The 144,179-nt window shown below is 41.0% G+C and overlaps 2 protein-coding genes across 2 annotated transcripts; one reads left to right on the forward strand and one right to left on the reverse strand.

Moving 5' to 3' along the window:
• The first annotated feature begins 8,548 nt into the window (after positions 1-8,548).
• On the forward strand, positions 8,549-12,119 carry rergla (RERG/RAS-like a). Its single transcript, XM_041964249.1, has 5 exons — positions 8,549-8,600; positions 8,708-8,764; positions 9,637-9,710; positions 11,118-11,266; positions 11,365-12,119. The coding sequence occupies exons 1-5, from the start codon at positions 8,549-8,551 to the stop codon at positions 11,648-11,650; spliced, it is 618 nt and encodes a 205-aa protein (XP_041820183.1). The 3' UTR covers positions 11,651-12,119.
• Positions 12,120-22,218: 10,099 nt separating this feature from the next.
• Positions 22,219-82,994, reverse strand: arhgef39 (Rho guanine nucleotide exchange factor (GEF) 39). Its single transcript, XM_041964047.1, has 12 exons — positions 82,940-82,994; positions 78,166-78,337; positions 76,923-77,017; positions 70,458-70,578; positions 65,670-65,788; positions 55,060-55,130; positions 49,220-49,348; positions 37,671-37,900; positions 30,476-30,564; positions 27,413-27,536; positions 24,791-24,888; positions 22,219-24,333 (listed from the first exon to the last, which is right to left on the reverse strand). Exons 2-12 carry the CDS (start codon positions 78,313-78,315, stop codon positions 24,297-24,299), a joined length of 1,263 nt encoding a protein of 420 aa, XP_041819981.1. The 5' UTR covers positions 78,316-78,337; positions 82,940-82,994; the 3' UTR covers positions 22,219-24,296.
• Positions 82,995-144,179: the final 61,185 nt, after the last annotated feature.

Consider the following 144,179-nt stretch of genomic DNA (forward strand, 5'->3'; position numbering starts at 1 on the left):
GCTGCCCAGCTGCTCGGTGCTTATTAGATATGCAAATAGCATCACGCCACCTTGTGCACGCTGCCTTCACGTGAGTGCGCCAGTTACAAAAAAAAAGCAAAGCACCGTCAAAGCAGAGTAATGTGGCGCCACCCTGTGGAATATTTACAATGAATCCAGATCAGAAATCTAATCCACACATGTCAAATAACGTTATAATCAATATTTCAGAATAATTTAAACTCATATTGGTGGGATATCTAAATTTTTTCCTCCCAGTGGTCATTTCCAAGATAAAACGAGTTAAGGCCAGACTGCCTTCTTAAAACTTAATAAATATAAAAATGAGCCAAATGAGCCAGTTTTTTGAACGGCTCTTTGAAAGGAACGGCTCACCAAGATCCGGCTCCCCTCAAAGAGCCATAAATCCCATCTCTAAAGCAGACTATGTGAATAGGAAGTCCATTCACATCCAAGTGGCCTGGGTCGGTTCATGAATCAAGAGACTCAAGGGTGCTTGGTTTCTGATCAAGATTGACTGTCACATCAGTGACGATGACTCTGATTGGCCACTTCTGTTCCATCATTCTCTAAAGAACAGAGCCATAAATTAAGTGCAGTTAACATAATATATAATGTTTCAAAGAAACAAACAATGTGCCTCTGACTCGGTACGCTGACAAAGGAAAAACATCATTGAACTCAGTCAGCTGTGCTGCTTTGTGTCAATTCAAAAGCACGAAGATGCTCATGATACCATGCAATCATTTGTTTGCACAAGAAAATAATGTCTGCATTAAGCACGAGCACTTGTTTAATCTGTCTGAACTCTGGAAGCCCCCCACATGAACCTACAGAAACAACCACATCTGATGCATAGTTCATTCCATCAATATTGGCAGAAACAGCTGACAGGACAGTGTTTTGAAGACTAAATCTTTGGTGCAAAATGTCTTGGATGTGCTCGGGAGGGAAAAAGTGCAGAAAGCTTGGTGTAAGAAAGTAAACCTGAAAAACTAGTATTTAAATGTGCTATTCCATCTTTAGTCAGTGTCACGCCCTCCACCTCTGCCCTCTCCTGGTGGCAATCCCTCTCCCCTTTCCCCTCCTATCTCTCCCTCTTCCTCTCTCATTCCTTCCTCAGGTGGGCGTGTGCAGGCTGGTGTGTGAGGCACAGACAGGTGCGGTGAATCTGCCTATTGGTACCTCAACTCACCTGTGGCGGGGCGTGGTCTACCTCTGCTCCATTGTTCTCCCTCTGCCATAAATACCGGCCTCAATCCATGGCTCGACGCCAGACCGTAAGCTACACTCAGTCAGTTTATTACCACCTCCGCTGCCTTCTGCCTGATGCTCCTCTGATTCCTGACAACTCGGCTTCTCCAACTCTCCAGCCCATTCTCCAGTTAGTTGTTGGTAGCCTTAGTTGTTCCCAGTTAATTGATAGTGTGCCCTAGTTCCTTTGTTGGGTTACTGTGTTCAGCATTTTATGTTCCTTTGCTAGTCTTGTTTCTCCTGAGTTATGTTCCTGTCCAGGATTATCACCATTTGGGCTTGTCATTGAAATTGTGAAAATATTCTGCTAGGAATAGTTTGGTAGTTGGTCTCACCTCACTGTTTTTTGTATATAGCACTCTGGGGTTTTTGTGTTCACTTATTGTAAATAAATTCTTGTATAAACTTATTTGTGTACTGAGTTCTTCATCTACGGCTGAGCCTCTGCCCTCTGAGCCTTGACAGTCAGGGGAAAGCTGACATTTACAGTGTGCAATATAAGAACAAGTGTACGACATTATGGTGGTAATGAAGAAGAAGTGCTGCTATCTGTCATCAAATACTGTTTTGACTGAAACAACACTGAAGTCCTGTTTGGACACCATTAACTTTACTTAATTTTGCTGATTTTACTTAATCTTGCTGATCTATGTGCTTAGCATGTGACATAGATTGTGTGTCCTGTCCGTCGCACTTTGTTTTGTTCTGCGTTAAAGCTGGTAAGCTGTACTAGCATGCTGGGTTCCTGTGTGATAAAGAGACAGTTATTGTGTCTCTGCTGCAGTTAGGATCCCCTCAGCTTCGCTTTGAGTGCCCCTCCCTCTCTCTCTTTTACTAACCCACACATGCACACATCTATGCTCACTCATTCACACACACACCATAAATGTGCAGATAGCTGTGGAATAACTCGCCACCATCTTGTTAGAGACATGTAAATGCATCTTCCATTGTGCTTCTCATAAGTCTTTGTCAAGCCTTGAACCTTGCTACTATGGGCCCACTCTCTGAAGCAAACTGCCTGATGATGGATCGAAACTGTGCCATCTTAAAACCTTCCTGTTCTCTCAGGCCTGCGGCCGGCAAGTGCCTCCGTCTCTCTGTTTGTCTTGCTGTCTCTCTCACTCTCACTTTCACGCTTTTGGGTATGCGTGGGTGGCTATTTTATGTTGTTGCGTGGACAGGGGATGAATCATCTTTAAGAATTTTTCAATTTTTCATTATAATGTGTATTCATGTTCTATTCTATTTTGTTCATTTTTGCTGTGTGTGAAGCACATTGATCCACTTTGTATGAAATGTCATATCATGTGATATAAATAAATGCATCATTAAATTAATGTCAGTTATGAATAAAAGTGTATTTTTCTCTAGTGTAACAGGTGTCATATTTTCACCCTGCAGTGACTGGTTTCGTTGTAGCAGTAAAGAAAGCGTTATCTGCTCTACAAACACAACTGGACTTATAACAACATTATGTTCCTCGATTGTCCTTTTTTTTCTTTCTACCAAACAGTACCTATCCTGTTTCTTCAGGTCGGCTTTAAACTGACAGATCAGGATTTCTACAACCTTCAGGTAGCCCACTGAAACAAAAATGGACATGACATCAAACACTTTGTTGTTGATGATTAATTACATGTCTAGGAGACAAACTATATCTCAAACTCGGACACAGATCCTACAGTATGCTGAGGGTGTAACTCTCAACCAGAATTTGTGTCTCTTTGGGATACTACATATGCATGGCCCTGTTTATTTAACAATGTAAATTAGGACATTGTAATCTCCCATAGGTCCTGTTACTCTCCACTTCCAGCTAGTCAGTGAAAAAGCAGAGTCAATTAGAGGAGGATGCTGTTATGGTTAAAACAGACATTGCTGTTTTCAGTGTGACAGCCTGACATGCTGAGATTAGAATTTAGTTTATAGAGAATATTATTTGTCTCTCTGTGGTGAACAGCTCATTGCTGCAAGTAGCTTTACCTTCCCAACTGCCATTTTTTCAGAAAATACAACAGAATTGGTTGTAATTGGTTTAAAGTCATGACGTTTTGCATAGTTATACATTACTTTGGACAAACACGTAACTTCATTGTTGTTAAATCTCCAAAGATATAAATAAATAAATAAATAAATGGATAAATCAACAGGCGCGCGCACGCACACATACACACACACACACACAGCACTTAACATAACTCTAACTCACCTTCCCATCAGCAGCCTTTTCATTAGACCCATGAAGGATGCTTTTAATTCACACTGCTTTCAGCAAATTAAGTCACATAGGCCACACACACACACACACACACAGATTCATATTGTGTTGTATGTGCACATCTGACATCACACTATATTTTATCCTTAACTTTAGTTTGGCTTTTTGTTATTTTTTTGGTTCTTTTAGAAATCACAGAGAGCTGCATAGGTTGAAATGAAGTGTTCATAACTTTTGGAGAAAATACAGATGAGGATTCAACAGAAGTTCCTCTGAACTGATATTAGACCTCATCCACATATACTCCCTGAAGACTTACCCAGCTTGTTGTTGGGCAGTCTTTTCAGGAACAATGTCTCTTGAGTGATGAACACATGCATGCACGAACACAAGCACATGACATGAAATGGATTGACGATGAATCATTTTCAAGGTAGACAATTTGTGGAATTTAAAAATGTCAGACAAAGCTGTGAGTGCTGAATAAGTAGTATTACTATTTTTGTACCATACAACCTTCAGGTTTCTTGCAAACAACACACTTGCATTGCAGATGGTTACTTCAGAGTCCTGCTGTATTCTTGTGCTGGAGAAGTGTTTCTGTCCTACAGTCCAGTTAGACTGAGGCTGCTGGCACTCTGTTTCTAATGGAAATTGTATTGTTCACATAGAATGCACCATGAATGGTAATATCTCCTCCCTGGAGCAGTTGGTGCGGAATAAAATCCTTCAGGAAATCCTCTCCTTAGTCTTGCACTTTTGCAGAATGATGTTGATCCAGTGAAAAGTGGATCCTGGCAGCTCAAGTGTTCTGGTCACTGTGTGTGTTTACAGCTGATGGAAATATGTAGCTTATCAGCACGTTATGTAAGATCAGGATTTACAGCTTTTCAATGCCACAGGCACCGTAGGCCTTAGAAATATGCAGTCATTTCACTGATTTACTTGCACATATCGTCCAGAGACCCATGGACACGTGAAATCATCAAACTGAAATTTGTTACTTCAGAAGATTTGACATACTTGGAGAGGAAAGATGGGTTAAATGTGTTCTTGCAGGGGAAGTACAAGATGAGGAAGCATTACTGTACTGCCGGTTGCGTTGTATGAAAATGACTTGACTTGATTGACAAACACACAGCTATTTCCCTGGCTTTCTGCACATTCCTGTCGTATCCTGTGGAATCCTATTATATTAATATCAGTCACATGTGCAGCTTGACTTTGCTTAAAGAGAGATGTACCATAAAGACAGAAGCACACAAGACTTGACATAATTAACGGCTCTTAAATGCTTGCTTTAAATTATATTTTTACTTGGGCAGGATGGGTACCCTGTAAGCCCAGAGTTCCTTGGGTGCATCCTAAGAAATATGCATCCACAAGATGCAATTCAGCACAAGAACTGTGGGGCTTCATATCAGGATGTGAGGTAAGATTTCCAACAAGGTATTGAGGGTTTTTGCTGTGACCTTGTTATGTTTCTGCAGTATTTAGCGCCCAAAATACCATGCTCAGGCAGACCAGAGATTGAAGAAAAGTTCAACAGTTTAATGAATGTTTGGATTATGTGCAAAGATGAGTCCAGAGTGACAGGGTCTCGACTGATCCAGGTTCCTCAGGTGAGACCAGACAAACAGGGCGAAGTTGAGAACAGGTGAGGATTTGGGCACCTGAGCTCAGAACAACAGGAGAGTAGGAAGGCAGGTTGCAGACAAGCAAAAACTGACAAACTGGTACTTGGCGTCTTCTCTTCGGTCGTTTCTTCATTCTATCATGGCAGAAATGGTCTTGATTTACCTCAACTACAAGGGTAACAAGGTCATCTCACATGAACAGAAAATCAAACCCAGTTAAGCGATGCTGTGAATAAACTAATTAAAAATCCGGACCAGCTGGGTGTTAAAACCATAGGATGGCAATTTAAAACAACCAGCGTCAGGGCTGAGAAAGAAGCACTTCACTTTTTCATGAGCCAATCAGAATCAAGCAGCGAGTAAACATGTCAGCGCCGCGAGCTGACCAGGCACCATGATTCATACAGACGGGATGATCCAGGTCCTCCAGAGTTGGCGAGTAAGCCACACTTCACACAGAGAGAGAGGGAGTGGGATAGAGAGAGCTGCTCTGAGAGTGACATCAGGTTAACGGGGCACTGAAGATGACATCCCGGGGGCAGGTGTAACACAGCTGCATCAGGGCTGGCCTTCATTTCAGACCCAGCTTTTATTTTGCCATTGGCTTTATTTGTGAAATGTCATCAGGACAGGCCAACAGGTATCCTTTAGTCCACCTATAGAGCGGTTCTCTCAGCTATCTGTGACATCACAAAGTCCTCTCCTCTGCTGGAAACTGGACAAAACTACTCATAAATCAGTCAAGGTCATTGCAGACCTCATTAGGATAGTCGTGGTCATCTGATCTCATTCAGCACTTCTGGGTCATTGCGGACCTCTTCGCACCACAGATCACAAACAGTTGCAGCAGTTATTTTCAGTGATGGGTTCTTATACACAAGTTCTTACAAATGACATGTGTGGGTTCACGGGGGAAGTGCAGCATTTCCCCTTTGTCACTGCAGTCTATGTCTCAAGCATGTGAATGTGAAGGTGCTCGCTCTGTATATGTGGCCTACACAGATTCTCTGGCAAATAATGCATATAACCAGGTTATCAGCTGCTCACTGTCCCCTACTGATTGTGTTCCTCTTATATCCAGCCTTAGCAGACCCTGTCATATTACCTACATCTGGTCATTGCAGGAGTCATTGCTGACAGTTGGCGTATTAGATCACTGGTAATTACTACATATTCATGTCTTTGTGCTATTGCTTCGTATTCATTCCATTCTGCTAATTGCCCAATTCATTGTATTCTGCTAATTACTAATTACTGCACGTCATGCTTTCGGCTAATTGCTTATAGTCATCGTATTCTGGTCACTGAAGAGTCACTGTAATCTGCAATTGCATGTTCATTGCTTTATTACTCATTTTCATTGTGTGGTAAGAGGTGTCATATTCATGACTGTAGTATGTTTCGCTTTCTCTGTCTTGCTGCTGTATTTCCAGTCATTGTGTCAGGCTCATTGTAGGCTAGTCATGAGAAAAAAGATATCAATGAATGAACACACTGCCTTCCTCATGCTTCAGAAGTTGTGATAGCTGGCAGGATGGTGTGGCGAACAGGATTGTTTTAGCCCCACGATGGAACAACCACAAAAATGACAGAGAACAAGCCAACGAGTTCTATTTCATTCAGGCTTTCTTTGAACGCTCCCCGCTGGCCTCCCCATCCCTACAGCAGTGTGTGATGCTGTCACCTTCACACACTGCACACTACAGATGTCAGGAGGGAAGCTTTGCTCTGTGAAGCGTTAGGTCATTCAGCACAGTCTAAAAGTAGTACACCAAGTCTATTTTTAATAAGAGGGTCAGATGGGAAAGTGTGCTGTCTTTGTTATGTTTGGTGTGGCTTTGGTTACTGTTTCATACTCCCTCTCTCTCACTGTGGTGTTTGATATGTGCATATCTGATCTGCAGCTGCTTGTGTGTCAAGTTTTCCTTCCTCCACTGGTTTTTAGACCCAGTGTGATTTCATTTGGCTACTTTTCGTCCAACAGAACAATAAACAAAGGTTTCAGCAATCGCCCCTGACGATTATGAGTGAAACAGCATTTTCATCTTCATGCTGGGAAAAATTCTTTACAGAAAATAGTTAACAAATAGAAGATGAAAACCAGAAAATAAATCAGAAATAAATGGAGGCCTTCACTTTGGTTTCTGGTCAGACTTTTCTGGTGTGCGTTGAGAGGCTTCAAACCTCTATGATCCCGGTTACATTACACCTGAGCACAGGTCGGGTGGGCTGGGGTTCGATGGGACAACCATGCTGTTTCTTTGATTTAACATTTTAGAATCTGTAATTTACTGAGCTGTTAGTAAAACTTACCCCAACCTAACCAAAACTTCCAGTCTGTATTTCCCTTTCACAATCTGTCCCACTTTTATTGGAATTATCAGCGACATGCAGGATTGATCATTGCTCTCTTGTGCCATACTTTTGATTTTACTAAACCAGGACACAGTTTTTCAGTCGTGAAATATCTGCTGAATATTTAAGTACAATTCTGTGGTTCTTATAAAGTCTTCATTTTAATGCTCCTTTAAATTGACCTCGACATCACTACATTTGAGGAAGTATTGAACTTGACTACGACTACACTGTTTCATTTCTGTGACAGCTATAGTGAGTGCTACTTTTAAGACTATCCAGCAAAAACACAGTGGAAGCTCACAAAGGTAAAACTATCCAGTCATTATATAATCATCTCACGACCCCTCCGATTTATCTCATGACCCAGAGGAGGGGCCCGACCCGCAGGTTGAGAATAGCTGGACTATACTGTATGAACAGTAGTTAAACCCAGCTCCGACACAGCCAGCTACCACAGTAAAATGCTGCTGACACATGGTCACACCTAATAATGTGATATACAACAAGAAATCAGTAGATGGGGACATTTTAATGAAGCGCTGCTTTTACTGTTGATACATTTAGCTGAAAGCTCCTACTTAAAGAAAAGCACACATGCAGGCTTTCTATGTGCTTTTATGTAAGCAGGAGTTTACATGCAGGAGTTTTACATTGTTGTGTTGGTAATTTTACTAAAGTAACTAATAAGTCAGTAATTTTATATCTGAACCAAATGGTTAAAAAGACAAATGAACAGCCTACTTCTGAGACAGTATGTTGAATTATTATTAGAATTCCTGATAACTTGTTTTTGGTCTTTATTGGCACCAGGAGAAAAATAAAAGAATCAGAGGGACAATTGCAACAGGAAATGACGAAATGACGTCTCTAATTGAGGAATTATCCTTACATGGCTGGGTGGATGGTGGATGGTGCTGCGCCACCCTGAGGGACCTCCCACCGGCCGGAGGAGGTGAAGCAGCAGCAGCAGCAGCAGCTGCAGGCAGACAGTCCTCAGTGCTGCTGCTGTCCGCTGGGCTCACCTCAGCATGAAATGTGAGCACTGTTCCTGCAGCCGACACTAGTTTGTGCAGCGGACATGAACGAGCTGAAGATCGCCGTGCTGGGCGGGGAGGGCGTCGGAAAGTCCGGTAGGAGAGCCGCGGAACGGGTTCCTGAACGTCGCACATAAAGGAGTGGCTGCCTGTGCTGGACCTCACCTGTCTGTCTGTCTGTCCGTCTGTCTGTCTCTCTGCAGCTCTCATCGTGCGTTTCCTCACCCGGCGCTTTATCGGCGAATACGCTTCTTCTTCAGGTAACGATGAGACCTCCACCTGCCGCTCCACCTGCCGCTGCACCCCACTGATCTCTTCATCATTCCTTCATAGCATGCATCTGTCTCATGAAATCCTGGCTGATTGTGTTTAACCCTTTATAATTTCTCAACAATCCCATATTGGCATTTGCACGTGCACTGCGTTTGACTTGTTGACACTATTAAGTTGGGCTGGCTGTTTGCTTTCACAACTTTTGTCCAACCGAAGTATGTCTGTAGCATCAAGTATCCAAATCTGTGCCTAACACTGAATGTCTGCTCAGATCCGTGCTGTTTCCTCCTTCTTCGTCCCAGCAGATAACACCAGGGCTGAATGTCTGTCTGCCACACACTGTAATATTCTGCATCCCTCCCGTAACTCCTTTTCTGCATGCACGTGTTCAGCATCATGCCTGTGCACCTCTGCTCTTATCACAGTTTCTTGTATTCAGCCAGCTCTGGTTTACTCTGTATGCTGAAGCCTCTAGCTACAGGTGAGGTGGCACAAAGATGGATAAAATGTTGCTTCTGTCAAATGGCCTTTAACTCAGTAGTCAGAGAATGGGCTAAATCTCTGATCAATGTAGTGTTATTCTTGGCAATTGTTAGCCAATATCGTGCTGCAATGATTCCATTGTGCAGGCTCCCTGAAGGGCTGCCTGACCTGCGGGGGGAATGACTCATGTTAGGCTCTGATAGTGGCTCAATAGGCCATTGTTTCCCTGGGAATAACGTAGTTTCATCTGAGCTTGTTCAATGAAGTCACAGCCTGCTGACCTTCATACCTGCCTGCCCTGCACGCATTACTCATGACCTCAGTTTGCCCCTCAGTCTCGCCTTCTCAGGTGTGTTTTCTCCCTCTCTTGCTGCAGAGTGCATATACAGAAAGCGTCTCTCGGTGGATGGGAGGCAGATTTATCTGGAGCTCTATGACCCCTGCTCTCAGGTGAGTTTACGGACAGACGTCACAGTGATTACTGTGGTTTCACTAAAAGGAAGTGGCACAGTGGTGCAGTCTGAGACAGCACATCCACCTGTCCCACTTATCATCATCTGATTTAACCGATCTTTTTATTAAACACAGATAACAACACAAATGATTCCTGGTCAGCCATTCAGCCCTCATCCATTTTGTAGAGTGACTGCCCAGATATGATCATGTTTTACAGTCATGTGTCATAAAGAGGATTTGTATTATATGTTATGAGGTCAGGTGACATAGTGAAGGCAATTCATACATATTTGTGTCATATCACACCTTGTCATGATGTCCAACGATGATGTTGGTGCCAACAGATGCTGAGAAAAATGATTGAGGATGTAACAAACTGGGATCTAAATCCTGATTACCCAGCGGACAAGTGGTGAATGTAACCCATATTCTGTTCAGCTGCTGCTTTATCCATTGAGCACTTATTCCAAATAAACCAGGAAGCAGACTTCAGAGACCTGCACAGGGTCTGCTTGATGACCCCGTTCCCACCAGTGTAGCTATAAAAAATTGGAAAACAGGGTCATAAAGACGAGCATTTACTGCTATTCTCAGCTATCTTGTCTTCAGTCAGAACCATTTTCTAACAAGCATACCTCAAGAAGCTGAGAAACTCGGCAAGGTCGTCTAATCTTTGATTGGACAATCTGAATTTTCTCTCATGTCACATGTTATTCAACAGATGATCTAACAGGGATTTAAATATAGCGTACATTCAGTCTTTTTCTACCACAGAGACGCCTCACAGTGTTCTGCTACGTCAATACAAAATGATTTCCAGCAGGAGCGTCTTTTCATTTCTTCAGCTGATGTTATCATACTTCCTTCTGATTGATACCAGCGATGTGACTGGCTGAGGTGTGTTGTTGTTTGCACCCCCACTTCACTCAGCCCATTTGCACTCTGCGCTGCTGCACATGCATGAACCCAAAACAGCAGGTGGATGTGTGGGCCCGAGACCTCCCGCTGTGCACCTGCCACGCTGGCATGACTGAAACGGGGCGCAAGGAGTGTAAAGCAAAAGCTGGTTAGCATCATCCATCTTATTTGAGAGAGCCAGTCGAGCATGGGACTGTCCTCGGCTGAACCGCCGCCTCCAGCCCGAGTCCAGTCTTGCTGCTATTAATCTGAGTTAGAGCACAAGGACAGGAAGTCAATTCCAGCATCACCTCGCCACCGCAGACTCCAAACCTCTGTCAGTGTTCACACCTCGCCTCACACCTGTATTCCAGCCCTTCATTCATGAGCTCGCAGATGCTTTTTATCTTTTATTTTCAAACTCTTGCATAATGAGAGAGCTGCTTGAATTTGCAGAAATTGTTTTGACCACGACTTGTAACTTTTATGTTTTGTGTTTTTCAGGCTCGTGAGGGTAAGTCTGCTTTAAGCAGCCAGATCCACTGGGCTGACGGTTTCATCGTGGTCTACGATATCAGTGACCGCTCCTCTTTCCTCACTGCCAAAGCCATCGTGCACCAGATCAGAGAGCTCCACCTGGGAACTGCCAAAAGGTGACATCACTGTAATTTAGTGAAAACGGCTGTATTAAAGCAAGAAAAAGTGAGAGTGAGTCACTGACTGTGATCCTGCTCTGCTTTTTGACCCACAGGGACGCAGACTCGCTCATATTTTTGGTGGGAAACAAACAGGACCTGTGCCACATGAGAGAGGTGCGGCGTGAAGACGGCCAGCGTCTGGCCGCTGAGTGTCACTGTCAGTTCTACGAGCTGTCGGCGGCCGAACACTACCAGGAGGTGGCGCTCATATTCTCCAAGATGGTGCAAGACACTAGCCTGGGCAGCAAGGCCAAGGAGCGCAGGAGGCGCCCCAGCGGCTCCAAATCCATGGCCAAGCTCATCAACAACGTCTTCGGCAAGAGGAGGAAGTCCGTGTGAGGAGCATCGGTCGAGCCCGGAACAACGGCACTGAACTGAAATGAACCCTCTGGCTCGGCTTCGCATCTTTGCTTGTGTTTGCTGTCGCTGTATCTATGTGCGTAAAGACGTGTGTGTGTGTGATGTAGCACCTAGCGTCTGAGCCTGCTTGCTGCTTGCTTCCACTGGTTCACGCCTTTCATGAGCAACGCGTCCTGAGGCATTTCAGCCAAAACACACAACTTCAGGGAAATGCTAGAAAAGCGACATTTAATCCAAGATAAATGAAATCTAAGCTGTACTGTATGACTGCTAGTATTTAATCTGTTTTATACGACTCGAGAGGGATCAGCCTGTTAAATGTGTAGTGTATTGGTGTGTGATGTATGTCACATGCCATCGACCCTCTTTTAAACTGTCGGGTGAATGTGAGGACTGTGGGAGGAAAAACTGTATGAAATGATGTGTCATATACTGTAGAATGAAATTCCTTGTACCAAACACGCTGCTTTTCGTTGTTTCTTTAACGCACATGGGACAAACGAGCAAAAATGTCCAGATATTTTCCAGCAGATTGAACCAGTTCAGGAGTCAGCGGTGTGTTAGTCAGGTCAGAGCAGCATGTTGTGATCAACATGAACCAGAAACATGCAGCAGCATGTGAAACATTCAGTTATCGCTACTCACAGGAATAACACACCAACACACAGCTCATCAGTTTGATCCTAAATGTTAAAATGTTTTGCTTGGAGGTGATAAACAGTGATAAATGAAATCTGTTGAAATATTCCTAATGTGTTGAAAAGTGTGGGACTTGGAGTCGACTTGGGACCTGCAAAACACTGTCTTTGTCCCACCTCTGCAATCTATTTAATTATGCATCAGTCTGTGGATGATATTACTTTTCCTGATTGTGATGAGTGGTGCACATACATTTGCCCTGCAGACTACATTTGCAAACTAGATATTATATATAGATATTCATATGCTTGTGTTGTAAAGCACTTTGAGAGAAGCGCGATATAAATACAGTCCTTAACCATTTACAGAAGGGGGTTGCCACCATCATGCCTCAGGAAAAATACAGCAGCATGTGAAACATTCCCAAGAAAAACTATGAAAGAAGTGTAGTTGAAAGGATTTATTAAAATACTTTTTGAAGTATAACGATCACTTAGATTATACTTGATAGCTTTGGTACTGAAATCTGTGGAAGTGGTGAGAATACGAGATACAGCTCACTAAATATTTTTAAAAGAAAGCTAAAAACTACGTTTGACTTTCCTGATACAAGCCTGAAACTTTTGCCCTTTGCTTCACACTTACGCACTGCTGCACTTCTTTTAAAAAGTTGTATTTGACTTGGTTTTATGCATTCTATGAAATCTATTTACCTTATTTTATTACTATTATTCAGTGGGTTTTATTTTCCGTCTTATTTTATGCATTCTCTTCATTCTATTTTTATCCTTATACTAGATACAAGACATGTTACAGCTGTGGCAGGCTGAGCATTATTATTACCTGGTAACTAAAACTTTACATTTCAGTGAAGAATCAGCAGAGTTTCGGAAAGTTGTTTCATTCCCTGATCTGAGCAACAAAGCTGCAGAATAGAATATGATCAGAACTGATGACCAGAACTATGAAAATAATCTGCAACTGCCAATCAGAAGTCTTGAACTTCAGCCCATGGAGCTGCCTCAGTGGTCACAGAGATGCTTTAGCAGTTGTAATTTTTTTTATGTTGCTCATTCCTGAACCTTTGAATATGGAGTTAAAGGTGTAAATGTAAAGCATTGTTGGTCACTCTTCTTTCTGCATAGCTGGTGGTTAATCCAGGTTTCCAAAGAGCAGATTTACTAAATTGCCAAATTGCCTGGACGCCTTGTCTCAGGAAAACATTCAGGTCAGATGAGTTTGTGTTTCAGATTTGAGGTTGCTCTGTGTTTTACTCACCAAATTAATTCGATTACTCAGTCAAACCCACTTGTTAAGGCCCCAGGCCCCCTCCATGATGTTCATCACACCTCTCCTTTATACACACCTTCTGGCTCTGAGGCACTGAAACACACGAGTCAAAGGGAGAGGGAGGGACAGTTCCAGCCAGATCCAGTGGTGTATCCATCCATGTCGATGGGTTTTAACCATCCAGGTCTGAGCTGTCTGTCTCTGAGCTTTCTGCTTTCGCTCCTCTACACTGGAGATGAATGGATTTAGTTTGTGTTGCACTGAAACACGACATTTAAAATTCAACAGCAACATCTCCTTCCAGAAACTGTTCCTAACCTTAACCAAGTGCCACGAGTGACTAAACAGAAGCATAAAAAACATTAATCATGCTTTCGTTAATACCAACTTTTTCCAGCATTAATCAGAGATGGGCACAAATATATCAAAAATATATCTTCTTGCAAATTACCAATACTTGCTCATCGGAAAAAGAGAGTTTGAAATTGTCTTTGTATTTTGGGTATACTTGGGCATAAAAATGTGTCTTATTTAAGAATAAAATGACATTGAATTATGTATTTTTTGTATATCAAATACACAAATACAATCTCATAAAGCATTTTGTTAACAAATGTCTTTTTTCTGCACAGAAGCCAAACAAAATATTCAAAAATAATGAAATATGTATTGTAAATACATTTAATTGAAATACTGTCCACTGACATTCAGTATTCATGTGTAGATGGATGTGAATGGGAGAGGTCTGGGAGGTCTGTACATGCAGCAGAGGTCAGAGAGCTCTCTGCTTCAGAGGCCTGGAATCTGTTTGATGATGGCTAACATGTGGCTCTGGTTTGGGCCTGTGGAGGGTAGAAACCAGGGGGACAGGAGGGTCCACCAGCCGACGGCCTCTGGCCTGATCCCTCTGTGATATGACAGTGGAGTTATAGTCAGCACAGTGCACAGCGGGTCCTAATCCGATCCAGCCTTTAGAAATCCTTCTAACTTTGGCTCCCAAACACTCAGCCTGATTGACAGCTCAATGAAAAACACCTTCAGCTTACTGCACATTGATGCATTGTTCCCCTCTGTGGCTGGGTGCACACTGCACATGAAACCCTCAGAGTGAGTTAGCAAGCATGAAAACATAAGGGTCGCTACTTAATGTGAGGTGTTTGACAAGTTAAAATGTCTTCAGTGCATTTTAAAACGTCACATCAGATCACCAAGTCATTCTGTTCAACACGTTAATTTGCCACCACATAAAAATCAATAAGTGCCAATAACTTTGTTACATCAGCTGTTACTCCCCTGTTCCCAACTGTCAAGTTTCCTTCAGCTGTACCTATTTAAGTTCTTTAAGTATTTTAGATGTACTGACTCATGAAATAAGATGACATTATTATACATTTTTACCCAGTGGTTCACTAAATCATCAGTATTATGTGGTCATAAACCAGTATCACCTGAGTTAGATCCTATAGTTTTGTCAGCAGGTTAAAACAACTTATCCAGATTATCTAAACAACTTTATTTGGACTGTGAAGCTCCTCAGTCATCCAGGTCACAGGATATATCTGTTTGGGCAAAGGCAACTGGACTTCTGACTGATTGATGAGGAGCCCCCGGCATTTAACTTCTGCATGGTTGTTTTCATCTTGAGGGCGGCTGAGGTCACATGTGGCCCACCCTTAGTTCCCCTGGCTGTCGTGTGAGTCACATGAGTCAAGGTGTGGATGGATGTTAAACGGCCTGGGAAAGGTTGTCAGGACGGCACAGTGAAGCTGGATTTCTACCTCTGCACTGAGCTCCACTCATGTGCTCAACTATAAATCAAAACCTGTGACGCACCAATCTGCAGCGGGACTCCTGTCAGCTCACTGCATGGACTGGAAATCCAGGTTTAGTGGATGATAAGTGGTGTTGAAGCAAGTCTTTTGTGCTTTACACTGAACACATGCTGCAAACAAGCCAGCCTGCTACTGTATGTTGAGTCTGTATGTGAGCGGCCTGTTAGGGTGTACGAGCTTCCACTGATGGGTGTACAAAGCAAAGGGAGTTTGCGTTTCTAATCCCAGGTTAAAAACGACCCATGGATCATCATGACACGTTGCTGTACCGTGACATTTTCAGCATGGACTTTCTATTTTCCGAACAATGTCATGTGCAGGGACTCTGCCAAAGGATTTCCTGAACAGAGAAGGATGGAGCGGCAATATGCTCCACAGGTAATGAAACTGAGCTGCTGTGCTACTTTTCAGCAAGGCCTAAGAACAACAAGACTGGTCACTCATCATCTGACCAAAATCATCAAAAAAAACAGCGCTCTTGGAGGTATTACCATGAAATTGATCATATCCATGCTCTCAAATGGATGGACCATTTTCATTTTGGACACCCAAAGAGCAAAATTCCATCTTAAACCCTTAAAAGTTTATTGACCCGATGAATTTACTAACAGGACAGTCAGATAATGTAAAGTAGTATTTAAACTATTTTAATTGAACAAGAAATGACCTTCCTGGACCAATGTTTCCATCTTATTCAGCTCACTGACAGCAGAGATTCAGAGCAGTGCAGACAGATACAGCGCTCCCTCTCAGGGATAGAGAGCTGAGTCCTGGGTGTTGTCCATCACTCGCTGTCTCACTGCTCTGTGTTACAGCACGGAGACACCTGTGCAGCGCAGGCATGTCAGGAATGTACAGCAGGAGAATGTGATGGAGAGCAGGAGGGATGGAAGTGTGTGTGTGTGTGTGTGTGCTCTTTGCACACACACACACACACACAAAACAATGATCTGGACAGGACTGCTGCGTTTCCATTAATTCAGAATAATTATGTAAATTCACTTGTAAAAGATCATCATCTGCCTTTGGAAGCAGTAGTGTGTTTCATTCTGACAGTGTATTAGGCCATGGTGTGGAAAAGAGCTGGTACATTAAATGATCTTCAATACTGCATTACTGTATATTAACCCTTTAAAAGTCTGCTCAATTCAGTTCAGTTCAGTTTCATTTATATAGCGCCAATTCACAACCGAAGTTGTCTCAGGACTCTTTCCATATAGAGCAGGAACAGACCAAACTCTTCACATACAGAGACCCAACAAATCATGCATGATGCATGATATGATTTTAATTTTTTTATTATTGTTATTAGTGGCCCAATAACATAAAAATGCAAAATAAAATAAAATTACAATGCTTTTTTCTTAGAGCGGACATTAAAGGGTTAAAAGTAGTTAGGGGTTCTTCCTCTGGCGAGGAGGAATATCCACAGCAAATATAAAACTGACAACATTGCTGCTGCACAGACTGCTACAAGTACATCGATTTTCTGTGTCATGGTGAACCTGAACAGTGTAAAAGTTAAAGTGGAGGATTCAGACATTGATGTCCTGCAGTCAGCTGACCTCAGACCATCAGGTTTGAACCCAGAACTCCGTTTCTGTCAGGTGAGCATGTCAGGTTCTTCATCAGTGTATCATCCATTTCTTAATACATTTCAGTCAGAAAGAAAATTAGCAAACAGGTTTGTTTTCCTGTTTTGGATTATGGGATGTTATATATGGAAAATCTGCTGCATCTACTTTGAAATCTTTGAATGCTGCCTAACACTTAGCCCTGTCGTCTTTACCAAGAGCTCAGCTGGTCGTCTCTGGCTGTGAGGCAGGACCAGCATTGGCTTTCATTTGTGAATCTTTAATATAGATGCTTCCTTTTCCTTTTGACTCTGAGCTCACATTATCTTGGTGCTCTGTCAGGTTGTTGCTCCACACTCCATTAATCAGTGCGATCTTACAGAGCACCTTATGAATGGAAAAAGGCCTTGAACTTACAGCCTCTGCAGCTGTTCAGAGGATCTATTTCAGAAATAAATGTTTTTGAATTACTCCATTTCATTATCTACTCAATAGCATGATGTTATCCTGTGTTTTAACTTTCAGCTATCATTCATTCTTCTTATTGTTTATCTGTTTTGTTTGCAAGCGCTGTTTACATCTCGACACCATTGGAAGTGAGGAGCCCTCCTCTTTGGTATTTTGAGATAAACTAAAGATGGATGACAGTTCAGCTCTCTCAGACAGCTGCACATTTGGCTTTAACAGCTACTGCAGCGCAACAAACATCCCCTATGTGGAGCATTTCACCGCCTTCTCCAGCGGAACAGATCTCTTCAAACATGATCAGCTCCACCCAAATCATGCAGGATGTCGTCTTTTATCTGAGACCGCTGAACTCACACGTTCCTGCAGAGCATTCACTGTATGAAGGTATGACAGGAAGAATGCGTCCTGTCCTCCGCTCACAGTCTCTGCTTCTGTGTTTGACCTTCAAAAGCACCACCAGCTTATTTATTGTACAAGTTAAACCGTGAAGATGCATCATTAATCAGAAAACCCAAACCAACTCTGGGTTGCCATTTGTGGGTAATCCTCCTCTGAATCTGGCCAAATCTTATTGAACCACATGCTTTCAAATCCAGAAATGCCATGGGGTTGGTGCATTTAAATATCATAAGCCTGTGTAATCAATTTAAATGAGATCACCTGAAAATCCTTGGATCACAGACTGACCGTGATGTGGTTCTAACAGAAACCTTGCTGTATATATCCCATGCTCTCCACCCTCAGCATACAGGGCTCCTGGGTGTCCTCATAGTAATCTTTTCATCTTAATTTTCAGTTAGCTGCTTATTTTGACTGCCTTGTAGCTGTTACCATTATCCAGTCTCAGCATCAATGAATCAATGAAGTCTGCTACTGTAAGCAACATTTGTCCTGCTGACAGAAACAGTGTAAACTCTTTCTTTTCTTGTTCGACTGTGTCCCATAAGCACAGCTGTGTGCCTGTCTCTCTCTCTCCAACGTGTTTGTCCTCCTTGTCCTGGATTTTCACTCAGGACAGTGGGCCGTCCCTCTGTACCTGTGTGTCTGTCTCCCAAGTCTGCATGGTGAAGAGGAGGTCATGTGGTTCAGGAACTATTTGTTTTGTGAAACCTGCAGTTTCTCAGTGTCTTCTCGTATCCATTCTTCATAAAACCCTGATTCCAAGAAAGTTGGGATGCTGTGTAAAATGTATGTGAAAACAAATGTACTTTTAGTAAGTAACAGCACTTTAGCTTTAGCGTCTTTCCATCCCTGGTGATGTCACTGTGTTCCCAGATCTCAGCTATGAACTTGGCGACTACGGTGTTATTGTGAGTGATGTTTATGTACGAAAGCACCCAGTCCCTGCAGACCATGAAAAAGTTTGAAGCTTAGCGTGACATTAATCCTGCGGCACAGATCATGTGCTCCAAACTGGGGAAGAATCATCAGTGCATTAGAATGCTTTTAACTAATACACACACGGAGCAGCTTTAAGATTTCTACGTCTGAAGCCTTTGAAGTCAGGAAGTACAGCTTCATCACTTCCACTCAATTAATTAGGCATAATGAGATTGTGAAACTGCTCCTGTGCTAACCTCCTTTGATTCTCAAAGCCGATGTCTGATGTGTGCAGATGAAAAGAGCACGATGAGCCACCACTCCAAGTAATCTCTGCATTATTAAACTGCAAATGGATTGAATTATGCATAATTGCAGGAAGCTGGATCAACTTCTCCCTTATTTTCCAACCTCACAGCATTTAGAGTTTTCCTCTCCAGGAGCCAAGTTGTCCAACACCCCAAACACTGAGGGCCACAGACTGTAGAGGGCGTCCTGCTCTGGGTGTTAGCCTGTCAGAGCTCATTGAGGACTTCAATGTTCTAAGTCTAAGCTACAAAGAACCTAGAAGAATGGATATTATTATGTTATTAGCAGAGATGCATTAACATGTAACAGAATTTACAGTTGTTGTTGGTTGAGGTGAAGCGAATTCTAATGTTCGTATATACTTGTGCAAGGACTGCTGTAAAGAATACCAAAACATGCACCAATATGTTTTATAATGACACATATAAGCATTTTTGTTTGTGATTTTGCCTGCCAGAGACAGCAAATGATTGCTCCTTTAGAAACAGACAACAGGAGTAAATAATAGGCTGCATTCACCTTATGAGCAGAAATAAATATTCCTGGCATGTCTAGTCTCTCTGCAGGGGTCACAGGCTGAACATGATGCAGTGACAGCGAATAGATGTGACTGTGTTAACACAGGGAGGAACAGCGACACATCAGCGACAGAGCTGCCTGTCTGAGGAGGGAGGACGAAGTGTGAATGTGACAATAACAGAAGGCTGTTCATCTTTGTCAAGACTGTAAAAATAGAACATCAGAACACATGATGCAATCATGAAAATGTCATTAAATCTAGAACAGATCAGCAGTTCCTCGTGTGCACAAAACTACACGGCCAAAAGTATCTGGACACCTGAACACTCCATATCTGACAGTGTATGATGTGATTCTGACGCCATAGCAGCCTAAACCCTCCTGGTTTCGGAACATTGCTGCAGGGATAAACCCACAAGAGCATTAGTGAGGTCCAACACTGGAGGCCTGGCTCTCCGTCGGTGAGCTGGTTCATCCCAGAGATGCTCGATGGGGCTGAGGCCAAGTTCTGTCACACAAACAAAATGGGAAAGTCATTTCTTTGTGGATCTGGCTTCACAGGCGGACTGTCATGTTGAAACAGGAAAGACAAACACAAACCGTTGACACAAAGTTGGAAGAACTCTGCTGTCTAAATTATCACTGTAGTGAGCTCCTTCACTGGAAGTAAGAGACTGAGACCAAACCGTGAAAAACAGTCTCACACCGAGGATTGACTTAAGAACGTGGACAGAGTTGTCTCTATGTTTACGTGTTATCTCAGTTTATATGTCCTGCATACTGTCCAATCATGTTATCATTTGCACTTCTGATCCATATGTGCATACACCAGCACTGAGCTCTGCAGCCTCACTGCTGCACTGCCGCCCGCCTCCAGAAATGCGACCTCGTCCACATTCGCCATTTAGTTGAAAGACAATGTCTCTCTGAATAATATAGTGCGGCTCTAGGATGTTTAGGACGGCTATTTAACATTACATCTATACCAATACATTCAAAATGTAGTTTATTATATGCACTTACTGGGTGTCTTACTTATAGAAAGTGAACATTTATATAAGCTTCTTCAGACTCAAACCTTTTAAATTCAAATACAAGTGTGATGTTAGCTGACACGTGGATATGCACAGTGTGTGATCAGGGCCAGGCTAGTGCACCAGTAGCAACTGTCCCTGCTGTCCAGTAGCAGCATTGTATTGTATTTGCATCTTTTTGGTTTGCAGGTTGCTCAACATGCCCGTCTCTTACATATCTGTGAGCCTCACTGTTCACCTGCTCATAGTTTTGGAACTGTGTGCACTTTGGCTCTACACCTTATTGATATTTTATATATAATAAAGCTCCACCATGTCTCATCTGAAGTGGTCGCTGTCTCTACGGCTTCCTGAGACGTCACAGGGATGGTACAGTAGTCTTTGCCTCCATCCTGTGTTGATAAAGCAGTACTGCAGAGTGAAAACAAGCAGTGACTGAGCTCCGCTGTGGCTGTCTGATCGTGGACTGTTGAGGAGAAATCCATCAGTGTGATGAGTCTCACGAATGTGGATGAAGTGACCACCCATCATTTGCCTTCTAAAATAGAAACCTAATCACTCTCTCTGTCCTGCAGGCCACATATAGAAGTGTTGAAATTTTAAAATGTCTTCATCAGCATTACAAACTGACCTACTGCTGGAGGAGGGCTGATAATCCAAATCAGAGCTATGATTCTTTCAAAGATACAACTGAGCATGAAATGGCCTCACGAGTGTGAACCTGCTTAAAACACGTGGACCTGATCTTTCTTCCCTCACTCAGGATTGGTAGTCTGACCAGTGACACTAGTAGTGTCACATGTGCTTGATCTAAAATGACCTGCACTGCAATGTCATACTGTATACTAACGATTATTATTATTATTTTTTTGCTGGGGATTAATAAAATTGATCTTATGTATTCTTGAATTACTGCCAAAAATAGGTTTTGTGTGGTCACAGAGACCTTTGACTACCAAAATCTTATCCGTTCATCCTTGAGTCAAAGTGAAGTCCTTGCCAAATTTGAAGAAATCCAACAAGGCCTGCCTGAAATATCATGTTCACAAGGATGAGGACAGATGGACAACCCATAAACATAATGTCTCCAGTCAGAGGAAAGCAAGAGAAGGATTTCTGTCAATGATGATGTACCACTGTTCTGGGTCTCCATGAAGTGCAACCCCAGCTTAAAAAAAAAAAAAAAGATGAATCCTTTATGCCATATACTCAACTGAAAACAGCACAAAGACAATATATGTAATGTCTGACCTCATCATCTTCATTGATTTTTGTAAATATCTGCTGATTCTGAATGTGATGCAGTAACATGTTTAAAACCAGTTGGGACAGGCGCAACTAAAGACTGGGAAAGATGTGGAGCGCTCCAAAAACACCTGTTTGGATCATTCCACAGGTAAACAGGTTGATTGGTAACAGGTGAGAGTATCATGATTGGATATGAAAGGAGCATCCTGGAAAGGCTCAGTGGTTCACAGTGAGGATGGAGCGAGGTTCAGCACGGTTGTAAATCCAAGTGGTGGAAAATACAAAACTACACAGTGACGTCTTTTAGAGTTTTATTGTTGAATTTCCATTATTTGCAGCTTCATCTCATTATTTGTAAGCAGCCTTAGATATTCCAAAAAAGATGTAAAATAGGACAATATAAATGATCTGTAAAATGCACACTAAGCTTAAACAATCAAAAATAGTGTTAATAAAATATCTGCAGTATTAGAAGAGAATCTTTTGGTAATAAAGGATATGATCAAAGGATATAATGTAGGATAAAGACATGATGTAATAAAAACCGCATCAGACAGTTGGCTGGATGCAGATACCTCACAGGAATCTACATAAACACAGACTGTCATTCTAGAACAGAGTGCAGCTGATTAAATGCACTTATTCAATCAATAATAATAACGATAATAATTCACCACAGTGTCTGACATTTAAAAGCTGTGAGCAACTGATGTTGCCAATCAATAAAATCAGACATTCTGGAAAGTGTAAGTGTGAACATGTGTGAGCAGTCCAGAGAAGAGAGATAGTCATGTGACCTGCTGAGTGTCTGGTCGAGTCAGCAGCACTGTGATGTGTTCAGGTCATGGAGACAGACAGTGACTGGCAGTGTTGTAATAAGGAGTGTTCGCTGAGCACTTATCTCACAGTGTGTGTTCCTGTATGATGGCAGAGCTGCTTCTGTTGCTATAATCATTCCTAAATAGACTGAAGTCACCTGAAATGATGGCCCATATTATATTTGAACTAATACATTTCCTGTCATAATTATGGGATGTTATAATGAGAACTTACATTGAATAAATGAACCAATAATGCTTGAAACAATTAATCAGCTTATGAACACTGAGCTCAATGTCATTTGATCATTCTGATTTTCATATTATTATTGCACTATAGCATGGTTTTATGTGAATTTCAGTTTATTATAGCTATTGTTCCATCAAAATGAACTTTTTTTTAATGTCTATTTTTAACTTAACAGCATTTTTCTGTTAGGGGAAAAAAATACAATAATTAAATGAAAATAGACTTTTGGAAAAGGGCATTTGGAAATAAATATATTTCTATAATAAACTGAATTCCAATAAAACTAAAATGAAAAATGAAAATAAGAGATGAAAAAATGACATTTCATAGTTGAGATGTAATAATTGCTTATTTTAGATGCGTATGTTTCATATTTGACTTTTGTTTTATTCACATGATGATATTATATACTTGTAGTTATAGTCATAATGTTTAGTAATTTGATGTTGGCCATCGTGGAGATTCATACATAAATTCTATGTAGATGTTGCAAGAATTGCCTTTTCCAAAACTGAACTTGGTAATTAAAGTAAAATCTATTTAGCATCAATCGAACATGACTGCTTGATTTCTTGTTGAGGAAGTGAAGAAAACAACACTGCACAGAGGTTTCTGTTTCCTGCAGTCAGTGGAAAGTGAAGGCAGGTAAACTCCAGGATCGCTCCATTTTCAACGAGCTGATTGGACAGAATCCGAGGTGTGAGTGCTCCTGTCATGTGACTGGATACTTAAATAAAAAACTATGAGGCCTAAAGGTCAGACTGCCCCCTTTGACATGCACTTTTTAAAAATGGGACCTGTGGTCCACCTGTAATAAGCTCAATATATATGAAACAGATTCTTTTTTCTTCCCTTCTGAAGTCTCCTTGTACATGCAGTCAAACACTGAGGCTGGGGGAGAGGAGCACTCAGGAACAGACTTCCAGAATAAGCTCATCAGTACACTCCTGTACTGCAGTGCTGGTGCTAGAACATTAGAAACAGCAGCAACATATCGGTCACAGTGTAACATTCAGCAGATATTTGGTCTTTGAAGCGGTGGATCAAGATAAAGTTTGTATTGCACAGGACGAGCAGAGGCTGAAGCTGCTGTGAGTAATCATCCGAACGTCTCCTGACTCCACGTGTTAAAAAGCACAATAAAAAAGGAGCTGTTAGAAGCACAGACGTATGGTTGCATGCGTGTCATGTTTGGCAAAACTGGAACACAGAAGTCGGTCTGGTCTGTCTGAGAGTTTAAGAGGTGAAGCTTTCAGACGGACCACGCAGGATCCACTATCATCTCAGAGTCAATTCCATTCAGGGGGTCTGAAGAAGAAGTCCATCAGAGGATCACACAACTGGAAGTGGACGCTTCCGCACTGCAGGACACACATAAAATACTTCAAATCTTACTGAATCAGAAACAAAGCACATTACGATCAGCCCGTAACAGCCATCACTCTGAATTATCAAGACACGTTTTAAGACACAGAAAAATACTCTGCTTTGGAGAATAATTTAGCTCTGATGTGATTTTCCCATATAAAAAAATTCAATTGCCTAATTAAGTGTCCTTAAAATAGCATCTACTCCTTCTCCCTCACTGAAAAAGAAGAAGAGATGAATATGGAAATACTGTCCATCTGAAAGGATGAACATGTCTCCTGCTCTCAGTCTATGTGTGCTGGAAGCTTCTCGTTTCCACGTCACTGGTGTAAGTCACACACTGGAGCACAACTGGCCCCAAACCAGTTGTGATGTGGCACCGATCAATGTGAGTCAAACTCTGCACAGTGACATTCAACTGAAACAACAGCGAGCACAAAATGATCCCACCTCTGCTCTGGAGCATCACGCTGCTTCATCCTCTTGGGGGGGCTGCTCTCCCACTCAGCGGCAGGCTTCTGAGCACGCTCACTGGCCTCAGTGCTCGCCTGCAGAGAGGGCCAGAGACACGATTCATTCAACGGAGCAATTAGATGGAAGGTCGGAAAACTTAAATTTAAACATATTCTCTGCACCAGAAAATATTTAGGGATTAATTATAGTGGACAAATAAATATTAATCACCTATCAAAAACTAATGTGCTTCATCAGGACTGCGTGGCTGCAGTTTCATCAGAGTTGATTCACACAAAAAACAACCCTTAACTGTCATCATGCTTTGATTCCCTCACAGGTGTATGAAAATACACAACACCTTCTTCACCAGCGGTCACTTTCAGGCTGTTAGCACATCCAGCAGACACAGAGCAGCTTTCTCGTTCACTCGGCTTCCTGTCTTTGTCTGCCTGCTGAATTTCATTTTCACGGTCACCAGCCTCTCAGCTCTGGTTTGCTATCCTCAGCAAAATGTCTTTGGCTGGTAAATACAGGAAAACCAAAACAAAGAGCTAAAAGTGGCTAAAAACTGTGTGGGATCGTCACTACAGGCGATGCCTTTCACATTCCACACAGCCACTGGATTGAGTTCTAATATAAACACACTGATTTGTGCAGCTTTTTGTTAGAAGACACTTCAAGTTCAGTACTTCATGTTCAGCTTTTTAGCATATTATATGAAGGAGTTTTATGGGTACCATTATCACTGTATCTACCTGTGTGTGTGTGTGTGTGTGTGTGTGTGTGTAAAATGCATTTCCATAGTACCTTTAAAAGAAGATGAGCTGACCAAAGCTCTTTACAAACATTGGCAAAGGTAAAAAAGATCAGGAAAAAAGAAACATGCATATACTCCAACAGAGAGCAAGATTAAATCAATGAGTGAAGTAAAAACTAATAGAACAACCACTACAGAAGCAAATTCAGTTGTAGCAATTAAAGCACCTTCAAAAGCCAAAGACAAGAGGTGGAACTTGAGCTGTGCTGTGAATGAGCCGGGGCAGTTTGTTCCACAGGCTGAGAAACATGGTCACTGTTGAGGTAAGCTTTCATGATCTGAGGAAAATCTGGGATGTGTGATGACATTGTGATATGACTTGCGATAAATAAACAAATATTGAAGTGAACATATTAGCTCTACAGTTCTAATGTCTCTCTGCTTTAACAGATATACTGCTAACATAAACCCCAAAGCTCGTACCTGCTGGCTGAAAAAAGAAACAAATCATCTCCAACATGCATATTTTTCACTAGCCAGTGTATGCATGTTGAGCATGACTTTAGTATTTCATTATTAAGAAATGTTGCAGTTGAACAACTTGAAAACAATCCAGAGTTTGGGTATTTGAGGACCTGCCGTACAAATATAGGGCTGAGTTTGCTGATAACAATTTAATAAGATTCTTTCAACAGAGTTTTTAAAATCTGCCCATGTAGAAATGAAACAGATGTAGTCCTGATTTTAGCATCTAATTATTAAAAACACTATGATGAAAGAACAAGAGAACAATGTCAGATAAAGGCCTGAGTATTTCAGCAAAGAAAAACAAGAAAAAAAGCGTCCAGATGTTTGGCGTGCATGTTCAAATTGCGATCAGGATGAAAATGTGATTTATCAGTCACTGCTAGTAAAATGGGAGCAAATCCAGGAAGTGCTTGAAAAACAAGTAATAAGACCTTAAAATGGACTGTTAAACTGACAGGGAGCCAGTGGAGGGAGGCAAGCATGGGGGAAATATGCTCTCGCTTGCTCCAGTTAAAAACCGAGCAGCAGCGCTCTGCACATCCTGCAGCCCTGACAGTGAAGACTGACTGACTCCCATGGACAAGAAGTACAGGAGTCAAGGAGAGAGGTAATAAGAGCATGGAGTACTTTTCCAGGATCTTGGAATAGTAAGAAGGATTTTACTTTGCTAAGGCTCACAGTTAAAAAAAGCTGTTTGACAAATTTCAACGCAGAACTTTTGCATGGGGTTTCCCACAGGATGACAGAGGGCCAAGCTGCCCACACAGAACGCTGGGGGGCTCAAGAGTTCCAAAGAGAACCACCACAGTTTTCTGTTCGTTCAGCATCGAGAAGTTTTGGGACATCCAGTCTTTAATGTCCTGTAATAGTTTGTATAAAAAGTCAGTGGCAAATCTGTTTGGGGAATCATGAACACGGTGTTAGAATCTCCAGTCATTGTATTTCTTATCCTCATTAATTATAGGTCTGCACAATGTGAAGAACACAGAATCAGAAAATTTAGTCCAGAAACCTGCATTCGAGTAAGGAGGCCTAACGGTGAGAATGGCTTGGAACGGCAAATTTTGAACAGGTCTCAAATGAAGATAAGTATTTAAAAGCAATTGGACAACATCTAAAGAGGTTTCTGAAAACGACAGAAGGTCCTCCACCACGGCCAGCAGCTGTAGCGGAGCTAAAAAAGTCATGGCTTGGGGGACATAATTCCAGCAGCTGGGCCTTATCACCAGGTTTCAGCCAGTTCTCAGTTAAACGCAAGAAGGCCAACTGGCAATGGAGATAAAATCATTTAAAATAAACGTCTTAAATGTGTGTGTGTGTGTGTAGCTAACCATGTTTCTCTTTCTGCTGGGGTTGCTGCTGCTGCTTGGTGTGCTGTGGTTGCTGGCGGCTGAGCGCAGGGGTCTCCGGCACAACTCATCTCTCTGATGTACGACTGTCTGAGACTGCAGCTTCCTGTAAAGACAACACACGCTAAGTCAGCAGATGATCAGGGTCAGCCGACCAGTTTAAAGACTTCAACGGTCGTGCGATCAGTCCTCAATATGCAAAGCTTATGATGTTTCTGCTGAGACTTCGTGTTAAGTGTCACACTGGATTGCATTCTCTTCTATTGTTTTGTCCACCCCCATTCACACGTCCACCTCAGAGGTGAACTTCAGTGAAAACACATTCCTCTTCTAGGTTAAGATGAGATCATAGCCACAGAGGGGCATTCCTCCACATTCTGAACAAATTGTAGATTGTCATGTAAAGGTCAACATCCAGATTATTGTCACCTGAAACGTAAAATTGTCTTGGATTAAAGAAACTGATGCATGAAATACAGACATGTCACAATAAAGACATACTTACTAAAAAACTAAATTGTGCTAAACAGTTACACTATTCACACAGACAAACCCACTGCTACAAAGTCTTTTAAAACATACATCTCGAGGGAAAACATGCACAACAAGCAACCTGCAGCAGCACAAGCCCCCTCCATGTTGTCACTACATCATCTGTTTCCACCTAAGGACCACGTCACACACAGCTTTTCACAGCTTGTAGCTGAGGAGCACGCTCATCTCTGAGATTCAGCTGGGATCATCTCCCTTAACCCTGCTTATAGCTATGGGGTGGATGGATTTTTCACTATATATCACAATGTGTATGCAAAATGACTTTTAAAATAAACTGATATTAATGGTCATGAACTGTGTTCCAGTGTACCTGAACTCCGAATACAGAAAAAACATTTCCTCATGATAATATGCTTGGAATCATTAAAGCTGCTAAACTGTAAGGATTAAAAAACGTCTGATTAACACCAATACTGAGGACACACTCTTCACTTTCTACCTCCAACCACCAGAAAACATCATGAATTATACTGGCTTTAATATGGACCACAGCATTTTGTGAAACACTAACATGATTTCATATCAAAAATACGTTTCCACTGAGAGTTAAAGATGATAATATGGAGATAATGTCAGGCCTGCACACTCCAGAAAAATTAGAAATGGATGTTATGAGGTCAGCTTGAGAAGGTGGAGTAGGTCAGAGCTCTGCAGATGAAAAGGTAAGTAAGAGTTAAACTGTCTTTAGCCTTCACTGTGTCCCGGGTGGTGGCATTGATCTATACACTAATTAAGACCCTTGGCTAGGAGTGTGAGTGTGTGTGTGTGTGTGTGTGTGTGCATATTTGTGTATATGAATAATTTCTTTAGCAAAAGGAAATTCTACAGAAAAAAATACAATCAAGTGTAAAAGCATCCTTTAAAGGTCCAGTGTGTAAGGTTCAGGTGGATCTGCTGGCAGAAATGGACTCTGATATGTGATGATACGGAGGGAGTGGGTCCTCTGCCACGGAGTCCGCCATGTTGCTACAGTAGCCAAGAACAGAGAAACCAAACACTGGTTCTAGATATTAATACTACATTGTTCACCATAGGGCAGACTAATGTGACGGATATTCATTTGTTTGCAATCTGCAACCTCACCGCTAGATATCACTAAATCCTCCACACTGGGCCTTAAAGCTTCCTCTGTAGTCACAGATAAAAGATGGGAGTAATGTGACGCACAGACGAGTGTACAGTCTGTGCGTGAAAAGTTGGTATTTTGCAATCGAAAACAATGAAAGAACTGAAACAACAGTTAGAAATGTGATATGACTTTAGCAAAGAAAACATTTTTGATAATAACTGAGAGCAACATCTGATAGACTCAGAGATGTCAGTCCAGGCAGTGTGAAGTCTTTGTTAAATCAATAATTCAACTATGTGTAGACACACACACACCCCCACCCCACAGCCCTGCACTCCTCCCCAGTGGTGTGAGGGCTGCTGACCCCTGGTCCTCTCGGCCTGTCCTCTCCTCGGTCCTCCACCAGAGCTAATTACACTCCCTGGAGTTTAGAGCCGTCAGCCTGCAGCCTCGGCCCACATCTGCTGGGTGGTCTGAGCTCTTTGACAGCCTCCTCTCTCTCCTCTCTGACAAAGTGATAAACTAATTAGCCTGGCCGGGCACGCCGGGGTTGGGGCCCTCAGCATAGCTGGCCCCTCCACATAGCGGGACTGACCCGGACCCTCCTCTGGGAGGCCGAGCCACGCAGTCTGAGAGTGGAGTTACTGAGGTCTGGCTGATCAATGCTAAGAGGCTGTCTGAGAGACAGACATGCCTGAGGTACAGTATCAGCCAGTATCAAAGTTTTACTGAGAGTAATTCTATACCTTCACAGACTGATCCAGAGTTCATTATTTTTATCAAATCATTTGATTGAATACAGGAAGTTCTGAAATACATGCTTTTCATCAGAAACAGGAAGACAACCCCCAATAACCAAAAATACAAAATATAAAAGTACACACATTCCAATGACACAAATCTCACATTATTTCAAAATCACTCAAAAATCAGCACTAATCCTGTGCAGCTCAAACCCACAGTAATGCCTTTTAATGTAATGGAAGTCTACCGATGAGGATTGTGTGTATTCAAAGCCTGATACAGTCTTATTCCTCGATGCCATAGAGCTCAAACAAAGACATCATATTTAATGTTTGACTTCATCGGCTTCATTGATTTTTGTAAATATCTGCTTATTTTAATTTTGATGCAGCATGGACTAGTCTACCATTGAAAGTGTATTACAACACATGCCATGTTCATCCATTCACACACACATTCACACACTGATGGGTCAGCCATCAGGGACAGTTTGGGGTTGCCCTGGGACACTTCGACATGCAGACTGGAGGAGGAACCTGCTCTACCTCTGAAGGACATCACTACAGGGGCTCAGGAACGCTTCATAAAGCTGCTCTGTGAACACAGTTTGTTTGCAAATGATCGCATTCTGTTCTTATTTATGTTTTACAGTGTCTGTATGAGTGGCAGGCACATACCTGACAGCTGAGCTCAGGCTCTGGTACCAGTCATTGAGATCCTCCTGGTTGCTGGACATCAGCAGAAGTTTGGCTTTGGGGAAGGTTAGCTGGAGGGAGAGGACAGTAGTCAGGATGTGTCTCAGCAGTGTGAGTGTGTATGACTCGTTATGATGGGTGTGAGGTATTGTATTGGCTGGGTGTTTGGATGTTATTAGCAGCACAGCTAACAGGCAGGCTTCCTCATTCATTTCAGTGAGACTTAAGAGGTGGTGCAACAAGCAGTGCTATCGATAGCTACAACAAAAACATTCAGGGTACAGTTCAAGCTCTTCACTTCTCAGCTGTGCAGTACAAATGAATCCAGGCACACACTGTGTTTGCCAATCAAATACACATTTACACACTGAACAGATAGAATACTTTTTTTTATTACTGCTGCTGTGATTAATTTCTTAGAGTACAATGTGACTTAAAACAGATTTGTGTTTCTTGACTTGTTGCTTCATATTTCCACTGCTACCTCTAAAGTGTGGTAAAATGTGGCTTCACTGAAGCTTTGTTTTAAAAGTCCTGATGACTGTCCATCTAACACGCACTATTTATGACTTCCACACCACAGTTCACCTCAAGACAAAAGCAGTTCTTTAAGTCTACGTTAACACATTACATCACAGGACCAAAGTCTTTGCTAGGTTTGATCTGAACTTTGCACATTTGTGGCAGCCTTTAACAGTATTATCAGCTGAAAAGAGCAACCAGTTTTTCCTGCAGGTTGAGAATTCATTTATCAACCTAATCCAGATCTGATCCAAATCTGATCATGGATTTTCGATTCTGGCAGACTATTAAGCACCTACAAGTTCATTTAGAAAATATGCAGCTACTAGGACGAAGTGATAAATGTTTTAAAAATGGGTAGGGAGAGTCTATTCTTCATAAGTATTTAGTAAATTCACTAACATCAAGCCTTTTCAACTGTAAAGTGTAGCAAGTAAACTGGAGAAAAAAGAAATCTGTAGTGCTTGTGCCCCTTTTGACAGTTGTAGGGACCTGATCATGTTTGCGCAACAACTCCATGATTAGAAAGGAAGCATTAAGGCCTTGCAGGTTTTCCAAGAGGCACAGGAATCATAACAACTGTGGATTTAACAGCTTTTGGTTGTATTCTAGTGGCCTGACCATCTGTTAGTCACCACATGCCTCTCTACAGCAGGGCTGAAACTGCAGTAACACTCTACAAACAGTAGAGGGCAGGCCAAATCCAGCTAAAACCTCTTTTCTGTCAGCTCGTCATACAACAAAACCTACTGCTGCTGTTCACAGGCGTTCATCACCGCTAGCACTCTGACTGAAATCTGACGGGAAAGAAAACAGAAAAGTCGAGTAAAGTAACAGGATCTGTTGCAATCAGCTCACATTTACACCAAAATACAGTCGGTCCTGTAAGCAGCTGGATAGAAACCTGGTCTCAGATCTTTCGTAGACTCCTTTCAGGTCTACAGAGTGGCAGGGTCTTCTTCCTTTGAGTAAACAGTAATTATCAACTCTCTCATTCACATTGCTAAAACCGGCCTCAGATTGTACTTGTCAAACAAACCAAATGGTGATGTCCGAGCCCAAACAAAAGGGGCTTTTACAGCCGCATAATTACACAGGGAAAGCTATTACAGAGGATCAAAATTAGACCTTCGCCATATTAAATGACCTTTCACATTTACCTGCAGCTGCAGCCTTTATACAGGAAACTAGCTTGTTGAGAAGTGACATATCGATCATTTCCATGTGTATTTGGACAGAACTTTATGCTGGTGCAAAGGAACGTATAGCTCATCAAATATAATGGTGTTTTTGCACAGGGGAAGGGGTGTGTCTCTCATTATACGTTAAATAGATTAAGATTTCAAATGTACCATCATCAAAAGTATTATCTAATTACAGAGTTCAGTGAGTGGGGCCGAATAGAGTGCCGCATGATATTAGGCACTCGCCACTTGGGGGAAGGCGGTTGATTTATGCACAAATAGATTCCACTTCTATTGCAATGCGGTAATTAGGGATTTGTCAGGAAATCTGACCCTCTTAGGTAGAAATTACTTTGTATAATAAGAACGTCAGAGCACGGAGCTTCATCGCTGCACATAATTTAGCTTGATTATTTATACATCAAAGAGAATCTGTCAGGGATGTGGGAAAATATTCAAGTAGCGAGGGGATATTAGCAGGAGGGAGACTGCAGACAGAGAGAGGGGAGAGAATAAGGACGCTCGAGAAAGATGGAGGAAGAGCAGAAGCAAGAAGATGAGGAGGAAAGCATGGGGCGCGACACAAATAAAAGGCAGCTCTCGTGACCAACATGTGTGACCAAGGAAAAAAAAGAAAAGAAAGAAAAAACCACCGGAAATTTTAATAAAAGCTATTTTTTTTTCAAACTTTGCATATAGATTGCCATGGCATTTTCAGCTGTCAAATTTAATTTGGCTTTAATTCTTCATTGCCCTGGATGAGGAGGGCCCTGGAGTGCTGACAGCCCTTTTCCTTGAGCTCAGGTAGGGGCCCGGGATCAATAATGTGTCCTTATGAGAAATTACGTGTAATGCTATTGAGTATGCATTTGGGCCTCGGTGGGATAAGAGGCTAATGAAATGCCATTTCTGCCATTAGATAACGTGCAGCGGGCTGGCAGAGAGCGGCGACAGGCTTGAGGAAGATGTATTTACTGGAGGGCCGGAAGAGATGGATCTGCAGCCTAATCTGATCCAGCAACTGAGAGATTCTGTTACAGCAGGCAGCCATCGCAACACTCCCCAGCTCTCTCTCTCTCTGTCGCTCACACACACACACAAACACACACACACATAATATAGCTCTGACTAATCTCACCATCAGCAGCCTTTTCATTAGTCCCTTGAAGGATGCTTTTAATTCACACTGCTTTCAGCAAACGAAGTCACATAGGCCTGGTCATGACAACACGTCTCTGGGCATGCCAGGAGGATCACACTGCAACACGCATGCTGGACACACAATACTAGGATTACTGAAATTCACCCTCTCATCTGTGTTTGGTGCTGCATATTCTCACAAAGCATATACATTCTGTCTGTTCCACCCATACACTACAGATAAAATCCTTTTTTGTCTCTAGAAACTACTGAAAGACAGCAGATCAGAATGGCTAATTTGGGAGGGAAACTAGCTGAATTTGCACAAACAAGCTGTCAAAGCTCTTACTAATCATTTTTAGTGTTAACTAAAATGTGGGTGTAGCACTGAGTGCTGTCAAGGATCAGGAACTGACATTGAATGTCTGGTTAAATGTTAAACTGTATTTTAGTTGATTAATTGATTAGTCAATCAATATAAATAATTATTGACAGTATTGACAGTTACTTGTAAATTAATCAGACATGATTTATCAGTCAAAAATGCATTAAACTGTAACTGAGTGTCACATAAACTGACTATATTCGGGTAATTAGCTGCTGCTCAAACATGTAAAAGGCGTCACCTTGAGCTCTGGAAAAATGTTTAATCGACTAAACAATTCAACATTTATTGTAAAAATAACACTCAGATAAATCGATCAATAATGGTTAGTTGCAGCCCGGTTTTTCTTCGGGTGAAGTTCTCGTAAGGCTGCTTGTGTTTTGACAGCATTTAACATTTGAGAACTTCAGCTTCTTTTGTTAAATGAATCTAAAGTTTTGGAATAAAATATGTTTACTTTTTTTATTTCTCGAGTCTTGAGATGACTGAAATGTCGATTCACTTGAGACTCGTATTATCAGAAGATGTCTGTGTTAATCCAGAATTCAATTTAGAAAACGAAACACAGAATTTATGGCTGCAGCAGTGGATTGTCTTCATATGCTCTGTCCATTTCTTTTTATTTTTAATCCAGTCAATCACTTAGTCTTAGCTCATCTCACTGTACTATATCCAAAGTGTGGTAAAATTACAGTTGACAGACTAATTTGAAAACGGCAACAATTTAGAGAATTTCTTAACTACAGTTGTTTACAGCTGTCAAATATTTTCTTGTTTCATGATTTCAAATGTGAGAATTTGATGCTTTTCTCTGTCTTATATCACAGTAAACTGAATACCTTCAGGTTTTTGGACTGCTGGTCAGACAAAAAAAGACATCTGATGATGTGAACTTTTCACATTTTTTTTGCTTTCGATAGATGAAGTGTTTTTTGGCTAATTGAAAAATCTACAAGCATTTATTGGATAATGAAAATAATCATAATCAAGTTCAGACTTATTTGAAATTAACAGCTAAAAAATATCACAGGTGAAAATACAAAACATTTACAGTTCCACCTTTTTAATGTCACTGATGTGTCTTTACTTAATAAATGACAATGAAAAATATGTTATTAAATTATAATTGGCTAATTTTCTGTCTAGTTTTATTACGCCACTAATTATCTCAGCCCAACTGTATACTATTAGTCCTCCGCGAATCGAGCTTCAATGTCAAAAAGCATCCGATGCTGCCAACAGTTTGGACAGACTGCAGTGTGAGCAGACCGTATCAAACCTCTACATAGCTGCTGTGCATCACAGGGAAGCACATTAGCAGCACAACATAAAGAGCTCTTTGAGCGAGAGCGTATCTGCTGAAATGAATATTGATACCATGCAGCAATGGCACTAAACACTCGCTGCATAAACGCTTTGGTTACTCACTCAATGACGCGCGACTCATTCCTTTGAATGTTTCATGACAGCATCTACATCATTTAGACACAATTTGTCAGCCAGCAGCTGTACTAAGACCTGGGAGACGGATCAGACTGAGAGGAGAGACACATTAAAAGTTCAACTTTTGGGCTACTTCAACAAGGGTTTGAAGTGATGAGGGTGAGGAAGAGGCGAGGGAACAAAGGTCTTCTCTAACAAGCAGAACTGAATGACATTTTCATTCAGTGAGGCTGGAAAACATTCAGGAAACCTATGTTTGGCAGATTAGACAACAGCAACTGTCAAGGCCATAAGTAAGACAAATCAAAGCAACATACATCAAAATGGAAATTAAATAATGCCTCTGCTTAGGGCTCACTCATGTGTATACTCAAATCAATGAACAGATGTCTCCCCCACCTGCTGCCCAGCAAACACTCTGAGCGTTTTCTCACAACTCTGAACATTCAACTTTTTCCAGTCTGTCTTCAGTTAAACAGGAAATTACAAATCCTGTGTCAACTACTGTAGATGGCCCTTTGTCACAAACACATGAAGAAAAAACTGAAAGCTTAGTGGTAGTCAGTGACTTTGCTTTATGAGATGAGACAGGTGTGATAATGTAGTGTGTGTGCGTGTGTGTGTGTGTGTGTGTATATATATATATATATATATATTGAGCGAGAACAAATAGTGTTGTTGGTTCCTTATATTTGGGGATTTTACTACTGATGATTTGTGATGCAGGTTGTGTGTTTTTGAATGTATTGTTTATTATATTTCCTGTCCTGGTGGGACAAAGCCGTTCTATTATATTATGAAGTTTTACTGTATATTTTTCAGATTTTTCAATACTATACTGCTACGGCTAAAATCACTCTTCCTGAAGCAATCACTTCACTGACTGACTGAAGTGTAGGACAGGGGTGGGGAACCTTTTTTTATCAAGGGCCATTTCATTAAGGGGGGGGGGCGGCACCCGAGAAGCAATGGAAAGGTGGCCTTGGTCCCCCCTTGGCTACACAGTGTTCTCTCTTTCCAGCTGCATTTTCACAGCTTTAATTTGACTTCAAATGATTTCACATTTAAAAGCAGAGAACTCAGAAGCTGCTGGAGCTTGAGGTCCAGCTCTGAGAGCTACTTGGTAATGTCCACCATGGAGGTCAAACCGCACGGACACTTAATGTCACTGAGTTTCCACGTCAGGTTTTCCTTCATCTCCATGAATTATTCCAGACAAACTGACACTTTACAACAATTTTACTTTGTCCAGTGCTCGCAGCTCTGCAGCAGCAACAAGGCACATCTTCACAAATTCTACTTCTGAATGAGGTTTTAGCTACTTAGCTATTAGCTGACTCATCACAAAACTTGAGTGTGGTGTTGTGAAAGCTGATTGTTTGGCACCCATACTCTGCCGAAGAGCGTAAACTTTATTGGAGAGCATTTTGTCCTTGTAGCTCATCCAGTTTAGGATGTTTGCAGCTGTAATGACTCTTGAGATTGTCATTTTTCATCACTGCAAGCTCAGTTCCCCATAAAATAACTTAGGCACAATAAATCACCTTTTACTTTTTTGTCCTCTTGGAAAGTGCAACACTCATCTACTTTTGTTTTCTTGACAGGTGCCATGATGCACTGACTAACAACCGTTACATGTGCTGTGTTCAAGGACGACCAGGGAGAAGGCATTAGTCTACTATTTTATGTTATTCTCTTTATTGCTGAAAAACAGTAATTGCTCTTTTGTATTCATGAATTATCTCATTGGACGGGTCAAGGCCTGCCCAGAGGCCAGAGGATCCCCACCCCTGCCGCAAGAGATGTGGGACAGAATAAACAGTGCTGTTGTTTTTTCATCTGAGTTTTTTTATCAAGTTCATCTGATGCTAAAATGAAGTTTCAAAAGTCTGAATAAGACATAACAATTAGGTATCTTCATTGTGTCAATCATGTGTATATTTATTGCCAGTTTTTTGTACTGGCAATTTACATGCAACTTCCAGAACGTAAGCTTTGAGCGTTCAACTTTGGAATACATCTTTCCACAGAAGGAGACTTCTATTTCTTTGTGGCTAGTATAGAGAGGGAGAATGATTACAGAGTGCAGTAGGGACGATATGTTTTTGTCAGCCAACCCGCATATTACTATTGCCATGGTTCCCTTGACAAAAAGCCAATGGGATTGTTGGAGAAAATAAACTCTGTACTGACCAAAAGTTTAGATTACTTACATGTTTTTCATGACATTTGCATGACTTCTGATTCCAAAGTCACCAGCACTAAGCTTCCAGCTACACTACACTACATACATTTTGCTTGATACATCTACAAGTTGGACTGATAATAGTTTGCAACAGTGTGAGTATAAACACAACAAGACTGTATTTCCACTCTGACGTAGCTGAACACCATCTAAAACAATAGTCCACAATATCCCAGAAACTCTGATCTTGTAGAAAGAAACTTGTCATATAAACAATACTCAGGTAGGCAGTTGTGGATCTAGTCGGCTGACACTCACGCTAAGCAGGCCTCCCTTGCTCCTCGTGTGGCCAAACACCTTCTCCACAGTGCAGTCCTGCAGGGGGTAGGCATGCTGGCCGGCAAACTTTTCTCCATTGGTCGGATGCAGGGGGCTGCAGCGCTTGGCCTGCAGCAGCACGTCAGAGAACAGGAAGAACATCTTGGGCTTAGCATCTGCACCTTTAGGAGGAACCATCTTCAGCCAGCCCTCACGGATGTACCACCTCCCTGTAAGAGGAGGGCGAAACATAAACAATCATTATCTTTGGCTGCTTGTCTGGATCGCATGGAAGCTGAAGTCTTTCCCAGCATGCAATGAGACACCTGGGAGACATCGCACACCTAACACAGAGACTGATACTGCTGTTTGTGTCCATTGGCAATCTAAAGTTTCCTCACCACCTGACAAGAGATGGGGTTTCACAGCATTTCATCAAATCTGCATCCAGTTTGGATTCTGTTTATCGAATCTGGATTCATTCAAATTCGTAATCAAATTTGTTTTGGGAGTTTGTTTAGTGGGGGATGATTGCAGTCAACCATTGAGATTCTACTGTTGAATGTATGTAAAGCTTACACCACATATTTTGTCACTGCGCTGTGACACTGATTAACCCTTTCCTGAGTCATTTTTACTCTTGCTGCGAGGGAAAACAGTGTTTGCCCCTCACTTGGGGGCTGTGCAGCAGATAAAGCTAAAAAAGAACAGAGTGGGAATAATCTATACCTTACTTTATCATTCAGCAAATATCAACACTGTTGCAAGACTTTTGTTTTTGGCAACATACTGGTAGGTTAGCATGGCACTGCATGCTGTTTGTTCCATTGATAATATTGGATCTTCTTAAACTAAACAAGATGATAATTTAAACGACAAAACCCAACATGTCAACCTGTCTTTCATAGCAATACATTTACATATTACTAAGAGCATTACAAGGAGAGACATTCATTGGTACAACTTGATTTAGTGAGTTAGTGGTGTGAAACTAACTAATAGTCATCCCATCCCGCTGTCACTGAGAGCTAGTTTATCGCATCATGTATGTGCGTCAGTGTGTTCGAACAGCAAATACTCAAAACCTGATTTGTAAAACAAAAAAGAAAAAGTTCTAAGTCAGAAGGCCAGTCATTTTTACACTTAAGGTACATACAAATGTTAAAAGCTGAATCAGATTCAAAATTGATGGAGGATTCAAAAGAATTCAGATTCAATACTGACTTTGGATTTGACAAAATGCCACTGAACAGCAAACTCACACTGACACATTTACATTGACCATCAAATGCAGGTTTAACCAACATCACTATGTCAGTGTGAAAGTGGTAACAATCATTCTCCTCAGCATCAAATTGCAGAACTGCAGAGAACAAAAATAATGAGACTAACTAAGCCAAGCTGAATTGAAAAGATAAATGAGGGCTGTTTGAAGGGAGCAAAGAAGACGAGAGAAAATCTAAGACAGACTCAGTGGGAGGTCGGCATGTTGGGGTGTGGCGGCTGAGGAAAGCTCTCATCTCTTTCACCGTGATTGGCAGCAGCATGATGATAGCTAATAAGCATGAGGCTGACATTTGGATAGATAAGATGAAAATTCATCCTGGGTCCTGGGTGTTTTTGTAATTGCCCCAGCCAGTAGCCTGTGATTGCAGCTAGCCTGAGTGGCCGGAGCTGTGCCTCTGGGGCTCAGAGAGGACATTTTCAGCTACAGACGAGCCCACAGAGATTAAGTGGTGGGGCCAGGCAGGGGTCAAATTGCTTTTAAAATGCCATGGGTCTCAAACGGAAAAACAGTCAAGAGACACCCCATGACTCTCTCAGGTGTTGTGTGGAGATTGGAGCAGTGGTTGTGATCGTCCTATTAAATATGATATAAATAAAACCCTGTTTGAGCCTTATACAACCCTTTAAAGACGGAGCAAGTAGTGCGTTTAATGCGTTGTGACAATAAACACTCAGTCCAGCCTGTCATCTCAACCCTCAGTTCAGGACATTTTAAATAGAAGACGAGTGTAGTCGGAAATGTCCTCACGCAACAGATGCCTCACACCCTCAGCTTTTTCACAATTAACTGACTGACCTGGGGCTTTTATCCTTGTGGCAACAGTGGTTACTGGGCAGGCCTATTTTCTGTTTGCAAATGAGCTTTCTGGTCTCATGACTGCAGAGGAAGGACATTTCATTAAGTTGAATGTAATGCTTTATGATCATTTTAAGAGGTCTGAGTGCCAGGAAGAGGACTCCAGTGGGATGGAGTATCCCTGTTCCAGTGAATCCCCATAAAAAGTACAGGGTTCATTTATTTATCATTCTGCAACACAGGGTTATGCAACAAAATGCAAGTTGTAGTCCCTTTATACTACTCAGAAAACAAAAATAATATAAATGAGTCAATAAATAAAAAGTCCTAAAAATAAACTATTATTTAGCTGCAGAGTGTGGGGGGAGAATTGAGGAGTTTTACTGAGGGGACACATTTAAAGGTAAAACAATTAGTTAATCAACAAAAAATTATTAAATATTATCATTATTATTATTCTTATAATGGTAAAAGCGGTTTCGGGAGTAGTTCTGGAAATGGAAGCTTCTTCAATTTTTCACAAGCTGCATTTCTGTAAAAAAAAAATACAAACACTAAGCTTAAAATTCTGCTACGTTCACCACTAATGCCAGGATCAGGCTACATGAATCTAGCCCCGATTTTGTGACCATTTTGTTGTGGTCAACCAATTACCAGCGTCGTGGCCGATCGTGAGCGACGATCGGGCGTCTGTACCCGTGTAATGTGACTTGCTAAATGACCTGTCCTGCAGCTTCTGGGGCGCCTCATCACACCCGCCAAAAAGTCTAGCATGTCAGATTTTTTTTGTTTTGTTTTGTTCTAGTTTGACATCTCCCACGACGTGTTCCTGAACATTAACCAATCAGGTGTTCCCACCAGAGTGCAGTCAGGTGACTGGCGAAGAGGAGGAGGAGGAGGAGAGAGATGCTGAGGTTGCTGGTGTCAGGTGGGACAACGACAGAGAGGAAAAGTTTGTTGAGCTGTGGCAACAGTATCGCTTCCTGTTTGACAAATGTTGGCGAGAAATTGCGGAAGCACTTCATCAGCCTGGTGAGGAGCTGGCTGTGCTGTCATAACATTATCCCTGATCTTAACTGCCGGATTATGCTTATCATTTCTCCACTAGCACATGGTTAGCTAGCTACTAATTCCAGATCTAACGTTAAACGTTAAGCGCCCTGCTTGATGGGACCAACACCATCCAAGGCTGCTACTTGTAGAATAAATAACTGTGGAAATGAAATTGCTATGTGTGAAACACGTTGTACCATCCTGAATGTTATCCAGATGCTACCCAGTGGATGTATAAATAATGACCAAATGGGCTGAAGTTTACCCCGCCTCTTGCATTTGCTTTCAATGTTATAGCACACCTTTCTTTTTTTTTCTTCAGTACAAAAGACAGCCAGCATCACACACAACGCTTATGTCGCCATGATTGACAGTTGCCTCACCGCCTCCCCGATGACATTTAAACTTGTGCGTGATGGTAAAATATGACGTGCATTTGTGTATGCTTGCTGGTCACCCAACCAAGACATGGCAAGGGTTTATGGCACTGTGATCGATAGATCTAACATGGTGGCCATCGTTAAAGATGAAAACAAAAGTGTCTGCTAACAGCACGTGGAAGCTGGAAGGATTAGTGTTGAGAAAAATGGTTTTATAATCTGCACTTTGCGCTGCGATCTGAGTAATTAAGTTTTGGATTCTGGTTCGATTTCAGATTCATTAAGAAACTATGGTACTGTGCTTTCCCCAAAAATTCAACAATGAAGCATTTGGGATTCACTACTGCTCTGATTTGCACCATTAGCTGGCTTCTTTTCCATAGCAATGACTGCTGAGGCTCATGGGTACGGATAACTGTACCCATGAGCTCAAGGGTAACTGAGCTCCAAACTGACTGGCTGCATCAAAATAAGGCCTCAGCATAGATACCAGAACAGTAGTCTACTGACTTAATGCAAAACTACTAGAATATAGTATTATTCTGCAATATATCACTTGTAATTCATGCATGGACAGTAATGTGTTGCCTGGGACACAGGTTAGAGCAGCCACATGGCCCACACGAGTCTATTTTTGCCACATGATGCACGCAGTTCTCAGCAAAAATGATCTATTGAGTCATATCGACATGATACCAGTGTTTCAACGTCTGTATCTGTGAAATACGTCACAGGCATGAAAAAATATGAGGTGAAAGGCAGTATGTTTTTCTGGAGCGCTCCCTCTCTAGCTCACTCACTCTCTGAAGGAGGGTAAACAAAAAATCACATCATCATCATCATTACTAATGGCCATAATCAAAGGCAAACTCAAAATAGAAAGATGGGGCTGGCAGTAACGACGTGGCAGCAGCTCAGCGAGGTAGCCGCCACGCACAGGTAGAGTGAGGCATCACATCTACTCAAGCATCAGAAGGCTGCCAGCATGCAGTGTGTTGAAACTGATGCTATTCAGCAGACACAAAGTGTAGTGATTATCCAGACATGGTGGGGTCTCCCTCTCTTCTACATGTGACCAGGAAGTGTGTGCTGCAGGTGTATATCATAGCCAGTCCTGTGGTGTCTGTTTAGGTGGTGTAGGAGCTCATGTTTGTACTCTGGGTAAAATGACATTTACAATAACCACTGCTTGACAGCTACTTTCTGTTGCAACAATAAATGAAAATTAACTGGTGCACTGACTTTCAATCTAAAAATGGTTTCTTGCTAACTAAAACTAAATTCAGTGCTATTTTTGAAATTAACTGGGGTTTTCTTAAGTTTTATCTGACATACCTAATCAGAGCCCCTGATTGTCAAAGTTGACAGATAGACTGAATATGGTCTGTGTGAGGAGTTTCTTTGTGGACCAGGTTCACTTCAGACCCCCTGCCTAGATCTGACCATCCACAGTGCTTTGAGGCAGCAGCAGGTTCAAAGAGCAGGAAGTGCCAAGCACTCCTTTCCATGTCCAGGCCTTTCAGATTCCCTTGTCAAAGAGCACCTCTGCTCTACTACAAAGTCTTTTGGGCTGGACCAGGTGGGGGGGCTGAGGAAGGTGGGGTAGGATATAAAGTCTGATCTACAAAGGGTCCTGTTCCTCCTGATGTGTCCGAGGCCAGAGAAAAAACAGACGCAGAGGGCAACTGCTGTGGCAGGATGAGTGCAACTCAGGTTTGGCATTGTTGAGTTTGGAGAGTCAACAGTCTTTCTCAAATATTTAAGCTATTGATGAAAGAAGCTAACAGATGAACTCAGGAGTGTAAAGGAATAAACTCGAATATAGCTGCAACAAGTGGCTATTTTCATTGTCGATCAATCTGTGGAATATAGAAGTATAAAGAAGAACTGATGCGCATTGGAAAACCAGCTCAACAGTCAAAGATATGCCTCAATCAATACACAAGCACAGGTTCTGATTAACATTTGAACATGCTCACAATTTGATAAAAAAAAAAACAAACCCAAAACTGAAAAAAAAAACTGTGTGTGTGCGTGAGCAGATGTGTGCATGTGTGAGACCTACCCCTCTCCAACTAGCAAGCTACATTCCCAAATTGCATAGGGTCCAGTCAGACATCTTCCATTAAGTCAGTTCACCTCAGGGCACTATCCTTACATAAAGGAAAATTAATAGCCAATCGATTAGGCTCATCAAATATACTACAGTATCAATTTGGAAGCCTGATGAATAATTTACTTAATAGCTACAAACCAACCATTATCAATAGCTAGTAAAGGTTGAAAGGTTTTGGAAATAAACATAAGGAACAAAACATATGGAGAATGTGTGTGTGTGTGGGAGCTTGCTCGGATGTGCACACGTTGGGTGCATGGCAGAGTGTGTGTATTTCTTTGTTATGCCGCTGCATGTTCCACATGCATGGGCATGAACACAGGCGTTAGTCAGAAACAAAGAAGCTATGTGAAGCGGCAGCTTTGAATGTGTGTGGCTAAGTTTAAGGCCAATTCAAGGTACAGTATGTCTGTGATCCTTACACGTTTCAAAAGAAGATTTTTGGCAGCTGCCATGGAGCTGCCAGCATTATGTCAATGCTAAGAGCTACGTATTCTGTTGTTGGCTGCACAGACCAGCACAAATCGCCACATCTGGCCAGAGCCTCAGAGGACAGAGCAGCTATGGACTAATTCATTTTTAATGGAAATGTCCCCCAACAACAGGAAAACTCACACACGCATGCAACCATTTTACTTCAGACTGTTGTCTCAACAGGGCATCAGTAAAAAGGAATAATGAAGTTGAAGAATGGATGGAATTCCACATTCGGAAGCTGGAAGTTTTGCTATTTCTGTGTTGCGATTTGCATGTTAGCCTGTTGAATTTAGCACTAGCATATCAATCTGGCTAATCTGGCTGGTGTCTATTGTAGGTTCACACGCTGTAGCAATGTTGGATATATTGAGGGACAGAGAAACTGTTCTAATAACGTTAAGCCTCCTTTGAACCAAAGAAATAACAAGAGTAGTAGGTTGGCTGTGGGTAACTTTTTGCTCATTGCTTTTTGTGGAATTGTACAATGAAATACTGCAAGGTTAGCTCAGCTGGCTTTGTTGTTAACTCACAGGAAAGCCCCTCCTGCTCCTTGCTGGTATGTGTCTGTTGCTAGTGTATATAAATGTACTTGATAGGCATGCACCATGGTACATGCGTGACAATAAAATGCTCAAACTGCAAGGAATTACTTTGGTTGACAACATTGTGTAACTGATTAGCACCAACTTGCTGACTTGTGTCATTCTGATTCACAGATACACTTAATGTTACTGCAACATGAGTATTAGTGACTATGTCTAAGCTGTAGTTCCAGAGTAAAATACATACAGAAATACTGTCAACAGCCCAAAGTCTTTCCCTTTGTATCACAACCTCAAATGAAAAAAGCTGGGACACTGTGTAAAACATACAATGTTTTGGACATTCACTCAATTGAAAACAGTAGCAGAACATTCCACAGGTAAACAGGGTGATTAGGTGATAGTATCATGATTGATGAAAGGGACATCCTCCAAAAGCTCAGTCATTCACAGGCAAGGACGGAAAAAGTGATGTGTTGAGCTTTTAAGTCAGAACACAAGTTCCAGTTTAAGTCAAATGTTCTGTTAAATCAATCTCTTACTCCATACTTGACAAAAATTATGTTATCATCATTTGTAGCCGTTGCCATAACTACATTTGAGATGATGTTGGAGTAAACTGTAACAGCTTCCTGCATACAGGCTACACATCACGACCAAACCAACCCACCAGAGAGCCAAACCATAAAGAGAGCAGAGGACTCCTCATCAGAAGTACAGGTTTGCAGGCTGATATATTAGGACTGTCATTATGAATGTCATATTGCTTGGTGTTCATAAAGAAATACAATTCTGCTAGAGCTGTCCAGGCTGCTGTGTCCTGCAAAGACAGTGTTGGCACATCAGCTGTTCCCTATGCAGCACCTCAGGCCTTTCCAACATCCATACTAACAAACAGACCTCGTCTGGATGCTACCTTTGACCTGGTGCGCTCTGTCACAGCTTTGACAGAGATGACAGACATGTTATGAGTTATTCAAATATCCCCGTGTGTATATATGTGTCTGTTGAAACTACTGCAGTCTAATTCAGCGCTTGAACCTTTTCTGTAATGTTATTCCAGGCTCAGTGGCAGTGCTTGTCTCTTTGACAGTCTTCAGTGTTATGGAGAAGCTGAGCCATCACCACTGAGGCTCCCACAGTGTAATTATATGGCTCCACATAAAGAATATGGTAGGTGTAAAATGGAAATGGAAGGAAAAGTATTTTCAGTGCTCATAATAATTCACATGTAAATAGATCATGCCTTCTGGAATGACTGTAAATACCAAAATTAAAAATGCTAAAAAAGACTTTCCAAAAACGTATCACACTACAACGATCCTGAAAGTGATCCTTAGGAAGCCAATAAAAGAGGAAAAATATGTAAATGTCAGTAACTACGTTTGAGCAATGAATTACACAGTAAGGTTTGCCAAGCTAGATTCAAGAACGACACACTTTCAATGAAAGGGGGTCTTCACACATTTTGTTCTGTCAGTCTGGTTTCCTGTGGCTATACTGTGATGACCACACACCTACATGCTTATCCTTCATTTGCTGTAGGCCTACAAGGCCGGCCCTGATAAAGCATGACAGTATAATGTAAGAAACTCTGAATCTAACATGTTGTACCGATTATCCGAGTGACCTGATGTTACTGGAGGAGAGCTGCGACTCTTTACATAATGACTTTCACTTAAGTCACAGAATGAAAAATTTCATGCACTTCCGATGGTTCCTACGTTACTATTATTTCAGAAAGCCACATGCCTGCTGATGAAGACCAGTCTAGCTGAAGAATGGGATGGAAATTCAAAGAAATTGTTTTATTTAGAGAACATAAACCCATACAGTGTCTTGAAAATAACAATTTTAGATGGATGGCACTCACCCAGGACCTAAGGTGAACAATACTTAGTCAGCAGCATTTTAGTAAAAAATCATCCTCCTGTATGACTGGCCAAAAAGTTACACACTGTATCACTGCTCATGCTTCCTACCGTTTGTGTTTGTGTGGCAGTAGAGCTACTGAATTATTGTATTTCTGATTCAGTATGTGAACTGACAAAAATCAGGAACCATTAATGTTTCCTTTAGACTCGAAAACCTAAAACACAAATCATTCTGAAGTGATTAAATAATTATACCAGTTGAAACCAGTAAATTGCATGGATACAAAGTGTTTTCGTATTGGACTGTGGACTAAGTATCTAGATTAGCATCAAATAGTCTGACAAGGAGCGATACAGACCTGTAGATCTGGTTACCTGGTTAAATGCTTCATCTACGAAAAGTCAGAACGTAGCAAAAAATGTCTATTCCAATTTCCCAGAGCCCAAACTCACAACTCCACAAAGCATGTTTTCTCAGATCGGCAGTCTAAAACTCAAAGATGTTCAGTCTACAACATTAAAACTGAAGAATCGATATAATTTCTGCTTGATGAATTACTTAAATTTATATTAATTGCTATCAACTAATTTTGAGCATTAAAAAGGAGAGAAAATGTTTGATGGATCTGTGTCAGATAGGAATGTCAAAATTAGCCTAAACTGATGTTCGATTATTCTTTTTTTAAAACAAAAACAACAACAACAACCATTCAAATATGTTTTTTTTGTATTTACGTCCATATGAGGGCAAAACAACACAGTGAGAGACATTCACTGTCCTGTATATTATTCCAACATGAACGTCTTTTAAAAGATTTACACACCTAAACATTACAAAATTAATAAATAAAATATTGTCCTCTAATGTGTTGCTGAAGTATTATCTCATATCAGCTTGACCTACAATCCATTTCCAATCAATCAAAGTGTGCAGAGTTTACAGTTGGTACTGGTCCATGTGTCCTGGAAGACTTCAATGTTCCGGACAAATGGAATACATTTCGGACACATATTATCTGATTATTGAGCCTATTTTCCCGTGTTTTTGTGTCCATGTAACTAAAGGAGACAATAGTTTTTGAAGTTTTTCCAATATTAAGCGAGAGCGCTGCGGCCAGCAGCCACAGAACGCGGTGCATGTAATCCCTCTGTGCATTAGTGCATCATTAATGTGCCTCCACCTAAAGTGTTGGTTCTGCCACTGACAGGCTCAGATTGTTATAACAAGTGTCTGACAATATTATGGAGAGGGAGTAAGATCCTTTTTGTTTGTCGTTCTAAAGCCACCAGACTCCATTTACAGAAATGCTAATTTTAACACACAATTAGACACAATTCATTTATGCCATTAAACTTTTTTGGTTCATCTTTTCACTGTTCCAACAATCAACACTGGTTTGGTGAAATAAACTCTTAATTCATCAAACAGGAGAGGGAGGGGGGGGGGGGGGGGGGGGGGGCATCAGGGAAGCAGTGAAAACGGTATGGTAGAATATTTCACATCTAACTCAGGATTTAAATACGTCAGACTGTGACTCCTGTCCGTCATGCAGTGCATTCAGGCAGCCACGGCAACTGTGTTTTTGTTTTCCTCCACAATCGAATATTAATTTTCACAATCGAATACATTGATTTTTTTTTTTTTTACAGTAAATCTAAATTCATATTCAGAATGTCTATTGACAGCCCTACTGTAGGACGAGCATTTTCAAACAGAGGAAACATTTCATCATTTCTGTTTCTTTTCATGCTTTTCTTAAAAGCAGAACAATGTTTAATTTAATGAGGCAGTCTGATTGACCACATGACGAAAAAAACAAACACATAAAAATAGCAGAAAATAGACAGCACAATTATGTGCAACAGTCAGGAACACAAAGGGACATAAATGAGGAAAAAGTCAATGTGAAACAAGATAGCAAATGTGAGACATCTTTGTTTTAAATTGAAGGAACAGGCAGGCAGACACAAAACTGCGGCCTCCCAGGGAAACAGGCTGACTGTCTGCTGTATCGATGTCCTATTGATTCAGGCTTTGTGTCTCACAATCGCCCCCCTCATCTCCTACAGAGCTACTTAATATGTTTGAGGGGCTCCGACGCTTCTCATCTGTAAAAGGCAGAGCTTTTCTTTTACCCACATTAGAGGTGGTGTTGGTGGGGAGAAGGAGAATGGGTCGGCGTGGGGTTGCGGGGTGGGGTGGTGCTGCGGCTGCTCTGAAGTCTGCCTGGTGGGACCGGAGCTTTATTGGCTGGAAAGGAAGCCGGCGGAGTTGCGAGGGTCTGAGAACTTGGATGAGAGGAAGCTTTTGAAACTTCCCACATTGGCATTAGAGAGATGAGCTGCTATTCAGCGCTCGCTCCCAGTCTACACCAACACATCCGCAAATACACACATAAAACAAGCCTGCATATCCAAGCAAACGGACACACACTCGTGGCTTCGCACACACACGCGTTCACTCATATCCACACGCACATACAAACACACACACAAAAACACACTTTGGCTTCCTTTTTATCTGCTGGTTGGCGAGATGAGGCTGGGCTCTAATTGGTCCTGGGGGAGATTGGCAGGGTGAGCGGAGCAACGAGGAGGCCAGACAAACAACAGGAGGGGGAGTGGCAGCAAGAAAAGGGCCACTGCTCCACAAGTAGAGAGGGAACCACAATAGAAGAGGGGAAATAATTGAGTGAGAGGGAAACAAGGATGAAGTGGAAAAACACATTCACTTGCTAACAGTTAGCAGTAATGCTCTATTAATATAGTGGGCTCAGTGTGAAGTGCAAAATACTTCAGTTTCCTGCAGAAAGTCCAATGAATTCCATTGATTAAAAGCACTCCAGGCGAGCGCTTTCAGAATGTCTCCAAACTAAACTAATTTCCCTTCAGTTTATCTATACTTGTCTTGCTTCCCCCTCCACCCCAATGTGTCCCAAAGGACATAGATGCAGAAAGAGGTAGAGGGGAGATGGAGGTGGTTCTTAGAGGAGATGAAAGGAATATGTGATCAGAGGCTCTAACCTGCAGCCAACACCTTCGTCTTTCGCCCTTTCAGCAGTTTCTGCACCCGGCAGAGCTGCAGGTGATTCTCATGGCACTGGACATTCTTTTGGATTCGCTGGGACACCGCACACACTTCAGTCACCGCTCCTACAGCAAACACACAAACATTTGTATTAGCAAACATGTGAGGACACTCTGATGAAATCCTTTCCATGAAATGATATCTCTGGGTACTATATTAGGACAATGTGCAAAACCATCAGGGATTGCAACAATAACTGAATATAACTATACACACCCTTTTCTAAGCCCACACATGATGCTCTTTGGCAAAACAATACATTTTCATTTACCATGAGTGGGATAGAAGGTCCAAAACACACAGGACATAAATATATAAAAGAGGATGGCTGGAGCAGCACAAAGAGGATTTCACAGCTTTGATTTTGGCCTGACTTTTTTTTTTTTTTTTTCCAGGATTTACATGCCTGATCCCCGAAGTTGAGGTCCATTTGTTAACAGTATATAGGCCTTTCTCATAGGTAGGTCTCACAGGACGTAGTTATCTTTTTGAGCTTTTGATCTCCTACAAGCCTCTGAGCAGCTGAAGATCCTCAGGCATAGCTCTTTTGCTTCTTTGTGTCCAGGTTAAAGACTGGTTACTGTTGGGCTCCAGTCATCAGGGTCTTTAAACCAGGATAGTCATCTTTCAAATGACATCTTCATTTTTCTTTTTTTTTATCTATTCAACTCTTCTTATGCCAGTTGTTTTTCTTATTCAATTAAATGGTCACATTCATTTGAATTCATTCTATTTTATTGTCAAGTATTAAACTCCATCAACTGTCACTATTTTTCATAACTGTCCTATATGAAAATACATATAGAAGTGGGACAATAGTGAGAATTTTGTCTGTGTTTCTATGCTTGTGAGGACACTAGACTAGGTCCTCATAAATATAACAACAGAACAACAAACATGCATGCACACACACATACATGTGCATATAGACGCAGTGCAGCCTGAATGCATTAGTGAAGGCAGGGTTGCTGTGTGGCATCGTGTTATTTGAAGTGTACGGCAGAAGGGAAATGAACAGGGATCACCAGGGAATTCACTGCCTCTCTATTCCCCCTCCACCTGTGGCCGCAGCCTCACTCTGTGGCTGTGTGCATGTTTTTACCCGTCATTCCACCGAGACGCACAAACAAAAGGTATATGGTTTTAGGTCTGAGAAAGCATCAATCTGAGGATATCTAGGTTTATTCTAGGTTTATGTTTTCATCTATAGTCAAACAGGATCTGGTAGCATTAGTGTCCACCCCTGATAGTTTGCAATTTGACTGATTACGTACTGTATCAACTGTACTTACTGTAGCTGAACAATAAATAGAATAAAAGTCTGTGGGAGGACATTAAAATCATTCAGTTGTGAATGTTCTACATTAGATTTCAGAATTAGAATCAAAACTGACAACACTTCACCGGCCTCTTAGCATTATACTGCTGATGAAATCTAAAGGGACCTTAAAGGAATACTTTGGGTATGGTGGTTTGGCAGTGGTTTTGTTTTATCCTTTTTACAGAAATGACCACTGCAAACACAGAGTTGTCTCAAACTTTGTGTTGATGACTACATTCAGTGCAACTAGCCACAGCAGCCAAGGGGTGCTACGAATAATCAACAGAGTAGACTGAATTCATTGAAAGTGACACTGATTTTTTAGGTGGCTCTGTTAGGTGGTTATTGCTGCTGACCCCGTCCACAGCAGCACATTGCTTTGCCTCCATGCTGGAACTCCTGCTGCCTCTTCAAACAAGGGGCGTTCTGACATCATCTCCTACCTTATACAGCCACACCTCAACACGTGGAACTAATGTCTGAGAGGTCACTATTTCACAGGCTTTTTCACATGGTCAAAATAAAAATATACACTATTTTTTTGGGATTTTCTAGATGTAAAATTATATGTTCTCCTGTTCTAAATATTGCAACACAAATGTTTGAGTACATTTAACTGTTCCAGCTGAGTGAAATGAACCCTGAATGCTGTGAACTGCTTCATATTTAGACGGGGCTTGAGAGAAAACACTCACAACTCTTGTGTTCTAATACTTTTTACTCAATTCACAAAGTCTAAAATGAATGATTTTTCATGTCTCAAAGTCTTATACATAGAATTGGTTTCTCCTCTCTAAATAATCTGTTGACTGCAGCTGACTCATACTGGATTTTGCGGCATTTTAATAAAATCTAATTACAACACATGAGCCAATATTCACCACGTGAGAAAAGATGCTAAATGTGACCAAGATGCACTGAGCAGGACATTTCACAGTCACATATCACCTCTTATGGAACGGTGTAACTGAAATACTGATTTCACTCCGGTTCATTGGTCTGCTGAAATGGAAAGACCAATGATATTATACAGGAGAAAAAATAATCCAGTCACTATTTTGGTGTTAAGACACATTAACTGCTACATCCCCGGTCGGATACAGCAGAGACATTTGTTGCATGTCATTCATCTGCCTCTTCGCTCATTTCCTGTCATCTCTCTACAACTGGATTGTCTTTAGCTGTCAACTGTCTTAATAGAAAATTTAAGATTTGAATATCAGAACAAATACAGAGTGTTCCTCTTGAGGAAACACAATAAAGCTTATTGCATCCTACCAAAGGCTACACAGCTGCACACACAGACATGTGAAGCAGCTGGAATCTTTGTTTTGGGGGCCCACTCAGCATAGTGGCCTGATTTTGCTGTATTTCATCAGCGAGCATTTACAGAGAACTTAACTGAGCTGTGCAAATTAAATTCTCCCAACAGTCCTGATTGGGCCTGATGGCCTGCTGAGTAGGTCAGGCTGGCCTGTATGTTGTGTCTGAATGTGTGTGTAGGGACGCCTAAACAGGTCATATTAATTAGAGGGATGCCGGTCTCCACCATGGCGGCCATCGTAGCCCATAATACATTGACCTCCTGCAAATCAGCTGAGCTGTTAGACTGTAATTTAATGCAAACAACAGCAGCCCCCAATAAGCACAGCTCATTTGGTTAAATAAACCTATTTCCTCTACAACATCAAACCATTCCCACCTCACCTCCTGCACAATACCCTGCTGGTTCAGGAGCTGTGGCTTGACAATGCAAAACATTGATACAAGCAAATGTTTTGTATTTTTGTGAATACAATACAAAAATTTAACCCTACAAATTTTAGTTCTAGTTGATTTTGTGACACAGGTCGTAACTCATGGTAAAAGCAAGGGCCTTTGAATAATACAGGTCCTAGAATTCTGTTTGCAATGACGTGTGTATCGACCACCAGGGGGCGCAAACATGCCCGGAGCAGCCACTCTGTCAGGGCAGAAGAACAACTGGTGCATAGGTTTACATACCAGCCAAGCTGCGGGCTGAGATGATTTATCAGGCACCTAAATGTTTGTAAACTGATCTTTGCGAATAATACTTAGCACTGTAGCTTAGCATATCTGTGCTAAGCTTAGTGTCTGAACTCAGAGTCACTGGTGCGCCCACACGATTTTACACACAATCAGATTTTCACTTGCACAAGCAGTGAAAAATCCTCATACTGCAAAGCCCGGCTGTGTTAAAAGAGAGGAGTGCTGCAACAATCACAGGCTGAGCTGGACAAAACAAATTAGAGTAAACAAAGGATCAGATTTTTATCAACTTTATTTTAGCCGATACCAATATCGATACAAAAATAATGAGGAACAGTACCCAGCCCCACTCAATCGATGGACAGAATATCAAATCTGATTTTAAATTTTCAGTTTGAATTACATGTCAATAGATTAACTGTAATATTCCACATCTATCTGCATGTAAAAAACCTTCTCACAAACTACCTTCCTTACTTTTTTGTACAAAGCTTTAAAATCTTTGCCCCAGAACAAATAGGCAAATCATCAAAACAGACACAAGCATCCAATTACTGTGTGGCAGCCATAATAATTGCTGTAAACATTTAGAACTACATCATTAACGCATCCAAAATAACAACAAAGAGATGGATTCTAATTTCAAGCTCAACTTTCCTGCTTTTGTTCTGAGCACTGAAACTTGGCGGATGAACTTGATCCTCAGGGCAACTTGACTACACCAAAATAATCACAGCCTAATTGGCTCGCTTAACTTCACAACAATTACAATGTAAACCAAACAAGGCATCCATGTAGACTTTTTCCCTTTGTTGCACATGTTTGGAATATTTTCCATTGCCTGCTTTAGAAAAACAACAACTCCTAATTACAGTATTCTTGGGCTGAGTTCTGGCCGAGGCATTAATAATACATCCAGCCCATTGCACATTCTGAAGACATCTCCCACTTCTTACAGCTCTTTATTCCATTTATTCACTATTTAGACAGTGTTTGACCACGGGAAGACAACTGTTAACTCTTACTATTAAATCTCTGACAGAGTTGGAGAGTTGCGTCTAGTCAGGTCAGACTTGGTTACGGTTACTACAGTGAAGCTGGGCGTTAGAGTGTCATATTAAAGCAGGCTGATGAAAACTCCTGAAGCCGTGCAATTACAACAATTAAATCCAGCCTGAATGCACTGCGAGGGAAAAGGGAGGGGGCCGAAGAAGAAGAAAAGCAGCACAACAAGAGAAAACAACAACAACAAAGCCTCTTGTGATTCTTTCTGCTAGTTTGCTTAATCAGATACAATGTGATTTGTCTGGAATTTCTTTTTTTAAATAATTCCCTTTACAATACAACCAGGCTGACTATAGGAAGTATTTGCACACATGCACACGTACACACACGCACACACACACGCGCACACACACACACACACACGCGCACACACACACACACACACACACACACACACACACACACACACACACACACACACACACACACACACACACACACACACAACCCCCAATAAAAAGCAGCAGAGTTTTAAAAAAAGGATCTCTAATGAGAAGAGGAAGAGGAGATGGTGGAGCACATTTAGATATGTACCTTCATCTTAGAGTAAGGGGCTGTTTTAATTTGTAAGCAAAGGCAGCACACCAGCAATGAGATTTTAATTGATACACATAAATAATTCCTTGTGTACATTCGCTCTTGAGTCAGATTTGCTGTTTATTTGACGATTGAAATTAGTCATTATCGGGATCCGTGTTGATGTTGAAGATTTTATTTATTAATATAGCTCCCGCTTAATATCCTCTGATCCGCTCCCAATTAATTATGTCAAAATCCACATCAAACTAGAACTTACACGCATATTGAGCTTTGCCTCGCTTTCATTTCTCTACTAGCCAAGCGCTGCTGTGACAATAATAACAAATGAGGAATGAAAGGGATAGAGAGCACTTTCCTTTGTTCCTCAAATGAAGATAATGAGGGCTGTCTTTCACGATGACAGAGTCTGACGGCTGCGATGAAAGTCTTCACAGGTTGGTTTTTTTTTTTGTTTGTTTATCTTCCTGCGGTTGGAGGACTGGTCTTACATTCTATAATTGTACAGCTTTGCTTAACTCTTGTGCTCCAAACTGCTTGTCACATGGAGGATGAGCTCCACTGCGAGCGAGCCAAAAATCCGTGCGACTAGTGATGCCGAGCACATCATCACACACTCATCACTTGTCGTTAGGTTGTTGTCGCTGACAAACCCCGACAATCCTGACAGACCGGGAGAGGTGACAACATCAGCCTCAGCTTCACAAGTGTGCAAATGTGAGTGTGCAGCTCCAGACACGCCGCTCCATAATAAAACACACTCAGGGTTAATCTGCAGATGTTTTTCACGAAACACAGCAACATGATTACTGAGGCAGCAGCACGATCCGAAAAGACACTTACTTGATATCTGCTGAAACTCTGGGTTGTCTGGACTTGTGTTGGCGGCGAGGTCCTGTAGGAAATGTTTATACCTGTAAGAAAAGACAGTGCTCACTGTCTAAAAAGAAGAAGTGTAAACTGGAACAATAAACACTTGGTGACATTACACACACACAAACACACGCAGATGGAGAGCAGCAGTAGTGTTGATGGTGACAACCTTCAGACCTCTGTAATACAGCGAGATGAAGATGTGCCTACCCTGAAATGTTGTGGCTGTGGGACATCTACTCTATTAGCTATTAGCCATGCATTTTTTCATTTTAAGAAATGTGGATCAGTCACATTATGGGATCATCCAAATGATCCAACTATCTGATCTACTTAATGAAGTCTGTATCAGTTGACGCATTTTTGTATATGTTCTTCTTAATTAGCTGAATTGACTGCATTTAAATCAGTGATGTACTTTATTATGATGTAACGCTTCATTTATACCTCTGTAGTCAGAGATTGTGGCACACGTGGTGGCTATATGTGTAGGGTGCTTGGCTGACATGCACCTCACTCTTTACTGTACGACTGAAAAGAAAAAAATCCACCTGGAATTTTGCCAGTGGCAGTGTGACAGGTGGTCTATTAGCTCAAACTCTTTTGGTTAGCCCCTTGCGCTGTGGAGCTCATATAATGTGTGGCTAACACAGACCTCAATCACTTCACCCCGATGCCATTTCCATCTCTTGTTTGTGAGCGTTGTGGTTTCCGAGTAAGTTACAGGAACGCTAGACAAAGAATGGAGGATCTGACAAAAACTGTGGTTGAAGAAAAACATTGTTCAACCAGAGCTGAGTGCGTCTCTGGAGACGCTGCACACACTGTGTCTGCATCGCCCACTTGCATGTATTACAGGGCTTGACTCCGCCATAACATCTATAACACTTGTGCCTTCTCCTTATAAACAAGCATGAGCTGCAGTCGCACAGGAATTACTCAGTGCCCTAACAGTCACTCTCACGACTGGCGAATATACCTCCAGGACTACACCTACATCACTCAATAAAAAGTGAAGTGAAAAATGAAATTCTACTCAAAATTACACTCATTATATTAAAAAAGAAGAACCTTACTTAAAAGTACAATAAAAAAAATGAAATTATTTTGTTGTGGAATTAACTTGCAACCTCGATTTCAGTTTCCATCTAAAGTAACAGCTGTGAAGAGCTTCAGCTTCCTCAGAAATCTTTCTCCTTTTTACTAGGATGATGTGACCTTGACATGCATTGACAATTGACATTGATTTCCACTGTGTCTGTCTGCCTTTGCAGCACCCTCTTTGTGCAGTCTGAGCTTGTTTTAGAGACATAGTGGTGCCACTGAGAGGGGTCATTAGTGGTGCTAGCAGACTGTATACCACTGCTGGTCCGTGTGGTGGCATGAGTGGGATGAGACTTGTTGGCAAGTGACAACAGTGTAATGTGATAGTGTTTATATGTACTGTGTGTAACGAACAAAACAACACAAAGAAGATTCATCAAGCTGCAGTTGGAAACATGCTAACTTTACTGAATTGTGACAAATTCATTACCCAGTAATTCTCCAAAATGACATCAGTTTTCTAACTGGGGAGCTGTCAGAATTGATTTGAATTGTTAAATTTTGAGCATTACATTCGGTCGTCCAATTGGGAGGAGAGTGTGCACGTTATTCTGTCTCAGGAAGTGGGAGCTCTTATTGTGAAGAAACAGTAAGTTCTGTTGTTGCGGTGCAGCCATGTTGTCTTCCTGTTAAGGTAAACATGGACAAGAAGTCAGGTGCTCAGAATCAGGCTTTGAACATCTATGTTTCCATGCAGCAAACTCATTTTACTAGTGAGACCATATGATGGAACATGGGAGGGATTTTTGAGATTGTTTCTCCAACTGTTGTTTCCAAGGTCAAGAACAAACTGTCAGGTTCTAGCATAAAGCGATAGGTCATGTGCATGAGGCGGTGTTTCCCTTACATTCATTCTGCAGTGGCCCACACCAGTCAGAATTTTGTTTTAATGAAAACTCAGCTCCTAATATTTGCTCCTCGTGTTCTTCACCACTTTTTTAGGAGGAAATAACAGAAGCGACAGATGAACCAGCTTCAAAAGTGATGTATTTTCTCTTTAAATATAGGTGGTGGATCTAATTTATACCAATGTGAAGAGTGAAGTAAGCTTCACGTAGATTTTGAAAACTAACTGATAAATATTTTTCAGCCAAGAAACTTTAAACTGTTAAATTTGAAGAACAGAATTAGCTACAAAATGTAGCATACTAGTCGGTGACGTGATGATTAATCAATCCATTTCAGATCCATTTAGCACATTAATCTCAGTCTCTCAATTTTATCTCTAGCCACCACTTAAAAGATCAAAGATCAGTGGTGAAGGTCCTTCTACAAGGAGTGGAGGATAAGAATCCATCCCGACTCAAAACCAGGACAGACACTGCTAACTTTAGCAATGACTACAAACCAGTCAACACCCTAAGATCTCTGCTGGTACAGGACCAACTGACACTTACCTGGCCAAGTGTGGGTGTGTGCTGCACTATAATGAATTTACACAAGCTCAACTACAGAACAGTAGGTTAGTACAATGGTGGGTCTGTGGGTGGAGGGGGAGGGAGAGGAGGGGGGCATTGTTCTTGTAGTCGATTACTCATTGGAAATAAAACGCAAGTCAAACAAGCTCCAATTAAGCCTCCTTCAATTAAGAGACACTTAAAAAGAGAAATAATTTCACTTCTTTCTCTTCTTGTCTCATCTTGTAATAACAAATACATTACAGGCATTATTAGCAATGGATGCCCTCGTTCTTATTAAGGAGCGGAGACGAAAATCTAATTAAAGCAACTGTGTAACAAAAAGGGAACACTCTAATGAGCATTATTACGGCACATTTCAAATAATGTAAACGGAACTCTCTCGTTTAGCTGCCCTGTCCCGCTCATTAGCAGCAAAGCAAAGAAAAGATAATGAGACAATAACGTAATCTGAACCATATTTATAACAGTTCAGATATTCTAATGAAGAATGCAGCTTTAGAAAGTACGCACGGGTGAAGGGATGTGCCTGCCGCCACTGCAGCAGGAGCTACTAATTCCTTTCTAATATGCAGATGATATGCAGGCTTTTTTCTCACTCTCTCCTGGCAGACATGTCAGGTCATTTGGGCATTTGCACACACGTCAGTAAAGAAAAAAGAGATGGAAGGAAATATCTGTCTAATTATTTTGCCTCCCATACATGCATTAAGGATTCAAATTTGTAATTAAGAGACAAGAGGCGCTGGCAGGCTCCTGCATGGGTTAGTGAACATGGCATGGGCTTGTGGGTAATTACTCAAATTTAATAGCTTAAAAGGAAAGGAATGCACACCCGTTGTAAATACAGAAGAGCAGAGATACTCCACTGTCCAAACTTGAGCAATTAAAATGTAATATGAAGTGATTGTGAAGACAGTCTTATCTTTTTCTGAAACGGTGACTAACAGGGATTTACTTAAAAAGAAAGGAATTCTGTGCAAATGTGTAAAGTCTGACTGGACCTTTTATTACTGTGTGCTGCTGCATGAGTCAACTCAAATCAATTAGTTTGAAATTGGACAGTTTTAAGCGAACATACTGCAGAGAAAAAATTGGGCCACCCCTTGAACCTTAATGACTGGAATCAAAGACGAGAAGCCCCTGATTCAACCTGCTGTTGTCAGTCGAAGCGTCATTAACTTTTACAAATCCAGCCTTGACTGAAAATCAGGTAACTGTTAAGTGTAACTGAATTAAAATAATGATGGATAAGTGTGGCAGAGCAGCGTGATGTGCTCCTGTGCTCCAATGGAAAATCTGCTTCTCGTTCATACCCGCTGTTGTCTTGCTCAGGCACACTTTGACATGTGGAGGAAGCAGCTGGGGATTGAACCTGGGTTTTTGGGTCTGCCCCTCAGACATTTTGATGCATTTAGATACACAGTGTATGATGCAGAAACCAAACAGATATATTATTATAAGATACGACAGCCTGGGAGTCAAAGCTGATTTCAAATCAATTGCACTGTATGGACCGATGTCCCGGTAAATAAAACAATGAATGGGGTGCCATCCTTGAATGTGGTATCCAGTTCTCCTGAATACATCAGTGGTGTACACACTTTTTATGTTTTTTGTGTGTAAATCTGATTTTTCACCTTTCAGATGATAAGCAAAGACACCAAAACATCTTACAGCTAAAATGGAAGTGGAAGATGGAATGGAAGAAATGGATGACATGTTGACATGTATGGTGTAAATATAGTATACAATGTAAAATATATAGTATACTCTCTCTATCTCTCTGTATATACAGAGAGAGTACAGCAGCAGCTAATGACTATTATGATAATTGATGTGTCAATTGTTACAATAATTAATCGGATAAAATGAAAAAAGTCACATTTGATAATTTCCAGCATTTCATTCAAAACACAAAACACATTCCTCATCATGCAGCCATGCACTGAGAAAAAGGGAAAAAAAAGGGGAATGTAACTAATATATATTTGATCAGATATTGCTCAAGTTTTGGTTGTGAAAAAATGAAGGATTGACTTTAGACTGTCTCTGACTAATAGCATGAATTCATGTTGTAAAAACATCACAATGTTACAGCCAGCATCTCTCTGACCTTATTTCAGCTCATTAGCGTTAGCAAAATCTGCCATCTCCAGCAGCTTTGTGTCATAATCGACAACTCGACAATAAAATTTGTTGTCAACTATTTTTATAATCAATTTTAATCATTTTAATCAATTAGTTGTTGCAGCCCTAATCGATACATAAGAAAAACTCAATTTCATGTCAAGCCACCATTAAGCGGCTGCACCAGCTGCAGAATACCCTGTAATATGTAATCTGTTAATACTGGTGACTTGAACAATACTGACTCAGGCACAGCCCTGGAAATAATCACGTTTCAGTTTGTCTGGGTCTGTTGATTATGAAGAGGTCATATTCAATAATCAGAATCTTGAACTTTTCTTCTAAGATTTGAAGTGTGGTCTCTATGTTCAGGGTCAACAGAATCAACTAATGATGCACAACAAAACACTGTTTAACACCATAACAGAAACACTTTGTTTCATTGCAAGCCTCACTTCAAATTTGGCAATGAACTACCGGGTCAATTGACAGACAGCGGAACAAAATTATTAACCGAAATACAACCCAGCACCTGCAGACCACGGAGGGAAGCCACTTATGAAAGACTACACATTTCAGAATTCTTTCAAAAGAAATTAATCAAAACTCTGACCTTGTGTCAGAGAACCTTGCTACATTCAGATGCTGGAGATGACATACAGATGTACCTGAGCACATAAAGCAGTCAATTTGAAATCCCTTCTTGGCAACAGAAACACAAAATCAAGCGTGGACAGTACAACACACGACACACTTCTCAATGCTTGGCAAGTGTGACACTGACCCCGAGGCCTCTGGAGTTGTACGGCCTTTACATAAAGCATGCTCTACAGTGAGCCAACCATTGGGCCGTTTCATTGTTATACTAAATGGTGCTCATCTTAGAGCAGATATATCCAAAGGTCTCCAATTGCTGCCTCTCTATTATCGACACAAACACGGGCAATACAGGCGCAGAGGGCTGCTATTCACTGCCACAATCAACTCGAGACCCCATCACTGTCATAATGGTGATCTCAGTGGGGAGGACACTGATGACTGCTCCAGCCAGCTCAAGTGAATGCCACTTAATAAAGGCAATGATTTTATTCCTCCCCGAGCAGCAACATAAGTATCCACACTCCAGGCCCTACTCGCCATCCATCATCCTTGAACGGTGATAAGTGACAACAATTTCCTGCTATTCCCAGCCACGGAGCCGGAGCAAGGTAAGGCGCCAGCCATAGATGATTATCTGGCCGTGCCACTTAAAATCATCATACAATTAGACACATCCCTCGAGTCTCCTGAGTTTCACTGAGGACGACAGACGAATCAATGATGATGGGAAGTGCAGAGAAAAAGGCGGCGTGAGAGATGGCTGAGCTGGAGAGAATGAGGCAGACTGATTACGTGTCAGTCAAATTCAGTGGTCAGCCCGCTCACATGACAGATGGAAGGTACTCTCATTTCTTTTAATGGTTACATTAAAAGTAAACAGGCATCCCACGCTTCAAAAGGAAATACTTACATTTTCAATAACCTGGAGACTAATACTATGTTTTTGTGGAAGTCATGCTGCATTCACGCAATGCGATGAATGGGAAGAACAGGAAAACCTTTCATTATACTGACTTGGGTCATCAAGATGGATATCCCCTCTGGTCGCCTCATAGTCACACCATATATATTAGTATATCAGGATGTGCCAGTCCAACTCTCCCGATACTGATTCTGATACCTGCTGACAGCGAGTACCTGGTGCTTAGTACTAAGACCACAGCTCTTTTTTTCTGAAAATGACTGTATTCTGTATTGTCCACTGCATGAAAACCAATTAAAGTATATAGGTTAATGTGAGATGACATGAAGAAAAGGATTGCTGAGTCGGGAGAATTGTTTTTGTATCAGATCAGCGCATCCTAATTTCTATAATGTTGCTTATTTTTAGAGGTTTATTAACAATTCAAACCACACACAAACTAATCTATAGGTTCTTTTTAATAATCCAAATTGCTTCGTCAGTGGTGGATTTTATTATGATGTCATAATATTATGATGCCTAAAGATATCTACCCAGATTTATGATGAATGGACAAATGAGCTAGGGCCAATTTGCTGCTAAGCTAAGTTGTTGGGTTGATGGTGGCCATGTTTTTGGCCTTCCTCGTTTTTAATAGAAACGTGCATCTCAGTCCTGCAGTACCAAATTACTGTTTTTCAGTTTACGCAAATTAGCAGAAAATCCATCACGGTATATATTATGGAAACATTTAAGGTGTTTATTTTGGGGTTAATAACTTCATAAGGCTGTTCCAGGCTCATATTTCTTGGGAAGCATTTGCACACGATTTCCAGTTACTTGAACGAGTTTTGTGTTTCCAGCTCATTTAAGCTAATGGCAAGTTGAGCTAGGCAACAAATTATAATAAATCAACACAAAAACAACTGGGTTATACCCCTTCAGGTTATGAATCCTAATGATGTCTAAAATGACGTGAGCCTGGCACAAATGGCAGCACACATTGGTGGCAAATCATTTGTATACCATCAGCATTTTGACACGTCAGGATATATCACTCTGCTGTTGTCTAGCATGGATGTGCATCAGTGCTACAGAAAAACAGCATTTTCATCACATTTACTTCCCGGGTTGGCACATCCTAGTTAACAGTGTGTGGTGATGATCCAAGCCAACGCACAGGATGGGGATCGGGTCTGATCCAGGCATGCTACAACTGTATCAGCGTTACAGAGCTCAATCCATCCGTTTGCCAGCTGCCAAAGACGCCCCCCTACTATCCGTTACGTCTTCAAATCCCCACAGCGTTGTGAGTAACTGACCTAAAAATTAACCGTGGAGTTTCAAAAATAAATAAATACCATGCAGCAGTTTTAATTGACATACTGATATGACAACATGCAGGCCTACCTTATATAAAAATGATTTCTATAAGTTCCAAGGAGCTACACAGACTTGTGAAGAATCTGTAAAAAAGGGGGCACAGGAATTGGACTGGTACTTCCTACTGGGGATATTCTGTGTCAGTGTATCATATCATGAGAGAAAAGGTTGGACTGGTGCATCTGTGTCATTTTCCAAGGCTTGTAAAACTGCATTCCAGAATTTCCCATGAACGGTGAGAAAATAGACGGAAGGCGATCCTTTGTGGTAGAGGAGAAAGTGAACAGAAATGAGAAAGACAGTAAAGTGTCTCAGATGTTAAGGTGGGGGGTCAGCTCATCTCAGAGACAACTTTTCTCTTCTGTGATGGATCGATGTAACATTTTGAGTGCTCAACTGTACAGCTGGAGAGATGAGAAGATGAAAAGGGCCTAATTAATACACAGCCAAGCAGCTTGATAAACCACTGTCATGATATCTGCTGCACTGGAAAGCACGTTTCAGCGCATTTCTCCTCATGTTCCACTAATTAACAAGCGAGATCAAGACCGCATGAAATTACAAAACAACCAAACAAAAACTGGTGTTAAACAAAAGAGAATTTGACAGTTTCTGGACAGTCTGACTACTTACATGGGCGCTACATAAAATAATAATAATTACATCTGTCACGGACAGTATAGATTGCACAGTGCAGCGGGTGACTGGTGGAAGGAAAATAAACAGCAAAAACAGAACTCAAGCGTGAAATCTGTCACCCATCTATAGTAGTGTTCTCAATGGTGGAACAGCACTACCATCACACCTTCACAAACTCAAAGAAAAACAGAAATATTTTATACAACTTGAGCACCACTTACATAGACAATTGAAGCAGTGGATGAATAGTTTTATGGTAGTTGAACTAAATGAAAGCTCTCAAACTCCCACTCTTACACTGTAAGAGGTGATGTGATGTTCTGCTCCTTCCCTGTGTTTTGGGAAATGCCTTTGAGGTTCTCTGCGCTGCATGTAAATAGTTGGAGAAACGAGTGATAATGCAGAGAGTACGTGGAAAGGGACGCCTGGGTGCTCACATTCTAAAAATACAAGTGAAGGTGGGCTTATACTGATACCAATAAATTCTCAAACAGTGGCTAAGGCCTTAATTTAACTCAAGTATTTCCCTGTTTTCTGATCTGTTCCTGTCTGCTGTTAATGTCAAGTGAAGTCATTTTATTTTTATTGCCCATAATCACAAATTACAAATTTCCCCTAAGGAGCTTGACAGTCTATACAGCCTGACACCCTCTAGCCTTAAATCCTTGACTCAAATAAGGAACCCCCCCAAAAGAAACTTTAACAGGGCGAAAATGGAAGAAGCTCAGGAAGAGCAACAGAGGGAGGGGAGAACCTTCCCCCAGGACGGACATGCAATAGGTGTCATGTGTGCATTGTAAACAGCATTGTAAAATACAGTATGGACGCTGGCAAACGGATGGATTGGGCTCTGTAACGCTGATACAGTCGTAGAATGCCTGGATCGGACCTGATCCCCATCCTGTGCATTGACTTGGATCATCACCACACACTGTTAACTAGGATGTGCCAACCCGGGAAGCAAATGTGATGAAATAGGCGTCATGTGTGCACAATAGAACAGCATTGTAAAATAAAGTATGGACGAACATGATGACAAAATGGAAGCAAAACAAATTCAAAGCCCATTAAAAGCCGAAAGGGAAGGACTCTGAGCACCTGTAAGGCTTTTAGTATGAAAGCGTGAAACATCTGAGCCACAAGCACTGACTTTCACTGACAGCAGACTAACAGCCAGCAACAGGAGTAAAAGAGTGGTGAGTATGACATGACTCTATAGAATTATCATGTGGAAGTGTACATCAGGGCTGTATGTTCACGTTTTTGTGCACATAGCACTGGTGCGACTGTCTAAAATCACCACTAGCAGTGCAGTTCATCACTTCAACAGGCTTGTGACTGGCAGAGGACATTAATGTTGCAGACAGAGCACCATTCAAACCTTTACATTTTCTTGATGTAATAATAAACTGCATGGACACATTACGCTTCAAATGAGCAGTATAAATCTCAGTGAGTTCACATCATCATACATACAGTACTATTTATACTACAATCAGATTGATCATACTGTATAAAGTTGTTGTTCTCTTATTAGTGATATATGTGAACAAACATGGAAGCAGTGTAACTCCTAAAGACTAGAATTCCCAAAATGTTCTTCATTCTTCAACAGAATGCAACAGATTCAAGTCATTGGCCTGAACTCGAATCTGTGAGTGGACATCCTTAATAAAAGGGCTCATTATTTAAGGATTGTTTTTTCTGGAGCCTCACTGCACCACCAACAAGACAAGAGCTGATGTTCTTTGTTGAAAGTTAGCCAAAGAAAAGAAAATGCTTTTTCCAGTTGCCATTATATCAATACATTTCCCCTTTGTTTCACCCTTATTCTCATTTAGCAGTGTTTCATTCATTAAGTTATTAAGTTATCCTTCTTTTAGGCTAACATAAAGTCATTAAGTGACTGTTCTGACACTAACTTAAGCAAACTTATATCAAGCAAAAAAAATCATCATCAGTCCTATCCCTCATCTCACATAACAAACAGCTCTGGCTATATCTTCCAAACTATCTCAATCCAGACAACTATGAGTGCAAGATTCTACTGGACTGTAGATTCACCTTTAATCAAACTAAAGAAAACCATCAAAGACCTTCAATATCTACAGCAAAGTTTACCATCACTGCCCAAGAGGACATTCATGATATAATAATGGAGAAATCAGAGCATTAGATTTTGTCCCCGTAAGGAAGGCGAGTCCCCACCATGTGACTGTGTAAAAAGACAAAATGAGTAATACATGGCCACTCACTCACACACACACACACACACACACACACACACACACTCTCACACACACACACAGACACAGACACAGACAGACAGACAGACAGACAGACAGACAGACAGACAGACAGAGATGCTACAGCCTTTTAGTTTAAACGGAGGGCAGATATCTTACTGATCAATCCGCTGAATGGGAAGTTGAAGCAAGTCCTCGAGCTTCTGGTTGTTGAATTCTGGTCGGGCTTCCTGTAGTTTCTTAAAACGTCTGAAGGCCTTGTTTTTCTTCAGCTGAATCTAAGACAACGTACAAATCACTGTGTTATTCTCAGAGCCAGGCACATTTAGAAGAAGCAACGTTGTGCCCTGCAAAGTGACATTTTCTGAAGTGCTGTAAGGTTTTTCCTGGGCCGTTCAGTATTTTGGGATTATATTGGGAACAAAATCTGTGATTAGCACAGGTAGTACTAAATTCACCCTCCCTACCAAAGAGAAATCACATATAAACAGGGCTCAACATAACAGACTTCCCCCATTCTTTACCCAGAATGCACCTCGTGCCTTTAGCCATAAAAATACAAAAAGAAACTGTCCGGTACACGCTGGACTCAGAATCTAGACTGAGGGTGCTCTGACTAGCAATTAATCAACAGGAACATAACATGCTAATGGACTGAGTGTCTCATGCTCAGCATCTGGATTCATTGTGAGCTATTCTACATCTCTACATTTGTTCCGCTAATACTGTCTAGCTTCTAGTGGAGATGATGGACATGTCACAACCAGTGACAACCTCTGAATCTCATGTCACTTACTAGATGTGTACTCTGCCTGACAAACCCAAAAACCATCGTGTTGTGACTCATTATGCTGGACTGCCAGCTGAGGTATGAGGAGATGGAGCGGGAGGGAGGCTGTAGATGTCATTAAATATGCATTTGAACATCATGTCAGCATGAGTATGTATCAACATTTGGATGACAAAAAGCCTTATCTTGTCATTTCCTTCAATCATCAAAATAAATATTACTGCTCTATTTAAATAGACCTGGGGAGAGCTCTGCCCTAATTCACAGCAACAGTCGTCTGTGAGATAACACAGAACTGGATTTATTATATATATATTATATATATATACGATGTTTCTGACCTCAAAATCAGTCATTGTATCAAATCTGAAGTAGTTACTGTATAACTATACTTCTTGTACTACTTCGTATTCCTATAGATCACGGCTTCTCAGTCAGACTTGTGTCCACCATCATCATTGTCATGGTGACATTAACTGTTGGAGAGAGTGTTGTGTGTTGTTGCTGTTCACACATTAACGTTACACCAGAGAATTTGCCATCAGCTCCTAAATCATAGATACAAAATGAGTCTCCTCTCTCAAGACTTAGTGTAAATGTAGTTGTAAGAATATGACTGAGTCAGAAACAAATATACACGAACTGTCTGAGCCTCGTCTGCCTCGGTTTCCTGTTGACCCAATGGCTAGAGATTTTATGTTAATTAATTGACTAAATATTACTTTGTTATCGCATTCTGGACCTATGATATAATCTTTACTATACATATCAACTATTCATTTTTTTATTTCAATTGTTTTAATATACACTGTATGTTTATTAGACTGATCATTTGTCACCTGAGTAAAGTAGAACACCTATCACCAGCCCACACTTCCTATTCAGTCAACGATAAGGGATATCGATCTGCAGGACAGTCAGTTAAAACTCACAGGGCTTCATCCATAATCAATGCATCAGTCAATGTCCTGCAAACACATCCTTACACCCAATTATGACAATATTATCTCCAAAGCTTTGATGTAAAGCTAGCTCCCAACAGGCCAGTCCACAAACAAAGGACGTCACACTTTAACAAATCACATCTGATCTCATGAGCACAGATTCTGTACCTTTGCACTGGGATCACTATTACTAAGTAGGTCTGTGTCAGGATGTCATTTCAGGAAAGTGTTGAAATTTGTGAAGGTGTACTTTAAAAAAAAAAAAAAGAAAATCATTTCAGGAATAGCTCAACATTTTGGGAGACATGCTCATGGACTGAGATGAAACAGACTGATATCAATCTCATGTTTGTATGTCAACTACGAAGTTAGAGTGTGGATGTGGTTTCCCTCGTGAGAAGAAAGACTGGACGCAGGGAGGAACAGCTGGCCTGGCTCTGTGCAAAGTTTAAAAAGCCACACCTCGACACCTCTAAAGCCCACTAATCAGCAAACAGTTTAGGTGGTTTTACATGTGGGACATTTCTTGACAAACAACAGTGTATCCTTTGTGTGCCTGCATGTGAGCTGCTGTGAATTTTATTCTTTTTATCTGTGTCTTATGCTGATAATCCAGTCAAGGAAAGTGACCTTTCACATCCACTGCAGAGGTGCATACCTGACTCTCTTTTGGCTTCTTACAACAACTCAATAATTTAACTGCTGCCGGGCTGCTGAAACCAAGTCACTACAGCTTGTACTGGAATAGACCAAATCCTATGATAAAATAACTTTCTCTGCTGAATGAAAAACTCACCTCAAGAGGTACATATCGGACTCTTACAACAATACAAAATTGAGTTGAGGTTACTACTGTAGGGTTGTAGAAGACCTGTGTGAGCCTCATTCAATCACCTAGCCTGCCTGCTGGTTAGCTGTTCGTTCATCAGTGCTCACAAACTGTTGGGTGTGACTGGAGCAGCTTCTCAGCTTCTCGGGGTACTGTGGACCCACAAGCGTGGCTGGTACAGCAGATCCTGCATCACGACTCTTTCTCACCAACACACACTCCCGAAGCTAACCGCTTACTACAACCAAGCCATCTGAGCACTTGGGTATGGTGTATGACAAGCTCTCTTTTAAAGTGCATACTAAGAACCAAGTGAAGAAACTTTTCATTTTGCACTTAGGAAACACTTGTACAGGCTCCATTCTTAAGTGTTCTAGACTATGGGGATATTATTTACATGAATTCTGCCTCCTCTAAATTTTGCTGCCTCAACTCTTTCCATTTTATATCCAACTCATTGTTGCGTACACATCACTGTGTACTTTATGATCTGATTTACTGGTCTTCATTAGGCCAAAGGAGACAGCAGCAATGTGTGTTTTTATTTACAAAGCCATACTGGGTAAACTCCCTTCATATCTGTGTAATCTCTTATCACTCACCACCAGCTGTTATGATTGTCACTCCACTACATGGCTGCTCTACCAGGTACCCATGATTGGCTCAGGACTTGGTGGAGCGGCTTTCTCCTATTCTGCACCCTGGTTGTGAAATAACCTTCACAACACACTACAACTACATGAGTTTGTCTCCCTGGGAGAGTTCAAAGCTCTGATAAACTAGAATTACTGCCTCACTCGTTGTATGCCTCCGCCAACCAGTCAAGCTGCAGCTTGCATCCATGTCTGTCCAGACGGCAGTAATGACTATACTGACATGTATGAATCCAGTGAATACTTTCCAGTGAGAAACATGCTGTCTTCACTTAGAGACTATGTTTACTGAGTAGTGCAGACGACTGACAGACAGCTTCATCACATGGTGCACCAACGATCACCTGAAGATCAATATCAGCTAAACCAATCAGCTTGTGGTGGACTACGATGCTTCAAATGCGGATTTTGCTGCAAAGAAGCTACAAACTGTAAAACGTAGCTTCTTCATACACATCTTCAAACAGGCAGCACAGAAAACCTATTCAATCACCACGGTTTCAAGGTGGACACTCAAGATTATAGTCACCAATTCAGTATCTGACCAAACATGAAATATGGTCTCAATCTCCCCTTCTGTTCCTGAGTTATGGTGTTGAATGATGGTCGTAAGAGTGTTTTTGCTGATGTCACAGTGAAGATGACCTTTATTCTGTTGGATATAAAATGTCATCACTTTATTTTATTTTATCTTGTATAAACTTTTCTCATAATTAGCGGATGAATCCTTGAGTTATGGTCAAAAATGTGTCCACAGTGACTTTGACCTCTGACCACCAAATCGGCTGTCACTTGCACGGAGGCAAACAAACAACTGATGGATATATGTGTGTAGTCAAACTGTAACTGAAGAGTGCACTCGCTATTCCTACTGGACTTTGTAATATGTATCTGTTGTCCTTTGTGTGCTTTTACCATGCTCCATTTTCTTAACTGTCCCTTGTCTGTTCTTGACGTGCTCTATTTTATTTTATTTATTTTTTTTAAGTTTGTAATGGTGTGCTATCTTGGCCAGGTGGGAAATAGGGTCAAAAAACTGAGGTAATACTTGACCAGAATCTCTCCCTTTTGTTGGAGACAATGGAAACGCTGCACACATCAGTTTCATTGAAGAGTATAACACAGTTAACAACATTTTATTTGTGTATTTTGTAACGTGTTTGTATGTAGACCATTTAAAATCTCTTTGTATTGCTTTGCCCTCTTATGGACATAATGCTAAAAAGCAGATTTTTATGTTCTTTAAGAAGGCATAATCAAATGTCATTTCTGGCCAAATTTGACAGCCCAAACCCCAAAACCTGTCACTGTGACAACTACAATCACTGCACCGAGCTGTTGTTGCCAGGCAGTAGTTCTAACTCATGACGCTGAGTAAAAGCAAAAAAACTGTTCAACATTGATAAAATCAGTCAAATCAGTATTCATCTGGAGTTCATGATAAAATCACATAACCAATCCTGTCATGCTACACAGTGTATACATGAAAGTGTTGCCATGACAGTGCTGGTATTACTGATAGTGGAATTGATAATGTCAGCAACAGAGAATACAACAATCACTAATGCTACTGTGTGTTCAGTATCATAACTGGGGAATACTCTGGCTAATTTCCCAACAGGGATCACATCACACATCACATCTAATGTAATACACAACTTATGAAATACTTTGAAGTGCAACAGGAGAGTGACACACAGGTGTGACAATGTGGAAATACTGTGTTCCTACCCCAAGCACTTTGCTGGCATTATAGATGTTGTCCGCATACGTGCTGTAGTGGTGCAGATGTGGACAGAACTGGTCGAAGCCAGGGCCAAAGTAGCCGTTCTCCAAATGGACCAGAAGAGATCTATAAAAAAACAGGTTAGATATAATTAAACACAAAAACACCATACTGAGGCTGGATGGATCATCATTTCAATCATTTGACAGAGTGCGATTTTCAAATGTCAAGAACTGAAAATTGAATCCTAAACGTATAGAAGTAACCGTGTCTTAACAAGCTGCAGGAGATGAAAGTCTGCAAAAGGCAACTCAGCTCTAGTTAAGTAATGGTAACAACAAAAAATAAGCTCTCAGCTGTTATCTGGTTAATATGCTTTCACTGTTTAGGGACGGTCAACGATTGCTTTCATCAAAGAAACCAGAGCAGGGATCTCACCCTCTGTCTGACTTTGCTGCCCTTGTGAAAATCTTATGCCCACCCAGAGGCGTGGAGACAACCAGGGAATGACACATTCACGATAGTCAGTTTTGAGTTCTGAGTTGGATACTCAACAAGCATTCACTCTGGATCCAGCCGCATCTTCGTACCCATTTTCAACCAGTGTTGGCAGTAAGAGGCTGGTTAGCTCACCTCCGAGCCCTTGCAGTCTAATCTGCATGTAACAGTTACACGCAGAATACAAACAAATGAGTTTTTTTCCCCTGGCTTGTAAAAATGAACTCAATGTAGGAACAACCGTGAATGAAGCTCCTCTGGATGCGTGGCATCCAGGGGTACGACTCTAGAGTGAGTAAAAGGTCCCAAAGTAGAGAGTGCAGTCTTAGCGTGTGCCATACCACATGCCACTCATCAATATGATGAGCAGAAAAGTCTTTATTTTTGCTATCAGGGAGAGGAAAAAATACTCCAGTACAAAAATAAAGCATAAAACAGGAAACATCTCCAGATATTACAGTGAATGCAGAGAAGATGAACTGTACGAGTTGGGTGAGACACTCCGGCACAGGGGGCCATGTGACCCATTAGTCACATTGAAAAGCTCTTTACCTTCATTGTTTTTTGTGAAATTGTGATTTTTTTCATTTTCAGTGCACAGCACTCTCTAGAGTGTACAGCTTTGTGCGAGCGCAAACTGTATGCTGCATATGCCACTCACACTCTCCAGCCTTTGCCACCGTCTCAAAGAAGTACAGGGAAAAGCCTGCTTTCCTCGCCATGCCTGTTTGGGCCGTCCTCTTAAGTCCACACCCGAATGTTAGTGCATGTACTTTGAGTAGAGTGAGCCATCCAGATTCCTTCTCGTCTCTGTTGAGAGCTGGGCATGTGCATTATCGCAAACCTTTTCTACTAACATGAATTCCAAATAAATTATTCTTGAAACACAAAATGTGTTGTTATTTCTCCAAAAGTGTCACACCATTTACTGAAGAGGCATTAACGCTTGTAAGAATAGATTTGTCTATTTAAGTGAAATTAAAATCGCCTTGTTAAATTATGGCCTTGAGGTGCTGGCATGTGGCCCTGCTACAGGCAAAGTGGCCTTGTCCCAAAAATGACGACATCCCAGTTCTGAAAGAAACATCGTTGTGAAGTTTGAGAAGTAGTAAATGTGCTCATTGTATTTAATTGTCATCATTTTTACCTTTGTTTTGTCTTTTTAATCTATTCTATGTATTTTTGTCTATCTAGTCTTTATTTCACTGTAAAGATCTACACTCGTTCCATCATATTATCAGCAGTTTGACTGAGTGATATTAATGTAGAAACAAGATACATTTCTAGTTTTCCACTTACCACAATATTGGTAATTAAAATTGCAATTAGATGTTTTCCCTAAGCCCTAAGTCAAATACACCATACATCTGTATGTGTGTGTTTAAAATGCTGGCCCAGCCAATGTAATTCATCGGGTCACTGTCACTCATTTTTAGGGCATGTAAACAAGCAGTGCGACATCATTACTGAGTCGCACCAACATACTCAACTTCAACGCAGGACATGGCAGAAGTAACTATTTCAATATGTGTGGCATATTTTTTTTGTGCATCACAGACCTTTGACACATTCATTTCAAAGTGTCCCCCAGTGAGCATTTAGCCTCCAGTCAAACCGCATTGGACTTTGAGTTAATGCACATTACTGCCTGAGAATGCACTGCTGCTCTGCATCAGTGAAGAGAAGGAGCTCAAATAAGGCGAGATCACATCTGAAGCATCATTTTCAGGAAAGGCACACATGTTTAGAGAAGGTGCGGAGGTTGAGCAAAGTTCAGAGGATTGCTTCCCCGTTAATGGGGGGTTTAGCAGGCGAAGCTCTGTAGTGTCATTTGAAGGCCTCTCCCTGTGGGTGACGTATTTACTGGGACCCAGACGGTGGGTCTACCTTCAGGGCACCCAGGGCCACTTTGTAGTGAGAACACGCCCGCTGAACTCAGAAACAAAACAACTGGATCAAGGCAGAGGCAAAGCAGTCGTTCAGCCTGTCAGGCACATTACAGTAACACGGACGCAATTGGTTGGGGGTGTTGACACTTGTGAAGGAGCTTGTTATCCAAACTTAGAGGAAGTACCACACACGCACACGTACACACATACACAATCCTACTCTCTAATGATGTTCCCAGAGACTTCTGTTCGTACATGCTGTAAGAAGGAGCACTTTGCTGTTGAAGTTGATTTAAATAGATTTTAATGAAGTTGTGCGCCAAGGTAGCCTCTGTTCATAATCAGGAGATGCAGGAGCAGCCGAGAGAGTTCTAACAAGGGCAAAGGGCGGGAAAAACTGTGTTTCCGTTTTTTTCCCTTCTTACTGCCAGAGGCTATTATGATAAATATGAAATTATGGATTACATTTTTTATACTTTTTTCACAGCAATTAAATTGTCTGGCCATCAGCAGCAGGATGGAGATAACATTAGCATTCCGTGTGTGTCACGTTAATCCACATTAATTCCAAGCAGTTGCGACATCTGGGGCGGATACAACCTCGACCAAACAATTCAGGCCGAGGCGCCTTCATTTGGGGAAGGCTTGAACAGAGGAATACTAATTGTTACGACACAGTGAGAGCATCCGCTTAACATAAATGACTACTTATTAATTACATTAACATAACCACGAATCACTGACAAGAACACAAAGCAATAAAGCAGCCCTTTGTTGCTCTCAGTGAACTGTACAATGTGATTCATGCTGTGTTGAAACATGGTGACTCGTGTCACTCCATGTCTGATCTACCTCTCAGACTACACCTATTCTCATTATGATCCCCCTACTCCATATTTCAAATCCATTGCTGATTGTATGCTCCTGGATCCACTGACTGTTCTTTCAAGTTGTTGATTCTTGTTTGTCATGTTAGCAGCTGGGGATAATTGGGCTGCTGCTTCTGCTGCCTGCTCTCTGAATGAATGGCCTGGCATATCAATATATTCACATCTCCTTTTCTTATGTAACTCAACAAAGCTTAATGAAGGCAGAATTCATTACTACTATTCCCACTGCACTCTGGAGTTAAGTAAATAAAGACAGAAACATCAGATGAATATACCTCCACGCTGCACACACTGACACACTTGTACTACTATCAGAGAACCATTAGGCTGTGCAGAGCTGACAAGCACGGCTCTCACAGAAGGTTTGTGGCACTGAAGTGGCTTCTTGCTGCTTTGTGAAGATCAACAAATCACCTTAGAAATCAGTGCCCAATTGCAGAAATCATCTTCTAAAAATATTTCTGTGATGAACCTATGTATATTCTATAGGAAGTCCGGGATTCTTCAGCTCCAAACAACATTCACTTAATTCCAGTTGGAATTAAATGGGAGTATACGGTGACCTGCATGTTCAGCTTTCCACAGTTGTTACATTTTCTAAAATGTTCTGTTTCATTAATCTTCTAAAAACCTGCACACAATTTCTCAAGTATTGGGAATCCTGACCAGGAATCTGGTCCTCTTTCAGGCCGAAGTGACAAAGCAGTGAAGCAACTGTGAAGAACAAGAAGCAGAGAAATCTACATCAAAATCAAAACAAAAGCATGGCTGGTGCACGGTCTCCAAAAGTAGTCGGCGAATCAGTGCATCAGTTCTGGGAAAGCCCCTTGAAAACTGTCAGTTACTCACTACATACAACTCATTGAAAAAGTCATTGCATTGCTTTACTAATCACTAAATGTAGGTTTGCCAGGGTTTTGCCACAAGATGTAAACAAGACAGCTCTGGAGTTAGCCGGAGGTGCATTTCTCTGCTTTTGGTAGTATCTAACTGCCTCCCCACACCTCCAGCCACTGCACCAAGCTAACTGTTTTGAACCATTCTGGCCACTGAACAAAGAGACCGAACTATCAACACCTCATCAAAAGACCTGGTAAGACAGCAAAAATTCCAAAATTCCATAATGATGGTATGACCGGGATTAGTAACTGGAAAGTTAGTAAATTTGACTGACCAGTAGAAATTCCCCAAACATTGTATCCTTGGTTTACAATAAATGTTTAACATCTGACCAGGGCTGGGTACCAGTACCAGTATGACGCCTAAGTTTCTGTATTGATACTGAACGTGTCTGTGTGTGTGCTTTTCCATTTAACAAAAGATGCAAAAGTTCTTTAATGTTGTCTAAACACAAGTAGCTGTACAAGAACATGGCCTGAAAAAAGGTACCTGCTGATCAAATAATATGAAAAAATTATGAATCTGATCATTCAGTCCCACCTTGGTGTGAGGATACAGACTTGCTGAGAGAAGCAGCAGCATGCATTTTACAAAATGTCCCTTGATTATAATGAGCCTGTTAAGACTTACAGTGGATAAAACTTGATGTTTCATGTGGAACAGATGGATGAGAAAGGCACCTACATATCCATCTATGAGAGACAATTATCACCACTGTTATTATCCATTATTGTTGGCACTGTCACACAGATGTTCAATGTATACCAAATGTACGAGTGAAAGAAAGTGAAAAGAATATGGGAAAATCTATAATCAATCATTTGGCAGTGGTAAATCAGTCTAGCAGTAACACACTGTCTCTCCATGGACCATTTTTAAATGGAGTGCTTGCCATTATGTTTCAACCATTGATTCAATAAGGGGCTCATAATGAAGATGTATGGGAACTGCGGAACCATTTATCCAATACATCAGACTGTGTAATTCATACTTCAATCTTCATTGGAGCACTCTCAACAAGAAAGCCTGTCAGTCCGAAGAGGATTAAAGCCTGAGGGAACCCGCACCGCTCATTATTTAGTCTGGAAATAGAATTCCCAATCAAAGGTATCCGAACCACTCACTCCACAGTTAGTGAGCTACGCAGTCTGATACTGAACTGTTTATGCTTTGTCCTGTGTTCAGAGGGTAGACTGCAAATCGGATGGGCTCGTCAAATTTAGAGACTAATTGTCCACATTGTTATCTGCAAATGGCGTTGGAACTAAATAATAAATAAATAAATACATTGGTTATCTGATTGCCGGTGAGTATTGGCAGGAGACAGGAGACAGAGTGATTGGGTCGGGGTTACCACTGCCTAACAGCCAATCATTCACAATCAGCACACGTCGGCAGGCCAGATTTAAAGAGGCATGAACCAGGATTTCATGTTGACCACACAATTATGTATGTGGAGGTTTATTGGTGAGTGCATATGTCTGTCAAGCCCAGGGCTAGAAGCACAATTACGGAAGATCACTACAGACTGGAACCAGAATCAATCCATGCTACAATTAAGGTACTGTACATATAATTTCATGTTCATCCACATTTTAGCTCCAAGATTGGTAAAATGTTGCCGTCACAGCGAGGATACTGAATGTTGTTATCTTTAAACAAAGAAATGATCAAAGTCTAACTCCTATCACTTTGAAACAAAAACAGCAGTTTTGGTATCAGCCATCAATCTTGTTTTTCTACTTTATTGATTTATGGATACCATGGCTGAATCCAGTGCTTTAGCATGTACCCATGCACTAACTTCAAACATCAACTTTCTATTTATACAAGCAAACTTCTTGAAGTCTTTCAAGTGCAGATTTTAGTTTTACAGCACATTGCCAGCAAGATCAATCTGACATCCAGACATGTGGTGAGATCAGCTTCTCTCAGCTCTGACTTCCAGTTGACCACCCTGCCCCCTGAGATCATCAAAAGCAGGTCCAGCAGGCAGCTAGAGTTCATTCATTTTCTGTGGTAACAATAATGCTCTTCACTTGTGATATCACCTGGAGTAATTATGGCTGATATGCATTAATGTATGCATCAAAGAAGAGCACACCGCTACACTACAACACAATATCATTGACTTCTGCTAATGGAGAAGATAAGGACTTGCTTTGGTAAACCGAGTGTTTATCTAGACTGCATTCTTAGGCAGGAGACAAACTACTAATCTTCATCCCTTCATGGTCTCTCACTACCATCTCCAAAGCATAGCTATTGTTTAAATTATTCAGAGGATACTTACTGGTTTACTGAATGAATGGCTTTAATTGAACTGAAGATGCTTTCTCTAATGTCATGCCTCAGGGTTCCTTTGGCCTTCAAGATCTCCACGAAGTACTGTGGGAAACAAAAGAGGAAAGGGAGATAAAATGACGTTATTTCTCACCATTTGCATTAATAAGCTAGAAATGGGAGGTCGCTGATAGGGTAGACCTTTGATGAATGGATGTTTTTTTTATATATAAGTAGTTGCTTTCATTGACATCTCAGTTACTCTCCCAACACAGAGATCTAAAGTAATATCAATAACAGATTGCACAAAACATTTATGATCTCTAACACGGACTTAGAGATTGGTATTTTTTGGCCCAACAGTCCAGGCTGACTGTTATAATTATATGGTACTGTATGTCTGCATGGCTCATACGAAGCACAAGTAGAGAGAGATGCTGTTGTCCCACAACACTCACAATAAAGCGACAGCTGTGCCGGTCTCAAGTCATTTGAAGTGAAAATGGGATTAGTAAATTGAATGTGCATTAGGCCTAAAAATGACTCCTAATTGGAGTGAACGGGTGGAGGGTGAGTAATTGTGTAGAAATAAGGCTGCAGCAGTGGGTGGAAAAGTCTGTTCTCTCCACAGGGAAGAGTACCATAAATGCTACCTTTTATTCTGTTAATGCATATGTACTGTACAGTTCCACTGCTACAATAAAACATGTGGAGTGCACTTCTACTGTAGTATCGCCTGTATGTTCAACCTTTTGCCTCTGAAAATGTCTACTTTGAGATTTTGTCTTTATTTGCTTTATATCTTTAATATTGAAACAATCTTAGTCAAATGCACTTTTTTAGGAGGTGAAGATGGCGATGAATGAAATGATCACAGCATCACCCACGCAATGTGTGTGAGGGAGCAGTCTGAAACGTTAAAAACTCTGTTTTAAATGAAAATGTAGACGTAGTGTAAGGTGAGGGTTTGTGTGTTTGTGTGTGAGGTGAATCGATGGTGCCTTGCTGTTCTACTTTGTAGTTGTAGTCTACTGCCAGACGAGCATAACATCAGTTAAAAGTTTTCTTTAAGCCAAGCCCACTTCAGTGTGGAAAAACAACTGCACAGTGAAGCAGACTTAGCGTGCTTGTACTTTGGGAGTTTCAAAAATAAAGTAAATAAAATAGCTCAAAAAAATTAAAAAAGGAACTTGAAAGTCACTCTATGTTGGACATGGAAACTCTCGGAGCCTTCTGACTGCTGCAGTACGTACAGTGGTGACCAGCTCCAGCTGTCGGCAGTAGCGTTGTTCTGTCTGCACCAACTCTCTGGCTGTCCGACTGCGCTTTCTGTCCCAGCGTTCCCTCTGCTCCTGGATACTGGTACCTCCAAGGGGATCAGACGGACCAGGGGAGAAACTCATTGTAACAGTGGCGAGGAGGATACTGCAGAGAGACAAGCAATTGGAAAAGGCCAGGGTTACAGACAGACATTATACTGATGATGAATTGAACATGATTCCACGTATGAATGGGTATATACTTGCCCAGCATAGGCATCAAAACAAACAAAAATACCATCAGTCAGCAAGTTTTATGAAAAGGCAACCAAAGGATAATAAGGATGACATTACACTTCAAATGCAGAAGTAGCGGGAGGACTAGCTCCAACTCTCATTACAATTGCAGTGAAGTAAGACAACAAAGCACAAGTGAATCAGGTTCCTTCCAGTCATCAGAGAGGCATTACCCATCTCTCAGGTAAATGTTCATCTTTCGGAAAATTGTGAACAACCACATTTATAATTTCTCTTTTTTTAGAGCATAAGGGGATGCTATGCAGTGGTGGTTGTTTGCCATTAGTTGTGTTATTGTATACTTACGCTTTCCAAAACTGGAAACCAGCTAAGCCTGGTCTAGCATACTGCAAAATAAATCAACTGAATGGTTTCAAACTGCATATTATTATGAAAAACAGTACGCAGTATGCAGTGCATACTGCGTTCCTGGGTGTATGTCAGGCTGTTCAGCAATCAACCTTAGTACATGCATTAGGAGGTGCGGCTTCCAATATGGCAGCTGTTGCCTAGGAAATGTGGGAATTGGTGTCAGATACAACTACCAAGTAGCATAGCGATGCGCCATTAATTCACCTCACACACAAACAGGTACACAAATCCTCACCTCACACAAACAAGCAGCTCTGGATACATGGCTAATAAGAATCACCTCTTAACTAGGCAGTAACTCTGACATATGACCATTTGAACTTATCTATTAGAAACACTGTCTTTGCTACATTTTCTAATTTTGTTCCAGCTGGACACTAGCTGACTGAGCCAATCAGAGCCACACAATTACTGGCTGTTACCCATGTCTACAAAAACATGAACAAATGCCTGTGACTTAAATCTTAGGTTTCTTTATAATTCTATCCTGGTGGAAGATAAACATTGATTCTTTATTTTAATGTGAAATATCTAACACATAAAAGGAAAACTGATGAAAGGAAAACGGTTAATTAGAAGTGAAAGTTCGGTTCATTAATCAATAGACAACTGACTAAATTATTACTGATAATTTAAATTATTAATTAAATATAAGTACAAACTGTTGGCAGGTTATAGCTTTTCAATGTTTTACTATAGGATTGAATACTTGAGAATGTTTGGACTGTTGAATAGCAATTTGATGAACTGGTAAAGTTTGATGAATGTCCTCTTTTGTTTTTTTTTAACAATAATCACAAGATGCAGTCACACACATTGCTAGTTACTGCTCAGGATCTACTATTTGCAAAATTAATGGTAATCTCTCTCAACACTGGTCTGTCGCTTAACCAGCTGTGGTAATCATCAAACCCTCCCCCTAGACCTACAGCCATGGAGAAGCAGTGTCCTCCCAGCATCCCCTCATTAGTGTCATCTCCTTTGTATTAGGAGAGTGAGGAGTGGGCAGAGAGCAGAGTTTTAGCACCAATTAACCCCTGTACTGTCCCTGAGGGTCCATGCACTGTAAACAAGAGGGCCTGATCAATGCTAACCAGGGCACACCTCTCCCGCAGGAGGGGTACTGACATGGTGAGCCTCACTGTGACTGGATGATGAGCTGAACTACAGTGCCATCCAACAATACACCTCTGTAGTTTAGTGTGGGAACATTTAACAAGAAGTCATCCCAGTCAGGTGTCACTGACGTGAAGTGGACTTCTGCCAACATTTAGATGAAAACTTGACTGCTTATTTCCATATTCCGTAATCATGGAAGTGTTAGCTGAGGACACGAGTGTATCTTGCTAGTGATGCCACAAGAAATTATTGAAATTATTCATGGCCTTTCTCTAGCTAGCTAGATTAATACTAATAGTGCTACTACATCAAAAGTAATAGCTGGACTTAACATGGTTCGACATGATGTCAACAAATATCCTAAATTTGTATATAAAATTGAATTTTGTCCATACATTTGCTTGTGTCAATTAACATTTTTTTTATTTTTACATCGGCCATATTTAAATATTTTTTTTGCCCATTTTGTGGCTGCCAGCTGTAGCACACTCCCTCAATACTGACTCAGTTTTAAAAATTGTTGCCCCTATTAGTCACCTGGACACAAAAACCTAGGTCCATAATCAGATTATTTTTTACTGGAATTTTTTTCTATTGACTGAAGTGTCACAATTAAGGATGTGTTAAGTTGTTTTAAATTGCCCTTTCTAAACTGGTATTTATTCAAATTTTAATGTGGGGCACCAAAAATGTACTTTAAAAATGTACTCTGGGCGCTAAATTTAAGAGCTTGGTCTATCATCTATCCCTGCTTAATTACACTCTGTCCATTATGGAAACCGCAATGACAAATTAACTACAAATGATACACAACACACAAACCCACACACACACACACACACAAATGTATTTCTGAAGATTCTCATGACGGGGCTGAGGATGACACAGTTGGAGGAAGAAAGCATAAGAATGAAAGTAATTGGAAGGAGTGTGTGCAGAAAAAGAGACGAATGATGGGAAAGCCCCTCCCTGGGAGGAGCAATAAAGAAGAGGCTGTGGGAGACATGTGGGAGCAGAGAAGAGTGCAGGCAGACCACAGTAGCTTGGAGTGCAGTTGTCATCTAGTCATAGTCAATATTGTCTTCAACAGCGTGTTCGGAGCGCTTGATCTTTTATAACAACAGCGTTTGGCCGAATGTATTCAATGAGAGGAAACACTGAGCGCATACACAGCTACAATAATAGGCTCAGGAGGTAGAGCGGTCATCCAGTAATCAGGAGGTCGGCGGTTTGATCCCAGGCCCATGTAGTCTACATGTCGAAGTATTCTTGTATTGCGCTGTATTGTGTATGAATGTGAGTGTGAACTTGTGTTGTAAAGCATTTTGAGTGCTCAGTAAAACTAGAGAAGCATTATAGAAATTTACCATTTCCCAATAAACCTTGTAACCTGTCAGTTAATGATAATGTAACAGGATACATTTACTGCCTCAGATAAGGCTGTTCTAATCAATGACAGACAAAACACATACCTCTACTGGTCTAAGACCTTGTAACTCCATTTGAGCTTGACTTTGGTAAAATATCAACAATATGACACAGGCATGTATGTGACCATATACGAGGACACTACACCAACTTTGATGATGCAGTGTTGAATTATTTTAATAACCCAAGGTGCTTTTCATTTCCTGAAAAGTAATGTTTTGCACAGAAGGTTCCTGTCAGCGACGAAACATTGAAGACAAGATTTGGGCAACTAAGGATCAGATTCATTTGTTTATATATTACATTGTTTTAAAAGTTAATTTTACAGACAGAAACTAATTTTCATTGTAATCAACAAGCCACACGTGTTCTATCAATACCAGGTGCTATTTTGTCCAGATGTGGGATGACTTTGGTATAATTTGACTTTGAACAGAAGTTGTGCATTTTTACTTTTGACCTGGTCAGTCAGGATTAAAGTAACACAAGCTGTTTTTAATAAAAATGTCTGACAATACCCTGTCAATATATAATTACAAACACATTGTTCTTTAGCTTAAAAAATGAATAAATGAATAAATTACTTTCAATTTAAATTTTCACTTTCATCAAAATGTTTTAGTTTTTCAGGGTCAACCAGACCTCTCTCTGTTGTTCTCATCCTGACTCTTGGCATATTCTTTTTAAATAAGCAGGGCTAAAGAAATGCTCACTGCAGAGAGACGAAAGAAACCTGTTTTTATCAACCCAACCATGATTCCTGACAGTTCAAACCAACTCGCTTCTCTACTGAAAAGCTGACAGAGCAAACAACAGGATGTGTTAAACTACAAAATAATCTGTCAAACCATCATGACTATGACACATGAAACAATAAACACAACTCGTCGTTCAAAAAATTAGTGAATTTACTTGTTGTGATGCAAATCAGCTTTTCTGATAAACCTCCGCCAAATCGTGACGTATCCACGTTTTTTTTTTTTTTTTTTTCGTGCTTTTTACGTGCTGACGCAGAGGGGCCGTCTTGTATGAACTCGGGGAAAACTTTCTGCTACTTTCGTCCTGTGTTATTTTTGTACCGGTTCTCCTCTACATTGTGTTGTGCAAAACTTTCACGACATGACTGTAACATATGAAACGCACTGAAACGCCCGGTGAGGCAGACACAAACGGGTTTAGGAGTACTGAGTGAGAGTTTTAGGTCGCTGACATTTCCCTCAAATTTTCTTCTATTGGTCAAACATGGCCATTGCCGGCAAATTACAGCGTGGACACCATGACACATTAGCTAAAATGAAACCAAAGCTTTGTTAACTTTTATGTAACGTAAATGTTGCGTAGTAAGCGTAGTATCCCTTGTTCGATAGGATAGTACGTTATTGGTTGAATCTCTCACTGTGCGAAAGCGACATGAGCAACCTCTGCAAAACTTTCAGCGACAAACTAACGTTGTTTGTTACAGTGACACTCCTGCTTCGTGTGAGAAATAAACACTAACATTAAATATCTGGACGTCGTTTATATACCGTGTGTTAAGTAATACGAAGCTTACCTTCACGTAACGTCTCCACTTTTGAGCAAGGCGCTCTTTTCTTGCTGCGCTTCCTTCTTCCGGGCTGCGATGTTGACGCGCACGCTGATTGGCTGCTCCACACTAAGACAACAACCTCGGGCTGCGGGCACAGCTGGAGAGGCGCTGTATCAGATACTGAAGATATTTATGAAACTATGCAATAAGAGACAAGTTTCCTTCTTTTTTTTTTCTTTTTAGAAAAATTTGAAGACATTCAGTCTCAAAAATGGCATTAGCCTTAAAACCCTGACTTGTGGAGTAGTGCGTGTGTAACTGTAGAATGCAAAAACTTATTGTCATGCCATTACAAATCCCAATTTCCCAGAATTATTACAGAGAACATGACCTCAGTGTGCTCAGTGGCAGTAAAGTATATGTGATAGAAAAAGGCTGTGTTCAACATAAAATAATTTACAGAATTATTATGATTTCACCTCAAACTGACTCTGTTAAGCATGTTTCAAATAGGGACACACTATTCAACCCTTCAACAGGTCTTACACCTGTGTATTTTGGGTAGATGTCCAGAGTTTTGTCAATAGGAAAATTGGCAGTAATGTCCATATTTGATGTGATGTATCATGTGGTTAGGAGTGTGAAAATGAATACGTCCATGATTCAGATGCTGATCAATCTGAACACTACAGAACCTAAATTACAGAACTAAAGAAAAGCTAAGAATACTTTTGGTATTTCATATTTGAATCAGTGATGATTTAATAGACTCCTCCTAGGCTTGTTTGCGTGACTAATACCTTTTTTTGTAAATAAAGAGCTTTGGCAGAAAAAAATTCTGTTAACATTTATGCTCTTAATGATAAACTATGAAAATCTATATATAAATAAACAGAAATAAATGTGAAATAGAAGTGTGGAACTTTTGTTTGATTCAAATTCAAAATTGGTCCCACAGACATACAGTAAATTGCAACGATGACCTACTTTGTGATGAGTGACATGCATCGTCTTTCCAACCCCATGATTTTGCCCACAATTTATCTGGCGTGTCAATCTTATTTCAGTGAGTGTTAAAGATATGTTCGGAATTACTTTGTTTGGACTAAGTGTACAGTTTTTCTAGTTGCATCTTTTTACTTAAGCTACAGCTGTAGTGGCAACAAGTGGTGAGAGATGCAGCGCTGGTTGATATGAGAGTGGGTCCAGAGCAAAGCACAGCTCAGCGGTTTGCAGCTCATTATGAGATGCCTTCAGTAATCAGGCTGTGACGCAGGAGGCTATAGCATGAAATCCATGAGGACTGAGGACTTTCAAGTGGAATAATAGGATGCATTTTTCGGGAGCACATCCAGCACTGTAGTTCATGTTGCCTGCAGCTCCACAGAGCAGCGAGAACACTGACATCTAGTGCTGCAAGACAGGACACAAGTCAGGAGGGGAGCGAATGGAAAACCAAGAACTCAGCTGCACATGGCCGTATGAGATATCCTGTGGTGTCTCAGAGGTTTTCTGATTGTTTCAACAGATGTAATTTACCGACCACTTTCACTTATATACAGTAATAAAACCCGCTGATACTCTGCATTTCGTTTTGGGGTCGTTCTGGTTTGAGTGCACTACAACAAAGACTCGCTTGTCTCTTCTTTTTTTTTTCAACTTGAAGACCAACAACTATATTCACCCGTATATTGTGATTGCAGAGTTTGACTTTTAACATAGCTGTCAACTGATCAAATACAGAATAACTTTAACAACTTGCATATTTAGAGTATCTAGTCTGTGAATTAACACCTGCCAGTCAATTTGTTAAACAGCTATACAGCAGATAAACAACTATGATTATTTATTATTATTATTACTTGTCGGAAAACTTGATTACTTTGTGGAAAGGTATTTTTTTAATTTTTCTGTGACATAAACCCCTAAAAGAAGCATGTGGACTTAATAATGTATATATGGGGGAATGTGTATGTGTATGTATAAAATGTATATGGGGCTAGGATCTTTACAAACGTTCTTAAACAATCTGTAGCTTTTTACAATTCACTGTCTTCACTTCACCAATCCTGCAGCTCCATGTTCTTGAAACAGAGTGGAAATGTAGCTGTGATAAACATTACAATTAAACTGTGATAATGCCAATCAATCTCACGATCAATGTCCGTGATTGATTACCATTTTTATCAGTAACAGCATATCAATGTAAAGCAATGCTTGACTTTTATCACACCATATTTAACCATGGAAATTCTATCATGTTCATTACCTTAAGAGGTCTATGATAGTGATAGTCATTTAAAACAATTTGGGTTATGACACAAGTACATGATCAATATCATAAGGTGAACAGATTTTTTATTGATGATTTTGCTGTGAATAAACAACATATTTAATGAGCCAGTAATCAAGTCAACAAGAAAGACACAAAGTCATGTCAATGGAAATATAAAATGAAAAAACTGTCAACAGCATAAAACACTCATACATATGCATGGCTAGGCTTATTATAATGCTCTTAGAATTTCTACAGTGACTCGTGGTTAACTTAAAACATGCCTGACAAGATCCCTGTGAAACAAATCACTTCCGCTTGCACACACCCATAAGACATAATACACTGGGTTGTTTAATGCAAAAACCCAGGTATAGGGAAACCTTTCACTTGTGAAGTTTTTTATGTTTTGGCCTTATTTAGATAGTGACAGCTGGACAGAGAAGGGGAAGGCAGGGGAGAGCGAGGTAAGGACTCAGCCCTCATATATGTTACACATTGTTACACTCTACCAGGTGAGCCACAGGGGCGCTCCCACTGGGGAAGTTTTCCAAATAATTAAAGAAATGAAGAGTTTGGGACGGAAAATCATTACACGTGACAACAATTCACAAGTGAAAACACAATCTGATCTGCCATTCATCACCAACAGGATGACAGCTGAAGTCTCTGGGTGATTAAAATGTCATGTAATTAAAATTCATATTTCTAATTCCACATGTCACTTAATTGGTCACTTAATGGGTTTGGTGTGAAGAGCAGTTCCTTTCCACGTGCTATTTTTCACAGGTGAATTTCCTGAAAGTGGACTTAAGCTAAAGAGAACCGAAGGCCTCTGAACTGCTCTCTTCACACCAGGAGCAGGTCCATGTTCTGCAGGTAATGTGAGTCTAAAGAGAGTGAGGTAAAACGCAAATTGCTGAACAGATCAAATGCATCTTTAATGAGAGGATTATTAAAATGCATGATATTGGTAGGCCCACTCTTTATTGTTTTCAATTTTATTGTGTTTCCAGTACATTTGGTATTATAATAATTGGCCCCAAAACAGACCGGTGCAAATTAGGCCTCTTTTGCCTCGAGGCGATGGAAGCATGAACAGTACAGGACACCACAGACAAAGGGTCCATTTTTTTTACCTGAGGATAGGAAGAAAAAAAAGTAAAAGCGCCAATAATCTACACTAGTGGAGGAACTCTCCCAAGGTTCTGGAGCCCTTCGGTGTATTATTCATACCAGCTATTGCCAGAGGACTCATAATTGACCTCTGCACTTTGTAAAAAAACTTTATGAGATGAAAGAATGCGGTGTTTTGTAATTCAACTTTTGAGTCCCTCTCTCCCCAATCCAATAGTATTGAATTGCAAGTCATGAATTATTCAACGCATAGGAGGCAAGGCTACCTTAGCTGGAAGATGTTATACGAAACAAGGTTGCAAGACTAAGAGATATCAAATGAGTTGGCTCTAAAAAAAAAAACCAACAAATAAAAGTCACATCAAAATAAATAGGAGCACTGTCGGACAGAAATCTCTTAAGTGAATACAGACGAAATATTACTGTCAGATAGCATTTTTTCTGCAGGATGCTGGCGCTTGATCTGAAAAAATCTCTTAAGTGTTTATTGATGTGGAATCCCATTATCTACGATTGCTGAAGGGGGGCAAAGGCTTCATTTATGTTTTAATGCTTGAGCGCCCGGCTCTTCACTTAACTTCTGAGTTGTAATTAACAGTGTTTTTGTCAAATGGTAATCATGGCGTCAAGTGTTGACACTTGAGTCATGCTTCTGGGCTGTTCACAAGTACATAATTGTATCAGTTAGACTTAAGTAGTAAAAATTGTAATGTGTTTGGGCTTTTTCTGCAATTGTTTGAGAACTCTTTAGATTAAACTCTCTGTTGGCATGAGAAGGATGAACTCTTTGAATCAGTGTAATTATTTAAAGTATGCCTCTGTCTTATCTTATACAAACCTTTTCCAGCTTTATTGAGATTTAATGATCTGTAGCTCTGGGGTTGAAGTACCGCAGACAAAGCATTAGCATGGACATTCAAGTCCATTATTTTGAAGAGCAAAAAATAAAAAATATGAAAGAAGAACAAATACAAAACAAGAGTTTTTTGTGGAGTTTTTCAAAAGCAATTAGCTGTAATTGCCTATTGTCTACCTTTAGTAGCCTTGGTTAAAACTCTCAATCAGCCTTTGGAACCTTGCACTCCACACCCCACTGCTGCTTTGTGTTTTTTAGTGCGGTGAGCTCATTAAAGTGAAATGACCATTTGGCCTTGGGAGAGAGAAAATAATCACATGGAAACAAACAGCTGCAGAAAATTGAGTGACACTTGAGTAGTGGAGGACCATCAAAACAGCCATGTGTTTGCAAAATCCAGCAGTTTTCATGGATAATGATAAACTGTCATGCCCGCAATTACTGAAAGCACTGGATGGCAGGGTTTTTTATGTGTGTCAATGAGGTCTGCGCCTAATTGCCGGTCAGGGACATTAACTCTCTCAAAAGCTGTCGTTCAAGCTTCAAACTACAAAATGGGACTGTGTTGTCAGACAGACAAGGTCTGGGGGCTGGGGACGGGCTCCAAGATATTACCACACACTAGTTCAGGTCCTCTTTGTAGTCAAATTACCACACCAAGGTGCCTGGTACGTGGTCCTACACAGATGTGGTGGGGGGTGAGCAGAAACCCCCCCACATCATCATCATCAAGCTTCTGGTAGACCTGATGATACATACTCCTTTGACCAGCTACAACAGTAAAATACTGCTTTCACACTGAATAATAATGCTATTCAATGCATCAGTCACTGGGGCTGCTTTTCTGAAAATAAATACAACAAGTTTAATATGTTAAAAAAAAATATTGTGGCAATGTTGTTCTGGTACTTTTACTGAAGTAAAGGATATGAGCACTTCCTCTACCACTGCAAGCCACTTAGTAGGAAGAAGAAACAGCAACCTGGTGGGCCCTTGCAAGGCGAGGATTCATCATTATTAAGGGGGAGATGATAGCCTTAAATGTTTGGACAGATGGAAATAAGTGATTTGATAAGTAATAAACTAATAATAGTTCAAACAAGTCCATCAGAAGCAAATGTAAAGGGTTGCTCCACAGATTTGACACATCACACTTTGTTTTCTTGTCATGAGGAGCACAACTGAAGGCCTGTGAAAATAGTTATACATGTTTGAGTGAACTGAATGAACCCCAGTGATGTCACCAGCCAGCTTAACCTGCTGGTGGGCCCTAAAACAAAACTGTGAATTGGGCGCCCATTAGGCCCCACCCAAGATCAAAATGTAGAAAGTTTTATTTCAAGTTTCATGTTTATTCATTTAATAGCACTTTATAAAGCAAACAAAGACAGACATCTATGTTTGTATCATGTATCAAAATAAAAATTCAACACACTACATCCATTAATACATCACATCAGAGGGTGTGGCTGCTGACAGTCTGTTGTGTACGTAGACATATATGGACATATGGGTCAAGAGTAGGATCTATCTTTTCCTTATTTTATTGAAGGAAATTATGAACCAACCAGTCATTAATGCAAGAGTTGAGGGAATTGTTGGGTCTCTGTAGATAAAGAGTTTGGTCTGTACCTGTTCTATATGGAAAATGTCCTGAGACAACTTCGGTTGTGATTTGGCGCTATATAAATAAAACTGAATTGAATTGTATTGAATTAATGTCTTGGAGACAGTTCTGTAATCGAGCCTGATTTACAGCTTGAGGAGCAGGTAGATCTGAGTATCATATGGGTAGCGGTGAAAGGAGATGTTATGAGTTGGGATGATTCTTCCCAATGGGAGCATACAGAGACAAAAGAGAAGTGGACCTAAAACTGAACACTGCGGTACCCCACATGAAGTATTTGCAGGTGTGCAGGATCGGTGGCAGATGGAAACAGTCAAACTTCTGTTTGAAATCGAAGGATGGAACCATTCAATTTCAGACCCAAAAATGCTGACGCAGCATGTGGCAATCCAGGAGAATCGTGTGTTGAACAATGTCAAAAGCTGCACTGAGTTAAGATTCATTACCAGCATCTGCAGCACTGAGGTCTTTTGTCACAGAGCTGTCTCTGTGCTGTGGTGTTCACGGAATTCTGACTAGAATTTCTCAAAAATATTGTTTTGGTTTTAAAAGGACACAGTTTGGCTGAAATTAATTGCAACAGCTGGGTCATGACCAGTTTTCTTAAGGAGTGGCTGAGCTGTGGCTTGCTTAAACAAGATGGGACTGTACCTGTGGCAAGAGATATTTTAAAAACCATCAGTATACTGGGACCAACTGCTTCAAATGACCTTTTTTAGGGGCTTTATTGGAATTATGTCAAGCTGACAGCTAGTGAGACTCATGGCTGCAATTATCTGTGCAAGCACGAGAGAGACTGGATGGAAATTGTTAAATGCAGGAAGTTCCTCATTAGCCAGTGAGAAATCTCTGACTGGGTGCAAAATATTTGACCTAATGCTGTCAGTTTTGTTTAGAAATATTTTTTTTAACTGCTCAACTTGATTGGGGAGGAACTGTAGAGGAACAAGCAGAGAGGTTAAACATGATCTTGGAGTTATGACCACTCTTGGTGATGATATCTGAGAGGTATTTTGCTTTTGCCTCTTTAACAGAGGATTGGTGGTTGATGAGATGCTCCTTATATATTTAATAGGAGGTCTTTTATCCACTGACACTTTCCAGCAGTCCCTTCAGCTATAGCATGTGGATTCATTCTACCAGGGGTCTGTGTTAGTCTTCCTAGCTCTAATCTTCAGAGGGGCAACAGAGTCTAGGATAGACAAACAAGACTTGTGGAAGACGTCTATTAATTCAATTCAATTGTTTAAGTGGGTGGAGGAGGATTCAATAGCATAGACTGCAGCAATGTGGGCACTGGAAAACAGACTAGTTAATTAAACAAGTGCGGACTGGGGCAGGCGGTTTTGGTGTTGATAGAGGAAGCTCAGTGTCAAATACAACGAACCTGTGGTCAGACACACAGATGTCGTGTAGAACAAGATTACTGAGCGAAAGGCCAGAGGACGGGACGGGGTCCAGAGTATGAGTTTTCACATGCACTGGACATCGCAGATGGTGAAGATGCAGACAATCAGTAACCAATGTAATAGTAGGACAGCAGACATGAAAATTAAAATCAACTAAAAAAAACAGAGGTGCTCAGAAATTTCACTAAGAAAGGCTTTGCTCTGATTCGATGGCCTGGGCTATAACACACAACACAGGTAATTTATTATTTAGCACAAAAGTGCCCAGCAGGAGAGCAGGTTAAAGAATTCCTATAGATTACTGCAAAACCAGCTCTGCGACTGGGAAGGCTGGGTTGGTGGAGATATGCATATTCAGGAGGTGTGGCTTCTGTCAATGGAATAAAATCTGTTTAGCCAAGTTTCTGTGACCAAAATGCAGTTTATTGGAGGAAATAATGTCTTTGCATATAAATTATTTATTAGATAAGGAGCTCCCAATCAGTAGGGCGACTCTGGTCGGGGTTTGAAGAGGAAACCTGATTGGTGTAATGATGATGATGATATCATAACTCTGAAGCATCGGTCTAAGTTTATTGGAATTATTATTGCATGCAGCATTGCAGTAGTGTTTATGCGATCTGCGTTTAATTAAACTGGCATGCTAAAAATGCACTCTGAGGAGTTATAGAAACAGGTTGAGCATTAGGGGAGCAGCTTGTGTACAGAGTGCAGTCCAGGACTAAAGTGGAGCAAGTAGCAGTGAGTCAATGACGTCACCTTAAGGCCTGTTCTATTTCAGTTTATATTAATCAGTTAATAGAATTACAACTGCTCCCAAATGAATCACCACACAGAGAACCTGAGGTTAGAGGAACAACACCTGTAAAAATGGTAACTACCCATCAAAGATGTAGGGACAACTGTACTCAAAATGCGTGTTAAACTGAAAATGAATGAAAATCAAATGTGTAAAATTAGACAAAACTAATACACTTTTTTTGCCAAAAGAAAAAGACAAAAACTAAACTAAAAAATAAACACTGATTTGGATTATGGAGGTTCAGAAGTTTGACATGAACCTTGAAGAACCTGCTCTACACCACATCTGCAATGTGAACTAACAGAGCAGCAACCCTTGTCACAGCCACCTTATTTTCAGCACTCGTATCTCATTAAATAGGTTTATTCTCCGGGGGAATACAAATCTCTGTTTTATTTCATCGTTCGCGAAACAAGCCTGAGTTTGCTTATTTCCTCCAGCACACATTGTTAGTGCTGATGCATCTGTTCCCATGATTCAGCTGTCATCAAACGAATCCTGCAATTTACAGTTATTACACATTATTTCACATCTGAGAGAAAGCTTGTTGCTTTTTAATAAAGGTATCAGAGGCCTGAGAGAGACGCCCGTCATCCACAGACATCATCCTTGAGCCTCAGGTCATCTGACCGTGTCGCTCACATTGTTTTAATCATTACGTATGAGACAACAGGCAATGGACATTATCAGAGCTTTTTGATATTTAACACCGTAGGTGGAGGTTTGATAAGGCCTCTGGCTTGTTACTGAGTGTACTTGGTACACAGAGTGATTCTATGAGGTAGGTTGTACACTGTAAATGGATCAGCTGCTCCATGTGATGAAGACTCCTCAGCCATTTAATAACCAAAATGTTGACATTGTTTTGACTGTAGGCTCGTAACAGTCCACTGCTTTGCTCCAGGCTAAAATCCTAACTAAAGGATGGGCTGTCATTTTTACATTACACATTAAAAATAAAATCTCTTTTTCAAAAGTCTCTTGACCAAGGCAGTAATAACACCGAGATACTGACGAACGATGATATGCCACAAAATCAGAATCAAACAGAAACATTAATCAAAAGATTTCATCCTTGAAACAACCTAAATGGCACATTAGACCCATTTTAACTCCATACTCCAAAACATCAGCGGCTGGAGGAGGGAGCACACAGTCTCTGCAGCACAGACGGAGTAAAACTTGGCTGAGATATTCAAGGTCTCCAATAAATCGAAGATCACTTTAAGCTATATCTGATTTTCTCCACTTTAGAAGTATCAGTATTATTTTGCTTGCTTGTTTTGTTGGCAGCCACATCCTCACCTGCCTCGTACACACTTACACAAACAGCTAATATGCTCAGTTTTTGTGACGCTTGTGCATGCAGGGAAACGGGAACACAAGAACTGAGGCCCAAACGCAGACGCTGGAGGCGGAGGAGAGCCAGTTCAATGAATTTATTCATGCAAAAATCAAAAAGTACAAAAAGCTCACAGGATTGTGAGGCACGCAAAGGTCAAATACAAAAAAGGGAGTCCAAAACAGGCAAACAAATCCAAAATCCAATAACAGGCAAGGTCCAGGTAAACTAAGCAAAAATCCAGAATCACTGGAAACAAACACCGGGAAAAGGCTGAACACATGAGGTTCAACTGGCCAGGAGCGAGGGAAGAACACTGACTCAAATACACGAAGGAGGGAAGGCTGATGAGCAACAGGTGAGACTAACCAACAACCACAAAGGCAGGAAAAACAAAACTAGGTAGTGAAGTTAGTGGTGTGGGTGGGTACAGTCTTTATGCATATGTTATTATACTGACAGAGGCTTTTCTAATAGTGTCTCATGTGACAGTGCCAAAACATGCAGGCAAAGACGCACGCTCCAACTGCATGTTTCTGAAACTGGAGATTATTAATCCAGCACCCATGAACTTTGAGAGAATTCTGACTACAGCTGTTGCAAGTTAGCAACAATTGTATGTCAGATCCAGATCAGGTTTAAAATGAGTCTCATTCAATGCAGTATATGGAATTGTATCATGCTTCAGGAGGTGATGTATGAATTTCCTCTGGAGGGAATTTAAGGGCTCTTTATTAATCTTGAAATAATTTTAAAAGCTTTAGCCTTCATGAGTAGTAATGTGAAAAGGAAAGTGTGCATGCAACTGCTTGCATGAGTATGCTCCACTTAGTCTTGGACACATTTGCAGGACAAACTTTAGTTAAATCAACTTTAATGACTCAACTCAAACCACTGGAGACAAAGACTATGACTGATGTCACATGGAAACACTTGTGTCAGCCGCACATCCACGTCCAGGTAAGGTGGTGGCGTCTCTTACAGATCCATAGCAGTTTAGTTTCAGACTGAGAAGAAAGCTCGACTGTGCTGAAGCTTCAGAAATGTTTGGAAAGGCACAAGGCTTCTCACCCTGCCTTCAATAGCAGTATGGAACAGCTACCCTTCAGACATGGTTGGACAAAACATCATAAGAACTAGTTCTCTTCTAGCACAATCCGTCCCTTATGGCCCACCAGTTTGTGGACACACCTGGTTCCTCTGACTCTAACCTATGAGCCAAAACCCCCCCTAACCCATGCTTAGCACAAGAGAGCAACAGGCTGAGGGAGTAAACCCTTAGAGAAACAGCTGGTTTTCATCTGGCAGTCCCTTCATTCATGCTCATCTCTCGTCTCAATATTGTCCTGCTAATGGATCAAAGTGATAGGATTGTTTTAGATGTCTATAATCTATATCTATATGATCTATATTAATCTATAAGTGATGTTTCCAGAGATCATTTAAAGCCCAACAGAACTGAAAGTGAGCATGATGCCTGTGTATGCTGAGGCTCTTGCTGTATTATTTCTTTAACATTGCAGGTGTGACAATATATATATGTTTACCTGCAGGTTGTAACCCTTGCACAAAGGCTTAGAGGCTGCTGACTGAAACAATGTTAGGCGTTTCCTGATAAATAATTCCAATATACACCTGCCAGCCAATCAGAAATGAGCATTCTTTTGACCCCATATTATAGACTTAATGAAAAAGAAGAGGAGGTGTCACTCCAGGGGGCGATGTATTTCCTTTTCCGACTAGTTAGACTTTTTTTCACCAGGCTTATCTGTTTTGGAACGGGTAATCACCCTCAGAAGAAATTATTAAGGGTATAATCACAGAACATTGTCATTAGTAATCAGCAATTTATTGTGAAATTGGCTCGACTGAGCTGACAACTAGAGACAACTGTTGTTGCAGTAATGACTTTTTGTGTGTTTTTTTCACCATGTGCTATTAATTACACATTTATCAGAGCAGTAGCAGTGGATGAAGGCACATTAATGGTACGAAGGATGCCACAGATTCAAGAAACAGGGTCAATTTTAGAAACTGAAGGATTTCTTCACTTTCCAAGGTTGTCAAACGAAACCTGACAGTTTAAAAGGCGGTTTCGGCCATGTGATCTCCTCGCTGCTGTGCTGCGTGTGCTGGTTTCAGAAGATGACCCTTGCTAATGAAGGATTATACAGATGAGGGGAAGTGGTAAACATATGTGGATGAAAGGCAGAGGTCTGATGGCTACTAAGCCACCATATGGTGGGTTCATGTTGTCTGACCTCGGGGATTCAAAGTGGTAAATGAGAGTAACAGACACGAAAATCAGAAATGATAAAATGTAAAAGAAAGCTTTGTGAATACAGTAAAACATCAAACCTTTGTTCTAGTGAGCTAGCTATGCTTCGAAAAAAAGATCTCCACAAGAATTAAATGTCTTCATGCAGGGGGAAGGCTTTTCTTGTACAATAACACAATCACTGGTTCTGAAAACTAAATGGAAACCCTTCAACATACATACATGTGCACAACAGTGGGCTGTGACCGGCCCAGAGAAAAGCAGTGTTTGTGTTGCTGCTGCTCAGATGGAACATGTACACATCTGAATGAAGTGATCAAGGTTGGTGTCTTTTAAAGGGGCGCTCCCGATCTTTCACATGAAGGCCAGTTTACTTGTCGTTAGGAGGACTACAACTCTCTCTTCAAGTCTGAGGAAATAATTCTAATGATGTCATCCAGATTATCTCAGTTTGGGCTTGGAGCGGGATCGCACCTCATAATTTGTAGTCTGCCTAAACGGCACTAAAGGTTTCAAGCAAAGAGTTTCCTCTTTAGAGCTTTTGAAAAGATGCGGAGCCTGGACTGAGAGAACTCCTAAGCTCGGAGAAGGGTCGAGGCTGAGCCTGTTTCTGGGGATGACATCATGTTTGTGAGTGTATTTACTTCGTCTGTCCACAATCAAGAAAAGCAAATGTGCTCAAACATGTGCTGAACGTCCTCACTCAAGGGTGAGGCACAGATAGTTTTGTTTTTATTTTATTCTCTTATTTTTCCAACAGTTGTGTTGACGGGAATTTAATTTGTGGAGGTCACTGTATTTTCCAGAAACAGTGTCCCTGTTAGTCTGGATAGACCACAGACGTCACAGAGCCAGTTTTCATTGGAACTGCTTTCCTTTGAAGAAATAGCTCCTATAAAAACTGTTGAAATCTCAGCTAGAGGTTTCAGTAACTGATCAAATAAAATCAAAATACTCCACAAAAATATGTTCTTATGCATTTGGCTGAGCCAGCCCTTTAAAATGTGTTTGCATCATGACTTCGATCCATTTAACATTTGGCTAGTTTTTGTAGGGTTCGCCAGGCCGAAGTCAACGAGATTAGAGTTGCAGCCAAACATTTGCATTCGTGTGTAATAAATCTGACCTTTAGCCATGCTGCAGTCACTGACAAACTAGCTTGCCACATCAAGTGAAAAGAAAGCCAAAGTGTGCGTCGTTGTCAGGGAAGCTTGTCAGGTCAGTGCTTGTTTGCATCATGAAGCGCGCCCCCCTATCAGCCCTCGCCTAATGATTTCTCTCAGCCTCAGAGTATCTCCCCAAAGCTGAATCCCCCAACGGGCACAGTGCCTTTAAACTCAGCAGAAAACCTATTTACCCACAAATTAAAGCGCAGCACTGGTGTGGCACAGGAATCTGTGCTTGCTGAAAAACAGGGCAATTACTTGGAAAGAGTGAGCCAGGGGAATAGGCCTCATCCAGAGAGTAGGTGCGGCGTGTACTCAAACTTTGTATTTAAATACAAGCGGGGTGGAGGGTTGGGGGTGGGTGAGTAGACATGTTTCAAGGAGAGGGGTGGGCGTAATCTAAAAACTTCCTCTCTGAAACTGAATCAAAAATGCATCTGAAAAAATGATCCTAGAGTGAGGGGGGGGAAAGGAAAAGCCTTGCAGGTTCATTACATCATTGAGTATGGGAGTTGTGTGTGTGTGTGTGTGTGTGTGTGTGTGTGTGTGTGTGCGTGTGTGTGTGCGTGTGTGTAGGGGGGGGCAGGAGATTGTGTGTATGTAAGCAGGCAGTCAGAAATGGCCGCTCTCCAGTGGGGATTGCTTTGTTGTCTTTGTTTAGGGTGTAGATCGACAGACTCGTGGGATGCAGAGGGGGGGTTGATTGGGTGTTTGTGGCTCTCTCTCTCTCTCTGTGTGTGTGTGTGTGTTTGTAAGTTAAAGGAAGTGCCGACTAGGAAGTTTTTTATTCCACCTATCCATCTACCCTCCATTCCACACTACACCTTTTCAAGGAAGCTTCCTAGAGACAGGATGCGCAAAACTGTTTCTGAATGCGTCTTTCCTTTGGAAGTGTTTGCCCGTGGGGAGCATGGAGGCATCAACAGGGATACCAGTCGCTGAGGGAACGGCAGAACCCGCTGTACAGGCTGCTTGAAAGAGGAAGCTGCGTTTGATATGTTACTTTGGGTGTGTGCATGCATCTCATTTTGACTTCTTCCGTAGCTGGAGGACCACATTAGCCACTGACTAAGGCGGTCCAGAAGCTGGCTGTGATTAGCTGGAGCGATCTGAAACTATAGATATACCCTCAGCGATTAAATTAAATAATTAAATCAGCCAGCTCTGGAAAAGCTCATTTGAACTCTCAGTAGCTTTGGTTCCGCCCGTTCAGGTGTAAACTACATTGAAGTGGTGGTAAGGGGCCATTTCTCCTGTCAGAATGTGGCAGTTTGCACTTCTACAGAAAGTCTGCAGCAGGTTTGTGTTTAGTGAATGTTAATCAAAAGCTTTGTTAGTGACTTCAAATGTGTGATATTTTAATCTACACTGAGTTGCCAGTAGGTCCACCTCACTAAAACTAATGCAGTCTGATACAGCAGCCCTGCAGTGAGGGATCTCATGTTCAGGTCTTGATGGGATTGTTTTGGAGAGGTGGAGGTTCCACTGTGTGACCATTTCACACCATGTAGTTTGTGGTGCTGGGGTGGTGCTCCATTTTTATCAATGAGGGTATAGGCTAAACACCTCTTTGTGTAATGCATTAGCTTCTTTAATTTTAGCTGGGTAGGCCTACTGAGTGTATATCTGCTTTGACAATCTAAATTAGTAGAAGTTTATGTTTTATTACATTTCACAATTTACACTCACATTGTTCGCATTCTACTCTCAAATCTTTATCTTGTTCAAGCTGTCCCATCTCACACTGGGTTAGAAGAGCATGTCATCACCAGAAAAATTACTGTATAGGCCAAACTTGCAAGGTAAGCTATGTTTGTAACAGCAAGAAACAGTAATGTCCCTATTTTAACCCACAATTTTAAACCTTCCTCAACCTAACCAAGTTGTTTTGGACCCTGAACCAAAGCAAACTGTGACCATTGCCATTTCAATGTTTCAATTTTAATGACGTGAGGACTAAGGTCAGGCAAGGTAACAAAGGTCGGACAGTGATTCAGTCTGTGTTCAGGTATGTATTGTGTTGGGCTGAGAGGCAGGGCTTGCCCTGGCCAGGTGACCAGTCTGCAGGATCACAGGGCTGATACACATAGATAAACACACTCACACCTACAGCCAATTTAGCATCAATCACCAATGCAGAATGTATTATGCATTTAATATGAGTTTGAAACATCTAGGAGTTTCATACAGTGTTACTATAACTTCCTGATTCTTAAGATTCACGATTCAAGATTCAAGATTTCTTTATTGTCATTGAGCATGACATGTCAATAAAATTTGCATTGCAACCCCCATGTTAGAAACAAGATAATAAGAAAGATTATAAAATAAAATTAAGATACTAGAATAAAATAAACCAACATGCAAAAAAAATATTCGGAAATGCAATAAAAAATATACCAGAAATGAAAATATACTAAGGCAATAAAAATATACTAAACAATAAAATATAAAATATACCAGTGAAATTAACCAACAGCATCTGAAATATACCAAAATGTATATACTGATTGCAAATGGCTGACCAGTTGCATGTGTGTACTTAAATGTTAATCCAGCCTGGTCATCATGTCACTGTTTTCCATCTTTCTCAGACAGTTGTCAGTTGAAGTTTTATAAAAGGACACTTCTTGTCAGATAAGGTATAGTATTTTACAAGAAAGTACTTAATTCAAACAACCAAACTCTTTCCATTAAGACTGATGAGAAACATGTTCCAGGACAGAGAGTTGTCACGTTGGTTAAAGGATGGGTTTCAAGTTTTTCATGTCTCTTTGAACACTGACGTGCCATATGCTATGGGAATGGTTACTGATAGCTGCAATTAGTTCTCCATACTGTCACTGTAAGAGTTGGCTGACAAAATACACAGTCCTTGTTGTGTGCTAATATGAACATTAAACAGCCTGAGTTAGACAGAGTGGGTATTTAACAAAATTTTACCAAATTACAGTTGTTCAGAATAAATTCCCTCTCTTTGTGTCTGCAGATAGTGCCTCTTTGAGAGCAGTGGTGGAGGAATACATCCTGGTAGTTTGGAGGTTTGGTTCTGGGAAAAAAAAAAACACTGATGGAAAACCTTACAGGGCAAAAATACACTCTTGAGTCGGCAGTCAGAGAATGGTGAAGCCACATTTTGAACTTCTGAACTACCTTAGGTGCTCATATTGATTTTTTCCATTTGAACATCTACTGTTCTGTCACAACTAGGAAAACTCCCTCTGCTGAGGAAATCAGATTTGATCGAAAGCTCAAGAACAGTCACTAAATGGACCACGTGGAAAGATTGTTTTCTCCACTGGATTAAATCATTGAATAGAGTGAATGCATTTCCACATTCAATGATATTTCCTTTAATCCGGCTGCTCTGCTGTCACAGCAATATTATCCCAGTCTTTGTTCTTTTACATGAATACAGCTGATCTGAAAGGCTGATGAGAAACCCACTCACATGTATACATAACCAGGTTTCTCCAGTAAAACAGCTAATTGGAGAAATCAGGTTTCTTTAATCCCAGATTACAGAAACCAAGTTTCTTCATCACATAACATGTAAGAAAGATGACTGTAGACATGCTGGTTATGTACTGGTGAAAACAAAAAAAAAACATTGCTTATATTAAGTAGCAGATTGAACATCTACTTAACAAGCAAAAGGAACGCATGCAGCACACAAAGTGCAGCACTGAAGGCCTCCGGAGGATGTCTGCGTTCCTGTCATCTAACTTATCTCCATGTTCTCTCACTGTTATATACACGAACATAAAGATGGAGGAAGCGGTAGATGTAGTAAATGCTTTACTGCTTGCATCACTGGCCTTTCCTTCCCAGTCACTGCTTTTGCATTGACTGAAATTACATATCTGCTAACCTAACTGCCCCCCATTCAAATGGCTTTTGACTGTAATAAATTGCCTCCTGAATTGCAGCTTCATAAATGGCTCTTAAACGGAGATCAGGTGTTGGTCTGATGATGTTTTAATTGTAACTTGCAGAATGTATTAGCCGTGACCTACAGACTTTTTGTGGCAGCTTCCATTCAATATGTATGTGCGTTCAGACACCTTGGGTTTAGAAAGGTTAATTAACCTCTGGTGGCAGACCTTTACTTTGCACTTAACTTGGTCTATGTCCTGATAGCGCCATTAACCCTCGCCCTAGCCTCTTAACCTCCTCTATCATTACAGACGTAGAACCCATTAAAACTTCCTATTGATTTTTTTTTTACATGCAACTTCTACATTTTCACTACAGCTTTGTAACATTTTTCATATTCCACATACATAACATTAGCATTTTATAAGCACATAGTGGTGTGGTTGGCACAGAGGGGTTAGTAAATGGATGAAAAGTAAATCTAATTAGTTATGAAATGATATATTTTTAATTACTTAAACAAGATATGAATAAAACATATCAAAAGGGATTAAGATTCTAAACTGAGGTGTGTGAAAAATGACACGGGAGAACATCTCAATGCTGGTTGGAAAAGGTGCTGTCAGTGTCGCCTTGGACTGATGATGCTTCAATATGATCATCAGGATTCTTGACAAACAATCTGAGATACAGCAGATGTGAAACAAAGGAGAAGAGTCACATAGTGTTTTGCCAGTTTTCACAGACTAAATTCAGCACTGTTTCAATCTGCATGTTTGGATGGATGTTATGTGTTTTAGGGGATTTCTGAGCATGACCACCAAATACAGTTAGAATATGCAGTTACAGTATAGTAAGCTGCTGAAACTGGTTTACCACTGTTTGTTACCCACCGCGACACAGGCCAGTGTGTCTGTGATTGAAGGGCTGGAGGAAGTTTTAGTGTAAAAGCTACAGCACTGATCTGTTCTTTTTGATGCATTAGTTCCTCCTGGTTATTCTAACTAGATCTGAAACTGTCATGTAAATTAATGAGAATCTCTATTAATGGAAGCTCAACCTAATTCATCAATCACAAAAGCGGGGTATGTTGATGTTTTACTCAATAATTTGAGTTCCAAAACACCCTGTTTTAACTAAAATAGGCTAAAATAATCTTTAGCCAACAGAAAGCTCCATGGAACTCTATCAGAACAAAGAATGCAGGAAGGCAGAACCAACATACAGAAAAAATAAACTTCACATGAACAAAGAGAAACTCTGTCTGTTTGACTCTGAGTTATGCAGGACTAGACAGTTCCATTCCTCTAGTCTTATTAATGAAAATATTAATAATATTCATGCTTTCTTTGATAGATTAATAAATCCCCCCACCACAGTCAACCCAAGTTCTTGTCAGTCAAAAAAAAATGTAAGGAGTTTGCACACTTCTTCCATCAGAAAATTGAAAATATCAAAGTATTAGCTCCTCTCAGCCTAGCAGTGGCACTACGACCTTATCACCCCCTGAAAAAAAGAAAGGTCTTTATGTCTAAATTCACTGCAATTAATAATACAATCCTTGAGGAAATAGTGCAGCGTATTAAACCATCCGCTTGTTCGCTAGATATTCTTCCTACAAGCTTTTTAAAAGCATTTTCAGCTTATTCTAGATGGCTCATTACTCACTACTATTTCCAGCATCACTAAAAACTGCAGCTATTAGGCCCCCTCCTGAAAAAGAGCAACCTAGATGGTTCAAAACTAAACAAGTACAGGCATATCTCCCATTTTCCCTTCATAAGCAAGATTACTGAGAAAGTAGTTTTAAATCAAATTAATATTTTTTTTTTGCAGATGAACAACATCCTTAATAGCACTGACACTGCTCTCACAAAGGTTTTTAGTCAGTCTTAATGTTATTGGATCTTACTGCAGCGTTTGACACTGTAGCAATCATAAAATACTTCTGGATAGAATGGAAAATTGGGTCGCGCTCTCAGGTAAGGTTCTCAAGTGGCTCAGATCATATTTAGAAGGCAGGGGATATATTTAGTCAGCATCAACAATTATGAAGCTGAAAGAACCCCTGTGAAGTATGGAGTCCCACAAGGATCAGTTCTTGGACCCCTCCTGTGCAACCTGCTTCTTCTTGGTAAAATTCTCCATGGATACAAGGTTGCTTACCATAGCTATGCAGATGATGCAGTCCTATAGACTTGCTTTGTCTGAGAGGATAAACAACTGGATGCAACAAAATCTCCTTCAATTCAAGCAAAGACTGAAATAATCCCTTATAGCCACACAGAAGATAGGCTGGCATGAAGTTCCTACGTTGATTCTAGAGCCCTGAAACCAACATTAAAAGTCGTGGCGTAATCCTTGAGGATTTAAATGTTTGTGCCCACAGCAAAGCTGTAACAAAATCACCACTCTGGCATCTTAAAAACATCGAAAATGAGGACCTTTGTGACCAAGGCAAGAAATGATGATTCATGCTTTTATCTCCTGAAAGCTGGACCACTGTCATGCGATTCTGGCCCCCGCAATAAGACCATTCAGCAGCTGCAACTTATTCAAAATGCTGCTGCTCTAAAAAGAGACAACACATTTCTCTGATTCACAGATCCTTGCACAGACACAGACTTTTCATCCTTATGCTGCCCACTACAGGAATCAGTTGCCCTTAGAGGCAAGGTATGCCCAAACTGTGGCCATTTTGAAAACTAATGACTGCTCCTTTGACAACTGCTTCTAAATAATCTGTTTTGTGCTACTTTTATTTGATTAAATTGATTCTGAATTTGCCTGTATTTTGAATTAAACTTGTCTGTGTTTTATCTATCCTATTTATTATTCTTATCTAGTCTGTTGATTTTTCTTGTTTTTTGCTATAAAGCACTTTCAGTAATCTCTGTGGATGATAAGGCAAGGCAATTATATTTACATAGCAGATTATGTGTATCTGTTTGACAATGTGATGACGAAGGTCCAGTACACATCTTACTGGTACTCTCCAATGGTCATATACAGGACGCTGTCTTGGGAATCACTAGTTTCGTGTTAACTCTGGACAGAGCCAGCCAAGCTGTGCACCCCCCGCTTCCAGTCTTGTCTCTCCAGTCTATGCTACACTAAGCTAACCATGTCCTGATTCTAGTTCTGTACAGAACATACATGCGAGATTAACATCTATTTTTATATCTCACTGTCATAAAATATGTGAATGAGTAGACTAGCTATTCATTTAGGATTGTATCATTTCAGTTTTAATGAGGATTTAGTGGTGCATCGCAAACCAATTTACACTTAAATTACCACGACCCAGCTGATAAGCAGTGAACCAAGTGCTTTCGGGGGGGCACAGGAGGTGTGGGACTGCAGTGTGCCCAGTTGGTAATTTAGCCTGGTCCCCAGGAGTAAATTGTGCATACAGTCAGTGCAAAGCAATGACCAGTTACCTCCAAACGAAACACGAAGAAATCTGTGTGAAACTGTATGACTGTGAATTATAATTTCTAAATGTGAAAATGTTCCTTGGCACTTTAAACTCAACAGCAGGTAGGTGAGCAGACACTCATGACTCTAAACTGTGGTCTCTTTCTCTTTCACTTTTTTTTCTGTCTCTCTTTGCATGTGTCAGAAACAATGGAGCACAATTAAGAGGGACTCTGCTTTGCTGTTTGCTCGGTTGCCACAGCAACAGCATTGATTAACACTTCAGCAGTTGTCAAATTAACGAAGTAAAAGCTCCCGTAAACAGCTACTTAGAGCAGCAGTGCATCACTTGTGATGTGCAGGTGTTAAAACGGGACCATTATCCTGACATCTCCACGTGGGTGGTGGAGATCCGCTTAACACTGGATGGTGTCAATAACTTGGTAACTTTCCGAACATTAAACACGGACATACTGAACATCAAAGCACACTTTTAATTTGACAGGATTTCAGAGTAACTCATCAGACATATTTACTGGTTCCTCTACAGGGCAGCATGGTTCCTCTGGTCAAACAGAGATATACTCTGTCTTTGTCTTTGTCTTTGATGATAGGTCAGTCACCCTTTCCATAGAAACTCCAGCCTTACAGCTGCACCTATCAATATTTTTGTATTAACAATGGATCAAATTACTCTGTAATGTGAAAGGAGTCTCTTGTAGTGACAAACCCACAGAGCATTCTCACTATTGTCAAGAGAGCTTTTTAGTCTCCTTTAGCTCATTATTTTAATTTTCCCTGCAATCACCTCTCTTACCAACCTGCTTTCCATCAGTAGTAGTTGGCTATTTTCAGTGAAAATACTCTGATAAAACACACCACCTGTTCAGCAATTGTCGCTCATGATCAGCCACGACTCTGTATTTCTTCGGCCACGACAAAATTGTCTCAAAAGTTGGCTATATTCATGTAGTCTGATCCTGGCGTCACAGACTAACTAGTGAAGTGGAGCTTTACAGCTCTTATGTGCAGCTTTAATGTAAGTAAGCAAGTAAGTAAAGCTTTATTTATATAGCACTTTTTAATATACACAAAGTGCTTCACATACAGAAAATCATAAAAATGAATAATCAAAGAAACAAAAAAGCAACAGCAAATACAATACACTATGAAACACAGCACAATGATAGACAGACCAGACAACAAAAACAATGAAAAACAATGCCCAGAATGGAGATCTCTGAAAAGGCTTGCCTTTTTAGAAGCCACCTGAGCAGTCCAAAGATTTAGCAAATCTGATAGATGGAAGAAGATGATTTCAGAGGGCCAAAACAGCAAAGACATGATCAGTTGGAGCGGGGAATGGATAAAAGGCGGTAATAAGAGGGTGGGAGTTGTCAACAAGTGTAATAAGGGCCAACAACATCAGAAAAGTAACTGGGGGCCAGGATTATGCAGAGCCTTATCAACAGGACCTTATTTTATACAAAGACAATAGAGGGAAGCAAGAACAGGGGTAATGTGGGACCTAGTTCAAGTTAATAGCCTGGCAGCTGCATTTTGAATTAACTGTAAACGGTTTAGAACAGCCTGACTGAGATATGTGTAGAGGGAATTGCAACAATCATAGCGGGTGAATATGAAAGTGTGTCAATCAATAATTCAAGATCTGTAGAAGACAAGATACAACTGATTTTTGCAGCATTTCTTAGCTGAAGAAAACAGGACTGAACAAGCTTAGTAGCATGTTGGTCAAAAGTCATAGATCAAAGCCGATACCAACATTCTTAGTGGTAGTATAGATATTAGAGTGAAATGGACCTAAAAGGAAGAAGAGTTATCAGGACCATTTTAAAGAATCACTGATTTGTCAGGGTTTAGGTGGAAGAAATTAAGAGACATCCATTCTTTGGTGGCAGCTAAGCAATCAAGGAGGGAGGACAGTTGATTCGGGTTTTTGGGTTTGGCATAGAAATCTGTGTATCATCAGTATAACGTGATATGATCTGGCTTGGAAACGAGCTGAACAAGTGGCCCAGAGGAAGCATGTACAGTGAACAAAGGATAGGTCCGAGGACCGACCCCTGAGGGACACCACAGCAGGAGAGCTGAGGAGGACGCGTGATTGTTGATACAGACATTCAAATATCTATTTTTCAAATAGGAATGAAACCATTTTAAAGCTGTACCAGAAATGCTAACACAGCCAAGCAACCTATCAAGTAAAATGGCACGATTGATGGTGTCAAAGGCAGCTGTCAATCCTACAAGCGCTGAGAATGAAGATTGAAAATAGAGAGCGAGCTGGTACCTAAAATAGGAAAGATGCAGGAATTCTATCACATGGACTAGAGGGGAACCAAATATGAGCCTCAGTGTTCATAAGGATCTGCAGGGAGACAGGAGCAAATTCATACAGCAGAGTAGGACGGCTGAATGGTGTGGATGGTGAAACAGACAGTGGAAAATTGAACCTCAGACCTTGCCTTGTAGACCTCTTGCCTACAAAAAAAGATTAGGAATTTTCACAGCAAACAGAAGATGAGGCAGGGATGACAGGAGGAGGGAGATTTACAAGCTAAAGACCCAGATCTACTTTGTGATTATGATAATGTACTGAAAGCTTCCAAGCAAACAAACCCATGCCACGGGTTCAAGTTCAAATTAAAAAGGCAGCGGAGCTGAGTAAGAACATTTGATCTCCTTCAGGCCTGAGGTAGAATAACTATGATCTTTTTTAGGTTAGGTTTGACCCATTGTCACATAAACCACCAGTTAATTCAGCGGCTCTCAAACTTTCTCTGGCGTGCACCCATGCAGAAGTTGAAAAAAGCTCACCCCCCGCCACCCCACCCCACAAATGTGATCAATCATTAACAATGAGAAGGGAAACAACTAGGATCCAACATTTTTCACTCTACATTTTTTCCTTGGTCATCTACGCCTCCCTGCCTTGGCACTATGCCTCCCCAGGAGAGCCCATCCCCCAGTTTGAGAAGAACTGGGTTATTACAGGGGTCTGTCTGTTTGTCCTCACTGTACATCAACAACAATGAGATTCATAGTACATCTCAGTACAGATTACTGCTTTATTTTTTTATGACAGCTTGTTCACCTGCTTTAACAGCCCTTTTCACAGCAGGCATTCTGTCATGCCAAAGCGGAAAAAGCACAGGTGTAATTGATCAAATTAATGATGGGTGCATTTTATTTAGACAAGCCAACACCAGGGATCTGATACTGTGCACGCTCACGCACTGTCATGGCATAGTGGGACACTTAACGGCTACCTTGATGTTACTGTTTACACATGTGCTTTTCCTGCTTTGACTAGTCAACACGTTTGTCGTGAAAAGGGTCTACTGCCGTTTTTCACACTTCTTCATCGCTTACAATTTGTTTTTGGCTCTGGCATTTTCTCTTGACATCAACAACCTCTCCTCTGCTTCTGCGAGTGCGAAAACAAGTTTGCAGCGCTGAAGTTTTCAGCTGATTTTGCTCATCAAAGCACACATACCGCAGGGTCTGCCTTCTGCTGTTCAGCTTTTTTTTCCTGTGAAATCTCCATTTGTTGCCTTAACTTGTTGGCACTTCTCTTAGTTGTATATGTACAGTTTGTATTGGGTTTGAGCTTTTTACTGCTATTCATGCCAGTGTATATAACTAGGGCCAGTCTAATGATTGTGCACTTATTATATCTACTTGATTGTTAAGGAAATAAACTACTTTCAGGCCATAGGCAAATCAAAAGCACAGGGACAGCGTCACTACATTAATGTCGACTACAGCAATAGGACCACTGAATACTGACAACAACCTTGACATATCATCTCACCATCTTACATCATATCACTCACAAGCATCACTAACATATATAAATACCGTTAATTAAACCTGAGAACCTGCAAAAAATAAGGTCATCTACAAACTAAATCTTCACAAAAATAAATCGCATTTTACATTATTTCCCCTTTGCTGATGCAATGTCAACAGATTTTAAAAATTCATATAATCGCAAAACTGAAACATATAAGAGAAAACAAACATTGCAGCTAAGTACTATAACTGCTAGATAAATAGGGGAAAAGAATGGATACATGAATGGAAATGACCGTTGAGCTTACTCCATAAACGCCTGAATTTGGTGCCATATGCTATCACATTGTACAGACACTACACATTACAGAGAAGGCTTTCTTGAAGATGTAATCAGCGCTGTAATGACCAGAGCAGAGATTACCGTGGAGAATGGTGTTCATAGTGCCTGTGATTAGTATGGTGGGAATCAGCACTTGATGCCCAGCTGGCTTTCCTGATGCAACATAAGTGCTTCGACAGAGCAGGTCATTTCACGGTGCAAGTTTAGGGAACTGCCTCTAGAGTTTTCTATGAATTTTTCCTTCCACATGTCTGAGGTGAGGTCATTTGTTTTGCTGGACCTTATCTTTATTCTTCTGAGAGAACGGGGTTGTCATTTCCTGGACTAGAAAGTGTTTGTGACAGCAGTTCCATAGCTGTGTTTGTTGTCTGAACGACGGCAGTGACTTTTTCTGAATGGCAAACCTGAACTGCTGGGCTTACAACCAAACAAGACAGCACTGGCGTACTGTGGAGCTGGGGGAGGAGTTTCCAGACTGGTGGTTACACAGTGAAAACACTGTTTCCTCTGGGACCCCTGGGTCCTGTTGTGAGAGGGGAATCTGTGACACAGCGTCAACATTTGTGTGTTTCTGTCCCTTCTTGTATATTATTGTCCACTAATACAGATCCAGCTCCAAAGCCAAACAGCTTATCATCCTGCGGGGTCATGTGTGACATCCAGTGACAGCCAGAGTTGTTTGTATTTATAGCATGTGAACTACTTTTTCTCTGTGCAGATCAAAAAATCACCTGCATATGTTATAACCTGTTCTTTCCCTCTTTGAACATAGGAGATCACTGCAACAGCTGCGTAGTTAGATGCATCTGTACTCTGATAGCTGATGTTTGTGATGTATTGGAGGGGAGTTGAGTGCATCATTCAAGTGCCACATTTTTGTGTGAGTCTGTGAAGAGGATGAGCAATGAATCCATATTTGTGCACAAAACGTCTGTAATTAGAACACAATTACATCGGTGGGCGATCTTGGGACTCACTCACATATACGGAAGCCAGTTCAACTTGAGAAACAATGTGTGCCATTGAGTACAGGTCCACAAACACCTAATCTCTTTGAATTTACATTGGATGGTTATACTTATATGGGATTGGCACATACAATTCAGAAATTAGCAGGAATTAAAGGAGAACTCCACTGATTTTACACTAAAGTATATGTTTCCAGGTTTTGGGGAGTTCTATTCATGTGTGGAAAAGTTTTCTAAATCTTTTTGTGTCTCTAGGGGGAGCTGCATGCAATCTGATAAATGTCCTAAATCAGTTTCAGCAGAGGTTGAAAAGTTTATGTTTGAAAATGAAAAAAATCGGATGGTATGAAAGAAGTGAGTTTACCAGACCTGTGGCGCCTGCTCCTCATCTCTGCTTGAGGCTAGAATCTTCAAGCTACATTAGCAGCTACTAGCATAACACACCAGAATCTTTAACCGGACTGTTGTATTGTGGGTAATATGGGCAGAAAGAAAGACAAATGTGTGTAGTAAAGAAGACGATATCTCTGGTTCTGCTGCATTGATTTTAATCCTCTTTTTAAACTGTCCATTGTGAGTCTGACAAAAGAGTGCAGTGTTAAATCAGTGGCGTACTCTTTCAATTATGGGGAGGAGGATTAACAAATGGGAAATAAAGGTGGCCTGAAAACACCTTCAGAGAAGAGAAGCAGGATGTGCACTGCTTGTGGACACACCTATCAAAACAATGAGTACAGACTCACTGTCCATAACCTGTGGTAGCGCTTAGCCCACTGGACGCCACGTAGACATGGAATCACAGTGAGAGTTCAGTTATAAGATTTAAGCCAAACTACTGTCTTTCATGGCATTTTTAAAAATGTTATGACCCCAGCCGCCGCTGCATAAGCAGTGACCCCTGAAGATGCCCCTCCCCTCTCCTTCTTAGCAGCTCATTTAGCAAAGTTAAGGCAAGACACAAGCAGCCTGTAACAACATGACAGATGGCAAGACAGCAAGCCAGCAAGACGGCAAAGGTTAACTCTCATTAGGTCCATAGAGTCTCACTGTCTCCCATAACAACAGTCGTCTGCACCTGCAGCTGCTACCTACAATCATACACCAGGCTGTGGCTAAGTGGAGGGGGCACAACTAAAACATCCTACTCAGGTAGGAAATCACACCTGTCTGACAGTCTCTGATGGAGGTGACTGAAGTTTGAAGGGAGCAGAGAATGTGTGGTTTTGCAGAGTTCTATAATCTATGTATAACAGTGCATCTGTGTGTGGAATCAAGAGAACTTGTGAATATAGCTGTTGACGTGGATCTCCTGCTGCCTCGTCAAGGACCAGATTCTGACTGTTCAAATTATGATTCTCTGCCTTCTTAAGTCTTAACTGTATCACTTCAATCTTAAAAAAACCTAAGTCTCAGGAGAAGTGAGCTTTTCTTCAGAAAATGCACAGAGTCTGGAAGAAGAGTCCAGAAGAGTTGAGTCCAGGGAGCTTTATTCTCTTTACAGATCACAAAGCCAGAGTAAGCTCTGCTGAACAATACCAAAGATCTGTGCAGAACATCACCTTTTATACTATAATTGGGGGCATGGCCATATGGTTTGGCCGCGTCCCTCTACTATCAGTTTACCTTTTACTCTTGATTCTATTGGTGTTTCGTTGTCTGGGGATTTTCCACTGAGATGCTCCTGGCACCACTATCTATTGGGATCTTAGGGACTTTCCAGATTTCTGGTTTGTACTGGTTCTAGCGAGCTATCTCGCTTCTGGTGTTTTATTGGTGTCAACTCTCAAGTCATTTAAAAAAAAAAAAAAAACAGAACAGGGGCCAAGCAAACAGAGATAGCAAAATGACTCATTAAGTAAACAGAAATATGATTCCTTAAGCAAACAGAGATGTGATTTCTTATGTAAACACTGATATGATTCAGTAGGTAAACAGAAATAAGAGTTAGTAGACTCTAGTAGACTGAATTACAAAGATCCTCTTCATGTGCCCGTCTTCCCCATGCTCCTGAGCACAGAGCAGATGGGCATCATCTTGTCCTCAGATTGACAGTACACTGTCAGATAAATGTAATAGCAGTATAAAGTCGCATGAACTCAAATTACTCAAGTAAAGTGCTTGAAAATTGTCCTTAAGTACAGTACTTGACTAAATGACGGTGGTCACGGTTAAAGGAAACTTAAAGCTGATTGTGGGATATGTGGATATTACGGATAATTGTCGGATATCACTAATTGCGTATGGATTCTAGATTTGACCAGCCAGGCTCAGCAAGAGGCAAAAGACCACATCACAGAAAAGGTTTAAAAACTCAGCTTAAGGTTCCATCCAAATATGCTAAAATCAAAAGGGAAAAACACCTGAGTTCGTATTCGCTTCTCATCTATCAAATAGGAGGGGAAAACAGTGTCCTACTGGCAGGAGCGGAGGAGCTAACAGTACAAGGCCACAGTCTGTTGACAGCTTTAAATGTCCCTCGAAGGCAGTCCACTCTCAGCCATCTCCAGGGACCAGGCTGGCACACACCTGTCAACATTTTGATTTGAGCTGAATTGATTACCCCATTGTTTCATTTGACATGCATTTCAGTTTCAAATGCATATTTCCCAATGCAGACTGCTTCCATAATGTACAGTGCTGTGCATAACAATTTTCATTTTTCGTGTGAAGTAATTGAAATATCCTATGTTTCAGGCAGTTCTTCAATCTTTCATCTGTTTCTAAGTTGAATATCGGTCAGCCAGATATCAGTCATCTGTAGAGCCAATAGGTGATGAGTTTTGTTATCTACCAGATTCCTGGAGGGGAGATACTCATGTGACCGAGGTGGTATCTCATGCATCTAACTTTGCAACCCACTGGATCAACTACTGGCTCAGCTGGTAACCAGCATAATGAGGGTGGTGACTAGCATGCTAAGGCTAGCAACCGACTGGATCAGCTTGTGGATTAGCTGCACTAGCCTGCCAAGCATGTAGCTAGCTAGATAAGCCACTGATTTGGCTGACCATTTTCTTCTTCTGTATTTTATTGGTAGATTTGAAATGCAAACGCAATGAATTACTGCCACCTAGACAAATCAGATTTATTACTTTCAATTATTTATTGCTTCTTGGTGACTATCTGTAAACTTTTAAATGTTTGTATGGACATTTGAAGTTAAAAAGAGGAGAGACTTACGGGTATTTTTGCATAGTGTGCTTTGGATGCTGCCAGTGCACATTGCTGCAGTAGAGATGCTCAGTACTTGCTGCTACATGGCTAAAGAGCCTGCCAACCATGCACACATGTGGATAGAGCTTAAGGAGCTCTGTCCACATGTGTGCATGGTGCATGTGTGCCATGACGCACAACATAAAACATAGTTAGTCATGAATGCACAACATGTTATTATCGTCAAGATATAAATGAGCAGTCGTGTGGCAAGAACATGAATCTCTGGGACGCTGTCTATCCGCAGACAGGCAAACATGTAAGATGCAGTAACAAAACGACCTGACCCATAAGTACTGAGTACTCATGTAATGATGTAGTAATGACAACTGAGTACTCATGGGTTGGAACCACAACATGTTGACTGACGTTGCAGCTGGTGTGATCCTATCACAAGAGAGTCCGTAGTTTTCAGTTAATAAGAATAATAGAATTCAGTTGTTTTATTTACATTTTACACAGCATCCCTTTTTTCTGGAATCACAGCTGTATTATATAAGCTAACTTGGCCTCTCTACATCCTGGCCAGAGTGATATGCTCTATTTGTCATCATTGTAGATGCCTCCTGGTTCGATTCACCTCCCATGCAAAGCATATTTTCATTAAATGTTATGAGGTATGCCACAGCATACTGTAACATGAGAACTGAGTGGGCGGATTAACAATACATACAGAATTACTGGTGTTGTTTTTTAAATTTAAGTAAAGGTTTAAAATGTAATATGAAGTTGAAGAAATACCACTACCAACAACATGCCATTACATTGGATGTTTACTATGCAATGCAATAAGGGAGTAAGAGGACAAATAATTTAATGCAGACTTTTAAAATTCATTGAAACTAAAAGTGCACAATACAAAAATGCGGGGGCATGTTTGTGGTTTCTAAAGTAAGCTGGGGCTTGAAGTTGTTCTTACTTTGCAGAGATATCTACACTGAAGCAGACAACAGGCCACATTTGGTATTTTCAGTTCTCTAATCCCAATTAAAATCCTGGAGGCGATGGGGAGGAAGATATCAAAAGAAAAGCTGTCCCAGAGATGGGTGTTGGCTGGTAGGATGAGGGGGGCACCGTGAGGGGGGAGGAGGGGGTAATTATTTTGAAGGGTATTAAGTCATCAGATTTACTTTTATCTTGATTGCATTGTGGAAGTCGTGCATAATTAATGGAGGGAGCTTATTAGGAAAAGATGATTAGGCAAATTACACAGGTGTCGGATGCATTTTTCATGATGAATTTTGCCAGGACAATCCTAGATTTCCATCTGTTCTGCTCCTATCAGAATGTCACTTCAGGGGAAATTAATATGACACAATAAAACACAAATTGCAGGCTGGCAAAAAGAGAAAATAAAAGTATAAATAAGACTTACGGCTTGTCGGTGAAATAAACATAAACAGGGAATAGACTTTTTTAGAGACATTCTCATCATCAGCAAGCTTTTGGCAATTGGGACATAATATGCTGGTTCATTTTAATGGACACTGGGAATTTCATTTTATGATTACACCGCACAAAAGAAAAGAAAAAAGAAAAAAAAAAGACTTTGTCCTTCACCATTATGTGTGGTCTAAGCTCATTCAGTCTTCACTATATGTAGGCCATTACTGCAGGTATAATTAAGACTCACCTTTCATTTGGTCTTTAATAGTGGAAGGTTTAAAAAGCCCTGTATTATTCCCTGGCACTGTTTATCAGCCCTAAGCATAGCCTTCTCTGCTATCTGCTTTTCATTGGAAGCATTTCTATTAAACGCTGATACTGATGCTTAGACCTTCACTTTAAATGAGTGGTCTTTCAAATAACATTTCTTAAAAGCAGGCATAAAATGAATGGCTCTGACCTAGGTTTTGGCTTTTAATTACACTCTGACACATTCTGAATAGTTTTCCACATTTTCATAAACAGCATTTCGATGCAGCGAGGCGAAGTAGACATCTAGCAACGCATTTGTACTAATTTAATGACTGCAATCATTCTGCTAATCAAATCGTATGTGTTGATCTTAGCGACCAGAGAAAAGTGAGAAAACGGTGAGAAACGTAAAGGGCAATTTCGCTGCAGGAAAGACGGTCTTGTCCTGAAACGGGTCTGTCTGTGCAGTGGCTTGACCAGAGCTTCCTGAAGCGGACCGCCAGCATCATCACCTGCTGGCCTGCACTGCCAGCCAACATCGCACTGATGCCCAAATCTTCAAAGGCTGCTGCAGTCACCAAATTCCAACATCTCTTCTGAAGCAGCAGACATCTGGGGGTGATGGTGGACTGTGCAATAATGAGCAATGTTTGTTACTGAGTTGGCTGATTCAGAGTTAAATATCCTCACTGTAATGTTGAGTGAGTGATGTTATGTTGAAAGTAGGCAAAGTGTTCTTTTAAAACGCTGAGCGTGTTTCACTGCAGGTTCATTCTCACCTTCTTTCCCAATGATCAAACCTCATCAGCTCCTGCATTATTGAAAGGAAAACTCTCTTCTTGGCTCAGTGTGACCACCGTGTCTTTTCTTGGTGTGGTCCTCTCCAGCTTGCTTTTATTGGAGCTCCCCGAGGACTACTTCAAGGCCCCCTCAGATCATTAGGCTCTCAGGCGGTTGGGTTTTCACCTCTCACACCTGTGAACCCTCTTCATAAATTCCATCCTCCCCACAAGCAAATCAGCAATGCTGTTTGTGCAGCTTTCATCTCAGGCCCCTCTTGCTGTTGGTTGTTGAGCTGCTCATTTGTGTGACGACTGAACAAAATCCAGTCCCGTTTTTTTCATTTCACTGGCTCGCTGGACAGCTAAGCAACAATGATGCAAGAACATTTAATGTAAAGTGTTACTAGTTGTAAATAAGCAGAAGATAGCAAAGAGAGTAAGAATCCATTGTGACTGCCTTCCAACACCACTACAAATGGTCATTGTGAAAATCTGTCATTTAACTTAGCAAGGGAGCAGCAGTGGTCATGGTAAAAAGAAACAATGATGACTGTTGGTAAGAAACAGGAAGCAAGCAGTGGTCTCTATGTCACAAATTCTGGCTCCCAGAAGATACCGCAGTGTTTCAGCACGTTCTTAAAAATTCTTAATTCTCAATCTCTTAATTAATTCACTGATATCTGCACACATGATAATACAGTATGATCAAAAGCCTTTTAAAGTGTGACTGGAATTTCCATTTACAGTACAGCTACATCCTGAAGAAGCACTCAAGGAGGTAAAGTAAAGAGGCCTTTGTGAAAAAAAGCCTGGGTTTATTCATTTATTTTTGTTTTGTTTTTACAGGTGGACCATATTAATATACACAGGTTGCATTCAGGTATCCATAAAAAGTTTTTAAGTTTTTTTCTCACGTTGATTTAATCTTGGCTCTGATTATCAACGATTTCTAAACTCCTAAATGTTCCAATAAGCACCACTGGGGTCATTACCTGACAACCATGTACAGGCAGTGAGAAAGTCAGTCAGCTGGGCCTCTGGAAAAGAGCTCCAGAAAGACCTGGAAGCAGCAGGTACAGTCGTCACCGAGAAAACGAGTTCACTCCACCGCCACGGTCTCAATGCATGATCACCCCAGAAGACTCCATTACCAAAGAAAAGGCACGCTGAAGCTACTTCGAAGTTTGCTACACAACAAAAAATAAATCAAAAAGAAAATAATGGTGTTGAAAAGGCCCAGTCAGTCACCAGACTTCCGCCTTGTAGAACATTTGTGGAAGGAACTGAAGATCGGGATTCACCAGTGGGCCCCCCGGCATCTTCCAGATTTAAAGACTGAGTGGAAGAATGGGCCTAAATCCCACCTGAACACTAGGAGAGATTAGTTTCTTTGTACAGGAAGCCTCTTGAAGCTGTCAGCTGCAAACAAAGGCTACTCCACCAAGTATTAAATAAATTTCAGTTGGCATGTTCAATACTTTTCTCCGTTGTCGTTCCTCTTTATTGCATATTACTTTTTTATGGACTGGAATATTGTGATTTCTTTTTCTGTCTAGTTTCATTGAGTTAATACCATGTCTGGTCTAGATTTCATGTGAATATTTCACGAGAGGACGATCCCACCCTTTCTTTTGATTTTGAAGAGGCTGGCCATGTGACAGGTCGATCAGACTGAGCCCATGCAAACTAAACAAGGTGGACTAATCATGGTTTTCTCTCCTCCCTTTAGCGGTGTGTCTGCATGCAGGCAGTCGTGGTTCGTGATTGTGTCCAGATTTGTCTGTGAGATTTCTGCCTCCACCTCAATACAATGGAGGTGACTGGGATTCAGCTTGTGGTGCCCACAACTATAACGAATCTGAACCCACTTTTAATTCATTGCCACTTTATCAGAGATGCTCATTAGTAAACACTGAAGCAGATTTAGCATGCGTTCAGTGTGTGAAAATGCATGCAGCTCTATTCAAACTCTAGTTTTTTATTGTAGACTCTCACTTAAATATAAACTTTTGAGGCTCTCCAAGTCATGTAGCATAAGTGAGATAGGCTTTTGATGACTCTGTACTCATCACTTGCAGCCTCAGCTCCCTGTATTCCTCCAGGTCATTCAGGATTTAGTTTCAGTTAAGTGCTCCAGAATGCGAGGGCCCCTGTGTGAGTGTGTAGGTGGGATTAATCGAGCATCTGGAAGAGAAGGTGACAAACTGTCAGGACTTTTTGGTCTGCCAGGTGGCTTCCTGGCTGTCCCCGATCCCCACCAAGTCACACTGGATAATGTTGCAGTGAGGATGATGATGAGGAGGGTGACAGATCGAGAGAAGTTTGAAGGATGGCTGAGTGGACAGACGTGTGACCTGAGAGGAGAAATTGGATTTGGCTCCTGTCTCTTGGCGCTGGCAGAGGGTGGCGACAAGCTCGGTAAACTACCCCCTCACACGCGCACACACACACACACACACACACACACACACATTCATGCACCTCCCCTCCACGCCATTTCCATTTCATTTTCCGCAAAGCATGAAATTAAAGCTATTTATAACCTGGCTGATAATTACATTATACTTATTCATCACGATTAGGTTTCTGGTTTTTATGATACAATGTCACAGTTTTAATTAAACCATCTCTGGCAGGCTGCTCGGCCAGCCGCACTGTTTATTCACTTCTCACGTGCTCCGAGTGCAACTCAGGACCAAGATGACCACCTGATGACACCCTTCACTACAGCCTGCTGATTGCCAGCACCGTCGCCACCGCACCGCCTGTGATTACACTGGTAATCTGTATAATTTGACTTGGACATATCCCCATTTGATTGGGAGCCTTAAGGGTGGATGTGATGAAGTTTGACACAGACAGATCATGTCACCTTTAAAATGTCTCAGTGTCTGTTTAATGGCTAATTACATTATCAAAGCAAAACGCAGACTGGTGGAAGTCCTCTGTCACCTTGGAGGAATTAATGATTGAATTATGAATCAAAATTCCCCTGAGGGGAGGAAAAGAAAGTTGAGATGTAATGTTAACAGTGATACTTTGGGAAAAAAATGAATGTGAAAATGTACCCTCTAGGTATTGTGCACTGAGACCTAACTTATGGGTAAGAAAGGAGAAGTTACTGAATTATTTAACAGTGATATATACTCAATAATAAATAGGCGATAAATAAAATATACAAGCTTGTCTTGATTAAGGTGTGTGTATTCCCCTCCCCTGACGCCGACAGGCCTTTGATTCATGTATCTGTGTTTGTGCAGTCCTCCTTCCTCCTCATATTCAACATTTCCACTTTGTGTAACACACTTGAAAAGGCATCGGTTCTTGGCTGGAGGTATGTTGTATAGAAAGGAGCCAGAGGAACGCCTTGCCTATGGCATTGGCTCAGGGCATAGTTAGAAGCCGGGACCACCCTGGATGCTCATTCATGTTTCATTGTGGAGGGGGAGACTGTGAGTGTAAATGTGTCCCACTTGAGTGAATTGTGGATATGGCAACAGAAAATTGTGCAGACCAGTAATTAATACCTTGTGGATATTTCTCGTGTTTTTCTCTGTTGATCGATTAAATCATGCAAAACACTCCTAATTATAAGACTCCCCACAGGATGATTTGTGTCTCAGAGCTGACTGCAAATGTCATGGATGAGTGTTTGTGGCACCAGCATTGACTCTTAACTCTGCTGGAGACAGATGGGATTGAACTTTGTATGCAGCTCCTCTTCCAAATGAGCCGCCAGCCGGGCCATCTAAACTAGTGTTGGAACCATTTATCACTGTGCTGATATTGGCCTTTCAATAAAAGTCATGTAGTGGCCAGTCAGTGTGGCCCACTGGAAATGATATGATAGAGGATAGGACATGACTTCACTTAATAGCTTCAGAGGTGTCTGTCTGTAAAGGCTGTAATGAAACATGCTTCACTATTCCTTAAAAATCAGACATAAGCAGTGAGCTGGTAGGATAATTTGGTAGTTCAGTGGTGGTGTTGGAAACCCTGTCTCCTACAGGCATGCTTGTACATATACTACAACATTGCAACAACATTTACACCTCGAAAGAAACAATGTGCAATCCAGATTGCATTTTTTACATGAATTAACATTGTTAATGAAGGCATCTGTGAAGTAACCCATTGTTCTTACTGAATGGATCTGCCCACATGCAAAACTTAATTTGTTCAGGTAATACTGCAGTGCATGTGACAGTGGAGGGCAGTAGCTGCCACTGAACAGGGAAAGGTAAGTCATAATGAGACCAATTCATAAATAATCTTGCCTGCCTTGTTGGAGAGTATTTTTAATTTGACCTTAATGCTAACTTGGCAGATGTGAGGAAATTGGCAATTGATTCAGTTCATACCTAAAGTCATAGCAGAACATTATGAACGTTGTCATGTTACGATGTGTTCTGTTATCCTGTGCTCACGCTCTCTCTCTCTCCCTCTGCCCACAGGTGCATGAGCAGGGGCGGGGCCGGTCTTCCTCAGGAGCGAATCTGACTACCACACCTGACAGTAATCAGCCCAATCAGCGCTGGCTACTTAAACCCAGTCCAAGCACTCCTCCGGTGCCAGATTATTCGTGCATGTAGCACGTATCGTCTCGCTCCTGAGGAAGATTTAGCCACGTTCCAGCTCTTTGTATTTTCGGAGTATTTCCCTGAGTTATTTATTCCGAGTAATTTCTGTCTTGATATTTTGTTGATATTTTGCTTAGTATTACATCCCCTTTCGGGCGTTTTGTGTTTTTTGTACTCTTTAGTTGATAATCTGATCTTTGAACTCTTTTTCCTGTTTCCTTCTCGTTACGTTTCCACTCTGCATCTGGGTCCTCGTCCTCATTGCCTGAGCCATAACAAACGTAGCATAATAACTTAAACTGAGAAAAGAAATGCAGTTCCTCTCTCTTTTTAAAAGTTTTTAAATTGTGTTTGTTACGTCCATTACATTCTAATTCAGTTTTGCCAAATGTTTTAGATCCCTGGTTTTATTTAATTTTTCATTACAGGTTAGATTGAGCTTACTATTGTAAATCACTGTGAGCCTAGCCTACCTATAGCCTATAGTAATATACCGTATTTTCCGCACTATAAGGCGCACCGGATTATAATGCGCACCTTCAATGAATGGCCTATTTTAAAACTTTTTTCACATATAGGGCACACCAAATTATAAGGCGCATAGAAAGAAACTACCTTACTGTGGTGTCTGGGGTTGCGTTATGCATCCACTAGATCAGAGGTCGGCAACCCCCTGACTACGATAATATTACGATATAATTAACCAATATTGATCCATATAAAAGGGTATCGGATTATAAGGCTCACTGTCGGCTTTTGAGAAAATTAAAGGCTTTTAGGTGCGCCTTATAGTGCGGAAAATACGGTATATGCAGAAATCGAGAGGATAAATAGATTTTTTTTTTCCAGTCAGCAGAAAAAGAAAAACATCCCTGGCAATCTCCTATAGTAGCTGTTAGTGTTAAGCACTCAACGTCAACCTACATTGTAACTGAGTATGTTAGCGACACACATCGGCCACTTAATTAGGTAAATCTGTACTATCCAATGCGATCCCATACAACCACTCTGCCATGAATTCTACCATAATGAAGCTTCTATACAGTTTTTGTTGACACTGTCTTCAAGGTATTAGGTTTCATTTCAATATGAAGTCATGATAGCAGTGTTATCATTTACACTAACTGAAAAAAGATCAGTAAAGAAAAAAGAAGTGTGTCGTAAAACCAAGAAATCATGTTTCCATATGGATGTCCAAAAACGTATTATGATGTCTGTCGTTTAAATAGTTAAAATGACACACAATGAGGTGGCTGAATATTGTTTTTCTTCATGTTTTCTAAAGATGTGAAGATGGACAATGCAGCGTGTGGTACATCAAAGAAATGACGCACCAGTTATTGCCAGCCTTGTCCTTTGGCATATTAATATGTTGATAAATGTGGTTTGGTTGGTCGATCTCCAACTGGAACACGTCCACTATCAGTGTATTGGGCCTGGCAATGTACAAATCTAATCCAACAGTCCTGTGATAAATCCCCCTTTGACAGATTTTATGATGTTTATTTTGTGTTGAAGGTGTTTAAGAAACATGTTGATTCAACTGTAGGATCATTTTGGAGGATGTAGTTTGTTAACTGCATTATATTCAAGGGAAAATATTTCGTTTCACTGCTGGGGGACAAGAAGCAAAAATTTGTCATGAGCAATTTCTGATAGGGAGAACAAAAGTGGGCTATGTAATGCACAATTCCCAGATTTTTCTCAGTGGCTCGCATTCAAACAGCTGCACAATGGTAGTTTGAATGTTGAACCAGCGTTCAAGCTATTTGTTATCCTATCCTTTATTTTTATTCTGACTTATTATTCTGTCTTTCATTTGTTTTTGGTCCACTACTACTACATGCAGCTACAAAAAACATGCAAATATCAAAAGCTCTTTTTAAAAAAGTTTTTAAAATGTTTAACTTCTTCCAATATTTTTTTTAAATGTACGTCTGCAGTTCACAATAAGGACCTGTCTACACTAAACATATTCTGAACACTATGATTGCTTAGGGCTACATGAATCCTTTAAAAAACAAAACAAACAATAAAGACAGCAGATATGGGACATATAGCCAATAAATGGCCCTGACCCAGTGCAGGAGGCCCCCCCTCAATGGGTCGACCATGTCAAGCCAATCAACATTTCTCTGACCCAAGGGGCCCCATGTCAATAGACAGATCATGTCATTGGATGGATTTGACTGACACAGGTACAACAACAACTGTCCATTCAACTGTTGTGCCGAGTGACGGCACCTCCAAATGCTTTGAAGTATTCCTCCGCCAGTGCCACAAGAAAAATGAAGAAAACAAACCCAGAGAGGAGAAGTCGAGATTAGCAATGAGAGGGTAAGCGTATCTTAAGGAAATAAACAAAAGGAAATAAACAAAATGACCTGCAATTTTTTGCTACTTAATTCAGACAAAACTAAAGTTATTGTATTTGGGCCTAAGCACCTTAGAAACTCTGATTCCATAGTCGCTATAACTATGCATGCCTCCAGCACCACTGCCAGGAATTTGGGAGTCATCTCTGCAGAAAAACTAGTCCACACGTTTGTTACTTCCAGGCTGGATTATTGCAATTCCTTACTCTCAGGCCGTCCAAATTCGAGATTAAATACTCACCAGCTAATCCAGAATGCTGCGGCCCGTGTTCTGACAAAAACGAGAAAGAGAGATCATATTTCTCTGATATTAGTCACTCTGCACTGGCTCCCTGATGCAGCCTAATAGAAGTATTGTGACATTTGGAAAGTTTTTCTTCACAATTATTAAAGTATTTGTTGTAGTTTTGTTGGCATGATCTATCAAATCCTTTATTTCAACCCAAGTCCTTACCCTAAACCTTCATGATTTACATTATGGGGTATTGCCTTTTGTCCCGAGGAAGATTAGCCCCCACAATGTGACTGTGTAAACAGATTTATGTCCTCACAATGTCAGTAATGCACTTTCACACACACTCGACGTAATCCTATTCTCAACCGTTTACCCAGAAATGTGCCGTTTTCCAACTGGGGACACCTCTTGTCCACAATTGGACAATTAACGAGTCTTTAGTTGGAAATTTGTCCCTGAAAGTAGCGTGTTGGAAACACATGTGTGCACACACACACACACACACACACACACACACAAACACATACACACTTGTAGGGATATTTGAGTAACTCACAACACCCATCCCTGTGCACTTTTTCAAAATTGTTGTGTAATTTTTCATTTATCTTCCATGTTTTTCACTCCATGGCAACATATTTTTTATAGTCTTTTTGTATAAAATGTACATATATAGTAAACATTTATTTTGTATTTTTTATTCTCTTATTATTCCTGTTACTATTGCTTGCTGCCTGTAACGCGCAAATATAATAAAGTTATATCTTATTTTAACATGTCTGTCAACTTGCTGAGTCTGCAGGATCAGAGGTAGCATCCAGCCCTCCTCGTCCTCCTCCTCAGGGTCCAGATGTAGTCTCTGTGATGGTCTGTTTTTGGCACAGATGTTAGAAAGGCCTGAGGAGCTGCATGGGGAACTGGGACGTCTGGGACACAGTAGCCTGGACAGCGATAACAGATTTAGCAATGCGACATAGTGTAAGACAAACACATAGACAACTACTAAACTACTGCTATATTGCTAAGTACAGCTTGTTTAAGTACAACTAGTAAAGGCTGCAACAGCTCATTGTAAATATCAGAGTCACTGTAGTGGTATGCTGGCCTGCATGGAAACAGTTATACTTTAAGCGAACATCATCTTAAATGTGTCATTGTATGGCAACATACTCCAAACAGTACAAGAAATTCATTGCAAGAAGACACACACACACACACAGGAAAGACGAGACAAGAGACAACAGTTGGAGAAATAAATGAATCAGAGACAAGTAGTTCCACCATGCTCTAAAAATTGAAAAGTAGAGAGCGACAACACAGCTTTTAATCAAGAATGGACTTCTTACATGTTCATTCATCCCACAGGCAGCTCCGAACCAGAATGTCTCATTTGTTTCTCATTATTAAAAGTGGCAATGTGAAGCGCCACTAAGAGACAAAGCACAGAACATCTTTTGAGCAAACATACCTACTCCAATCTGAACTGAGGGAACAGAAAATAAAATACTGTGTTTTATATGGCCCTGCATCATAACGTTGTTAAGTTAAACATTGTGATGTTCCGGACCTTTCCTTGAGGAAATTTTCTCTAGCTGCACCTCTTTGAATTTTAATTGAATACCCCTGCACACAGGAATACAAGCAGCATCGCCAGCTTTGTGAATTTGTGGCCAGAATGGCTTCAAAGAGAATAGGGGGACAGCTTGACCTTCGTTTATTTTTCAAAAAGAAAAAGACAGGTGTGAAATTAGCTTGGATTTGATTCCTGTCCAGACAATTAAATGGGAGTGGGTGTATGTGTGTGTGTATTGGGGTGGGGGGTACTCCCATTGGGCCATCTCTGCTGTTAAAAATTAACAAATTGCTTTCTGTATATGTTATACTGGAGCTGCAAAAGTGTGCCACTAATGCTACTATTGCAGTAACTTTCAGTGTATCTGTGAACCACAATGGTTGGTTTATGAGCAAGCTAGCAGTTTGATGCTAATCAAAGTTACACAACACGCAAAGTTAATTTAAACACAAGATACTTGTGCTCAAAAAGAGGATTCATTCTCAGTGAAGAACCTTGGAGCCCTAATCTGCCTCTATACCTGCCAAAGAGCAGTGATTCCTAACACGTCTCTGGGGGTCATCAGGTGGAAACCTCCCTTTAACAGTGTTTCGCCTACTTAGTCCCACTACACCTCCAGGAGGCTAGGCGGTGAACTCCGGCGTCCCAGAGTCACCCCCCCTAGTGCCAGTTCACACTGCTCCTACACAATCCAAACAGCACTGCCACGTTCAACTGACCCAGAGATGCTCCAGGTAGTGGCCAGTACCGATGCTACCATTAAGCTAATGCTAATAACCGCTAAGAAGAACAGAAGAAGACAATAAAGTTCCGATGCTACCATTTAGCTAATGTTAAGTGCTAACCGCTACCTGCTAAGAGGAACAAAAGAAGACAATAAAGCTAGATTCACCTATACTGTTAATGTTAACTGCTAGATGCCAATGCTAACTGCTAAGATACTATCATACTACCACCGCTTTAGCTATTGTTAGCTGCTACAATGCTACCACAGGCCTAGATGCCACATGTAACTGCCGATTGCCACACTCCCATCATCTACCCCTGCCTCTCACCAACTGCACCAATAAAAGCGGGGTTGGAATACAAACCCTGGTTCGGGTAGGGGGTAGAAAATAAAGAGGTAGAGTCAAAGATGAAAGTAGGGATTGGATACAGACCCTTGTTCGGGTAGGGGGTAGAAAGTTTAGAGGGTGCTGAAGGTGGAGGCCTAAGCCACAGACTAGATTTAACAGCCTCCTCTAACATTTCCTTCAAGAAGCAAACAGAGCAGGAAACAAACCCTAACATTTCCTACAAGAAGCAAACAAAACAGGAAAACAAACCCTAACATTTCCTTCAAGAAGCAAACAAAACAGGAAAACAACCAAAGAGATCAAAAAACAAGCCAACTCCGTATCTTACAATGCAAACTCACCTGAACAGGCCACATGGTCCCAAAGAGAGACTCTGGCTGGCCACACCCCCACCTTATGTAAACTTCCTCTTCCTGGATCCCCTCCTATTGGGAGAGCGAGAAGATGGGGCGGGGAAAGCAGAGCAGAGACCAATTCTTTATCACGTGTATCTTCAGGGCACGTCCGTCAAGTAACGTCAAATTTACATTCAGCAGCAACACACACACAGGCTACTGGGGGGGGGGGGGATCACAGAGCAACATGGGCTTTCATGTAACAACAAAGCCAACTGAGCATTGCACTGAAATGTTCTAAGAAAAGCAGCGTGAAAATCCTGTTGCCGACATCCAGCCTACTACTCTCATTATTTAATTGGCTTCAAATGAGGGTTAATGTTCACACAGTTTCACTTGGACATTCTGAGTTTCCATCAGTCTTACATACTCCAACATTGGTCCAGTGTGTGGGCTTATAATTAAAGCTAGTCGCATTAAGCATGCAACATGCTAATGGCAAGTTCAACAGGCTAAGATGCAAAATAAACTGTAAAACAACATTTTTAAAAATGATACAGTTTCAAGGTGTGTCAGACAGCTGGTGTCAATTTTGATTCAGTTTTGAAGTGAAATACTACTTTTTACTACCCTCATTGAGAAGGCAGTCCAAAGCAAAATGGTTTGTCACACAGTTTTCCAGTTGATTACTTTGCTATGGCTTATGCACATTTCTGTTGAAAAGGCATGAAAAGGTGCATTTGGCACCAAATATGAGCTTCAGTCTAATTATTTTATGTGGAAATTTGCCACATGATTAAAATACATTCAATGGAAGATGCTAAAACCAAAGCTACACCATTGAGCTGGCCACTGGCCTCTTTAAAGTTTGAGGAGAGATCATGTACTGAATACACGTTCAGTTGGTTCACCTGAATGCAACAGGTTAAAATTATAAAGTATGATCTATTAAAAGAACTCATAGAGATACAGTTTACTCAAGCACTTATGTACATGTATTGAGGTAAATGTTGCCTCTGTATATTAGAAGTTAACCCTAACTCTAATAGTGAATTAGCAGAAAAGTCAGATGTTCTTCAAACAGCAGAGAGCATCTGGATGTTTTCCGTGATGCTTTGATCTAATTTGGGAGCTGAATTCACTCGCAACATATTAAACCAGAATCATTTCCATATTCTCCATAGTCTTTGGTTGTTGCATACTGTTATGGTAATTTAGACAACACTAGCTACACAAAAAGTCCAGATATAATTTTCATTCCTTTAGTTAAACAATTAGAATTACTTAACTGCTGAGTTGCAAATCAAACATATTTCAGAAAAATAAAAATGGTATGTTAACAATAGTGTCAGTTGCCAGTGGGCAAAAGGCAGGGTTTCGTCTATCTCATCTACACTCGTGCTGCTGTCTGTTGAAAATAAATGAAAATAAATGAAAAGAAACAGATACTGTTGCTCCTAAACTACAGAACTGAACCATGTCTACACTCCTGCTTATGTCACTCTTCAAGCTTCATCTTTCCAGCCAAATCTCTGTCAAAAATTATATTTATATACGACTAGTTTACAACAGCAAAGAAATAGAAGTTTTGAAGGACACATAACATCAAACATATCAGTTTTTCTATGAATATAAGGAGTACATTTTGTTAATGAAGTTGCAAAATTGGTGACAGTGAACATATCAGTGAAAAGTGTTTTTTTCGGCTTGTTTTTTTTTTCTAAAATATCTGATCTTGCAATACAATATTTACTTGTAAGGTAGCAGTGGAGCATTACTCAACCTTGTTATAGTTCTGTTTAGGAACTTCTAGCACCTACCATTAGGGAAAGATTGTGGTTCGGTTTAATACAGAAGAAGTCTGCAGAGACTCGAGACACAACATGTTTTTTGTTATTAACATTTAACCAAAAACCACAATTTCTCCCTAATCTTAACTTACATGCTTTTTTTTTGCCTAAATGGAAATAAAGACTGCAGTAGTGAGGATCCATGGGACCCAGCAGTTCCTTTGTAGTTGCATCATTACAGAAAATTGTCTCCAAGAACTCCAAAGGCCATGCAGACCTTTTACACATGTTTATTACAAATTTAAATATGTCACTCAGCTGATACAGATGTCATTTTGAAAAAGTGTAAGTCTTTAAAAGAAAGGGAAATTTGTAAATCCTTACACTCTATTTTGGTTGCAGCTATACTAAACATCATCTGTCTGTGACGTTCAGTATATTCCAGGATTTATTTTGTCATTAAAAGAAATTGTAATTTCCACAGTTTTGTCAACCTAGCTTATGTGCATGCTCTTTGTCAGTGACAAATTTCCTAGATTTCCCAGAATGCTCTTCAGCAACGATCAGAGAGATGCCAAATAAAAGCACTGATCATGCTGAGTGAGTGAGACAAAGTTTTGCCTCCTGCACTGTGGACGTGTACTAGAATTCAACATTCATGAAACATTTAAATTGACTGAAAGTGTTGATCTAAAGTCCTTTGATTTTGTGCTTCAGGATGCTTTCATGCCTTGATAACCCCGTGTACCCTCAGCTGTTATAAATGGGCTCTGTGGCTGCTCATAAATATGCTGGTCACACCTCCAGCTGAGGAGACACCAAACTAAAGGGTAAATGTAAAGTGTAAATAGTACACATGGCCTTTAAAACAATGTTAAGGTGAGAGCAGTGGAGCTCCTCAAGGCCAGGACACTAAAGGTTGCACATCTCTCTGCTGGCAGAGCCCTCATAGTTCTGACAGTCCCTCAACACGCCACTCTCCCAGTGGCAAAGCAAAACACCACAAAAGGTTTGGCGAAGTGCTATGCCTGACCTTTTCTCATCCACTCAGATAGGTGTGTATGTGTGTGTGTTGGTCATGTTGATTGTTGGCTGTGGGTCATAAGTACAAGTTTAAGAGTGAATGGCCCTCTGAAGTGATGCTTTGTGGGCGATGTTTGCTTGTGTCGACACCGGGGGTTAATTATCAACAATAGCCGGCTGACCTTCTCACAAGCCTACGTGCGAAATGCTGGAGATGTTTGCAAAGCTCCCGGCAGGGTTGTGGATGGTAGATCCGTGTCTCATCACCTACAGCCAATGAGCAATGGGTTTGCATCATGGGGCCTGTTTATACCAGACATCAGCATGCGTCTTGGGTGATCAGATCACAACTTAGAAGCTTTTATGCAGCTCTAAGTATGTTAGTTCACACCTGGCATTACAGTGTCTCCACATGTGTCTCTAGTGACCGCTTGTAATTGGATCCCAACTTCCACGCTCTATATACAAACAAGTAACATATTTCTGTGTGCTCGAATTTACTTGAAGAAACAGACATGTTTTCTTACATGGAGAAAGAAATAACTTGATCTATAACATTTATCAAATATAGAAGAAAGACAGCATTTAACAACGTTCATAAAGTTTCTCCAAATGCAGCAACTCACAAAATTGCATCTGAGGATAAAGAGGTAGCCTGTATTGGTCACTGTTTATTATATGTGTTTAAGATTTAAGTGGTGAAATCTGTTGAAACAACGTGTTCAAACAGCTGGAAAATGTTGGCAGGTAAGACTTTAGACACAGAGCAGCCAACAGACCAGCACAGCGATGCCACAGCAAACTGCCACACTGTTTTTAATAAGGAAACAAACAACATTTAATGCCAAATTAATGCATATTTAAGGGTACCACAAGGATGAGGTTGTGGTGGGTCTGGGCTGAAAATACTCGGGCCATTCTTAATTATTATTATTATTTTTTTTGTGCTAGTCCAGCCCCGGTCAGTCTTCGGTACCTTCACTTCCAATCATCTGCACTTAAACCCACATTCACAGCCATCTTTAATGTCATGAGACATCAGACGTCAAGATCCAACTTAAAACATCCTGGAGGAGAAAAAGGTTTGTTAAAAACTACAGAATTACAGTTCTTCTGAGTCTGACTTCCATGATTTCCACATGCATCCTGGTTTTTAACTAACAGCTGTCAACTGAGTAGACAGATGCATAACTTACTAGTAACTGGTTACTTACAGATGAACACAAGGATGAATGTATAAAGTTAGACAAAATGGCAATTCAGTCTGATTACCACTGTAGTGTTGGTGAACTCTGACACGCTAATCTACAGCAGATATACATTCATCAATCCTTCTATAACACAGTGTTGTACAGTGAAATGCTACAAACAAAACAAAAACGATTACTTACGCTGTGCATAAGCTCCACTGATGTAGACAAGAGTCTCAGCTCCTTGGTTTTGTTTCCATTGAGCAGCAGGTTGTTCTCTGTGCGCCACCCTGCAAGATTTTTGATATTCCCTCTGTTGTTTGAAATCCGGCCGATGATGATGGTGTCGTCTGCAAAGTGATTTGCGGGTTGGAGAGGCAGCCTGGTGTTCAGCAGTAGGGTGGAGGATGTGTGATCCAAACTGTCTGGAGTTTCTCTCTGAGGAAGTCTAATATCTGGTTGTAGAGTGTTGCACTCAAGCCCAGAGTGCTAAGTATGCAGTTTCATGTGGGAGATTGTGTTGAGTGCTGAGCTGAAATCAGCAAAAAGCTTTCCAATACAGGTGTGTTTATTTACAGGGACAGTTGTGACCCCTGTGACAGTTATATGTTAAAAATGACATTAATGACATCCATTAGCTGAATGGCAGTTGTTCTAACTACACAGGCAGGGGTGTTATCAGGCCCAGTAGCTTCGCTCAGATTCGCTCTCGGTAGGATTCTTCTCACATTCGATTTGGATACTGACAGTGGCAGATCCTCTGGAGGCAGAATACACTTGACAGCTGACTCTTTGTTGAGGAGATCAAAGCGAGCAAAAATGTGTTAAGCTCAATGGGCAACATGGCCTCTCATTCATGGGAAGCACTCCTGCTTCTGTAGAGATGGTGTGGTTCGCTTGCCATCAAGGAGGCTAAGCAGTCTCGCTGTGGTGTTGTTGTTGTATGTTTCCTTGTCACCTGACTCAAAGGTTTTTGGCTCTCAATAGAGCCTTCACCTCTCCATTTAGGCGTCTTGGTTGGGAAATGATCTTGTTGCCTTTGTGTGATGTCTGACCAAACGGGGGCCAGAGTAGGGTTTTGTAGCTTCCAGAAATATTGATACAGGGTTGTCCAGGAAATTGTCATAAGCAATTAATTGTCAGTTTATTCTAGATTTGTTCCTTGGCTAACACTCAGAATTGGTGTACCTCTTCATAAAGAAACTATGGATTGTTTCAGTAAACAAAATAGTTTAGAATATAAGAAAACAGTGTTGTTTTTATATATAGATTCTGCACACTGAACATTTCTATGTTGATAGTGAAACTGCAGGGGTGTTGATTAATCAATATAGAGTAACTGTAATTTCAAATGACAATGTGGAGAAAAACAAATATTGGCAGTTGTACGTGAAAAAAATAATAATAGTATCGATTGATAGATTTTAAAAATCAAAGTGTATCTGTTTAACCAGGGAGATAAAGAGAGAGAGAGAGAGAGAAATGACAGAAAAAAGCACAAAAAATGATTCAAAAAATGTTAAGGCAGTGGTTGTCAAACTTTTTCTGGCATGTCTCCCTTCAGAAGCCAAAAACATTTCACAGCCCCCCATCCCACAATTTTTATCAACCATTAACAATGATAGGGAAATGCACTAATTATAAAGAGTCCACGTTTTAATTTGTTTATTTTGAACAATATAAATCATATTCATTTCACTTAGTTTGACACCATATTTTTCCCCTTGTCATTCACACCCCTCCTGCAGTGGTCTGGCCCCCCAGGAAGGGCCGCCTCCTGTACAAATGGATGCAGTGATGTGAGAATCGCTGATCTAAGGAGTAACACTAGAGAAATGGTCATTGATATAAAACAGGTTCACCCTTTGGGAAACTTTAAAAACAATATTACAGACATTTTGAGAGGTTTGACTATGACTACAGATGCTAAACACATACAGGATTTAAAGTGTGTATGGTGCCAAACCACGGCTTTTTGTGATCTGGTTTTTCATTCTGTTTTTTTTTTTCTTATTTGGTGGTCAATAAAGTAAATCACTTGGATCTAATAGCTCAGTCTGAAAGCTGCCACACTCCTATTTTTAAAGACTACACCTATACTTTCATTAGTACATATACAGCCACCTCTCACCACTGTGGCCCTCTCTATTGTACTGTATGCCATTCACCTTTCATCTGGAGCCCACGCTCCATAGGAGACAATAGAGCAATTCTGCAGCAAGAGCAGGTAATCTTTATGGGAGGCCTGGAAACAATGGGAACCAGGGGGAGTTCACATGGTAATAAGTGGACAAACCCAGGAGCGATTAACTCTGTTGTAATCCCATTGAGTTCAATCAAAGCGAGCAAGTAGTGCTTTCAGAATAAAGGGAGGAATAAGGAGCCAAAGGAAATGAATGGCTTTGAGTGCGGCACCTGTATAAATGGATGCAGGGGACAGCCTCAACAAATGAACCATTTCAGGCACTCAGGAGGCATTTGAACCTGGGTGAAATGCTCACAGAGGAGAGGGAATTTAATCAGCCTGTCTCACTTTAGGTCTCTAGTCATGGAGCAGTTTGACTCAAGTTTAATACAAGATTTTGCATTGAGAAAATGAAACCTGACTTGAAAGTAGAAATGTCAGGGTTTTGTGGAAGCACTTCTTTTTAAGTCCTGTTCGGTCCTAAAATGATCTATGAAAGCATCTACTCTAAATGACAGCCAATAAATGTTTTATTTGCTGTCCAAATCCAAAAGCTGCAGAAATGTTTAATCAATGAGAAAGCTTTCATATTTCCAGAAAATTGGTCAGCACTGCAGTCATACAATAAGAGCATTTACCAAGTCTGTCCAGAACTACTACAGCATTAAAGTGTCATGTGAGACAGTCATATTCTGATGGTCTCAGTTTTCCCAGCTGTAGAAATCCAAATCCAGTTATGGATTTAGTGTTTGCTGAAATGAGATGCTTACAGGATATTTGAATTTGTGATCAGACCCTCTGTCATATAAAACATTCCCATAAGGGGAGGGGTCAATAGGTAATCATTGTCCGGGGCAATACATTAACAACATGTGCTATTGACCGGAGTGTCTGCTGGTGGAACTGTGGAGACATGAATAAAATGAAAAATCAAAGTGTTCAACAGCATTTGTTTTCTTTGACATGGAATGCAGAATGATCCCAAAATCAATACAAATCCAAAGACCGATTAGAGGGTCTTTGTTGGTCGTAACCTACAAAGTTCTGATCATCCCTGTCCAACATTATTTAAGTATTTCTTACAGTGTTCATAAAATGTACTAATATATTGATTCGTGTAGCAGTTCTGTCGGTTTTGATCTCAAAAGTTAATGCTTGAACATGGAAAGAGCAGCTGACGGTGAGATTGTTTTGTCAAGTGAGCACCAGAATGTTTTTTTTGTTGCATTAAATCTTGCTTGTGAGTTTATCTACAAACACATTTCCTTCCACTGAAGTTGAATACTCCAGCAGTATTCATCCCAGCAACATTAATTCTAACCTTGCACTGTGCCGAAACTGAAACATTTCTAAACTTACACTTCAAAGTAACTTGAACTTGACTGATGGGGTGTGTTGGAAATGAATACAACCTCAGAAGCACTACCTGGCCTCATTCTAGGCAACACTGTTACAACATTGAACATGGCTAGTTCCATTATTTACACAGACTATTAAATATTATAGATTCTTACCATGACACTGAAAAAACATGAAAACAATGCTTTGCATACTAAAATGCAGTATATATGCTGGAATATTTTTAATTGGAGCAAAGAACACATTATATATAATGGTGAGTCTGTCTAGTATTTCCAGAGGAGTGGTAGTTTTTGGGAACCACGGGATAATCCATGATACACCAGTTTTCAATCACACAGGTTGTTCTGTATTACCCTGCTTATTTAAAGGCAGCTTTTTAGCAGTATGACTATTATTGGCTATATGATAAGTATTGGTATTAGTTATATATACATTGAGGCAATACACTCTTTAAATTGCAACTAGCTGTAGCCTGGTCATACAGATGCCAACCAGAGCTAGACTGTTATCCACCAGCCATTCAGAGTGTAGTATTCTGTGTGACCATGGTATTATAGAAGTGCTCCTTTTTTGATGCTGAAATGATGTTCTGCTTTATCAAAAGTTGACTTGTCATCAGCGTTTCCAGTAAGAGCAGTGAAGTAGCGGAGAAGGACAGAGACTGTCGAACAAGGTTACAAGGCCATGGGCGACAGGATCACAGCAGGCCCACAGAGCAGAAGCTATTGATAATATGGGAAATGTGATCGCCTTTAGTCTGCACTTTTTCATTTGGGAAGAGAGGGTGAGAGAGATAGAGAAATCAGTGGGAAGACAGAGGGAGTGTGTAAGGGATCCTGCTGGTCTCTTAGCGTCTTGCTGTATCCTCCTGCAGTCTGCTGCTGTAATCGGTGAAGCAGCGACAGCCATCCTGTCTTACTGCTGCTTGGCTGCCACTATAGCCTATTGATGGGAATTTGGGGCCGCTCAGCCGAGCACTTTTTCATCTGCCACTGGAGTCAGGCCGTCTGTCCAGTTCATATCCAAAAATGGGACACTGCGACTTGAATCTGAGAAGGGGACCAGGGGACAGGCCTTAGTTTGCGTCTCATATTGACTAATTGATAAAACTCTCTTTCTTTGAGTGAAGAATTGGAAAGTGGAACCAGGTTTTAAATGAGACAGATCAATTGTGCTTATATTTTGAGCTCAGTGGTATTGGGGCCGATGTATGGTTCAACTTCTCTGTCTGCAATTATACATTCAAGCTAGCAGCTTCCCTCCAAACCTTTTGGCAGCAGCAAAGGCAATTCACCCGAGCCTGTCTTCTCCCTTGTCCTTGCCACAGCCACAGTTTTGATCATCTTCTCTTGTATCCTCTTCGTGAGTGTTTTTGATTTGTAAGTTTGATCATTTAGTTTCTGGTTTATTTTCATAGTTTAGATCTTAGCCAATTTGTTTTTCTCATTGTTGAGTGAGTCATTGTTTTCTGTTGGATTTATTTTGTTACTTAGATTCTAGTTCCTCCGTTATTTAGGAGTGTATTTTGAGTTTATAGTTTTCCTTATCTAACTTCAGTAAGTCATTTCCGTTTTCATAGCCCTTTGTGTTTTTCCTCCTTCGAGAGGATGATCTAGGACCATATTCACAAAACAACCTTGAGCTAATAGCTCCTAAAGTGTGTGTCAGTTATAACTTTTTTTTTTTTTTGTTCTGAGAGTAATTCATAAAGTATTTTAGTGCTAAAACTCTGGTCTGAGAGAAGTTAGAGGCAGTTAGTCAGTAAGACCCACTCAAAGTTAGTCAGTTGCTGCAAATAATGCACTTCATTCCATTAGTGTTAAAATAATAATTATCTTTTGAACACATCACTGACAATCGATCTACACAATCCAGTAACATCAGAGATGATAGTTTGCACAACTCTGCAGTACTGAAGTAACTTGGGAAGACTTTGCAGTTGGCACTGCTGATGAACTAGAAATATCTCAGCCTGACAGAGTCACCAAATATGCACATTTTACACTGGAATTTGTTGGACAGTCTATTAAGTGTACAAAAACACGAACTTAAGTAAATAAATAACCATTGTTTCATGTCCATCACTGAATTCCCCAGTAAATCACATGCATCTGCACATGTAGATATAATACTTTGGTACTGAGTAAATTCATTTGCAAAAAATGATTTTATCCATAGCAGCTGGGTCGACTCTGCTCCTACTCTTAGCTGAGGACTTCTCTCAGTTCGTCTTTGCCAGCAGCGTTGTGAAAAGCTCTTCAGAGGAAACTCTTTGCTAGGAACCTTTAGCACCACTTAGGAGGACTACTAATGGTAAGATAAGACACTTTGAATACAGGCCTTGATTCACCGCAGTTCAAAGTTGATATGATTCAGCTAATATTGGGGAACGAGTCACCCAGTACAACGGTGGAGCTCAATGATGCAATTCATTGATTGTTCTGGTATATATAAATATAGAATATCACCAGACTTAACCTTTAAACATTTCTCTATGCTGTGTCCTCAGTTCATATGCCTTATCTAAACCAACAGAATGTACTTTGTTTAGTGGGTTCTTATGACTTTCATTACCACCAAAATGTCAGGAAGATCACTCATCAACAAAGTGTCTGACTTTGGTTTCTCTTATTCATGACTGTCATGTTTTCTTGTATTAAACCAAAACCATACTCTTATCCTCTTTACCCTAGTCTTAGCCAAATATTTTTAATTCCCAGAAATTAAACAAGCATTAATGATGGATGTGGCAGATCAAAAAACAGCCATATGAATTGTTTTTGGTGCTGCCTTTTGTAAATGTTTTGTTGTCACTTAGATACTAGGATTGATTTTCATGTTTAATGAAATAAACAGAAAGCAGTGGAAATGGGAATGAATGGAAAACAATGGTTCCCTTGAATGTACAGTGCATACACCATATTCAAAGATGTAAAATGGTATGGTATGATTTGGAGAAGGTTTGACAGTAATGGCCTTTTTTTCAGTGTTTTATTCTTTAACTTTCTCCTCAACTGCCCTGGAAACTGGACTACTGTGGCATCCCCAGGTCCACACACACAGTTGGCTTCAGTTTCAACATGGCTGCACTAAAGCTTAAATAATGAGGCCCAATTTGACTCAATTAGGTGGTGTTTGTGTTGATGGTTATTGAGTGTGTGTGTCGTTGGGCTCACTGGCCATCCCTCTGGGACTCCCTGAGGCCACAATGTGGATAATTAGAGTTCATGTGAGAGGGTTAACCCACCTCAGTGGGCGCAAGAGAGCAAGGCAGCTCACTGCTGCACCTCGCTTTTGATGTCTGGCCAGCTCTCTCTCCCCACTATCTACCTGAATGTCAACCAATTGGGACAGTGCAAGGGCTTGACATTATGTCTGCGGGTTATCATTATATGTATTTTTCTTTTCACCTGATCGATTGGCTCTGGTCTGCAGTGGTGCTTCTGGGGGTAACTGTCACTGCTAGTTAGGGATTGACCAGTGGGTATCATTAAGAGCTAGAGCGCCTGCTTGGGGGAGGCTTTGTTGTGGGGAGGGGTTGTGAAGAAGCCAAGCCTTTCTCTTTTAGCCTCCTGGACTTAGTTGACCTTTCACTTAGGGAGCAGCTGGAGCCGAGAGATATTTAATTGAATGGAGTCTTCAGATGTATTTTGGAGAGAGCAGAGGAGATACCGCCATCTCAAGACCAAGCAAGTGTGGGGAGACAGAGAGCGCGGGGGGAGAGTTTGCTTGACCTTCAAAGCCTAATTGATAGGCTTTTCATAGACCTTGTTTGAGATGTGCGTGGTCCCTGTTGTTCAGCAGACCCTTACAACTCCTGCAGAAGTACAAAGTCAACCGCAGGTAGGGAGCCCCCAGTGGCCCGCCGCAATCAATAGCCGGCGGCTCGGCTAACGAGAGCTACAGTCACTCTCCAGCTTTCACAGGCCCCATTAACAGGCAGCGCCCAGCCTAATTCCACAGCCTGCACTCATTAATGTGGAGAAATACGCGGCAACAGCAACATTATGAAACAGCCTGGAGAATAACCAATGCTTAGATTCGGCAAAAGAAGTCAAAATAGCGCAGCAAAATGATGTGTCTGGTGCTTGATTGATTAGGAGAAAGCCGAGTTAACAAACGAGGGGATACATCAAAACAAAGGCTTGCAGTGCTTGCAGTGCTCGCTGCTTCGCTCTCCACCCAGTATTTCTCCCTCCATATCTTTCTTTCTCTCTGCCCCTCTTTTTATTTTAGCTTGCTGAATTTTGATAAAACAGGACAATGGGCAACACAGGAGGCTAAAACATATTAATGACAATTCAATCTCCTTCATGCCACAGAGCTGTGAGGTAAAAGCTGAAGCTTAGTGTCTGCTGGCGACAGGAGAAGTTCAGGAAGAGGAGGAAGCTCTGGCCTTATTGTCTTTGAAAAGTGATTTAATTAGAGCTCCCTCCACCTCCTTCCTCTGCGGAGCCAGCAGGGATACAAGGCTCTGGTGAAGGCAGCGGCCTTGGATGCACACAAAAGATTTCTGAAGGATCATGTACGGAGATCAACTGATAAGCAGCTAATTTTGTGTACTTATGGGAGCAAACGATCGTGTAGCCGCCCCCCCTTTCCCCTCCCCTCCCGGAATTCCTCCAGCCGAGAGGATGAAAGCAGGGAGTGGAGCCCAGATCTGAGGCTGTTTCGGCCATTAATGCTGATCTCCAAAATTAAAGATTTATACCACTTGATAGAGCTCACTAGCAGAAGCACACACACACTGGATAAAGAAGGATGGGGGTGGGAGGGGAGCTTTCTCCTTTAAGGCTTTCTTTAAAGTATTTGAATGGGAAAGGGGGGCGGGTGGAGGGAACACAATCATGAAGAACCACTTTTCAGTTAATTGGAATCTCTTGAATAAGTTACCAGTGAATGATGTTTAATTTGGGAAGCGAGTGATCTTCCTGACACTTTGATGGGAAATTAAAGGAGATAGAACTCATCAACTCAGCCAGGATCTAAAACAGACCGTTTTTTCATCATCTATGCTGATTGATTCCACATACCTCAAGGCCTGATGCAAGCAGATGACCCATTAACCAGAGTGTACACTGTTTATTTAGATAATACATGTGAGAGCACAGCATGGAGAAATGTGTTAAGTGAGGTCAGGCGATATTCTGTATTTTTTTACTTTTTCAACAATTTCCATGAAAAGACCAGAACTGTGAGTGAAAGCAGCCTACAAACAAATATTATGTGTGGATCCAAATCTTGATTTATCTTTTTCCTTGTGGCCACAAAACTATTAAAAACACATGAATGAGCCACACTGTTGTACTGGGTGACACCGTGAGCACACACGTTGTAGTCCCACATACACCGTCCTGCTGCTAGAAATACTCACTCGAGCACCTAATGTGGACTAACTCACTGCTGAAAATAGTCCCCATCAAACGCACTTTCTTCCTGTTTGAGAGACTACAGTGTAAACCTATATATATATATATATATATATATATATATACATACATACATACACACACACACACACACACACAATAGTAGTCCAGATAGTCCAGATAGGATACCTGGGTAATGACACCAAAATAAGACTGTATCATCTCCATGACAACTATGACAATTGAGCAAACTTCCTCTGCAGACGGAGGCCACAAAATATGACATGAAAATATATGATGCTGTTTTTGTATTTGGTTGCACTGGTGAATATAGTAAGCATTTAGCAGCTACAAGACCAAACCAGAAAACCAGTAAAAACCAGAGTAAATATTGGGCTTTGATGATAGTGTTGCACTGTACCTGCTCAATGCCTAAATACCATAACAATAGGGTGACAATATGTCAGATGTTTTGCTTTTAGCTCGTTCCGCTGCCCAGAGCTGGTCTAAAATATTACATTAATGCAGTTTTGTCTAAATGTTGTCTAAAAAAAAAAGCACCTATACGAGTACTTTGCCTATTAAAATAGTCTAACAGGAAGAAGTTTGGTTTAATCAGTGACAACCTCACAGATTCCAGTACATATTTGACCAGCTGTTTCGTGCTGGATTTTCGTGACAGTTTTGAAACTCAGTCTAATGGATGCATTTCCATCCGTTCTACAATAAGCTGTGTTTGTTAAATACTCTGCTATATTTGTGACTTGGCACCTTCAGCAGGAGCCATCGGCCATGGGGCTGAGAGGCACAGACAGTGCAGGGAAATCAGGAAGTGCTGAGAGACAGACTAACAGATTGCTGGTATTGGTCTTCTCATGGGATTTGAAGAAAGATATAGAATAATGCTAGGCTTATTCTTAATGTGAGTCTCACATTAATCACCCTGTAATTGGAGTTAAGTCCACTGTGTTTCATACTCAGTGCTGTTTTCCTGCATCCTGGACCTTCATTTTAAACACAGTGCTGCAGATTGCTCTGCTGTGTCTCTGAAATATTCACTGTAATATTTGCAAGATAACTTTTATTCTTTTCATTTCCTGTTTTTCTAAGTCTGTCACTCTTTTTCTTCCTCTAGGGTTGGCCAATCATGGTGACATGATTATGCATATCAAACAAATGGAACATGGAAAAAATACCCATGAAGCAATACTTTGTGCCTACCACTCATTGTTTTATTCATATCCTTTTTTTCCCCCCATTTTCTTCAAAATATGAACACACACACTATCATGGGACATCATCTGTGCAGACCCAGTGGATCCATGACAAACATGAATCAACAGCATCTTATTAAGGATGACCTTGATACTCCATATTTAGTTCAGCCTGCCAATCAAACGGCAGTCCCCACCCATGTTTGCTCATTAGGCATTAGACTGAAGAAAGATTGAATATTCCACATCCACCTCTTCACTATTGGCACCAGGGAAACCATCAAAGGTTGGTCCGGCCAATAAGGTGAGGTTAACCTCGGCTAGAGGGTGTGGCTGCAGCACCGGCTGGACAATGGTGGGGGGCAGGAGACTCATGGGAGTCCATGGAAACAGAGCGAAGAGACGACAGTGTTCTTTGTGAGAGGCGATCCTTCAATGTTTAATCAAAGCACTGATCTGGCACGTTGTTAGTTTTCACTGCACTCCCCTCTCTCTGCCTTTCTTTACGCTTCTGTCCTTCAGAAAGATCAAAACCGCAGGATAATATGATCTGTTGCCAAGTTTGATAATGAGCGTCTAAATGAGTTTGGCCCATTAAATGTACCTCTGGATAATGAATAAACCATTCACCTAACAACCCTGATGTGATCTCTAATTAGGTTATGTGAGGGGAAAATTCCACTGCTGCTCCAGCACTGTTCACACAAGCATCTCACAGTTAACAGTATGTCTCTACGAAAATGAAAACTAAACTGAATGGAAGCCTTTTCATTATACGAACAAATCAGAACGAGTTGAATGTACCTGCGGTCTGATTCAGTTTCTTGGATATTTCCACTTGATGGCAACTTGGGTTTTATTTTGTAGTTTTGACCATTATTTCCATCAGCTGAAACGTCAGCAGTCAAATGGTCAGACAGGTTGGAAACAAAGCAACACTTCATCCAGATTATCCAAGCCTCTTTATTTGGAACTGAAAACTGAAAGTGAGCACACCTGAAATGTCGCCATTAATCCAAGAAAACTGTGCATACAACTACCTCTACTTTCACGACCCATCAGACTTCTTCTTAATCATGTCACCGTGTTCCCGCCTTGGGACGAGTAAGACGAAATATTGCACATTTTCTAGAACACTACCATCAAAAGTACAAAGCTATGTTACCATACATACAGTACGTACAGTATGCTTAACATGTTTAACATTCAAATATGTTCACTCAGAACCCTGCCTGGGAATAGAATGGGTGGGTACAGGGAAACCTGGCTCCCATAGGAGGGGCAGCTGTGTTAAACTGCTGCTGTAGAGACAGAACTGCAGCTCCCCACACTGTGCCAAAACTTCAAACCTGTTGAACAAGTAAAATTCACAAACATCCACAAGTTGTTCAGATAATAAGAAAGTGCAGATTGTACTGATGAAATCAAAGAAAGGTTACAGCGGGACAGTTTATCCCTGTTTCTGCCACCTCACATTTTTGAGTTTATGCCAATAGTCATACAGGGCAAAGCTCTATCTGAGTGTGTCCATGCCAAAAAGCCCCTTTGAATTTGAAATGTGAGTTTGGGAGAAACTGTACTTATGTGCACATTTATGCACTGAAATATGGCTGGAGAGAGCAGAGGCCTGAAAATACAGAGACTCCACTAGCTGGAAGAGTTTACTCTGTGTGTGTGTGTGTGTGTGTGTGTGTGTGTGAGGGAACTACTGCAGGTAAACGGAGTGAATTGTTATGGCCGTTCTAATTGCTGGAGTGATCTGAGAGATGTGTAATTTATTTCAATTGCTTTTTGACATTTGGAGAACAGCTTCTGCAGTGACTGTGCCTGAGCTCTCTGGCCAGTAATTATTCAATTACACAAGCTAATTGACACCCTGTGTTGTCTTTTATAGGTTGATTTATTGGATAATTGTGCTGCCTCTAAAAAAGCCACTTCACCCTTGCTATTGAAAGTCTGTGGCCGTTCTATTCACGGGGTACTTGTCAGGCTTGCAACAATAGAGAGAAAAAAGATTTCATTGTGTTTCTGATTGCAGTTGTTGATTGTGTTGTGTTTTTTACATGAGTAATGAGTGTTTTGGTGTGGTCCCCCAGCTCTCCATCCATTGTTTGGTTGAATCCATGAAGCACCATTGAAAACAGTGTTCCTAGGAGACTGCGAAAAATAGGTGTCTGATAAAACTTTATAAAAATGGGCTCAAACTCTGAAACACTGAAAGTGAAAACCATATACCATTGCTGCATCTGAACTTAAGAGAATGAGCACTGAAGATACAATAAGCTAATGCTAAGGCAGCTAAAACAGGTTGGCTACAGGTTGGCATGAATTGGGAAAACTGTGCCCACATAATCACAGTTGTACATAGCTCTAGGGTCTGCAGTTTCCCCTGCTCTTCCTTATTTGTTCTTGTGTTTCCCTTCCTCTCTGTCTCCTGTTCACTGTGCCTGTGTTACTTTAGGGTGTGGCTGGCAGACCTGGGGTACATCTCAATTCTCTTAATTGTTGTTTCCTCACTCCTTGACCTTGCAGGCCATCCCAAAGCTGTTATTTCTGCTCTGAGGAGTGAGGAGCGACCGAGGAGGAGCCATGAGCGAGGAGACATGAGTGCAGCCTTCCTGGAAGTCTTTCAACTGAACGGTATAAGGACTTTGCCCCCACATCTGGCACATTCATGGTGGAGATGGTGGAGACACCTTGTCTGTTGCACATTCTTGAAAATTCATCAAACTGCTTTTATTCTTTCAGCATTTGGGTGAGGTTTCTCTGTTTGCAAAAGCAATTCGATCAGTATGGACCCAGCTGACTCAGACAGGGAAACAGAGTGTGCAGCAAGCCCCGACCCACCAAGGACAGCCCAGGCAATTACTGGACACTTCACAAGCAAAAACAACCCTGTTAAATTAAGTAACCATGTTTAACTTTCAAGTAACAATTTTGTCTCCTATCCTTGCATCCCTAGCCTCCCCTCTGCCGCCTCTGCAACCGCCAGCTCCAGCCATCACCACCCCGACTCCACCTCCAGTCAGGGAATCTCACACTAGCGATCCTGAACCATTGTCTGGAGCGTGTCGGCTGTCAGAAACCACTGACTTTCCCTTCAGAAATATTTAAGATTTGTTTTGTGCTGGGATTGAAGAGGGTGAGTGCTGGTCTGGGCAGAGGCATTTTATACTAAGAGTCACTTGGAGGATATGTCTTTTGAAAGGTTCATCACAGAGTTCTGAAATGTTTTTGACCGTCCGGACCATGCAGGGGTTGTCTCTGTAGGGCTATTAAGTTTGAGAAAGGAAACCCAGAAAATGGCAGACTCAGCTGTGTGGACACTGACAGCGGAGTCACGGTGGAATAAGGAAGCGCTCCAAGAGAAGCAGGGGTATGCTTGAATTGCATTACATCCTGTCCAGTGCGGCCAAAAGAGCGGGCTTACCAATAGCTGTGGGGGTATTGGCGATCAATCTGTTGCATAAACCTCACTCTTCAACACTGTCAAGACGGCAGATATCAGCCACGTTTTGTTTTCAGTCTGTCTCGCTCCGACTTCAAGTGTTGGTGGATTCTTGAGCAGGGGGCAGCTTTACTGACCAGGAAGTGACCAAACAGTGTGGGTTACCACTGGAGCCCCTCCCTTCTCCCACCATGGCCAATACCTTGAATGGCATTGAGGTAACACACCACACTGTCATTCTGTCAGGTAACCACTCTGAGCAGATCAGACTATGCATCATTTCTGCACCATACACTCCAGTGGTTCTTGGTTTTCCCTGGTTAAAGGTACATAAACCACAAATTGAGTGGGCAAAGAATAACATCTGTGGAGTCCCTTCTGCTTGTCCCATTGCCTGCAGTCTGCCCCATTTCCTTAGACTTCCCTCCATCACAGTTACAAAGAAGCCACTGGACCTGTCCACAGTGCGACTTCGGTGAAGTGGTTGGCAAGGAGCTAGCTGTCTCACTACCTCCTCGCCACCTCTACGACTGCCCCATCAATCTCCTTCCTGGAGCTCTGTTACCTACCAGCCATCTCTACAACCTGTCATGTCCAGAGAGGGAGAATATAGAAATGTACATCAAGGATTCACTCACAGCAGGTATCATTTGTCTCTCCTTCACCTCTCAGTGCAGATTTGTTTTGGGTTTTTTTTGTCTTCAAGACAGATAAGTCCCTCCATGCGTAGAATACCATGGTCTGAATGCTATAACCATAAAAAATAAGTATCCTTTAGCACTCACGTCCTCTGCTTTCGAACCAGAACCTGGAGTTTCAGCATTTGGGTCCAGTTTCTCTGTTTGCAAAACAGGTGTAGTTGCCTTCAGGCCCAGTACTCCAAAGTGGCCTCAACAGATACCTGAACAGATTTCTGAATTTGAGCTTAAATCACTATTACACAACAAAGTTTGAACAACAAATGGGTTTTGGTCTGTTGATTTTTGGTCCCTATTCACCATGTGATCCTGTGCTTTTCCAGACAAGTTTACAATCATAAGAAGAACATGGTGAAATCTTTGGTCAGTGTTGATCCTAGATTTCCTTGTCAAGAGTCCTGCAACACCCTGCATCAAAATTCTGAGAGTGTTTGTAATTTAAAGCCCAATTCACATAGTGTGACATTAAGTCACTCAATTGGACATAATGCACTGCACGATGACAACACTGATTTGACTGACACTTTCTGGACAAGTGAAAACAAACATCTTTGGGCATCAGACCTATTTAAAATGTGTTGGGTGGTGGTCTATCTGGTGAGACGTGTTAACCAGGCTAGAGAGTAAAACAATCTGGCCGAGACTGGTGAGGAGATCCGGGTTTTTATCCTGTGGCTGAGTGTGGATTGGCTGCAGCTCTGGTGGCTGATTGGCAAGAGGATCAGGTGAAGGTGAGGCATGATTGCAGAGGAACCTCCCACTCCAGACACACAAGGAAAGACAAAGGGGTACGTCCCATTTCTCTTGGTGGTTATTTTCTGACCTGAACTTTATCAGCCTCGCTGTGTCTTCTTTCCTGTTCAGTGACACACATTTCAGAGCTGTCAGTAAAGGCAAACCTACTAGCCATGAAACACATTATTTCATTCAGATAACATGGAGAACAACTGACGAGAGGCCGATGTGTTTGTTTTTTATATCAGTGACAGTTCTGTAAGCATAACGTGGCCACGTGAAGGCTGGTAATCATGACGTCAAAGTTTCCAACACGTGAAGTTTGATAAATGACAGAGTGCTGTCGTGAGTGCCGTTTCTCCACCACCTCGTTCAAATGTGCCAGCTGTGGGGGCGGAGTCTTCATACCCTTCAGCTGAAAGACTTCCGGGAAGGATACTCTCATGTATCCTCGTTCGTGGCTCCTCCGAGGAACATGAGATGCACCCTAACATGACCCAAAGCAACGGGGTAAAAACACAAGGAAGCACAAGGAAAGGGAGGAGGAGGCGGAAGCTCCTAACACCGTGTCAACAATGCTTGACAAGAAACGGATGTAGCTTTTTCTTTCTTTTTTTTCCCAACAGAATATCTGACTCAGTATATACAGCCATGAAGTCTTCAACAGACTCACAGCTAACTTCTCCCAGTCTGGGTGCACTTCAGAGGGTCTGTTGAAGCGATCAGCTCTGGCTAGCATGCTAGACAGGTCTTCCACATGGCTGTGCGTGTGTGTGTGTGTGTGTGTGTGGATGAGAAGTTGAGCTCCGCCCTTAATAAAACACCCAGACAGGGCAGAGGACAGAAGCACCATGCCCATTAAAGAAACAGACCCTTTTTTGTTTGTTCAGCTTACACGCTGTAAAAAAGCACTTATAATGGATGGAAAAATCCAGGGTTTTTTTCCACATTAGGCACATTTTTATAATATTCTATGTAACATACACTTTCTCCCACTTTTCATGTTAATTGCATCTATTTTCATGATCACTACATGAAAACTCACCATTACAGTCCCTCCTGGTCACTAACATAGCATCAGCACAGCAAGGCTGTTTCCTCTCTGCAGCTAAATGCTAGTTAGCTGCGCCT

The sequence above is a fragment of the Chelmon rostratus genome, chromosome 22 (assembly GCF_017976325.1).
Source record: "Chelmon rostratus isolate fCheRos1 chromosome 22, fCheRos1.pri, whole genome shotgun sequence".
Classification (NCBI taxonomy): domain Eukaryota; kingdom Metazoa; phylum Chordata; class Actinopteri; order Chaetodontiformes; family Chaetodontidae; genus Chelmon; species Chelmon rostratus.

What these genes read in the sequence shown, in the direction of transcription:
- rergla (XM_041964249.1), top strand. Translation starts at nt 8,549, where the DNA reads ATGAACGAGCTGAAGATCGCCGTGCTGGGCGGGGAGGGCGTCGGAAAG. An exon ending in GGAGGGCGTCGGAAAGTCCG is followed by an intron (nt 8,601 to 8,707) that starts GTAGGAGAGCCG and finishes GTCTCTCTGCAG; the next exon opens with CTCTCATCGTGCGTTTCCTC. An exon ending in TCTATGACCCCTGCTCTCAG is followed by an intron (nt 9,711 to 11,117) that starts GTGAGTTTACGG and finishes TGTGTTTTTCAG; the next exon opens with GCTCGTGAGGGTAAGTCTGC.
- arhgef39 (XM_041964047.1), bottom strand. Translation starts at nt 78,315, where the DNA reads ATGAGTTTCTCCCCTGGTCCGTCTGATCCCCTTGGAGGTACCAGTATC. An exon ending in ATGCCAGCAAAGTGCTTGGG is followed by an intron (nt 65,789 to 70,457) that starts GTAGGAACACAG and finishes ACGTTGTCTTAG; the next exon opens with ATTCAGCTGAAGAAAAACAA. An exon ending in AGCCTGAGCTCAGCTGTCAG is followed by an intron (nt 27,537 to 30,475) that starts GTATGTGCCTGC and finishes TTGTCTTTACAG; the next exon opens with GAAGCTGCAGTCTCAGACAG.